Here is a 106,721-nt window from a genome sequence, read left to right as displayed (position 1 = left end):
TACTCATAGGAATCTTGTGGTTGGTATGGTATTACATTTAGGAAAGTGTTACTGCCTTTTGTGTTGTTTTTTTCCTATTTCCATTTCACATATCTTTAACCTCACTCCGTTACAGCCATAGAAGCAACAGCAGCATATGCAAGATAATTAACTCCCATTAGTGATAAGAACAAGAATTTATAATTATTATTTCAATTAAAACAAGAGGCTTATCAATACTTTGAAGAGGACCAGATATTTATTTTCTTTCTGAGCCCAGGACTGGGTCTTTCATGATGCCCGGGGGGGGGGGGAGCAGGAGAGTAGTCAATAAGACAGACATCCTGGCATTGGTAATCTAATTAGCAAGGTATGTGTGGGGTTGTTGCACACTTCCAGGCCCAGTTTCATTTTGAGTAGGGAGGTAGAACCTGTGTAGATGTGGCTGATCAAAGGGAGAAGAAGTTTTGAGTTAAGCAAAGCTCTGCTTTTATAAAACCTAAGAAACAGATACTTTGAATGTCTGAGTGCCTGCACCAGTGGAATACTGGAGGAACTTGTAAAACTTGCTGCAACAGTATTTAGAACTGACCATGTGGTGTGAAAGACTCCTTTTCCTAACATTTTGGCTTCTTGTTTTTCTCCACCCACCACATCTTTGAAATATATTGTATATGGTTAACCGTACTGCTGCCCTGACTTACTTTATGTTTGTTGCTATTTTGTGTTTTTATTATGTTTTTATATTGATTGTATATTTTTATTGTTTTATATTTGTAAGCTGTGCTGAACTCTGTTTTTAACAGCAGAAGGGCAGGATATAAATCCTCTCAATCAATAAATATTCCATAGTGTTGGAAACTAGAGTCTAGGCATTTAAGGCTGAAAATGTTGCTTTTTAAAAAAAGATTTCTCACATCTTTCCCCAATTTTTGGTGGTAATTCCTAGGCACAAATACAAAACAACTGGACAATCCAAATATTAATATGCAAATAATTTGCATAATATGCAAATTAGCCTGCCCTGATTTGTGGAACTGGAATATGGCAACCCTAGCTGCAAGTCTCAGCAACTTGATTTATCAGGCCAAGCCCGGTCAGACTTGGGATACTCCTACCCCAGCTGATGACTAATCCATCCCTAACATCTAATTATGTTGCTCCTCTCTCTATTCCCAAGCCATATACAATAAAATTTCATAACATCTGAGTCCAAGAATTCCAGCATTCTGTGTGGGGTGCTCATTAATAAATGTTCTTTTTTGGTGGTCTTCATAAAGTCCCACCTGTAGAAGATGGTTAAATGGTGACGAGCAGGCCAAACCTCGCAAGTCTAAATAGGAGAGGCCTACCCATCTGGGCCTACATCTCAGGCTTGTGTCTTTGACAACTTCGCAGAAACCGCTTTTATTAATCCCATTTCTTGAAGGAAAGGGCCTTAAGACATGAGGCCTTTGTATATAGCCTCTGCAAAGTGATTCCCCCAGTTAAGAGAGCTTCTGTGTACAACACACACACACATGGATATGAATACAGTAGGGCCCCACTCATACGGCCGGTTATGTTCCGGACCCCCGCTGTAAAGCGAAAACCGCTGTAAAGAGGAACTGATTGAATAGAATGGCGTGAGATGCCTGAAAACCGCCGTAAAAGCAGAAGAAGCACCGTATGAGTGGGGCTTTGGTCTAATTGCGTCTAATTGAGACCACCCCGCATTAGCAAAGCACCTTAAAGCGAAGCGCTGTAAAGCGGGGCCCTACTGTAGTGTTTTTAGTCTGTGGGCAACATCTGTGACACTTTGCAGACTACTTTGAAGCAGCAGATTTTGTGATTCACTATGTCATGCCTCTTAGGCTTAGTGCTTGTTTGCTGACACATCCTAACAGACAATCTACTGTGGAGTTTTTTTCCTTTCTGGCTTTCCAGAAAGGGGGAAGTTGAAAAAAATAAATATTAAGAGAAACAAAGTTATAAAGGTCTGGGTAGGCCCCTGTCAAAAAAAAAAAAAAGGAAGCCTGAGGAGAATCTTCCAGACTGCAGTAAGACAAGGTATAAAATTGGGGGAGGGGTCCTCTCATGAGGTTTTTGGAAGGCTGGTGTAGAGTCAAATCCAACACAAACTGCTTTGCCCTCCATTGAAGCAGAAAAAGGGTTTGCCCCAAACTAGTATCTGGCAATTTCAACATAGTCAACCTGAAAAAAGGGTTGGACTTTGTTTACCACCTGTCTACAGTTGTACTCAAGGTGGTATACCAGAGTACAGTTAAACAACCCAAAAGTCACACAAGCTCTCCCTTCAGAATCTCATTCAGCTTCTACACTGTTCCCAGGACCCCAACCTGCATCTTCTCTCCCAGCCCCATCCTCCACAAACACACAAGCCAGCCCACCTAAATATTTCCTCATCCCTCCCCCCCCATTATTCCCCTCAAGAATGCATCCACATGCAGCTATCCCCAATTTCTTTTGAGGTTGTCCCATCTTTAAGCACACCTTTCATGCTCGCCCGCGGGATACTCTCACTCACTAAAATGCCCATTCTCTCTTCTGACTCGGCCTAATATCCTCAGGTCTCGGGAGATACTCACCAATTCAAGCTTCCATTACTCCCCTCAAGTAACAACTCAGAATTGTCTCTTTGTGTTCTCTGCAAGACACAAATTATCTCAGGATATTATTTTCCGCTGCACCAACTCTTCATTATTCTCATAACATCGCAAACAGCCCGTTCCCATTTTTCTTTTGAGAGCTGCCTGCCTGATAACAGTCCCATCCCTTCAATATTCTTCCTCAACTCCTCTGCGAACCTTGTTAGGACACCTCCCCAGAAAACCCGAACTCCCATTTCTCTCAGGACTTTAGTGCCCTCCATAGATGAATCCCCATTTTGTTTTTAGGAGTCTTTCCCAGGTTTCTAATGTTCTCCCCAGGAGCTCTACCTCTTCCTTCACCCTGAACCCCATCCCAATATTAACTCCACTGGGGAAGAAGGTGAAAACTGTCATGGAACCTCTCCATCTTTTCCTTTCCAATGTTGGAAGTTGTTCTCCTCAAGTCCCTTGGAGCATGAATCTTTGTTTTGCATCTAAGTTTTACAAAATAAAGCACAGATTTGGCAGCGAACCATGCAGAGCCTTCAATTCCTTCAGGGAATTATACATATTGTCACAATTATTGTATGTGGCAGTCTAGCAGTTGATCTTAGTCTATACCTCATGCAATTCTCTATACTCAAACTGTTCATTTACACTGAAATCCTTTGCACTCCCAGAAACTCAAGCATGCAATGTCCTGGCCTTTTACCCCCAGGCATTTCCCCATGTGTTACCTGCAGTGTACTTAACAAAAGCCATAACAGATATTTAGTTCTAGTAAAAAATGCTACTCACAATTATTTTGTGAGTAGAAGCACTGAAGAAAAATAAAAGTCAGATACTTAATTGGAACATTCAGAACAATTTATTGAAGTCAACCTCGAGCAAAGATTTAATCGGTGGAATGTCATTTTAAAAATCTTTCCAAATTAATTCTCACGGAAGCAAAAACACATCTGAATTCCAAAGTATTTGTAAAATAAAAAAGGCAACATCTCAGTAAATATACAAAAATTATATGTTCCTACCATCACTCACATTCAGTAAGAAGCTAAAATATTACAGGCAATTCTAGATACACTATGACTAATAAACAATGAGCTATCTATATACAGGTTAACCAAGCTTTATCGATTTCACACTATGCAAGAGAACATAGGCCAAACAACAAAACCCTCCAAAATGTTGTTTAAGTCTCAAAGTCTACGCAGCAACATCAAGTCATAATACATTAACATCCCCATGGAACACCCCCAGGGAAAAAGTAACACAACTTATTAAGTGTTGAGAGCTTCTCTTTGGGTATGAGAAACTCCTCTAATATATTGACTTTAAAGTGAGTATCAATGATTTTGCTATTCTCTGGTGATTTCTGTTAAAATAACATTTCACAGAATCTACAAAGTTTGGTACATAGTAACAAGGTCTACAGAAATAACGATTCTACAAAGTCATTGCTACAGATAAGAGTACACAGGGATGGAGACAAATAGTTGGTACTGGTGTCCATTGTGCAATATCACATGTGTGGGTACAAATGGATTTTGTCTTTTCATATAGCAACCTCAGAATAAGCACATACCCTTATAAACAATAAAAAGACACAGTCTTGTTACTAGCCAGTCATAATAGCTATTTTACCATCTTGGTTTTCAATAGCAACACAATTTTTTGTTTAAGAAAACAACAGGGGACTTGGAATGGGGAGGGGGGATGACACAAACTAGACATAAATATGAATGAATAAGCAAATATAGTTTTCATCCAGTTCTTACTGAAAAATAATTCCTTCAGATGTCCACTAGGGGGATAGGTGTACAGGAAAGAATTCAGCACACTGACTTTCTTCTTTCCATATGTAGGAGAGCCCAGCAGTAAACACACCACACTAGGTTCCTGTGCACAACTGCCCTTAGTATCACTTATGGAAAGCAGTGAATTGAGGAAGAGCTTTGGCAAAGTGGCAGTATTTTTCTTTCAGTTAAAATGAAGTTAACATGTGGATAAAAGGATGCAATCCACTGAGCTCTGCTGCTGGGCACCCTCTGCTCCTCTCAATGAAGTTTGTATGGTTTCTGTACAAATCCCACTAACAGATATGGTACAGACACAGCACCAGTGCTTGCCAAATTGTACTCTTAGGCTTCTGCATGAAAACAGCTGCATAAAAAGTTTGCTTCATTTCCTCCTACCCTTACCCAATTACATCTGCACCACAACTTGTCAACACAACAAAGGACAAGAAGATGTTGATTTGCCCAACTCCATCCCCTAAAGCTATCTACAATACATCCAGGAGTGTTTTGATAAGTGCAAATATTTTTCCTGAAATGCATGAAGGGGGCAAGAGAAAGGAGGGCTAACCAAATGTGGAAAAGTAAACACCTTGGCAAGTCATAATGCTGATGTCTCATACAACTGTCCTTTTTCTTAAGAGCATAGGAAAAGGAGACAGTAAGTCTTTTCTGTTTGCTTTGTGACCATGCCATGCAACTGAAGCAGAAGTCAATTTCAGATTCAGTGTTAAGTGGAAAAAGACTTTCACAATACCATATAAAATATATAAATAAAACACAAGCTGTAAAGTAAGAATGGAAACAGCTTCAAGTACATTAAACCCTGAATTCAATGAGGCAGAAGTTCCAATGTTAAAGTGACTAAATTCGTACCAGCGGCAGACATTCCCCCCTCCCAACCCGACCCATAACGTCTCAGTATATACAGTCAACTATGGTTAGAAGGTCATTGCCAATGATATTCTAGTAATTACATCTTCCCAACACCATCTGTGTATGTTAGAGGCAAAGAGTCCAAACATAAAGACCAATGAAATACCCAAGACCCTTTTTACTTCATGTTAATACAAGTTCTAAAGGGCAATTTATGTAATACAGATGCACACTTAAGGGCTGCTAATACACTATTAAGTGTGTACTTGTATGTACTAAAAAAAAGCACCACCCTATAGTACATACAAACACTTGTTCACCAATAGCAGCAGACTTGTGTGTTCACATAATGCAGCCACAAGTCACACCCATGTCTGGAGAAAAATGAAAAAGTAATGCAAAGATTAAAGTGCTGGTGGATGTTCCCAAGAGAAGAAAAAGGAATTAAATATCAGCCATTTCTCAATGCATGACCAAAGGAAGGTTACAAATTTTTTATGTTGATTTGAAGTGCTATTTCACATGGCATTTCCGAATTGTCCACTCCTTGTATGTGCTGTGAACACCGTAACATTTGATGAGAAAGCTACAGGAAAAATGTAGTGGGCATCCTAGTCAATTGCATTTCCCTTGTGTTTGTCTACAGACACGCCTCCTCTTTAAACAATTTTCTTCATGAGACACTTAGTTGACGTCCAGGGAAACATGTACAGTATCAAAATAGTGGCCTTTATTGTTCACTGGTCTTTTTGGAATAGATGCAGGTATTTTATATCCATGTGCCTGCCAACAAATTAAGTGTTGCTTTGTGGCAGTACACCTGGGTCATCAAGAATGCAATGTGAGAAGCAGTCCTAACTCTCTAGTAAATGTCAAGATGATAATTCAGCCAGAAGACTTCCTCATTCTACAAGTAGGAATCCTGAGCTGAAAGCATCCTCCACTCTTTAATCCTAATGGCTAAGGTAACAAGAACAGAAAGGTGCAATATTCTAATGGAGCAAGTCAGCAGCTATACCACTTCCTATTAAGGTGCACATTCAATGGAGTAAAGCAAACGTTACAAGCTTGACACAGCCCAGATTATCACTTGAGCATAGACTCCCACCTATGAATTTGTACTAAAAATTAAGCCGCACTGAATTCATAGTGCAAGTCTGTTTATTCAGAAGTAAGTCCCACTGTGCTCAGTGGGGTTTACTCCCAGGTAAATGTGAATAAGATTGCAACCTTAACAAGATGTACTTCAATGGCAAGAGGGTATAGGATTGTAGCCACAGTGTCATAGCCATTTGTATTAACTGCTTAAAGAAAATCTTCAAGCTTAAAAGTCATTAGGTAGAAATGGGGAAAAAAGAGAGATAAAGTAACAGTGCTAAAGTCCACTTTTTTGCTCAAGATAAGCACACACAGTGGGGAGGAATGCCAGTTTACCAAACACACATTGCAAAGAAAGTCAGACTTTTGACATGCAGGCCTTCACAGTTAACACAACCCAATAAATGGCATTGCTTAAACCGCTCAGTTAAAGAGAAAGGGTGACAAAATCTTTAGAGACCAAAAGAGAAACAGAAAAAAAGAGAAAAATTCACAAGAATATTAAATGTTGCTTATACAGGAACACTTTATAGTCCATAATTAGTATTTCTATAAAACCGTTAAAAATGTCAAATAGATTACTGTTGCTCTGCATTTTTAAAAAGAAGTCTTCATGCTGCTTTTCAACATTGTTTTTGTTTTTAAAAACCAAGTGCTAAAAAGTTAAATAATGAATAATAAAAGTTTAAAAAACACTCATGGTCTGCCCTGCTAATATCTGAAACAGCTTTATAAAGAACTTTCGCAGGGTTCAAAGTCGAACAAAACAAAAAAGGTATCATCCAAATAAGATACCTTTTGCTCTTCTAAACACATTTCAGTACATAGAATAATTAGCACTGTAAAGTGACATGGCAGTGGAATGCCCATTTAATCCATGGACAGGGCTGGCTTGCCAACTGGGTTGAATGATATATTTGCCTTGGATACTGACCCTGCAAGGCAGGGTGGCTAACCTCCGGTTAGGAGGATTAACCCAGCCCCCAAGCTAATTTTTCTGGGCCCCATAGCCTTACCATTTTGGTGGTTATAGACAAATAAAATTAAGACAACCCAGTGCTGGAATGGTAAAGCCCAGTACCCTGATGGAGATGCAAACTGCCCCTCCCCGTATATCAAATTGATCATATGGTAACTGGAGAGGGGACGATATCCCCCCCTTCAGCTGAGGAGGGGCTGAGTGCCTGTGTATGTTTTTTTGTGTGTGTGTACGCACACACATGCAAGTGTGTGAGACGACCACACCTACTGCTGGCATGCAGCCCCTGAATTGTGAAAAGACTGCGCTAAAACCATGTGTGGCAGCTGAGGGGGTAAAAGAAACAGCATGGGAGGAAAGAAGAGGAAGATTTGTGAAAGGTACAAAAAGGTGGGAAGTAAGATAGGCCTCCTTGTACTCACTTCCAGCAACCTGTCCAGTTAACTAAGCACATAGGAACCCAGAAAGCTGCCTTATATTGAGTTAGACCATAGGTCCATCTAGCTCAGTATTGTCTACACTGACAGGCAGCAGTCCTCCAAGGTTTCAAGCAGGAGTCTCTCCCAGCCCTACCTGGAGATGCCGGGGATTGAATTTGGGGCCTTCTGCATGTAAAGCAGATGCTCTGCCACTGAGCTGTGGTCCATCCCCAAGAGGCTATAAACAGTGCCTACAGCTGCCATCTGTAGTAGCTACATTTCAAAACCAACTGTATCCTTAGCAGCATCTATAGCCTACAACAATTAAGATTTTTGGGACTGGCTATTCCCCCTGAAAATGCACTGTCAGGAGAACTGGGCACTGACTAGCTATTTCCATTTTATCACGTGACAAGGGAGTGTATGGAAGAGAACACAAAGGAGTGAATATATATAGTGCTTGCAACATTCTGTGCCCATCAGCTTCATGAAGTGGGCAGAGCAGCTCTATAAAAATGTGGCAAGGAAAGCACTGGCCCTGGAATTTTAAGATTAGGACAAAATTCTCTTCCAAAGGATTTTTTCCACCCTACCTCAAAGAAAAAAAATTGTCAAACAACACATTCAGAAAACTAAAATCTAAGTTTAGTACACAAGAATAAATTGTAGTGTTTTTTCAAAATTCCTTTAGCATTGCCCTTTAGTTTAATCAAGTGCTTGACAACTTCCTATAGTACTATACCACTGCTCTTCAACCTTGGGTCCTCAGATGTTGTTGGCTAAGGTGGTTAATGGGAGTTGCAAGTCCAGCAACATCTGGGGACCCAAGGTTGAAGAAGTGCTCAGTCAATTGGCCCACAAAGATAGTCAGGAATATGCAGGAAACCTGCACAATATTCAGGGGGTTGCAGAAAGAGTCAAACGGAACTGAAGCTAGCTTTACAGACGTAGTGTGTTGAATTATTTTTATGCCTTTACAAATGAGGAAAATAAAAATATGCATTTTCTTTTCCCTTAGATCTGCATTTAAAAAGCAGGAGGGAAAGCATATCAGAAAAGCTGAGCCAGGAAACCCTGGCATAACAAGAACTGGTACTGGCCGGTTTATATCTGAAGTTGAACTTTTTCACATAAATCAATGCACAGTTAAATTAGGTACCTCTGGAGACATTTAGACAGCACCCACCATTGGGAGAAAGTGTAATAAGAAACCCAATACCCTCTGGGATACAAACGTTCCTTTTGTAAAGCTGAATGCATCAGCACAGGCCTATACCCTGTATAGTTATGGAAGTACTTTTTAAAGAAAACTAGGTGGCCAGTCTAACATAATGAAGAGATTTCATTTGACCAAACCACACACCAAAATAAATTATAGAGTCCCAGCACAAATACTCAAATGACACAGCATTCTAGCTCCTCTGAAAGCAGAGGAAGCTTGGACCAACGAAACAAGCCTATCAGATATTAGCAAGCATCCCATGAAGCTAGCCACTGACTGGTCATCTAAAATGAACACTGAAAGCCAATTCTGCCTCTCAAATTTAAAACAGAAAGCATAATCAGAGCCTATGTTAGTGAAGGCCTCAGATGGCCAGGTGAGAGGTCCTGCACAGTACATGATCATAAAACAAGTGGAGCCCACAACCTGTGAATACAGATCTTCACTTTGACACCCCCCATACTATGGCAAGACTTACAAGAAGTAAGGAAAGCCTGTTCCAAATGCTTTCTGCTTAATCATAATTTTCATGGCAGAAATGTGATTTATGCATAATTAAACTGGATAGTGGGCAAAATGCAAGATACTCCCAGGCTACCTACAGCCATTTCACACAAATTTAAATGGATTATTATGGGCACAACCTGCTAACAGCTTCTCCTGCATAAGCACTTTTGAAATGAAGTGAGGTTTCAAACACTGCATGATGAAAAGCCCCTAGTGGGCGGTACTTTTACAATTTGCTGAAAATGTAGTGTCAAACAGAATGCATTTCAAAAATAAGTAGATCACAACTAGTTTCCTGTGGGAGAACTTCTGGTATCATGATCATCATTCACTCAATTAAAATAACATATACCAACCTCTTGCCTCAAAACTCTTTGTTATGGTGAACGTACTGGAATGAAGCCATCTCGCTGTCAACTGCCACAATAAGCTTTCGTTCCAGCCCTAACAGATTTACCTGAAAGGATACTGGTGCGCAGAGGCTTTTTCTCATATTTCTAAAACGAGACAGGGAAAAAAAACACTACAGATACATACATAGATAGATACCAGGCTGGTGTTGCTACTCCTTTTCGATACACTGACTGTAATAGGACCATAAATCCTCAAAAGTCCATTAAAAATTAAATAAATAAATATTTTGCTGTTTGGTTTCTACACTCAGAGAACATACTTTAAACATGATTTTTTTTTCAATGTCAGAAAGGTTTCCTCTTCTAATAACAAAAGGTTGCCAAGACACTTCTTTCTGTTTTTCAAGAGCCTGAAGGATGCACTCAAGGACAAACGGATCAGAGCACAGATGCCACAGGCTGTTAACTGCCATACAAGATCAGATGGTCCCTGTTTGAGTTCCATGGAAGCAGTTCCAAAGACAAAAACTGAGGGTGCCATGGCACTTTACCCCAATTCACAATGATTTGCCACTCAGTGGGTTGTGGGTTATTGGGTTTTTTGTTTTGTTTATTTAGGGAAAGACAAGTTTATCCCTTTGACTCTTCCTCGGGATTCTGCTGTTCCAACCGGCGTTTGATCTTGCTCCAATACTCTGGTGCCACTGGTGCCTTAGGGTTGTGTTCAGAGCAGCATGGACGCCCATCCAAGACTGAGGCCACAAGTGCCCCTTTTTCATGATCCTTGCAGTAGGAATGAGGGCAGAACTCACAGAACGAAGCAGCAGGGCTGCTGCAGATGTCACACTGGTGCCATGGACATTCCCACTTTCCTGAAACAGTAAAAAAAGAGGCAGGGGGATATAATAGTGCAGGCATTAGAAAGCAAATATCCTGCCACCCAATTGCCAAAACACACTTATACCCAAGATACACTTTGGAAATAATGGTAAACTATGGCTTGCCATAAAGAAGAAATAATTAACTGAATCAGAGCACTTCAGGGGAGCAGGGGGGAGAATACACATGAAATCATAGTTTGTTCATGTAGTGCCAAACCATAGGTGCTCATTGTGCCTGACCATAGCCTTAAAGTCTTCCATTGTGACTAATTCTGCAAATCTTGTCTTATATTTTAATAAGACTCCAGAATACGTGGCAAATAACGTGACTTCTGAAAACAATCTAGTTCTGGAGAACCTTTGGGAGGGACTGAAGGTAGACCCTGACACTGATTTTATGTTTTCTACGTTAAATTTTACCTTTGTAATTCCTTTAGTACCAATCCCTATATATATGTATATATGTGTGTGTGTGTGTGTGTGTGTGTGTATATATATATATATATATATATATATATATATATAAACTTAATTGTGATTAACCAAACAGAGGTTTTCATTGTATTAACAAAACGTTTCAGCTTCCACCTTCATCAGCTGCCAACATACAAATGCTGTTACCAAGGTGGCAGTTATAGAGCTTTGAGGATGGAATGCTCAGAGGGGCTTCATTTGCAGAAGCTAAGTAGTGGTGGTACTGTCCTCCAGGTTCAGGCCATGTGGTGCCAATGTGTCCAGAGAGTAAATCCAAAAGTTCTTCCTTTTAGTCAATGCTGCTGGATCTGCTGGCATCTCTATCACTGTAATGGAAAAGTCCAACAGGCTGTGACTCTCGATGTTAAAATGCTTTGCAACTGGTTGCTCCACTTTTTTTGTCAAGATTGCCGACTTGTGGTTCCTGAAGCGCGTGCGTAGGTCAGTTGTGGTCTTTCCTACGTATTGAATATGACATCCTGGTCTTTTGCACTCGATGATGTAAACTATATTGCAGGACCTGCAGGTGATGCTCTGTTTGATGTAATATGTCCTGCCTGTCTTAGTGCTTGTAAAAGTGGCTGTCTCCCTGAGGTACACACAGGTGATACAGCGTTTGGAGTGACAAGGATGAGTCCCTGGATTGGTGATAGGTGGCTTAAGCACAGCTCTCACCAACAGTCTGCGCAAATTAGGAGGTTGGCGAAATGCTAGAACAGGAGGCCTGCTGATGGCAATTATGTTCATATATATATTTTAGGTGATTAACGGAATCCTTATAGGGATCCAGAGCAAGCTTGAGTGAAGTTCTGTTTGTTGCTTTCAAAACTGTCATATATATGAACGTAATTGTGATTAACCGAACAAAGGTTTTTATATTAACAAAACGTTTCAGCTTCCACCTTCATCAGCTGCTAACATACAAATGATATAGTATTTTATGTATTTTAATTTCTTTTAATGGTTTTGTGATTTTACCACTTACAATTTTATTATGTACATGTCCGATTTTATTTTTGTAAGCCACCCTGAGTGCCCTATTATAGGGTAGAAGGGCAGGATAGAAATATTTTAAATAAATAAAATAAATAAAAATAAACATTCCACTAACATGATAATTGTACTTCTAGGTCACCTAAAGGGTAAATTGAAACAAGTGTTTTGGAAATAGTTCTTACTCAGAGAGGCCAAAATAAGTACATTTCATTACTAGGAAATTTCCAGCATCCCTAATATGTATTATTGACTTCATAAGTTCTGGGATCCTGCCATAATGTCAAAGCTCACTTATTATATTAGGAAGAGGGGCATATGATAAATTTATTGAAAACTTGTCTTTATGAAATAGTCTACATATTAGCGAAGTGACAGCATTAATGGATTAGAAGATAAAACATTATTGCACAAACATTCTTTAGTCCCATCCAATGACCAAGAGATAGAATGTTTTTTATCGCTTCTGCTCTGTTTTGAGAAAAAGCAATCCCAGTGTCTGCTAGATGGATAAGCATACCTCCTGCAAATTCATGTAGACCAATGTTTTCAAATTTTTATTAATACTAGATATATGTGACTGCACTAATCACCATCATCATACATACTTGGGATAAAGAATGTATGCCCCTCCAGCTGTTGTTTGAACAACTTGTTTCCTAGCTTTCACATACAGAAAGCTAAACTGAAACAGGAAGACAATGTATACGCCTAATATTTTTACATAGTCCAGCTCATGGCTCCCAAGAAGAACTTGCAAATGAATGTCAGAAGGCACCTACCAAAAGGTGGCTGTGTCAAGTTAAGGCAGAGGAGGTGGTATGCTTTGGGACAGTCTTTTTTGTCACACATGACCAATTCACCCCCATCTCCACACTGGAAACAGTTGTCCTCATGCATCTGCTTCTGCTCTGTTTTTATCTTCCGCTTCTTCTGCTTCAGCTTTGCATTCTTTGCTTTTTCTTCATTTGCTGTTGCACATGCCGTCTGGTAGACGCAGGGAAAAGTCACAGTAGTACAGGATTAGAGAAATGCTACCATGAAAAAGAAGAGCCAAGGCACACATCCCTACCCCTCCTGCTGTTTCTCAGGGCTCAAACATAGACACCTGAATAAACAGGCATCCAGTAACCAAAAAGAATACATCACCCAAACTGGTCAAAGATGTTTAGTACTAGCCCAGTGAATTTGTGTGTGTGTAAGTGTGTACATGATAACAAGAAATAACAGGAAAGAATGGGCCTGTTTCTCTTCACCAGTGAGCTTCACTACATACACTGGGGAGATTTGGGCATCCAATGTGACATTACGTATGAAGGTTTCTATTTGGTAATGTTGTCCCAGAGGGCTTTCCCCCCCTTGCACAACTAACCTTTGGCCGCACTCCTAGGAATCCACTGCAATTATCAGCTCCACAGTGGCATTCTGTCCTGCCATTCCCCAGGCAATCCAAATTATAGTTAAACGTTAATTCCATCCCTGGAAGTTCAAGAGAAGCAGTTTACAAGCTAGCTATTTGTGAAATGATGTCAGCATCAAGCATGCTTGCTTTTATACTTCAGAAAAGTATGATGTACCAAATCTTAAAACAGGCTGGCCCAATAGTCAAAATATTAAAAATGTGATTGCTACCGTCCCACCCCCTGCTGTGGCTCATCAAGGTCAAAGAGCATTTCAGTCAAGAAATTTCTAAATTGCCCTGGTCTAGTGGCTTCCAATGCCCCCCTGCTTGCCTGTCCTATTTCTATGGCAGCACCAGGCCCACCCTCCTCTCCATGCCTCTCAATTGATATTGAATCTCAAGGTCACTTCACACCTTATGTGTACAACAGATACATATCAGCATGTGGTATGCAACAGGTGAATTCCACATTTTATTTTTATTTTTAAATTATGTGTCCACAGGGTGCATGACACTAGTGCCCTCCAGATGTTGTCAAATTCTAACTCTCATCATCCCTGACTATTGGCCATGTTGGCTGGGGCTGACAGGAGTTGGAGTTTAACCTGAAGGGCCCCACTTTAAGACATAAGAAGAGCCCTTATGGATCAGATCAAAGACCCATCCAATATCAGCCTTCAGTTCTCACAGCCAACCAGATGCCTATGGGAAGCCCACAAGGAGGACCCAAGTGCAACATCACTTTACCCACTTGTCCTCCCCAGACACTGATACGCAAGGAAAGCCACCACTAATGCTGGAGGCAATACAAAGCCTTCATGACTGGCAGCTATTGATAAGTGTTATCTTCCATGAATTTGCTGAATCCCCTTTTTAAAGCCATCCATGTTGATGGCCATCACTACATCTCATAGTAGTGCATTCCACAGTTTTAACTATGGGCTGTGTGAAGAAATACTTCTTTTTTGCCTGTCCTGAATCTTCCAACATTCAGCTTCATTGGACAACCCCTTCTAGCATTATGAGAGACTCTACTTTCTCCGCACCATGTGTAATTTTAATATACCTCTATCATGCTCCATCTTACTTCTAAAAAAGAGGCCCCAAATGTTGACTAGTCCTGCACTATGAGAAGCAGTGACAGACCTGAGGAACCCATGATGCATACATTCAGTGTGTATGTGGTAACAAAAAGGCAAAATGGCAAAAACCATTGAAGACACTTTGTAATGTGTGTGCAGCTACCCTGTAAGGCTGTGCTTTCACTGTAGAACATGTTAGTTATTACTGACACTCCTTTGCCAGCACCATCCACTTGAGGATTAGAGCTGTTACCTGATTAAAATATTCTAAAATTTCTCAATTAAATTTGCCTATGAATAAAACAATACTTTGCATTCTCCTCTCACACGTTGGGAAATACTGTCTCTAATATTGGCTTGCCATCCATAGATTTTGTAAATTCTTGTATTAAAAGTTATCAACAATTTAAAAAGATCTATTCCTCTATTAATCAGGGATATTTGTAAAAGGTTAAGCTAACCAGTTAAATACTGTTAGCCTAACTTACATTTGACCTTAAAGACAGAACAGCAATAGCATTGTTTTTAGATGGAATCCAGAAGTTTATATTAGCACTATAAGCAACCATATATAAACACTAAGGATCCAGAAGAAAAAGGCAGCAAGGAAAACTAGCAATACAGAATAATTGGCATTAAACAATGCCAAAGCACGCTCACCTGCAGGAATATCACAAAGAGCGAAGAGCCCAACTCGGACATCCCCATTCACTGTCCACTTCTGAGTTTCACAGTTGGGGTTGCAGCTGTGGTTCATAAAGCGAGAGTAATTCCCCTTTGGGCCAGCATCTATTATGCGGTCCTTCAAAAAGACCAAAGAACAGAGAGTCAGTAATATGCCAAATGTCTTGAAGTTTTAAACCTCCAGAGGGTAGCTAGGTTCATCTTGCTGGAGCAAAAAACAACACCCATATTCTGTAATACATCTTCAGATTATAAGAGCTGCCACAAGACTATTTAAAGTTTCAACAAATCTATTTTGCCAGGTAATTATTACATAAATTAATTGCAAATAACACGCCTGGAAAAAGAGTTTAGGCATAAACCGATTTGGGTCTACATTTGTGTTTTGGGGCCGGTTAGTTTTACAAAGTCACCTGCTTCTACTACATGAAAAGCTTAGACAAATTAGACAAATTCACTGAGGACAGGATTATTAATAGCTACTAGCCACGATAGTTAAGGTCTACCGCCATTCTCGGAGGCAGAATGCCTCTGAATGCCAGTTGCTGGGAATTGCAAGTGGGGAGAGTGATGTTGCACAGATTCTGCTTGCAGGCTTCCCATAGAGGCATCTGGTTGGCCACTGTGAGAACAAAATGGTGGACTAGTTGGGCCTTTGGCTTGATCCAGTAGAGCTCTTCTTATGTTCTCAAAGCTAGTGTAGAGTAGCAGGTAAGAGGCTGTATTAGGAAGGCTATCAGTCCAAACCCTACCTCAGGTTGGATGGAACTAGATGTGAGAACAGCCAACATCTTGTCAAATCCCCCCTTCTTTCTTTGTAACGTGTCACTGAGGAAACATGTGACTTGGTAAATCATACTGTTTGTCTCATCCCCACCAATAATGTGGAGAAGGGCAGGGAAATATATGAGGCATATATTTAACTCCATGTTACAGAGACAAGAGGGAGAGCTCAAACATGGTTGCATTCCCCCCCAGAAATCTTCATGGGGGAAGGGACCATATTTAGAGAAAGACAATACCTATATATAGCCCAGTGGCAGGAAATATTCTTTGCATGCAGAAGATCCTAGGTTCCATCTCTAGTTAAACAGCCAGGTAGCAGGAGATGGGAAACATCTGTGTCTGAGACCCTATAGAACCATTGCCACTCAGAGTAGACCAATAGTTTTCAACCTTTTTCAGACTTGGAACCTAGCTTTGGGCCAAACATGTGTTTGGGTATCCATTTCTTAATTATTTTATCATATATACCACATATTTGATAATACTGCAATTGTAATTAATGTTAGGTCAAGATGCGACAAAATAGTGGGTCCCAACTCAACAGCTGAAGACCAATGGATTAGACACTGCTGGCCAAGATGGACAAGACGTCTGAAGTGGTATGAGGTAGTTTCCTATTCCCTATTACATCTAGTTCAAACCTCAGCCAGGAGGTCATGAAGAGCCTCAGCTTCAGCCCCCGCCCCAGCTGCACTATGAAGAGAATACTGTCTTACCTTTCCAGGTAGTTGCATGGTTTAATGATACGTGTAGCAGTGTGAACAATTGAAATGTGTCAGCTCCCTATGTAAGTAAAATTGGTGGCTCATATAGGCTTTGGGGTGAACAACCGAAGCACAAAGAAAAATCCTGGTGGATATTTTTTTTTAAATCCCTGTCACCTCCCACCCCAAACCAGCTGGGACCAAAAAGAATGGCACACGCATGCTGCTGCCACCATATGATGACACCAGACAATAGCACACAAGCTGTCAGTTGGGAGCTAGGATGAACGGGAGCAAGTGACCTAAAGCATAAGACCTAAAAGGGATTGGGAATGGCTTGGGGAATGTGTGCCTGAGGGTGTGATTTCTCGTGGTTTAAAGTATTGCAGGATGGGTGGCACAGAGATGAACTTGGAGGGCAAGCGTCCTCCGATGCCAAATCCCTCCTTGCCTTTTCTCCTCCCCCTTTCTTTTACACAGTTCCCCACTGGTTGCATTTCAAACTCAACAAATAGTTGCCCTTGTCACTCCCTCTGAATGAGTGGACTCACAGCTAATGAGGTCTTTATGGATATCTCACTCCAGTTTTTAATTGCCTGATTCTCACATATCAAAAAGTTACTATCACTATACTCCCTGCAGGGAAATTATGGAGCAGCCGAGTGGGGTTTATTTCACACCCTTTGCAATGTACCTCATTGTGGAGACACAGTAGCTACAGTAGATTAGCATGTCTTCTAGCAGTAGATTTCACTGACATTTTGTTGACATCACAAGCATAACACATTTTAAACTGAGACAGTACTATATGAATCAATACCATATATGTACTCTAGATCTAGACACTGTCCTCTTTTTACCTTTGTAACAGTTAACATATAAAAATTGGTCACACTATTCTCATGGGCACGTTTGATTCGCAATCTGCATTCTTCCTCATCAATTAGTTCACCAACGTACTCATTGACAAATTCACCCTGAAAGAATTCAAAAGAAACGCATGTTTACAATTGGTGACATTATTGCAAGACAAGGCCCTGGTAGGAGACAGCTAGCGATGCAGCAGAAAAAGAGACCTCTCTTCAACTTATGCTGCTAAAATGAGCAATGTGGCCTTGGAGAAGCTAACCTCAGTACATAATCTGTGAAAAAGTTACAATGCCATCACAGAGTAACAGCGAAGGGGCTCATACGTTAAAAATAAAAAAGCATTCTGGATGTTGTATATACACACATCTGTGAATCAGCAAGCAAAGGGGGCATCAAAGCATTTGTAGTGGCTTAAGACACATATGCCTGCATTAAAAAAAGGGAAATGAAGCTACAGTTCCTTCTATAGTTATGATCCCTTCCAATTTCTGATTCCAAAAGACTCTGGCTGTAATTCAAAGGACAGATATTTAAAAGGACTCAAGCATGCATAATTTCCTACTGGATAACGGCCTCTGTACTTGCTGCCATCTTTGTTAAATTGTACATATTGGGAGAAGCTTCTGCATTGAAACAAAACAACAAAAAATAAGCTGCAACCAGTGTTTTGCTTCTTGTTAAAACTTGAGTATCATCAGTGGCCTCATTAGAAGAGGCCATTGATGATAACTCATATTTTAACAAGAAATAGTTTTTCAAAATACCTAAAGTCATGTTTTGTAGAGATTTATTCTCTCCCACCAGGTCCCATCTGCAATCAATCATTAGAAAAACATGTAATATTACCAAAAGAGGAATAGACAACTGGCTCTAGTGACAAACCAAATTTTTATTAACCATTAAGTTCGTTTCCAAGTTAAAACTGTCATTAGGAGGTAGCTTCAGGCCTTCTAAAACCTAAAGAAATATGCTTCTACTAAACATGTTTAATTTAAAATATTTGTTAATTGCCCCAAATCAAAAGATTCTAGGAAGGTATATAAAAAGTGTGAACAAAAATGAATTCACACAATAAATAAATGCTATTTAAAATCAGGGAATAAACATAAAATACAGTGACACAAAGTCAAATTAAAACCCAAACTAAAGAGCAAATGAGAACAAAAACTCCAGCTAAAATCGGCTTAGGTCCAGACTATTTGTCAGACTGTATCTGCCTATATGAACCTGCCCGGGCCTGAGATCTTCAGGAGAGACCCTTCTCACAATCCCAACACCCTCACAAGTGTGACTGGTGGGGGCACAAGATAGGGCCTTTGCGGTGGCTGCCCCTAGGCTCTGGAACTCCCTCCCTAGGGAGGCACGAATGGCCTCCTCTGTGCAGTCCTTCTGCTGACAGTTAAAGACTTTTTTCTTCCGGCAGGCCTTTGGAACTGAAGGCTTTAAGGGTAGTGACTGAAGAGGATGCTGTATGTTATTGTTTTACTTGTATGCTCCCAAACTGGATTGCAGTATTTTAAGTGTATGGCTAATTGGTTTTAACATCTTAATAGTTTAATCCTGTTTTAATGCTGATTTTATATGTTTTATATGTTTATAGGTTCTTAATGATATGTACTTATTTTTATCTGGAAGCCGCCTTGAGTTCCAGTTTGGAAAAAGGGCGGGGTATAAATAAAGATGATGATGATGATGATGATAATAATAATAAAATCTAAGGTCACTGGGGCATCATAGCTGAGTAAGGATTTGAATGCAGATCTCCCTGGTTCGACCTACACTCTTTTTGCTATATACCATACACTAGTTATACTTCTATTCTCAGCCAGTCCCAGGTGACAAACAGCTTTACTCAACAATATTTTTCATTTTATTTATTATAGATATTTTTACCCCATTCTTCATCAAAACAAATTCCCGAGCAGTCAAAGTAGAAGAAAACAATTAAATTGATATAATGTCATCATGAAACAGAGGTAGCCAACATGATGCCCTTCAAATGCTGTTGGGCTGTAACTTCAATATTCCCTGGCTATTGGCCATGCTGGCTATGGCTGATGGGAGTCATAGTCCAGCAACATCAAGGAGTCACCATGTTGGCTACCCCTGTTCTAAAACAAAAATATGCAAGAACATTCTGTATTTTTTATGTTTACTTTGAAAAGTCATGTATGAAGATTACATGAGACATAGCATGAAGGATGATGTTGCCAACTGTTGCTTTTGCCATAATAATAAAATGTATTAATAGTTTGCATCCCTGAAAAAAGTGTGTATAACATTTTAAATCAATTGGACCAATAGGAATTAGTTTTCACCTATTCTGTCTCAAAGTTTATTTGCTTGGTGTTCAAGGCAAGGTAAAACAAAAAAGCAGTCATCTATTCAAACGCTTTACAATAGTTAAAATCATTCATCTTAAAAGGCTACCTTTTTAATGTTCCGTTTTGTCCTAAGACCCCAGCCGCGTTGGTCAGTTTTTATAATTTCTGCTTCTGGATAGAGTCTTTTGGTGAAGCACTGGTTTTGACAGCGCTCTCCTGCAGGGCAAACTTGGGGATGGCACTCATACTGCAGCATCCGATTCAGACATTCTGACTCCAGGCCACAAGGGTTTTCATCAGTTGGCTTACAGTTACACCGAGGGATTTCTGACAAGTCTGCAACTTGTATCTGAACTTTCCCTACTACTTTGTTGGACTGTGGAACAGAGAACAATGAAGATATGAAACCTAGATTTCTCACATCCATTTGCATAGGTTTGATTCATATATGCATGTATATCACTTGCTCTCTCTCATAATTTGATAAATTGGCATCTGAATGTCTCTTAGCTGAAAAGTACCATGTTTGATGTTATATGAAACCTATGGTTTTCATATGGCCACTTTGGGGGACAGACTATAGCTCAGTGGCTGAGTGCATACTTTCGTTTAGAAGGTTTCAGGTTCAATCCCTGGCATTTCCTGTTAAAAAAATTGGGTAGCAAGTGATAGTAAATCTCTCCCAGAGAGTTACCGTCAGTCACAATAGACAATACTGGGCTTGATGGACAAGTGGTCCAATCTGGTTAGCTTTCTGTCTCATTATGAAACCTCTTTTGCAAATATTTATTTATTTATTAAATTTATATACCACCCTGTAGCCAAAGCTCTCTGGGCGGTTTACAGCAATTAAGCAGTCATCACTTGATGTTGCTGTCATAGACAGATGAATGTACATGTAAAAACAGAGCTACTTTTTTTTAGAACAGCACAACTATTTATTTATTTATTTATTACATTTCTATCCCGCCTTTCTTTTTCATGATTGAAACCCAAGGCGGCTTACATATGGTTCCCAGGCAGTCTCCCATCCAGGCACTGACCCTGCTTAGCTTCAGCAGGGAGCTGGCCACATGTGCCTTCAGACCATAGCCTGGGAACTAGAGGATCATATGTAGAATAGAAAAAGAGGAAGCACAATGCCTTCCAATTTTAAAGCAGAGCCAGATACAGCAGATTTTTCCAAATAAGCAGGCTTAAAAATAAGGGCATTCTTCATTGAAAAAGCCTATTGGTTTCTTATTACACTGCCCTGCTTTCAGAAGCAACATCTACCCCAATTCCTAACTGTTCTCTCCTTCCAAATGTTGATTGTTCACCAATGACCCACCTGTCAAATTTGGCCCATGAGGCGTAGGGCAGATACAGATCTGGCCGGGGGGGGCATAGAAGGTTCCCCACCCTTGGTGTAAAGACTGGTGCAACATGTGCTTAATTCATCCAACACAAAGGAAAGACACAGAAGAGACTCACTTTAATATGTTTATAGGGAGGTGGTTTTCTTGAGTTCCTTTCAATTTCAAGTGCTTCTTTGCTTTCTCTTTGTGCTTTCAGCTCCTGGAAGCGTTTTGCTGCTTCTTCAAGTGCTGCGTGAAGGAGCCCAAAATGAAGGAAGGAGTTAGTGTTAGCAGCTAGTACAGTGGAAACGCTTCATAAATAGCTAAGCTTTGGATATCTATAACAAAATGGTTTTAAACAATGGCATAATATTTAGGGCTGTCACCCATTTAATGAAATCTTAGTTGATTAATTTTGTGAGTTTTAAAATCTATTATTACATTAAATTGATTAACTGCATAAAATTATATGAGTGAAAACTATAGTTTTAGAGGAGGGGCACAGCATACGTTTGGATTGTGTACACCATGCATACTTTCAGAGAAAAGGAGGAATACCTCTTAAGATGGTGCCAAGAAAAAATTCCCCCTCCCATACTTTAACATTTAAGCATTTTGTTTAAAAACCTAATCTGCTGCCCCATAATGAGGAGCAAAAAGTTGCTAACTCTAACCAGAATTTTTAAAATCCATTAATTGACTGATCAATCAACTAATGTTGCAGCATTAATTAGAATGTTTTGTCACTTTACCAAGCGTGCTGAGGGATTGCTACTTTCTAATTAAATGGCAAACAATTCCAGAACTGGTGTTACACAGAGTGAAGTATGGAAAATTAAAACAATTTAACCAGTTCTCAGTAGAATTAAAATGGAGTTTCACATGGGACACAATAAACCATTTCCATATAATTAGTGATGGAGACACAAAAATGTGAAACTTTTTTTCACGAAACCACTAAAAATTGTTTAATTTTACCTTTCTTGAAGGTCTTGTTAATATTAGTTTGCCCCTCGGCAAAGCTTTTGTCTCCTTCAACATAAGGGAATACTCTGCCCTGATGTACCCAATAGTAGTCATGTGAACCAAAGAAAAATACTGGGAAGTCCCCGATATCATGTTTGAGGCCCTGAATGTTGAGAGGAACAGACCTGGGATTGCAGATCTCAGCTGGCCACCACCTAGAAATAATGAGGAGTGGGAGAGAAAGAAGGGCAAGGGGGAATTTAAGATAGAGGTTTGTGAAATAAAAAGCAGATTGTCTAGCTCAGCAGTTCTCAACCTTTTTTCCCCATGGACCACTTGAAAATCACATATTGATTTTTCTGCCTGTTGCAGCAATTGCAATGTGCTGAGTTAGATGCTGTATAGTTTTTAATTGTATTTTATTGCTTATATTTTATTGTATTACAGTGTAAATTCTATGGAATGCAAATCGTAATACAATAAAATATAATACAAGAAACAAAAGAAGCAATAAAATACCATGAAAATTAACATGAATATTTAATGTGGACATGCCATGGATCACCTGGATGAAGCCTGCAGGCAGGCCACTGGTAGTCCACAGACCATAGTTTGGGAAGCTCTGATCTAGCTTATAGCAGTCAGACCCTCTCTGCACTAGTAAATGTTCTTGTGTAGGATTATTTCTTAGTAGCATTCCTTATACAAGTACACTCATCACTTGGAAGGTATCCAGTAGAGCTGCACAAGCTCCATTCATTTCAGCGGGCTTGTGCAGGAACCCTACACAAGCAGGCTTGAAGGGTGCTGCATTGCTATTGTCTAATTGTATTATTTTAAACTGAGTTTGAATTATTTTAACTGTATGTATGAATGGTTTTAATACTGTAAATAGTTTAATTCTATTTTAATCTAGACTTTTGTATGTTTTTAATTATATGTGTTCTTTAATCTGGAAGGCGCCGTGAGTTCCAGTTTTGGAAAAAGGATGGGGTAAAAATAATGATAATAAATAAATAAATAAAATATCTGTAAATATAATCTCTGTAAATATAACTATGATATAATCTCTGTAAATAAAAACAGAAGGCAATAATCCAAATTTGCAGGTGTCAAAAACATTGGTAGTCCACAAGAAATTTTACTAACCAATCTGCCTATTTATATTTACATAACTAGACCAGCAAATTATCACAAACTAGTAAAAAAAGAGGACTTATAAGGCAGACATTTTTATTAACCTTCAAAAGTATTCAAGATGTCAGCACATTTCAGGCCATGGCAGAATATTATTAATTAAGTGACTGTCTGGAGATCTGGAGTTTGCCATCATCAAGATATGGATGATATGTATTTCTCGCGCTTTTCCATCTCAGGGTTAGGGAGACTATGGAGATCCTGAGATCAGTAATGGACGGGATAGTATTTATATAATCCCCACTCACTTAAAATATCAAGCTGCTGGACAACATAAAATACCATAAAACCATAGAATATGGGCTAACAAATTGTAATTTAATCCTCACAAGACTGAAGTGCTCTCCTTCAGGAGAACTGTTGATCCATTGTCAAAGTCTGATTTGGATGGCGTAGCACTCCCCTTGAAGAATCAGATTTGTAGTGTTGAAATACTCCTAGATCCATCTTTACTCCTGGATTTCAAGCATTAGCCGTAGCCAAGAGTGCCACTGCCCAGCTAAGGCTAATGCACCAACTACACCCTTTGCAGGAGAAGATAGTCTGGCCACAGTTGTATGTGCTTTAGTTATATCACAACTGGATTTATTGTAATGTGCTCTATGTGGAGCTGCTTTGAAGAATGTTCAGACACTTCAGATGGTAGAAAATGCAGCAGCAAAAGTGCTGACTAGAACTATTACATGGAATATGTGTTGTTGCTATATCACCTTCACTGGCTACTGGTTAATTTTGAAGCATAATTCAGAGTCTTAAATGGCTTGGGACCAGGTGCATAAAGGGTCACCTCCTCTCATACAATTCTGTCCATCCACTGAGGTCAGCTGGGGAGAACCTTGCATGTTCCACCACCATCTGAAGTGTGAAAGAAACATGAATCACATTCAAATTCCTAGGCATCCATGAAGCTCTCTAAATCATCTTGGGCTAGGTCTTGGTCGCTGGATGTATCCTACCTCTCAAGGCTGTTGGGAAAATAAAATGGGGATATCCCACACCCAGAATGCTGCACTAAGTTTCTTGGTAAAATATAAGAATACAAATATGTAAAATATTTTTAATAAATTATGAACAACAACTGCAACACATTTACAGATGTGATAAGCAAAACTAATTTTTAGCTGATCTTAACTTGCCTGTAATTTCCAAGCTTGACCCAAACAATCTGCTTGTATCGTAGCTTCTTGCCAGCTTTACAGTCATTGCAGTTCCAGGAGCCATCTGGCATTTCTATGTTAAGACATTCCGGGTGGAAGGATGCAGGACATGATTCACAGCACAACAGTTTTCCACCTTTAAATAAACAACATTGCTCACTTTATAGTTAAAGGCATCACATGGGATACATGTTTAATCAACTCTCTTAAATGCAATATGCTCAGAATTACCATCTCATACAATACAAATGGCAAAAAAAAAAAAAGGATCAAGTCAAAGTTACAATGCTGGATTAAAACACACCTTCTGTTTGCACAGGACCAATCAAACAAAACTCCCAAGCCAAGTAATTTATGCCAATGGACATCCAATTTTGGGGTTACACAGTCAAACTGGTCAATCAGACCTACTTTTTAAGAAAGTGGTGTTTGAATATAAAAACTGTGTAGGAGTTTCCTTTTCTCATCTTAACAGATGCCAATATTTCAGATAAATGACTGGATGGAATCTGTTTTAAACCCAGCATTGCCATGACTGAATCCCTTAGCAATCAGTTAGTGCATAAAAGCAGCCTATAGGTTGATCAATCTTTTCCTGCTTCAAAAATAATGCAAGAGAGAAAGAAATTCCAATATCTTTCAATTGAAAATCTTTGCTGACTCTTCAGAATGATGGTTTCCTGCACTTATATGGTTTGTGCAGATGTAACATTTCCCATCTCTTATGAACACAACAGGCAACGGCAGTCATTTGTGCACTTCCCGCCACACACTATTTCCACTCCCTTCTTTTCACTTTTTGGAGTTAACCACACTGCAGCGTTATATCTGCACTAGTGTTAATTCTGACTATGGTAAGCTTCAAACCAGTGTTAAGAGTCCAGGAACATTACATCTGCACTAGGCACCTGTCTTTTGTAGTAGTTAAATATTTATACAAAAGGTTGGGGATATCTGAGGATGGGGAATGTTGGACGATTTTTGTTCAAATATGTTGTGGATAGCAAAGCAAGCACCTTAGCTATTTTATATATAACATTTTAGAGCATTGAACTCTTGCAAGGTGGGGTTCCAAATTTAAGAAACAGCATTAAACTGTTTTTGTGGCAGTGGGAGTTTAGAATCTAGAGAAATTTGGCTTTTTTTCCAAAAGGCTGTCAGAAAATCTTGTCCACCTATAGACTTTCAAAACTGTAATTGCACTGATTGTTGCAGAGCCCAAAAAAGTTTGTTAAAACAAAATCACTACTATATTTCCTCTGCTGTGAATGTAATAAAGCCTAAAAAGTTTTGATTTCCCTTTCATTCAAAAATCCCACAATTAATTCTTAAAGTGTAAACACCATTTCAGAGGAAATACAGCCCCAGTCATTGAAAAAATGCCCAAACATGGTAAAATGCCAAAAGATGTGAAAACCAAAGCAAACAAACCAACAAAATGCACACACACACACACACACACACACACACAAAATTTGTAATGCTAAGCAAGGAAACTGGCTTTTACAATGCATTAGTAAGATTTGCTGAAGCTAAGCATAAAGAGGGCTCAAAATAATTCTGAATGTCTTGGTAAGTGATTTGCTTTACGTAGATAGTAAGGGGAACCAGTTCTACACACGTTTTGAGAGTTTGAACATTCAAACAATGTAAGTAGCTTCCAAACTCCACAGACAAAAAACCTAGTTTGGAGAAGCTCCAAACGTGTACAGCTCACACGCAGTTGAGGGAGCAGGCCCCACAGGTGTCCTCATGTTAGACAACATGAGTTGTATCCAACTAAAGTTTGCTCAGAGTAGATCCATTGAAATTAATGGACCTAAGTTAGCCACATCTATTAATTTCAGCGGGTCTACTCCAAGTATAACTAGCACTGGATACAACCCAATGTTTTCATAGGATTTACATACACCAAGTGAAAGCAAAGGCAGGCACACCTGGTGGGTGGGACTCCTTCTGTGTGCAGAGGCTTTACACACAGAGAACCTGTCCAAACAAAGCTGTTGTCATATTCTTGTAAGCATCTAAACTGAAAGACAGAGTTGCCACCTGGCTGGTCTTTTGTCTTGACTGAGCTTCAAAATTAGGCAAATGGCAATTTTGAATTTGCAAACATTTAAATAAAGATTTGCATTGAGCCACAGTCAATTCCACACACATACACCCAGAAGTGGCTACCCTAGTGAGTTATCCAGTGGCATCAGGTAACCACATTTTAAAGCCTTTCTTCCTATCCACAACTGTCCCTTGTCTGTTATTTGAAAGACTAACTTTGCTTCTTCACATGTAGTTTCTTAGGATACCTCCATAAGAAGCATGGTTCCAGGGAGAGGTGGAAGGGGAGGGGGGGGAAATCAGCCATGTAGAATATGCCCCTTCTGTAATATCATATTCATGAAAACCGGTAAGAGCGGCTAAGAATATAAGAGCCTTGCTGGATTAGATCCAAGGCCCAGGTAGTCCATCATTCTGTTCTCATGTGGCTAATCAGATGTCTATGGGAAGCCTGCAAGCAGGGCATCCGTGCAGTAGTTCTTCTACTTGTGATCAGTAACAACTGGTGCTCAGAGGCATACTGCCTCTGATAATGGAGAAAATACATAATCGTCACGACTGATGGAAGATAAGGCTAACAATTACTATCAGTGGCTACAAGTGGTTGGAAAGAAACTCCCAGGGATTTAAATAGTTCACCAGCCAAAAGTCATCTGCCTGCCTACGGAAGTACTAGCATACCAAATAAAGAATTAGAAAGCCTTATTCTTCCTAGTGGAGGCTCAGTAAGTGGTGCTAAGGCCAATTTTCTTTGTACAGAAAGCAATCTAGGCAGGAATGCTATGGCATGGTTCAAATACATGGCAATCCCATACTACCAATAGCTTGAAAAAGGGCCACTGCAATCATACAAATCATGGTAGCCACATGTATAGCCCTCACCTGGAGTCACTCATTCACATACTTGGAACCTCCATGAAATCCCATTCTGGCTGCAAAACAGGTCTGAACCAGGCCGAAATGGGGGTTCAACTTCTTTAGTGTACGTAAAATATATTACATATGCAACACAAAGATACCACAGATTATGTTTAATAACTCAGGGAAGACCACTGGATTGGCTGACAAAGTGCAACTCAAAACTTGAGTGGAATTTAGCAATTATTTTAAGCCCTTTTGCAATATTTTTGCCAACATGAATGCACACTCACAATAAGCAATGAGTGAAGTTTATCAAGTGCAACAAGGAATTGCTGGATGAGCATATAGAGCTTGATTTATTTTATTTTTTAAAAGCAAATAAAAAGAAAGGAAAAGCAGGAAAGTGAAAGAAAATTAAAAAAGAGAAAGAAGCTCTTTTGGTTACCTTTCTCACATTTCTTTTTGGAAGCTGACGAAGAAGGAGGAATCATAGGTAATTTCATCAACTCAGCACGATTTGATTCATTCAGTAGGTAGTGGGACTTATTGGCATATGAACTGAACAGGGGGTCTGAATGATCCTGCACTATCAGCCCTATACGAAACAAACAGAAAGAAATGAGTTGCAATGAAACTACCCATGATTCCGTAAGGAGAAAAATAAAAAAAACCAAATTAAACACCTATTATGCATATTTTGCTTGTTTTAAGTATGAAAAGAAAAGTGATGCGATGAGGAAAAAGAAAAAGTGAGAGAGAAAAAAGGTTCTATGTCTACTGAGCGGTTGTTATGTTGAATAAGATAGCATCTATGGCTAAGTATAGAAGAGTAAAAATAAGATGCAGGTCCAAAATTGTCTTTCACCTGTGCTCTATTTTAACCTGCACGCTTGAGAAATCACACCTGTGACCTTTCCTGCAACCTTTCTACTCTAAAAACAGAAAGATGGCTAATTGTGAAACAGGCTATCAATCTCAGCAATAGGGCCTAGGGACTTAAAACTACATGCAAGCTGCTGTACGAGCTACAATAAAGTTAAGAATCATCTAGGGCGGGCTTGACAGAGGATTGTAATACCAATGGCTTAGTTACATCTTCTGATGTACAATGCAGCCCTGAAATCAATGCCCTGTTTAGCTGTTACTTGCAGGGAGCAGTTTCAGCCTGGTAAGACTGTTAGATTCTCAATGTGACTGAGGCCATACCATGTTTATTTGAACATGCCTTTCCCCAATTCATCACTGGAAAGAATAAACAGGAGGATTGTATGGTTGTGGCATCAGGAGAGATATCACAACCAAATAAATGCAGTACAATGGGGATCAAGCATTTCACACAACGTGGGAAATCATCATTAACAATTTACCATGAATGTGCAGATGGCTGTTTTGCTTCTCCTCTGGCACAAGCGGGAATAACAAGGCATGATCCCTATTACATCCAAACCAGGGGATCATGTTCTGACAAACCATAATTGGAAAGACAAGAACAAACCTTGGCTTCAGATTGTGGCTTGTTTGCAGTGAAACAAAACACGATCCCAGGCTGGACATAACACTAAGCAGGGATTACAATTTATTGTACCCGCTAGCGGAGAAAGTACAAGCAATCTGAACATTCATGGTAAATCGTTACTGATTACTTGATGTGAAAATGCAGCCATTATTTTCTTCCCATGGTGCACCCAAAACAATAAATCTAGGGAAAGTCTCAGCAGATTGAGATTTCTCTTGAGTAAGTTAACACTGGAGCAAAGCTTTAACACTGGAGCAAAGCTTCTCTTAATTTTTTATCAGTCTCTAGTGACTAAGGGAAGACTCCAAAATGCTAAAGAAATGTAAAACAATAAAATGACTTTTCCAAAATGATCCCTTCCACAGGATGTAAATCATGGTTCAACTTTTATTTTTTAACTGTCTCTTCCTCAACTAACAGTTCCTGGGTTTGACAGCTCTTTGCACAAAGGTCTGACAATTTCTCCTGACTTCCAGTTTCTACAAATCTTTCCTCCACTTCTTTACGCTTTCTTTCCTTCTTCCTCCTTGCAAAGATTAAAAGTGATATAGTCCAGTCCACACATACTATATGGAATCAGGGCACCTGAGAGCACCATCTTTAAAAAAAAGTATCCAACTATCTTTTACTCACAGTAGACCCACTGAAATGTATGGACCTCAGTGATTTATGACCATTAATTTCAGTGGGTCTACTGTGAGCATGACTAACACTATATACAGCCCAAAGATTCTAGCTGTTAAGATTATAAAATTTGTGAATATGTTAAATGTTGAACAGGAGGAGCTTGGGTGGAATCTGTACTGATCAGGCAGCAAGGCTTTTGGTTGTTTGAAGTCTATTCCTCTGATCATGTGGTTTGCCTCCCTTCCTACTCACCCCCATGGCCAACAGAATCCTTTTCTTCAAAGTACATAATGCAGTCTCCTAATTTTTACCAGTGTAATGGTTACATTAACAAAATGTAAATTCTTTGTGCACATTACACAGTACACATAAATAATGATAATGAGATGTCAATTAATATTGTTCTCAGGGACTCCAGTATTCACTAGAGCTGTTACCAACCAACTTAGGAGACAAATCTAGAGAAGGATAAGGAAAAATCACATATATTGGAAGAAACTGTACAAAGTTTTCTTCCCCACGTGAACAGATTATAAACCATGCAGCAAAATCAACACTGTGGTCATTAATTCACTTGTATGGGTTCATGTCATAGTTGTGCATATATGGGGAAGTTTGTGTATATGTTTGTGTGTGCAAGCGCACATCTGCACACGTGCATACATGTGCAAGAGAAATCACTAGTAAATACAGTTTTGAAGATCAGTTGTTCTTACAATAGATCCCATAGGGCTCTGGGCTAGGTATGTCCACTGGGTCAATGTTGTAATACATTACTCAAAAAGTAAGAAATAATCTCAATTGTTTAAAAAATTCACTGGGTTTAGAATGGCCACCTTTGCACATAATGCCAAGTCCAAAATCCTGGCTTAAAATGCTTGGTTATGCATGAGCGGTGTGCACCTGGAGGCAGACTTTTTCCTGCCACACTGTTCTTTGCTTCATGTGAGCAGCAAAACAAGTCAAGATTCAGCACTTAGCCACAGCTTCCTGTTATATATGAACCCAACCAACAATAATTAATGGCTTCAAAACAAGCCAAGATATTAAGCCACCTTTAAGCCACAGTTTCAGATCTTAACTATCATTTCTAGGTTCACAAGTAACAGGAAGCTACGGTTAAGTGCTGAATTCTGGATTGATTTGCTGCTAACACAAAGGAGGGGAAAAGCTACCAGAATGTTTGGCTTAGCATTATGTGGAAACACGGCCAACAAGAACTTTTGTCTCCAAACCACAAAAGTCATCATACATAATAACTAACAGAACACTTTAGGGAACTCAAATTTTAACACAAGAGCTAAGAATTTATCTAAAATTGGGACAAGTCTCCATCTGATACCGTCACATGGCTAGATGGCTTTTCTACACTATACCCACTTAAAGTTTTGGCCACAATGTACTGAAAGCTAATTTTCAATTTAAAAATTTCAATATAAAAAAAATAAGTCAATTAGAAAAATAATAGTTTGGAAACGCTTCTTGATTTGATGAGAACACATCAATCAATTTAATGGCAGTTTATTCTGTCTTGGTGGATCGCTTTTGTTACCCATCCTGAGCCTTTGGGATGGGATGAGCTATATGAAAAAAGTATTTATTTTAATAGAGGTTTATAATACCATCTAAACATGTCTACTCGGAGGTAAGTCCTCTTGACTTCAAGGTAAATGTATATTGGATTACAACCTTAATTACAGAACCCTCAAGAAATACATATCTGTGCAAATTAGATCAACAAGTAAACCTACAAGAAAATATTTTTCCTCCATACTATATTCACTAAAACGCAATATGAAAGAAACATAGAGCACTTACCGTGAAGGTTCCTTCTGGTTTGAAGTGAAAAGGCACATAATCATGGGGCAGACTCCTTCTACCACCCAGAAAGATAGAGAACATGTGACCAAACCTTTGCAGTTAAGCCTGGTCCTGTAGACTCCTACCCAGGTCTGTCCTGTGGCTAAGATTGAGGAAGAGTACGCTGAAGACTGTCAAGAGCTAGAGCCAAAGGAAGTGATGGAAAGGCAAGATCTTTGTCCCTTAAAACTCAGTGAAAGGACTAACACCAGCAGGAGACCTGAGTAGATGAACTGCCTATGGGTGTCTAATAAGTGCTAGAGAATGAGGCTTGGATGCCTCGTTCACTCCAAAAAAGAAGGAACGTTCATAGTAAGTGCCCAAAGTTCCTTTCTCAGTTTGGAGCAAAGAAGGCATCCAAAACTATAGCAACCCTGATCAGGGAGGGAACCAGAAGACCACCAGTAGTTGAGTGGAAGCAAAAATGTCCATCTTATTTATTTGTCCCAGGGCAGGTTACAACGAACTGAAAACACATTTTTAAAACACATAAAATTATTCCAAAATGGAATAGAGCAGTATAAATTCAGCGAAGAGGTGGATTACATACAAGAAAACACCTTAACTGTTTGATGAACGTGCAATATTTCCATGTAGCTGCCCTGCAAACCTCTGAGAGGAGCACTGCTTAAAAAAACAACAGCAGAGGTCTGATGCCTGCAAGTAGATAGATGGACCCTTTTTTCAGAGTCTAGTACTGCTCCTGGGCAGGCAGAGATGGATTTTCTGTTTGCTTATAATAACCCCATGCTCCTAAAGCGAAGCCAGCAATTTCTATAAGTCCTGATGTGCCCTGTCCTTGGATGAAGACCTGAAGAACAGGCCATCCAAGTAAGGATATACATGGACACCCTAGAAATGGAAGTATATCAATGATATCAGGAGCCTAGAGAAAAATACGGCTGAAAGGCATGGCTGCATATTGGTGATGTGTCTACTTGCTCACAAATCTCAGGAACTGCATGTACTGGGAGGATCTGGAGATGTGAAGGTGTGCCTCTGTAAGATCAACTGAGTCATCTTTGTGAAGTGGCTCCTTGATGGTGTTTAGCGATGCCATCCTGAGCCTGCAATAAATCATGAAATTATTTATGTATTTCAAGTCCAATATGGACCTCCACTACCTTCCCTTCTTCGGGTCAACAAAGAAGACTGACTAAACCCCAGATAGACTTTCCTCTGAGGGAACTGGCTCTGTGGTCCCTACATCTGATTCTGGTTGACATTATTACCTGCGTCACTTTTTACCTGAGGGTGGCAATGGCTGAAACTGGTCTTTTGTCCTGGATTGAAATTCTATGAGGAGGCATTCTCAGATTAGTTTAATATCCAATAATAAACATTCCTAGGTGAGGAAGAAGAAATTCAGCCTCCTTACTGGAGGAGGGTTGGCATCAGAACTGCTGGGGACTGGTCAGTTCAGGGGGCAGACCTTTGAGGTCTGCCAGAGAATTTCATTCACCAGATGGGCTTGTTTTTTCTATAATCCCTTGGGCAAATGGAGTAATAAGTAAACCTAGGTTGTTTCCCCCCTACGTCTTTTGAGATAAAGACATAGCCTTGCACTTGTCCTTTGTTTCTATAAAGGCTTCTTATGAGTACCCATTACCAAACAGGTGAACACCTTTAAAGGGTACTGATTCAAATGGAAGGTGGGGGGTGAAGCAAAGTGACCTCCTCCTACTGCAGTAGGAGCAGCAATAGCCCTTGCAGAAAACTGTACAGATATCCAGGGTGGCATCTGCAATGAATACCAAGACCTTGGTAAGACTTGTCAGCACTCTGTGGAGAAGTTCTATTACCCAAATCCTTGTTTTGAACATCTTCAAGCCAGAGAAGGACTCTCTGGCAAAAAAAACAAGTAGGAGTAGTGGCTCTTAATGGGACTTCTTGACTGCCACATTAGCTTTCTTTTTACTAGTCTCTTAAGGTACCATAATTATCATTGTGTAAGACAACACCTGACAACAAGGCTTCCCCCAGGGAATCTACTACTGGGATTTTTAGCTCTTCAATTGGCTGGGAAGGAAGAGTGTAGAACCTGTGAGCTATTTTAGTGGCCTTTTTGCTCTTTAACAAGTTAGCCCATTCCAATGTTACCATCTCAAAGTAGGAGGAGGAAAAGGGCACTTCTCTGGAAGTTTAATTAAATTCAGGAAATGGACCATTGGTCTCACCTGAAGGGTGATTTTCCTATGAGTACGGACATCACAGCGGGTATTAGCTCCACCTATCGTGCGAAGGCAAGAATGTCTTTGAAGTCAAGACTAGGGGTGTCAGGCCCCTCCCACTCTCCAGTTCATTCGCAGCGAGTCTAAGGAGAAATATCTAAAAATACAAGAACAATAGTACCATGCATAGTAACATGACTCCAACATAGCGGTATAACAGAACTAGAAGTCTTGACTTCACTCTTAAATTTAAATATAATAGCGTAACAGTAATATATAACACATTAGAAAATATATAGTCATCCTCCAACTGGGAGGGCCATGATGTCCGTACTCATAGGAAAATCACCCTTCAGGTGAGACCAATGGTCCATTTTCCCTATGAGTCCGGCCATCACAGCAGGATGCACCAGAGCAGCCCATACAGGGTGGGACCACATGCTAGTCCTGATTAAGAACATGTTGCAACACTCGTCTGCCAAAAGAAGCGTCAGCAGAGGCATAGCTATCAATTTTATAATGCCTTATAAACGAGTGTGGGGTAGACCAGACTGCAGCCCTACAAATATCGGCAACAGGAGCATTAGTGGCAAAAGCAGCCGAAGTGGCAGCTGACCTGGTAGAATGAGCCGTTATACTAGCTGGAACTGACAGCTTCAGAGACTCATAAGCTAAAGTGATACATGCCCTTAACCAACGGGATAAGGTAGAATTGGATACTTTATGTCCCATAGACCTTGGATGAAAGGATACAAACAGAGACTCCGTTCGTCGAATCTCTTGGGTCCTAGACAGGTAGGTCTTGAGAGCCCTCTGGACATCTAACGAATGCCAAGCCTTCTCGAGAGGATGGGTAGGATTCAGACAAAAGGAAGGCAAAACAATGTCCTGGTTGCAATGAAAAACCGAATCAACCTTGGGACGGAAGGAAGGATCAGTCTTCAACACAACCGAGTCCTTATGGAAGACGCAGAGGTGTCGAGCAGAAGACAATGCGCCCAACTCCGAAACACGTCTGGCAGATGTGATTGCGATCAGGAACAAGACCTTGAAGGACAGTATACGGAGGGGCACAGTCCTGCAGAACTTTCGGCAAACTCCATGAAGGAAACCGATGGACAACAGCCGGACAGCGTAGGGCGACCCCCCTCAAAAAAGTTTGATGAACGGATGTGAGGAAATAGGAGCTCCAGTAGAGGACACTGAGAGAATGGACGACATAGTAGACGCATGTCGGCGTAGAGTGTTGGGTCTAAGTCCCATCATGAAGCCGCTATGGAGATATTGCAGCACCTGTTGCATAGTGGCCTGGGAGGGATCGTGGTGGTGGAACTGGCACCACTTGGAGAAAGCCACCCAAGTATGTTGATAAATACGAGTGGTAGATGGTCTTCTCGAGGCCAAAATAATATCAATCACAGCGTCAGACAGGCCAGCTAACCTCAAGTGTCCCCGTTCAAATGCCACGCTGTTAGATTGAGCCAAGTAGGGTCCTGGTGCCATACTGGACCCTGGGATAGGAGGTCTGGCCTGACTGGAAGTGTCCAAGGCTCCATCATTGGCATTGCCAGAAGATCTGAGAACCACAGTCGGCGTGGCCAAAATGGTGCTATCAGAACCAGCTGTGCCCTCTCGGTTTGCGCCTTCCTCAAGGTTTTGGTTAACAATGGTATTGGAGGAAAGACGTACAAGAGACCGTCTGGCCACGGTATTGTCAGAGCATCTATTGCTTCCGCTGTTGAATCCAGGTATCGGGCAAAGTACCTGGGAAGTTGGCAATTGCGACTGGAGGCAAACAGGTCGATTGAGCATTCGCCGAACCGACTCTGAAGACGATGGAAAATGGCTGGGTGAAGTTTCCATTCCCCCAGAAAAACCTGTTGTCTGCTGAGCCAGTCTGCTGTCACATTCCAAATCCCTCTGAGATGTTCTCCTTTCAGGGCTTGTAGATGATGATCTGCCCAGACAAAGATGAGGGAGGCTAGGTCCTGCAGAGGACGAGACCTGGTGCCCCCGTCTGTTCAAATGTGATTTTACAGACGTGTTGTCCGTTCGAATGAGGACATGGTCCAAAGGGAACAGAGACTGAAAATGAAGTAGAGCTAAATGTACAGCCTTTAGCTCTAGCCAGTTGATGCTTTGAGTCTGCTCTGTGGTGGACCAAACCCCCTGAACGTACTGGGAGTTGCAGTGGGCTCCCCAGCCGATGAGACTGGCATCTGCGGTTACAACAGTTCTGTGTGGTTCTCTGAAAGGCGTGCCCTTGGAGAGGTGTTGGGACCTCGTCCACCAGCGGAATGATAGGCGCAGCGCAGGGGTCAAGTGAACTTTGCGATGGTTGGAGCTGGCAATGTCCTGTTGAAAGGGCAGTAGAATCCATTGAAGATGCCGAGTGTGGGCTCGAGCCCATGGCACAATATGGATTGTAGAAATGAACATTCTGAGCGCCCTGGCTAGAAGCATGACATCTGCTGATGTTTGTTGCATCAGGGACCTTGCAATGCTTGTGATGGCAGTGATGCGATCTGGAGCCAGGAATACCATTGCCTGCAGGGTGTCCAACATTGCCCCTAGATGTAGTAGGCGTTGAGTTGGTTGGAGATGGCTTTTGTCGAAGTTGACAAGCCAGCCGTAGGTCTCTGCCCTGGAAGCGTCGGTTCCAGGAGCCCCTGAATGAATTGGGGTCATAGGATCTGAAGTTGCGGCCTCGTCCTCCTGGCCGCGTTCCTCGAAAGGGCTGGTTAGTACGGAAGGAAGGAGATCGCCTGAAAGGCCTGTGGTCGATGTTCTGGACAGTGGCCAGAACCGGTTTGTGGGCGTCTTTGGGATCAACCAGCACTGCCTTTAGAGCTTCCTCGCCGAAGAGCAACGATCCGGAGTAAGGAGCCCTGGACAGATTCATTCTGGCCGCCCTGGACAGATTCATTCTGGCCGCTGAATCAGCTTGCCAGTGGCGAAGCCAGAGGGTCCGTCGAGCGACTATCTGAGCCGTCATGGCTCGTGCCCCCAATTGAGTGGTATCCAAGGTGGCATCGGCCACAAAAGCTGCTGTCTTACGCAACTTTACCAGTGACCTTCTGAGGGCGACAGGATCAGGGCTAGTGTCCTCTAGAAGATCATCTAGCCACATCATAGCTGCTCTGGAGAAAATGGAGGCTGAAGCGGAGGCACGCATGGAGAGGGCAGTGGCCTCGTGATTTTTGCGGAGGGCGAAGTCTATTCGTCGCTCAGTAGTGTCCTTTAGTTGGGATTCCCCTTCCCTGGGCAAGAGAGAATGTGAAACGAGGCGAGCGATTGGTTCATCTATGCCAGGGACGTCTAACTTGGTGGCAAAGTCTGGAGCTAGGGCGTAAAACCTGTCAGCCAGGTTCTTGAAGCGGCGAGAATGGAATGGGTGAGCCCATTCTTCAGAGGCCAATTTGGCAATCGGGTCCGGCACCGGAAGGTAATGTTCAGTAGGTGCAGGGGATTTGAGAACCTTGGCCCCTTTGATGGCTGGGGTGGAGGAAGTTGAAGGCGCAGTCTGGAGACCAAGGGTATTAACTACCCTGCGTGCCAGGGGCTGATAGTCTGAGGCATTAAACAAGCGATACGATGTATCCTCCTCATGATCTGAATATTCGCTCCAGTCATCTCCTTCAACGTGGTCAGTGAAGGATGATTCCTCCGCATACGAGGCTTCGTCAAAAACTCTGCCTCTGGCTACATCAAAGGGGTTAGGTGAACAGGAAGGATGAGCTTCATGACACGCACGTTGGTCCATGCTGAGTTGGGGTATGGCAGGAACTTGTGGTCGTGACTGCATTTGGGTGAAAAATGCCAGCATGGCTTGAAGTTTGAAGAGGAAATCAGGGGACGGCAGCAGCCCAGTTGTGGTAGATGTTTGTGCCTGAGTGGCTATTGGAGCAGATGTTTGGGACGGTAAAACGGAGGGAGGCTGGTTGGGCGAAGGCTAAGTGTGGAAGCCAGCAAAATCTTCCTCATCAGAGGAAGCAGCAGGGGAATGAAGTATGTCGCTTATGTGTGCCTGAGTTGCTGTGGTAGTGGTGGGGGTTGGCACAGAGGCATAGCGTGGCCGCTTTGGTTTGCTATGGCCTGAAAGATGTTTTGTCTTAGCCATTGCTTTAATATGCTTAGGCTTAGTCGCCTTAGAGTGTTGCGGCTGGGCTGTTTGTGACATGCCTGGCTGATCTGGTTTGCTATGGCTTGAAAGATGTTTTGTCTTAGCCATTGCTTTAACATGCTTAGGCTTAGTCGCCTCAGAGTGTTGCGGCTGGGCTGTTTGTGACATGCCTGGCTGATCTGGCATCATATTGGCTGCTTGCAACATGCCTGGCTGTTCTGCCATCTTATATTAACTTGGGTGCAGTACACGGCCACAGAGGGGGCAGGATGTAAAGACCCGAACTGGCACAGTGTACGACCACAGAGGGGGTAGAATACACTGGCAGATGGCTAAGTACACGGCCACAGAGGGGGCAGGATGCACTGTGGTATGAGCGTTAAAACAATATAGGCTGTGTAATATAGGCTGTATATTAGGCTTGGTACACGGCCACAGAGGGGGCAGGATGTACAAAATATAGTTCAGATTAGTGCTGTAGGCTGGATTTCAGGCGTGGTACACGGCCACAGAGGGGGCAGGATGTACTGAATATAATTCAGATTTATTAGAAGTCAGGCACTGATATTAAAGCTCCAGCCTTGATGATACTGAATATAATTCAGATTTAGTACAAGGCAGCCACTGATATAAAGCTCCAGCCTTGATAATACTGAATATAATTCAGATTTAGTACAAGTCAGCCACTGATATTAAAGTTCCAGCCTTGATAATACTGAATATAATTCAGATTTAGTACAAGTCAGGCACAGATATTAAAGCTCCAGCCTTGATAATACTGAATATAATACAGATTTAGTACAAGTCAGCCACTGATATTAAAGCTCCAGCCTTGATAATACTGAATATAATTCAGATTTAGTACAAGTCAGCTCCAGCCTTGATAATACTGAATATAGTTCAGATTTAGTACAAGTCAGCCACTGATATTAAAGCTCCAGCCTTGATAATACTGAATATAGTTCAGATTTAGTACAAGTCAGCCACTGATATTAAAGCTCCAGCCTTGATAATACTGAATATAATTCAGATTTAGTACAAGTCAGCCACTGATATTAAAGCTCCAGCCTTGATAATACTGAATATAATTCAGATTTAGTACAAGGCAGCCACTGATATTAAAGCTCCAGCCTTGCTGATACTGAATATAATTCAAATTTAGTACAAGTCAGCCACTGATATTAAAGCTCCAGCCTTGATAACAGTGAATATAATTCAAATTTATTACAAGTCAGCCACTGATATTAAAGCTCCAGCCTTGATGGTACTGAATATAATTCAAATTTAGTACAAGTCAGCCACTGTAAATTTGTGTGTAAGGAAGCCCTGTAAGTCTGTCTACAACACACATACAACACACATACAGATAACTTGCAGGGAAGGTATCCGTTGGTTAATAAAGGGTTAACAAAACAGGCGGGAAATTTGAATTCAACAAAAATGGCGCCCGGAAAAAAGAGCGGGAAAAAATGATCCGAAAATGGGGGAGGGGGAAGAAGCAATGGCGGCCGACTGGTAACGAACTGGGGGAAGGGCTGCCCAGCACAGTCTCGCAGGGGGAGGCACGGGGTCGATAGTTGCACTTGCGGCTCTAAAAAAACCCAAAAGGAGACTGCCGAGAGACGCCTGTGTCGGGAAAGGCAGCAGGAGGGAAGCCGCTGTCGCCGCCGAGTAAAGGGCTCTCCGCGGAGAAATTAAAGTCACGGAGAGAGAGGGAGAAAGAGAGGGCAGGAAGCCGCAGCCGCAAGCTCCCACCTGGAAGAGAACCGCAGCCGCGGTCTCTCCAAGAGCTCCTAAGAGCGCTGCTTGAGACAGCCCAGCAGAGGGAAAAAATAGAGCCGCGAGCTCCCAATGGATGCAACAGAGCCAGGGGGAAGCTCAAAAGCAGACAAAAACGAAGAGAACCGCAGCCGCGGTCTCTGAGGGAACACTCAAACAAGCCTCAAACAAGTAAGGGAAATAAGCTTAAATAAAAAGTGGACAGAAACGAAGAGAACCGCAGCCGCGGTCTCTGAGGGGACCCTCAAACAAGCCTCAAACAAGTAAGAGAGATAAGGTGAAATAAAGGCTCAAAAAATACAAGGCTTAAAATTGGCCAAGAAACGTAGAGAACCGCAGCCGCGGTCTCTGAGGGAACCCTCAAACTTAAATGGAAAGTTAAACACAAACAGGGAAAGGAAGGACTTCAAACAAATACGCGAAACTTAGCTAAAAGCTACTTGCTACGCTTAAGATCCAATCTTGTTCGTACGAAGGCAAGAATGAACTGGAGAGTGGGAGGGGCCTGACGCCCCTAGTCTTGACTTCAAAGACATTCTTGCCTTCGCACGATAGGTGGAGCTAATACCCGCTGTGATGGCCGGACTCATAGGGAAAATGCCAATGTACCTCTGGAACTTGTTTCAGATGGTTGAGAAGCCAAGGGTTGTTAACCTAGCAATGATGTGCTTGTTGCTAATAAAGGCAAAACATTGTAATTATGTATAAATCTGGTAGTGGATTACTCATCAGTTATGCTGCTTTGTGACTATTCACCTTTCCTTCTCCAAGCTATTCTAATGTTGGTAGTCCCTTTGCCTAGGCAAGAAAACTGAAGTGGAACCAGTTGTATCATTGCCTGTACTGGGAGCCCTGGGAGGCAACATTCTGCATGCACCTGAAGCCAGCAAACGTGAGTTCAAGTGAATTTTGGTCAGATTCCTATGACAAACGGTGAACAGGCATCTTGGATTGTTTAGCTGAGTGCTTTTGTCTGGCCTCCGGTTATCCCTCCTGTCTGGGGGCTGGTGGAGATACAAGACTCTGATCCTGCTAATTCCATTCTTTAGCATTTTTGAGGTCTACCTTCTCCATTTTGTTTTAACATGCATCAATAGTAGCCCCATTAATTCTATGAATAACTTGTTCCTTTATAAGGGCTGGAAAGGAAGGGCTAATAGCTTTCATGGAGGAGGGAGACTTAGAAGAAGAAATAGGGTCGCATCTGAGTAACAGTGGTGCATTTTCAAAAAGGCACCACACTCTACTTAAGCAGTTGTAGGGTGCTACGTGAGTTAGCCACTTGATGACCTGATATCTGCTGAAAAGGGACTGCAGTATCAATGTTTTCCCCTTCTCAAGATAACACTTGGTGCAGACACTGAGACTGACATAATGGTGATGAGAACCCCCCCCCGCTATGATCTCTCTCTGCATAACATGAAGTGGAGGGTACATCAGCACTCCTCAATCTCCTTTTTTATTTTTGGCTGGCCATGAGTCCTTTGTGGTGACAGTTATCGGTATGATAGGACCCCAGCAGCTGGCTTCTCTGGATCCCTTTACACTTCTAATGGAAGCAGCTACTGGTGCGGCTGGGCCCCAAATGCAGGAGGGCATGCTCTCAGGTATTGCATGCACCAGCAATCTGTGGATTCTCCATAGTGGCAGTGAAAGGTATCTTCTTCTATCCAGAAGGCTTAACTATGCAAACATGCTGTTGGCCTTTCTTTCTGGCAAGGTTCACTAACCAACTTCCTGAAGGAGCCATTTAGAGAGGAAAGATGGTAAGAAAGAAACTAAGTTTTTATTTTTAAGGAGCAGTGTTGAAAAGAAGGATGCAGATGTGGTATACTGAAAAGAATTCAAGTAAAGGAGAGAAACTAAAGCAAGAGGAGCTATTAAAAGAGGGCTGCAAAAAAAAGCAGGAAAAGCCTTGGAGGAACTGCAAAATGTTGAGCACATGTTCTTTACCTTCCTGGACAGTAGGAAGACTCAACCCATACTACTGGATGCTTCCTTCACCCCAAACTAAGAAATATCAACTGTAACAAATTTTTGGCAAAGTCACACTTTCCCCTTTTTATTTGCCTTACACTTAAATGAATAGCACATCTAATGTTTTCACCTATAGACTAGACTATGTCCTAGCAGGCAGAGTTCTTTGAAATGTGACAGACATTACTGTGGTTTCAAAGAAGACTGCTCATCACCAAAACCAGCGATTGGGGGGGGGGGAGAGGCTACTTTTAAAAGTACAAAAGAGACAAAGAGATGTATGTACCAGCATACCCATTTAGCCCCATGAAAGTTTCAAAGGACAGTGTAAACAATGGGTCTGACAAAGCACTTGCCTAGAAAGAATAGTAATTTCAGTTAGGCAATCAACTAGGTACAAGGCAATTGTGCAGATTAACCAAGTTTTTGGGGGAAGGGGCAGAACTCAAGACTGTTCTGTTTGTATCCACATTTTAATACTGTTATAGTAACCACTTCTCCAAACCTTGTACAGGCGGCCGGAAAACGGAACGCCGGTAAGCGGGGCCCTACTGTAAATAAATATTTCCCTGTCCCACAATTCAAAGTTTTTCAGAAACAGTATGCATAGATTTTAGAACATGCAAAGAATTTTCAAACAAGAGCTAGAGATCTTACAAGTAGTGCAACAGAGCAAATTTTACCATTCTGAAGTCCAACTATAACCTTTAGTAAAAATTTGCATGTCATCAAGGGAGAAGCTGCTAGAAAAGTGTCTGCATGGTGGCAGCTGTACACAGAAGCTGCTTGCCTTGTGTACTGGCCCAGGGATGTAGAGTATCTCCACATCAGGGGTTTGGCATATGATTCTCCATTAAACTGGGCCAATCCACGAGGCAAGCTGCTTCACAACATTATGAGCCCACATGTAGTGCTTGAGTGTTGGACTACGACCTGGGAGACCAGAGTTCGAATCCCCACACAGCCATGAAGTTCACTGGGTGACCTTGGGCCAGTCACTCTCAGCCTCAGAGGAAGGCAATGGTAAACCACCTCTGAAAACCCTATTACCATGAAAACCCTATTCATAGGGTCGCCATAAGTCAGGATCGACTTGAAGGCAGTCAATTTCCATTTCATGTGAAGGCTCTGCCATACAAACAGCATGTGCAGCATCTTCCCACATGAAAATGGAAACCCAAGCACTTGGCTTCAGCTACTGAGGAAGCTGTTGCTAAGTCCTATTCTAACATGACTGTCTGTACAAGTCTATGCATGATGAGTGGTTGAATTCAAGCATTGCCAGCTAATTCTCCATGATGAAAAGCACTGGATCAATTTAAGTTGAAGGACAGCCTGTATAACATAAGAATAAAGCCCCAAACTACTTTAATTTTAAAGAGAGCTGCTCACTTTGTGTCCTAAAACAGATGTTCGGGAGAATTTGCTCAATCCAGACCAGAGGGGTAGGCTGAAATCATAGTTTTTATTCTGATGTAATTAACTTAGGACTGGGGTGCAAGATGACCAAGATACATAATTTTGCTCTATGAGGCAGCTCCCTGCCTTTCTGTACAATGTAATAGAAAAAGATTCTGAACACTAAAATAACCAAAACACTACCAGTTTTGAAAAAAATCTAACATCAGCCTAACAATTTTTTCATGAATATTAGATATTTCCAGCTATTTTAAATTCAGAGGTTTGTGAGATATGTGGGTTTGTTATTAAAGCTTTAAAAAACTGTACTTGTAAATATGAAAGTGAAGTGGTATAAGGAGGCAGCCAGGAAGTAACCTAAGCCCTAATAGATAAAAGAAACTGAAGCACACAATCCCAGAGGTCTACCTTTACAGGTAAATAGTTTGTGCCAACAACTGTGACTCAGTAAACATTACCATAGGTTTAAGACTGCCACAACATGCTGAAAGGGATTTACATCCCTACTCCCTTCCAAGTGTTGGAAATTATTTGTTTTCTCATTGCTCCAAGTACCCCTGCTCAAGCTCATAACTCTAAAACTTACTGTTGCTTTCTGAGCCTTCGGAAGCATTCCTCTGGAAAAAAACTAAATTTATTTAGAGACAGAATTTTGTCAATTGTTTATCTAAATGACCTGTGTCAGATTTATTGCCTCTCATGTATATAATTTATCCCCAAGGAGGAAAGGAAAAGGTATTCTGCTCTCTGTGTCTTTAATCTTGAACTCTACTATTCTGCCTTTGCACACATGGCATACAAAAATAATTTTACTGGACATCTTCTACTGATGAAGCTTTCAGGAATCAAGCAGAATAGAATGCAATCCACCAGGCACAGTTACACATATTTTTCTCATTTCAACAGAGCCAGCATAGTTGCTGCCAAGTCTCTGAGGCATCAGTACCTGATAGATTCTACCCCAAATAGCTGCCTGTATCCACTGAATCCATATTAAGAGTCACAGTTCAGTTATCCCCACTTCTTAGAACTGGCTTCCATGAGCGCTCATGTGAAATTTACTATCCTAATGCTGGTATACTACTTTGCCCTATATGTAAGCTTCTTTTCCATCTATGCTACACGTGTGTTGAATACAGCTAATATAGCCGAGTTTTCATTGACTAAGACAAATTGATGGCCAAGAACTTACAGCGAAATCCTAACTATGTCTACTCAGAACTAAGTCCAACTGAATCCAAAGGGCTTTCTCCCAGCAAAGTGGGGTTACGAATGCAGCCTTAGTCGTTATACTTTAAATTAGCAAAATTTGAAGATAAGGCAAGGATTCAGAACTACTAGCAGAATTAGTTAGAGAACAGAAGCCTCTTCTTACTTATGTTTAACTTGACAAAAGTGGTATTTTCTCTAACCTAGGTTGAAAATTATGTCATATTAAAAAAACTAGCTGAAAAGGGACCTTTTTATAATCTATGAATAACCTCGCTTCAACCCATCTGCAAGATTACTTATCAGTTTCTGTCATATGAGCTGATCATGTTTGTGGTTGCTGTGAGCAACTGAGGAAATCAATATCAGAATTCCAGCTGTTGGCATCAGGCACTTTGCCACATTCCCCCACCCCCCTCACCTGGAAGCAGAAGATGCCTCCTCAGTATCCTTCCTAATGTTTTAAGGATGAGCACTGACAGTTAAAAGGAAATCCATATGCTACATCTAATAGCCAAGGACGAACTTTGAAAACAAAAATAATTCCCTAGATCAGGGGATCAGAGGTGGGGGTGGTTTAACAGTTCAGTTTTTTAACAAAATCAGGGACTGAATACCAAAGATATAAACAGAGGAAGACAAAAAACAGAGCTCACCTCTTGCACAAACGAAACAAAAGCCTACATTTACAGCTGATGAAGAGTGATTGCTCCTTTTGGAATGGTTACTACAGATGAGAATGTGGGATGACACAAACAAACTTCCCGCAGCAATACAGCCATCTCCCGAGTGATAGGCAATGGGGCATCTCAAACATCTCACCATGCGACCTGTTCAATATAAAATGTACCATATGACAGTCCATTTAGAACATGCTTACAGACTTCAAAGCCTGCAACAAAGTGTTATTTTTATTTGATAAATCCAATAAAGATGTCACAGTTTTCAAAAAGCAATGACATTTTTGCATCCCTAAGGGTGCAACTCCACCCATACCCATGAGAGAACATGTTTTGGATAACCCTAACATAAGCAATAGATAGGCAGGGCCATGTTTGTGTTATTATTCCACAAGAGAGCAGAAAAGATCTAGAACATATCAGGCCCAGAAGTCAATTTGCTAAGAACCTCAGCTTCCATTAAAAAAAATGCTTGAAAGTGTGCAGGCAGAACCTGCTGTAAACTCAGAATCAGAGAAGTGACTAAGATTCCCCCGCCACCCAAAAAAGGCTGCTGGGTGCCCTTAATTTATCCTTGCCCCTCTCCCATGTCTTGCAAAACTACAATCAATTATGCAAAGTAGTTTAAAAATTGAGCCATAAAATGCAAGGCAGGTTTCCCAAAAATGGATGGCATGTTTGTGGTTAAATTTTGATTGGACCAACGGAGATGGGCTGCCTGGTTTGCCAACATGGATTGACTGAACAGGCAACAGCGAATACCTCCAGTATTTTCCACAGAATCTCTCTTTCACTTGCACATCAAAAGCATGCTACAGACTAGGGAGCGTGGTTGCACCTTGGTCATCCCTTTTAGCCCACATGCCTCCACCACTGCAAGGAGAGCATGTGCCATCAGCTGAACAGTCAAGCTTACCTTTGCCTTGATTAACTTTGATGAGGCTCAATTATTTTTCTCCCTTTCAACTGAGAGGGCCTCAGTAGGCCAAAGTGTGAGAGCCCTATCGCTGAGGCTCTTTCATTACTGAGAATTCTAGCCTAATATTCATATCCTCTACAGCAAGGATAGGGAACCTCAGGCTTAGAGGACAAATGCAGCTCTCTAGGCCTCTCTTTCTGGCCCTTGGGACTCTCCCTCAGGCCTATTGTACAAAGGTAAAATTCATATTAATTGCTCTGCCCACCACTGGTACCTGGAAAGCTTCCCATAAGAGAATGTGGCCCTCAGGCTGAAAAAGGTTCCCTATTCCTGCTGTGCTACAGGAGTGGGGAACTGGATCTGGCTGCTGGGCCAGAGCCTTATCTCTCCCGCTGCTTGCATTGCCGGGGCTTACATAGCTCTCTGTATAGCACTTTGCAAATGCCAACTACCAGCTGATTAGTGATGCCTACAAACCCCCTTTGGTGCTGCTGCATCATTTCCTGCCTCACACCTGACATCACGTGTAGGGCAGGTGGGCATGGCTTGACCAAAATGGCCTGCTGAGCCTATTTAAGTCCATGGGCCAGATGTTCCCCAACCTACAGCTTATTTCAGGGTTATTCTAGCTAACCCTGGCATCATTCAATAAAGACTTCTAAGAATTCTTACTTCGTGCATATTTCTCAGGCAGCAGATGTCTGTTTCTATACCTCAACCCAAGACAGTAAAACTATGGTCCTATAAATGAAAGTCCCACTTTTCTGAACCAATAGGGTATACCAATTATTTTAAACACAAGCGGTGGTATTAAGTGCTAGTCTTACTCACAATAAACCCACTTGATATGACTAACTTAGGTTAATTAATTTCAAAGGGTCTACTTCAGGTAGGACTTAGTTAAATACATCATAAGGTGTCAATAAGCAAGTAGGATAGGGCATCCCTCAGTGCCACACACATTCTTTCTACATCATACAGCACTGTATCTGTGTCCACTGCACCAAAGGATCTCTGCAAACTCTGAAAATAAAATGACACAAACTCTGGTATACTTGTTGGTTGCCTTAAATTTGACTTAGCTTGTTCAGTGCCAACAGCAGCAAAGAACAGCCAAAGACCATCAGGACAGGTTCACATGTTAATGATTTTCCACTCGGAGGGAACTAATATAGAAATCTGGCCACCATTATTATATGCCTGATTTGAGTTTCTGGTGGGTATGTTAACAATTTGAGACTAGCTCAGCACATCTGTATGCCTGATGCATAAGCAAGTAAACATGCAGAACAGACATGATTTTACTCCTGTGCATGGAAAACAGTAACATTAGAAGAAACCCTAAGCTCCAACTGCAGCCTAAGCCAATTTAGGATGCAGTTTCCTTTTTATTATTATTACACAAGAGGGCTGTATTCTCACCCCCTCTTCCAAAAAGCTCTACCATGTTTTTTAAAAGAATAAGCCCAAAAGAATTCTGCTTGGTAATAATATGTGTTATTCCACTCTCAGATCCTGGCAATGAGCTCCTCCACTGCCAGACAGCTGCAGAGACTGGTATCCTCAATTCAACACCACCAGTACAGGGTTGTTTTTTAAAAGAATTATTTTAAATATTTCAAATCCACCCTTCATCACAACATGCTTATCATGGCACAATACATTAGCAGGCACGCCTCATAGCAAGATGCATGTGTCAACATTATCAGGCTACCATGATGTGTCCCCCTCTTTTATGGCAGCTGTGAACATACTACCTCACCCAGCCAGAATGTTGTTGGTCTCCTTCGAAATCTCCCTGTGCCTCCCTACTCCTAGCACTAATTCCAGGATCAAGCTAAACAGGATGTGTGGCAACTGCAGCAGTCTAAATACCTCAGGGTTGTTGGTGTTGTAACGGCTCAGAGAGTCTGCAATATCCTGTTCTTCTCCAAAGAGCGCAAATAACAAGATTACCTTTGCTTGCTTTATGAATATCCTTATCCATGGAGCAGGCAGTGCAGCAATGCTGTGGGCAACGGAACCCTCGGGACTCAAAGACAGCCGTAGCAAACTTGCGGACGCAAGCCTCGTGATAAAATTTACCACAGACATTGACAGAGCAGCGTTTTACGTCTTTGCCAGGAAGTTTGCAGGAAAAGCATGTATGCTGTCCTTTAGGAAAGAGAAATAAGAAGATCAGCCTGGACTTAAAACAGAGAGTGTAGAACAAAGCAATAGCGACAGGTAGTAGTTACCCTAGGTAATGGTAGACTTTCTCACACAGAGTGGGCAGGAAAAGAAACCAATTGTATATTCCTGCCACCTTTCTGAGGAAGGTGAAGCTCATTGAAATTATTTCCCCCAGTTATACAGTACAAAAAGAATGGGAGGGAGGCAGAGGAAGGATAGTGATTAGAAGGGAAGAGGGAGATTAGCTAAGGTAATGCTAGAATAGTTTACTTTAACTATCATGGCACAGAACAAGGTCTAGCCTGAGAAACCTGAACAGTTTAAAGTATTCTGAGAGACAGACAGGCAGAAACAGGCAATATATTTGCTGGTGAACGTTTCCGGAAAGGAACACTAAGGCCAAGCTGATAAGTTGAAAGCAAGGCAGAAGTCAGTCACTGATTTACCATTTTTGCACTCTAGGCAGACGAACTTCCCATCAGGCTGCGAGCTCAGTCCTAGGCATTCCGTATGGAAGACCCTGCAGCACTCTCCTTCACAGGACACCAGAGACTCACCAGAACTTTCACAAATCTTAAGAGAAAATAACTAATATAAGAGAACAACCAGCAGAGGTTTTAAATATAAGCAAGCAGAGCTAAAACTTTGTGTGGTGTCCTAAGGGGAGACACCACACAGCCCTGAAAAGTTCCATCACTATCTGGAACTTTTCTACAGGTAGTGCTTTTCAGTATGACAAGTAGCATCAGTTGAGAAGTTCCAGGCTAGAGTGACCAAGAAACAATTCTTTGGATGAAGAGGCTGAGCTATCCAGATAGGAGCAGGTTTAATTACCAACAGTTGGGGCCACCAGGGGCAGGGAGCAGAGTTGACCTCCCACCCCACCCCAATGCTGTCCCCTGAATACTCCCCAATATCTTTGTTCCTAATCATCCAAAGGCTGCTATTTACTCCTACAGGGACAAGTAAAGCAGTGCACTTGAAAGAGAAACTAGTCTTCCATTGTTGGTATAAGGTAATCAGGCTCTCGCTGTCAAGAAGCTTGCAAGGGAGTCCAATGCATGTGCAGAGTGCACAAAGGCACAACTCAGTTCACAAACATACTTGCAATATACAAGCCCTAGAAGCCATTGTTAACAACAATGGGTTCTTCCCTAGTTCTATGTAAAGGACTAATTGGAACATCCAGATGAGAAATGCTGTCAAGAACCTGTTAACATTGTTCAGCTTCAACTCTGTTCATACCATTGTGTGAACGTGATCATACTCACTTAACATAAATCAGTTTACCCCTATCTTATTCTATAAGCTACCCTGCAATATTCATGGTATTCACAAACAGGATTATGAAAAGGCTGTTTTCTCCACTCTTTTAACAAACATTTATGGATGAATTAAGAGTTTCTGATTGACTTCAAAGGCTAAGCATACAAAGTCAGTGGCTGGCAATTCTTCCACGCTGATTTAATACAGAGTCCAACACTGTCATGTTACGTCTGTAGTGTAAATGTAATTAACAAATTTAAGATCAGATCTTTATGTAATCCCTTCATCCCTTTGCATTTCACACTTACAAAATATTTATTGATCCATTGACCATTACAGCCCCTTGTATTTCTTTAAGAAGTCATGCTTTCATTTTTAGAAAGGAAGAAAATTTGCACATCATATGGTTCCCATAAGATACAATTTCAGAATACGTTTCCCCCTTTTTCTCCATTTTATAAAATCTCGATTCTGATGGGTGGCAAAATAATAACTTCAATAATGCTAACCTACCTAACAGGACTATTTTAAGGATTACTAAATTAACATGCTTTGATCCCTTGAAGTTCACTATTCAAACGGTTATTAAATATTTGTTACTAACATAGAGGCCAACATCAGTGTAACAAGCCCATTACATCATGGTTTTATTTGATAACAGAAAAGGGTACACACAAAAGGATTCTGGTCTTCATTTCAACTCAGTTCTGTTCAAATCAAACCAGTTTTCTTGCAGACTATGCCAAGGGACTATTCAGGTAAGGCTGCAAATGTCAAATCTTCTAAATATCAAGTCTTATATCTTCCTGAAGAGCTAGGCCTTGTAGCACTAGAATGCAGTCCAGCCAACAATTTCTGTTACACACCTTGGTCTCTTGCCACTTTAACATCTACTGAAACCTTTCCAAAGACCATTACCAAGCTGAGATTTATCATGCTTATATGTGCAATGCCTTGACACTCAAACTTGCTTAGGCCTGGATTCTTATATAACACCTCCACCCTTTCCCCCACTGTTCACTTTTTTTCCTTTCAGCACACTGCCTCCATTACAGTCTTACTCATTTCTCCTTTATCTCTTCTCATCACCTTCCCTTTCTCACTTTCTGATAATACTCTAAATGAGGTAAGAATGAGTCTGTCTACTACTGAACCATGTCAATTTTGCATGTATTCATTCCTAAACCTGTTCTATTTTGCATTCATTTTGTGTGTGTTTTTAATCTATGGGAAAATTTGTATTTAAATGTCTTAATGTCTGTATTTCTAAACATCTTTTATACTAAAACACATTTTTAACACATTAGGATACATTTTTGAGCCAAGAACTGTATCACAAAATTCAGAGGTGTGAAATTTGAAGGATAATTATGTTCCCATGCACACATTAGTCCAGGAAGAGTGGATCAGAATTCACAGAAAGTGAATTCCTCAAATATCCCTACTCTAAATACGACCTACCAGAAGTTATTCTCTTGTTTTCATTTCCTGCATTCTCAGGCATCTCCAATTTCATCTTTGATTTCCTCTCCAATCTACTGTTCTACAGTTCCTTTATTCATGACTTTAAGGCTGCAATCCTATCCCCTCTTACCTGGGAGTAAGCTCCATTGAACTCAGGAGGACTTACTTCTGAGTATGTACAATACTGTAAAGAATCCTTATTAGATGTAATAGGTGCAACCCCCAAATGTCCTTTAGATTGAGAGCTTTGTGTTTATATCTAAGGTGCAACTATTTAAGATAAATATAACTTACACAGATGTATTCACATTATGTTTTATAGATAAAAATAAGAAAGAACTTTCTTTTAATCAGATCAACAACCTGACAAGAGTACAAAACAAGGTAATTCTGAAAATTATCTGTTAGACTACATTCTGCTGTGGAATGAGTGGACTGCAGGTAAGGATTATCCCATGCTTCATTCAAAGATCACAGCTGTACAGCACATAATGAATTCCCATTTATTTTAGACCCCTACAGATCCACAAGATATCAGGACACTGACTCTGCAATTCTACATGCTTTATTTCAGAACATTTAATTGTTATAATGGTATGCCACAACTAAAATAAAGCAACCATAAACAATTACAATAGAGTAGAAACAGTAGAAAATGTTCTACGCTAGAAAAATACAGGTACTCTCATACTCATCCCAAAATAGTAGTAGTTGTCATAACAGTAAAAAACCCACCTTAAATCAATATAAAGCAACCCACCCCCGGTGTCATGAGACTGTGAGACTATCAAGTATGTGGCAATTAACATTCAGTTGTATTTTGGCCAGTACTAATGCAAAGGTAGCCACTTTCTGTTTAATTCCTTTGCTATAATTTCCAAGCAAAGAGTATTTATTTTCTAGAATAGACAGATAATCACAGCCCTTTTACAGGCAAGAAAGAATTTATCTTGGGGACTCACAGATATAAAGCATATGAAGTGAGGCAAATCCTTAATTTTGCCAGAGACAAAAAAACAGAGAAAATTAGTTAGAGGCATATTACTGGAAATGGAGTAGAAAGTATGTAAGAAAGGCGAATCACAGCCCTTTTACAGGCAAGAAAGAACTTATCTTGGGGACTCACAGATATAAAGCATATGAAGTGAGGCAAATCCTTAATTTTCCACAGGTAGCCTGCCATCACTTTGGTACTACTGCCATCTAGCGTCCGAAGGCAAGAATGCACTGGAGTCAAAACCTTGGGCCTCAGGCCCCTCCCACTCCAGTTTCACTCTTGCCTTCGTCTGAGGCGTTTGGATTTCTGATATAGTGTAGCTAAGTTTCTTATTGTATTGAATACCTTTCTTTGTTCCCCCCCCCTTTGGGTTTTGGAGTGCGTGGGATTTATTGTACCTTGGTTTTTTTCCTCCTGTTTTTTATTCTGTGGGACGTTTTTCTTGTTATTTTTTCCCCTCGTATTTTGAGGACCCGGTTTTCTTCACTCCGTTTGTTTTTGCAACGCGGCTGTCTCCCTATTTTTTGGGGACGCGCGGCTGCGGCTTCCTCTAGCAGCGGCGGCTGCCTCTCTTTTGTTTGGGGGATCCGCGGCTGTGGCTCCCCCCAAGCCTTTTTGTTTTGGCGCAGGGTAGCTTGCGGCTGCGGCTCCCTCGTCAGCCTTCCTCCCGTCGCTGCAATACCAGGGCAGCGTTTTCGACTTTCCAGCCAGGAGCCTGTGCCTGCGGCTCCTTTCTCTGTTGTGGCTGCTTCCCCTGGCCTCCGTCTTCGGAGGCGATTTTTGCTCCCGCCGCGGCGCCGCGTTCTCTACGGCGGCGTGTAACCACGTGGAGGTCGTTTCTCGGCCCCAAACGGCAGAGGTTCCTCTAGGCTGCCTGTTAACCCTTGCAGGGGCCTATTCTAGGTTGCCCGGTTATCTCCTCTGCCAGCCGTCATTTTTATCCTAGTTTCGCTTTTGTTTCCTCGTTTTCTCCTCTTTTTTCTCCTTTGGAATTTTGCAAAGGCATACCTTTTTTGGTGTTAAGAGAAAATAGCCTCTTGTTTTTTAGCCACTGTTGTGTGCTATTACACAACAATATTGCAACCTTTGAGAGCTGCATAGGATTAAAGCGATACCACGCCTTCCCCATTGTATGTGTGTATCTACTTATGTGCACCCTATTTTGATGCAAGCATTTCTCTGGTGGCGCTCTTGTCTCTTCTGTGCACATTAGCGGTACCGCACCTTCCCCATTGTGTGCGTGTATCTCGCTCTGGCCACGCTGCATTTTTAAAAGCAACTTTTTTCCTGGCAGTGTATTATAGCAGTCTCACACCTTACCCATTGTGTGCGTGTACTTAGCTTGTGGCCAATATTGCAGCTTAACTTCCTGTTTTGGTGCCCTGACTGATCAGTGCAGTATCAGTCACTCTACTGTGGGCGTGTTCCCCACCCATTTTTGGTGCCATAGTGAACCAAGCCAATTTTTCTCTTGGCTCCTATTGTGCATCCTGCTCCTTCCCACCTCAAAGCATAAGAGTGTTACCGCACCTTCCCCATTGTGTGCGCGTATCTAGAACCTGATATGGCAGACCAGCAACTGGAGGTGGCGCAAACGGCAGGTCCAAGCCATCAGCACGTCGCCCCACCTCAACACAAACCTTCTAAGCATAAGCACTCTAAGGCCTTAGCCAAGACTAAACATTTGTCTGCCCATGGTGCTCCCAAGAGGGCCCGATATGTCTCAGCCCCGGTTTTGGAGAAGCCTGCACAAGAAGCAGTACCAGCTCTCTTCCAATCTCCTTCTGGGTCATCAGAGGGCGAATTTGAAGGCTTCCCCAGCCAAACACCACGCCATGCTGATATTCCTCTGACTCCTCTGACCCCTCCTGTGCAGCCTCATTTGCCTACATAGGAGCATCCTGTGCCTTCTGTTCCTCCTTCAGGGCTACAGTTGACTCCGGAGTTTCTGTTACAGCTGCAAGAGTTGCTCTGGTGTCTCTCCCAAGCTCAACCGCAGCCTCAAGCACAGTTATCCCCTCAGCCCGGAGTTTCACGGCAGTCCATCTCTTCACAACAAGCTGGCTGTTATGATGACGTTCCTCCATTCTCACCCAATCCATTTGACAGTTCTAGGGGCAGACTTGGCGGCGAGCCCTCAGGGATGCATGACTACTTACCCTTCTTGCAGGCTGACCCTGCCGAATTGAGTGGAGAATCTGATCTGGACGAGGACTACTCCTATTGCCTCTTTGACCCGGCTGATTACCCCCCTCTTTCGCATAGAGTAATGGACATCCTTGGCATTCAACCTGCGCAAACACAACCTACTGCCCCCCCAGTAAAGGGTGCCAGAGTTCTCAAGTCCCCCAGATCAGTGGATCATTTTATCCGTGCCAGATCCCATTAACAAGCTGGCCAGGGACGAATGGGCACGGCCCCTGCGCCCGCATCGCTTCTCACCATTGGCCAACAGACTGTACTCCTTGGCCCCAGAATTCATGTCTTTCCTGAACGTCCCTGGGGTGGACCAACCAATCTCCAATCTGGTTTCTCGGTCATCCTTCCGAAAGAGGGAGACTCACAGTTCAAATATCCCTCTGAGAGGCGGCTCGACTTTGTCCTACGTAAAAACCACGAGGCATCTGCTCACTCCATCCGGGCCTCCGCTGCCGCCTCCATTTTCTCACAGGCCTCCATGATGTGGCTCGATGACCTTTTGGACGACCCTAATCCTGACCCAGCCACGCTGCGCAAGGGTCTACTCAAATTACATAAGGCAGCTGACTTTGTGGTTGACGCCACGTTGGATGCAACCCACCAAGGAGCATGGGCTCTTGCTGCTGAAAGTCGCTCGACGAACCCTATGACTCCGACATTGGGACGCCGACACTACCGCCAGAACTAACCTGTCCATGGCTCCATACTCGGGCTCTATGCTCTTTGGGGAAGATGCCCTTAAAGCGGTCTTGGTTGACCCCAAGGACAATCGAAAACCTACTTTAGCCACAGCCAAAAGAGACGACCGCAGATCCTTTAGGTGATTTACCCCTTACCGCTCCTTCCAGCCCTTTTGGGGGGCACGGCCTGGTGGCGAGGACGAGATGCCAGGTCTACAGAGTTTCGCTCCTCCAGGGCACCCTGGCCCAGACAACGCTTCCAGATCAGAGCCCAATACCAAGGCAGACAAGCCCCCTCCTCCTCTTATGCCAGAGGAGCCCGTCAGTGCAGGCAGTTCTGACGCCATCCCCATCGGAGGCAGACTTTCCTTTTACGCAAGCTCCTGGCTTGACCTGACTCACATTTCTTGGGTCAGGGTCATCTTCACCCAGGGTTACAACATAGAATTTTGGCGGACTCCCCCGGACAGATTCTGCCTCTCCCCCGTCACCAAGTCACACAGGACGGTTATGCAGGATGCCCTACATCATCTATTAGACATAGCCGCTATAGAGCCTGTACCACCATCTGAAAGATCGCAAGGTGTCTACTCCGTTCTCTTCGCAGTTCCCAAGCGAGACTCTTCATGGACAGTGGTCTTAGACCTCAAGTTTGTCAACCCCTTCGTCAAGTACCACCGCTTCAAGATGGAGTCACTGGCGTCAATTGTGGAAGCACTGCAACAGGGGGATTTCCTAGCATCCATCGACCTAAAGGACGCCTACTTACACATCCCAATATGCCCGGCTCACAGACGATTTCTGAGATTCTCGTTCAGTCAGCACCACTTCCAATACCGTGCCATGCCATTCGGCATCTATCTGGACAACCTGCTACTTTGAGCGCGCTCCCAGGACCTAGCTGACAGACAGCTCCAGTTCACTCTAGAGGCCCTAAACTCTCACGGCTGGCTGGTCAACATCGAAAAGAGCCATCTGCAGCCAACCCAGTGCCCCCAGCACCTAGCAGCCATATTGGACACGTCTCTAGCCATGATTTTTCTGTCCCCGGACCATATTGCCTCCATCCTAGCCATGGCAACCTATCTGACGCATCGCTCAAGGGCAGACGTCATGTTTCTGGCACAGGTGCTTGGGACACTGGTTTCCACCATTCACATTGTCCCGTGGGCCCGACATCACACGAGACCCTTACAATGGGCCCTCCTACCCTTTCAGGCGGATATTGCCACGTCCAACCATCATGTGATTCCGCTGGAACCATCGCTGAGGGCCTCATTCCGCTGGTGGGCAGAGACGGCACACCTCAACAGGGGCACGCCATTCCGGGACATAATCACCACAGATGCCAGGCTATCAGGCTGGGGAGCCCACTGCAACTCCAGTTTCATCCAGGGTGTGTGGTCCACAGCAGATCTAAGTCAGAACATAAACTGGTTGGAGCTCAGGGCTGTTCATCTGGCCCTTCGGCATTTCCAATAACTGTTCTCCCTGCAGCACGTGCTCATCCAAATGGACGTTTGCATAAAATCTCATCTCAACAGGCAGTGGGGTACCAGGTCCCAAGTACTTCAGGCAGAGGTGACCCAAATCTTCGACTGGGCCGAGAACCATCTACTGTCCATACAGGCGGAGCATCTCAGTGGGGTGCTGAACATGACCGCCGACTGGCTCAGCAGACAGCAGGTGAGCCCGGGAGAGTGGAAGCTTCATCCAGCAGTGTTCAACCTCCTCCAGCTCCGTTTGGGCCCTCTCTCGGTGGACCTCTTCACTTCGAGCCACAACTGCCAGCTGCCTCGCTACTTCTCGAGGTACCTGGAGCCGACGGCGGAAGCAGTGGATGCATTGATAGCACCATGGCCAGGCGGTCTCCTGTATGCCTTTCCTCCGATATCCCTCCTGGGCAGGACATTGATAAAACTCCGGCACGAGGGGACTCGAATTCTCCTGATAGCCCTGTACTGGCCTCGCCGACCTTGGTTCTCGGACCTTCTCTCAATGTCAGTCGCGGATCCTTGGACCCTCCCTGTCAGGCCAGATCTTCTCACTCAGGGACCAATTTGGCATCCAGACCCAACCTGGCTGAGTCTGACGGCCTGGCTTTTGAACGGAGGCAGCTGAACTCTGCTGGACTTTCCCAAGGGGTGGTCGACACTATCCTAGCATCGAGACGGCCGTCATCAACTCACATTTATCAGAGTACTTGGCGTGGTTTTTCCAATTGGTGCACCTCTAAGGGCTTCCCGGCCTCTCAAGCCTCTGTACAGCATGTCCTTCAGTTTCTATTCAGAGGTCTGACATTGGGACTGCAGCCGAACACTCTGCGTCGCCATGCCTCCACCATCTCCTCAATCCTGTCCGTCTCCTCATCGAATGCTCCTGTGGGCGCTCATCTGCTCATCAAACGTTTTTTAAGAGGGGCCGCCCGCCTTTCTCCAGCTGTGCGCCACTACTTCCCTTCCTGGAGTCTCTCGAAGGTCCTGCACGCTTTACAGCGCCCTCCGTTTGAACCTCTTGCTTCAGTGCCTCTCAAACTGTTGTCCTTCAAGGTCCTGTTCCTCGTTGCTATTACTTCCGCGAGGCGGATCTCAGAGCTGCAAGCCTTGTCATCGGCCTGCCATCTCTGCATTTTTCATAAGGACTCTGTGGTCTTGAGGCCAGACCCATCCTTCTGCCCAAGGTCAACTCCTTATTTCACTGTAGCCAGGATATTGTGCTTCCGTCATTCTGCCCAAAGCCGGTACATCTCCTGGAAAAGGCCTGGCATTCGCTGGATGTTCGGAGAGCTCTCAAACTTTACCTATCTCGCACCCGAGACATCAGACAGACAGAATCCTTATTTGTATCCTTTCACCCTAGGACCTTGGGGAAAAAGGTCTCCAAATCTACTTTGTCCTGTTGGTTGCGGGCCTGCATTGCCTTGGCTTATCAGTCCCTTGACCTCCCAGTGTCGTCTAACATCACGGCCCATTCCACCAGATCAGCGGCCACTTCGGCTGTATTTGTAACTAATGCTCCCCTCGCAGACATCTGTAGGGCTGCGGTTTGGTCTACCCCTAATTCCATTGTGAAGCATTATAAGATTGATCGCTATGCTTCTACGGACGCCTCCTTCGGGAGACGTGTCCTCCAACATGTCTTTTCTGATTAAGTATGCAGTTTGTGGTCCCTCCCTACTGTGGGGCTACTTTGGTACATCCCAAAGTGATGGCAGGCTACCTGTGGAAAATGGTCCATTGGCCTCACCTGAAGGGTGATTTTCACAGGTACACCTGCCATCACGTCCCTCCCTGGTGGGGGATATCTGGATGTTTTGGGCTACCCCTATAGTCTCCCTCCTGGGAGTTTTCTGTTCTCCTCTGTTTCCATCAGTCAAAACCTGTGCTGCTATGTTGCAAGTCCTGTTGTTCTCTGTTGTTTCGAGGGATGTTGTCTCTGTTTTCCTTGCTGTTGGGCCTTTCGGCTTCTTGTTCTTTGCAGATATGCCACTGCGGACTTGTCACAAATGAAACTGGAGTGGGAGGGGCCTGAGGCCTGAGGTTTTGACTCCAGTGCATTCTTGCCTACGGACGCTAGATGGCAGTAGTACCAAAGTGATGGCAGGTGTACCTGTGAAAATCACCCTTCAGGTGAGGCCAATGGACCATTTTGCCAGAGACAAAAAAACAGAGAAAAATAATTAAGAGGCATATTACTGGAAATGGAGTAGAAAGTATGTAAGAAAGGTGAGATGTATTTCCAAACAGCAGCTTGGATCAGCTAAATAGCTGTCCAGCTCATTTTGGGATTTAAATGGCTTGTAGCATGATCTTGTGCTGATCTAGTCTTGTCCCAACAGGTTTTATCTGAAAGCTGCAGAGCTCAATCCTATGCAGGCTTACTCTGAATTAAGTCTCACTTACTCTTGCTTCCAGGAGCGCAAGTACGGGATTGCAGCCTTGATCTATTTGGTAGATTTACAGTTTTCATTTACCTGACAAACGGTATCTCTCTTACTTGTCCCAGAACCTCTTCTTGATAAACTTGAATCCACAGACTGTACATCAGAAGCATCAGCATCTGCTGCAGCTGATGGGCTGTCTGACTGCTTTCCAAAAGTACCCTAAAAAAGAAAGTGCCCACAGCCATTTTTATATTGCCAACTTTTTAAAAGGGAAGCTATAAGAAACATAAATGCCATTGATTAAAAGAGAAAGCCCTAATCATATGATACACATTGAAAGTTTCCATGAAATGTCCTCTCTCTCATGTTGAATCAACTCAAAAGTATGCTCTGCTGTTTCCAAACTTCCAGTCAATACAATTGTGTACATGAGGAAAACCTCATGGCCTGTGCTAAAATAAAAAGGAGGGGGGGGGGAGAAGACCTGCACCAAATTCTGCAATAAAAAAGCTGAATTGTGTGGCATGGAAATGAGCGTCTTTTTTATACAATTTAGACTGCCAGTTGGGAGAGAGGAAAGGAGCCAAACTGCATATTTTCACAGTCATGGCAAGGAACTTGCTTTAAAAAAGCACCAGTTGAGATTATTAGGAAGTTATGTTGCAACCAGCTTTCCAGTTTTTCCCATTTTTGGAAATACACAATAAACATGCAACTCTGCCCATAATGTTAATCTATGATCAATCTTTCCTACCTGCAAAGTAAAATGCTCTAAGTAATCAAGCAGTAATTATGTGAAATTGACTATCATCAGTTATATGCCGATTTCATAGCTCATGAAGAAATATGAAACATTTACCTGTAGATCATTAAGACCTCTTGAATCAGAGTCAGATGTATCTCTGTATGCTGAGCTAGTCAGTTCTACATCTGTTGAGGCACGGCTCCTTTTCTTTAGAGGCTTACAAGAATCTGAAATCTCACTGGCACCTTAATATAACACACTGGAATTAATCTTACAAGATCTCTCAAATGTATTAATCACTGAAGGAGAAACTAGAGGTCTGGGTAGAGAAACGCAAGGATGAAACTGCCAAGACACTCCACACTTAGTTTAAACACTTTTAAGATTACAACTAATCAACTAAGATAATTCCAATTCTTAAAAGATTAAGCCAATCCAGCCCATAGTTCTGAAAACAGTACTCTTTCCATTACCAACATTATGCTTTTTTAACAACCGGATAAGTCAGAGGTAGTCAACAGGTAGCCCTCCAGATGCTTTGGATCACAACTCCCATAATCTCTGACCACTGGCCATGCTACCTGGGGTTGATGAGAGCTGGTGTCCACAACATCTGGAGGGCACCATGTTGACTACCCCAGGATGCACAGGAAGAAGAGGGTAGCAGATGGTGAGTGCAGTTTACGGTATTTATTTCACTCATTTATACCCTGCCTTTCAAAACACATTCTTTCCAAGGCTGCTTATAATATAAGCACTAAAAACAATAAAAAACAATTAAAATGGAATGTTATAAAGTGCATAAGCATAAAAAGTTTATAAAAAGAGAATCTAATAGTCAGGGTAGAGCCAATAATGCTTAATCATAAAAAATCTTGTTGAACAAAAAGGTTTTCACACGTCTAAAAGGCAAGAAGAGAGGGGGGTTGACAGTTGATCTATTTTTATAGCATTTTTACCCCATTCTTCAGACCGAAGGCTTACAGCACTTTATAGATACTGATAATAGATCTTATTGTATTATAATGTTGATGAATTTTTTGCTAATGCAAAGTGACTTGCCTACACAATTAAAAAACATGCTACCAAATGCAACACTAAAACAACAATACCGCCCCCAACAACAACAAAATAACACAGAAACAGCAATAAGGATGGTAATAATATTCTCTCAAATGTCTGGAGAAGAGGTACATCTTAAGCTAAAGCTGAAAGGATGTTAATGTTGGTACCAGGGAGGCCTTGCAAGGAAGAGCATTCCATAAATTGGGGGGGGCGGCGGGCGGCAGAAAAGTCTTCTCCCTTGTCACCACCCTCCAAACCTCTCTCAGAAGGGACAACAACATGTTGGGACAGACCTATAGTTGTCATGGTGACCATGAAATCCTGAGCCAGTCCAGATAGACAAAGATACTTTTTACACTTCCTGCAACTTGTTTGGTCTTACACACAAAAGGCCATACCAGAAGCAAGCTTACATCAATGTAACATCCTACTGTACATATATAGTACAGTGGAAAAGACCAAGGACATACCTGTTTCAAATTACAGACATCGGGGACTGCGTGTGGTGTGTGCGTGCTTTCCTACCAGAGCCTCTTTACGTCTGGACAAGTTAAAATCCATAGAGCTACTTAAGAATGCCTAAAGGTCAGAGGAATTTTTTTTTTTACTCCCTGAACTATCCCACTCCTCTGAAATGAGACCTCCATACCAAATTACAAAATGCTTGGGATAGTCCTCTCACTTCCAAAAGCAGTTTTCTATATGCATGAGTGTCTGAGAACCGTTAAGTCCAAAGCCTTCCGGGGCACATGGAACCAGCTGCGTAGGCCTTTGGATCCCTACTCAACAGCCAACCCATTTCCTAGCTCTTCCAGGCAAGTGCAATACAGGAGAGGCTATGGCCCAATGCCGCTCGTCCTGAGGGCTTCAGCAGGGTCTTTCTCCATCTGCTCTGCTGAGAGCCCAGATCCATCAGGCTCCTCCCATAACTGCCATTTATCCACAGCCATTCCATAAGGCTACAGAAAGGGAGACATGAAATTGCAGGTCCTCTCTAATGGCCCTGCTAAAAGACCAGGACTTTGGCTCTTCTCCCAATCGATCCATCCAGCTACTCATTATAAGAACTCTTAAATTAAGAACTAGTGTCTGAGCTCCCCCCCCTTCCAATCCTATTGTCTTTTAGATTCTAAGCCTGTCTTAACATTGATTATTTCTTGGCCACCCTATAAGTCTTTTTTTTTCCAGCTGAAGAATATAATAAAAATGCTTTTAATAATAAGTAAACATTACCTTCAGCATCAGAGGTAGGATGCCTCTGAATATCACTTGCTGTGTGAACACAATACTGGACTAGATGGGCCTTTGGTCTGATCCAGTTGGGCTCTTTCACTGCATTAACTGTTAATGCTAAAGATCAAGAGGGAATGCCTGTTGCTTTCCAAGCTTTCAAAAATAATCTTAAGTGCATGCTGTTTTCCCTGTGCCCGGGGACCCAGTTCATTCCCTTTTAATTTTATCTGGTTAGCACTGGGCAGTAGGCGAACAAACCAACTGACAAGCAAGTTCTTTTGTATTTAGGTGAAGAACACTCAAAATGTCTTAAGGCTAGGATGAAGCCCGTTTCCCTATTTCCCCAATAAGCAATAATCTATAAAGTAGCATAAAGAAAAAAAAAGCAAGAGCCAAGAAGGAATTGTGACAATGAGGCACAGTTGCACACCGCAGCACAGTCCTACGTTGCATTCATGTGTACACACTGAAAAACATATTAGGCAGATGGTTGTCAGACGTGGAGCTACAAGAACAGATGACTACTTCATACTTACACAACATGAAAGGCATAGATGAATAAAAATGAATAGGCTGTATACCATGTGTTGGTTTATAAGCAGCAGCACTCACCTTTCTGTAATCCAGTCTTCACTGCTGTCTGTGGGACTGTTTCTACCTATTTGGACAAAAAACAACAAGAAGTAGTTAATAGAGGAATATCCTGTCCCCTAGTATAAGAAGAAATGAAATTTCAATTCAAGCAATTAGCAAACGTGGAACATGTTGTCAGCCCATTCTCCCAACCCCAATCCCAACCCCACCCCACCAAACAGGTTGCTTCTGATCCACCTCTTATGGATTTTTAATTTATTTATTAAATTTATATCCCGCCCTTCCTCCTAGAAGGAGCCCATTTAATTGATCCTGCCTTCCCCAAATTGGGTGACGAGGTAACTGTTTTACTTCAAATCATTCACTTTTTGTACTAAGTGATGGGATGGTTTTATCTTTGGTCCAGGAAGCAGGCAAGGGTTTTTTTTAGCAGCCATGCCTCAGGCTACAGAAACACCTCACAACAGCTAAGAAAAGTCAAGAGAAGCAAGGACACTCAAGTTCCACATAACACTTAGCTTACTGCCCCGTTTTTTTTAAAAAAAGGCACTTCTACTCAGCAAGCACTTGAGCTTCTGAGGCCCATGGGCTGTTCCTCTGTATAGAGTGCTGCAAAGGCAGAGGGGAGCAGGAGGCAGAGAATGCGCATTGCAGGCCTCTATACAGCTGGAAATGCAAGGTCGGCACAGCGCTTGGGCTAGACAAGTTGGTGGCCTCGCGAAAGCAATTCGTGACCTGGTGATCAGTGTCTTGGATCCTACATTGGAAGGCGACTTTCTGCCAGAGTATACCCAAGGTGTGAATTTGGTAGTTGCAAGCAGCTTCTTTTGCTAAGATCTTGCTTTTAGGCTAGAAACCATAATTTGAAAAGAAAAAAAATTCTCCACAGTGTGATTACATATGCATGTAAGAAACACGTCTCATAAATATTTATTAAGGATTATTCTATCATTTTTTAAAAATATTTTATTTTGTTGTACAATGGATAAAAACATACAATGGAAGGGTTTGTATAGGATACAATTGATAATACAAATATAAAATCTAAACAATCACTTGTATTTTGCTACCACTCACTGCAACAGAATTAACATTGCATCTCTCATTTGTAATTAAAATTCCAGTTATAACTTTAAAACCGAAAGGATGCAGAATAAATTTGGAAATTCACTGCAACAAAGCTTGACCCTGGGAAACAAATATGGTTGCAGAATTCTAAAATATCAGTATGCCTTTCTGAACATATAACATAACCAGCTTATGCATTACAGTGCATCTCTGACCATTAAGATTCCTGGCTATATGCTCCGTCTGAAAAACATGAGTACAATATACTATGTTGTTTTAATTAGCTACATAGTATAAAGCAAGCACGACTACTTGGGGAACAATGACATGTGGTTCTTGTACCGTGGTTAATTTAAAAATATATAAATTACTACAAGTTTATCATTAAAAAGGGAAATTGCAACAATTGATGCCAAGAGTTTTTTTATATATATATATATATATATATATATAAAACAAGTCATGTTGGAAAAGTTCCGTTTCTTAAAATATAAACCTTAAGCGTTGCACATGATTTCTTGATTAGTTGAGAGGCTCAAAGTACATCTTCACTCTTCTATTTAAATATTAGTTCTGTTGCTGCCCTATAGGACACTTCTGTGGTCGGATTTCCGAAATGGTGGAGGTTAAAAGAATATGACTAAAACACAACTTTTTTTCTCAAATTAAATATTGAACATTTGGAAACCTCCACCATTTCGGAAATCCGACCACAGAAGTGTCCTATAGGGCAGCAACAGAACTAATATTTAAATAGAAGAGTGAAGATGTACTTTGAGCCTCTCAACTAATCAAGAAATCAGGTGCAACGCTTAAGGTTTATATTTTAAGAAACGGAACTTTTCCAACATGACTTGGCTCTTGAAAGAACTGTGTTAGGGAATGTTTATTACACAATGTTTCAAGGTGGGTTGCCCTTGTACTGAAAATTGGAGCAAACTGAAGCAGTTGAAACAATGACGATAACCTTCTTGAAACCTGCAAAATCCATAGATCGCATGGGTGGCAAACTTATGCAACTTGCCTATACTTCTTCACTTGCAACTGGCTATTTTCAAAAGCAATTATCTGCCTTTCTGAGGTCCATATTAAAAAGGAATGCCCTGTACATGTTGGTTCTCCTTAATACAAAAAAAAAAAAAAAAAAAATCAATCCACAGTGATGCTCTTTCCTTACTGCCAACATAAAAGGCTCTTGTCTTTAAATAATTATCATGCTCAGAGTCAATTTTCAAGAGTAACCAAACAAATCCATCTAACTTTGCTTTGAAAACAAACTAGACCCTCAATACAAACCAGCAGCTAAACCAAGGATAGGACAAGAAAGAAGCTGATAGCATTTCCAGAGAAAACACTGAAATATAAAATCACTCTGCTTCATAACAGAAATAGCAAAAGTAAAAAGTATCAGCTTCACAAGGAGGTCTTTTGTGTGTCACTGTGTTCCCATTTATCCAAAGTATGATTGATTCTGAAAAGGGACACCAGTTAACAGCAATATTTACGGAGGGGATGGATCTCAGGAGGAATAGTCCAAAAGCAAACCCACTGGGGAAAAGGGAGGGGAGGGGGGAAGTGGAAATAAAAAAGGCATCAATATAAAGCCACAACAAGTATTAATACAGTATATTTTAACTCTCTACATGGAGGAAGCCAACCTGCTCCTTTTTGATCTTCTTCTTTGGCACAACTTCAGTGGATTTCTCAGACTCTGAGCGAGTTCGTATTGATCTTCTCTGTTGCTTCTTTTCTACAGAACCTGAGGGAAGAGAATGGTTTCCATTACAGGAGTCTCTTTCTCTCTCTCTCTCTGCTCTCTTTCCTCAATGAGGGATGACGTTCAATAGCAAAGTCCTGATTTCTCTACATTCTTCTTTGAGTGCATAGACTTTAATCTGCCAGGTGGCGTTCTGGCTGCAGGCAATACATCTCAGTGCTTCAGGGAGAGTCCTGAGTTCGGGAAAAGACCAGCTTTAATATGAAGATAAAAGGGAAGTCTAGAATTCAAACTATCAGGAAGGGGTGACTTTTCATGTTCAGAACCTTTTAAATCAACTATGAACATGTTTGAATTTGATAGGTTACCAGCTACCCCACGAACGGAAATACGTTCTGAATTTTATGTTCAAAGTATTTCCTATGTAGGTGATCTTTCTGCACATCTTTATATGAACATCAGACTCCCCTCTCTCTGAATCCACAAATCCTAGGGCAAGGATGGAACCCTGAGGACCCTAGATATTGTTGGATTACAACTCCCATTATCCCTGAACACTGGGCCGTGCTGGCTGCAGCTGATGAGATCTGGTGACGAACAACATCTGGAGAACCACAGGCTCCGCATCCTTCCTTAGGATAAATTTAGTCAATGTGCAGCAGATAATATTCTAGTGCAACATTTCAGAACACTGTAGAATAGGTTGAAGATGGGAAGCACACAAAGGATACTCTTATACAGTCTAATTTCTCCAAGCCTAGGATTGTTCATTCAAGGCATGAAATGTAGGCTGAATCAAGAGCAATTAGGGTGCACAAAGCTATCAAAAAAACTGTGCTGTGTAGCATATGAAAAACCCAATTCACTCAAACGGGATAAAAAAATGCTGAGAACTCACGTTACGTTAAAAAATCCTGGGGCAAACAATAGCAGATGTAGCCACATTCTACATTAGCAGATTCTATATTAATTTCTGACATGCCACAGGACTGAAACAGACAGACTCAAGAGATTTACTGTCAATGCTTAATTTCTAGAATGAGATATGCTAGAGCTCAAATTGCCTCGAAGTCACGTGCCCCGCAATCAACAATACACAGAAATGGCATCCTAAACACACTCAGGCACATAGCTTATTTCACATAAGAGCCAGTGTGGTGCAGAGGTTTGAGTGTTGGACTGGGACCTGGATTCAAATCCCCACTCTGCTACAAAGCTTGGACCAGTCACTGTCTCTCAGCCTAACCTACCCCGCGGGGTAGTGCGATGATAAAATGGAGAGGGAGGACAACCATGTACGCCACCTTGAGCTCCTTGGAGGAAAAGTGGGTATACATTTATTAATAAAAAACAAACGTACATGCTCTGGGAATGTGGCTTTTGTGATGTGTATCACACTAAACAGGCTCTTTTCATACCATGGATAAACAGTGATCATGGCTCCCATTCCCTGTGTGGCTTGCCTCCGCGGATGCTGCATGTGGCACAAACATGCCATGGAATGGCTTCTCGTGTCATGTGAATCCAGTTTGTGGTTTGGTGTGTTTCAAATACAGCATGAGTGTTAAGCCAGAAACAAAGAACAAACTTTGACTTGTTTCTGGCTTACCACTCATGGATTGTTTAAAACAAGCTACGATCCAGGTTTGCAAAACACAAGAAGTCATGCTATCTGCAGGGGTGGGGGTAAGATGAAAGAGGCATTTGCACAATTACACCATGGTTTAAAACAAAGTAGGGCTTAGCACAGCCTTTCCCAACTAGTGGGCCACCAGATGTTGTTGGACCACAATTCCCATCTTTCCTGACCATTGGCAATGCTGGCTGAGGCTGATGGGAGTTGTGGTCCAGCAACACCTAGTGACCCACTAGCTGGGAAAGGCTGGCTTAGCACAAGTGTGAGGAACCCTCAGATATTGCTGAACTACAGCTCCCTTCAGCCTCAGCAAGCATGGCTAATGGCCAGGGTTGATGGGAGTTGCAGTTCAGCAATATCTGGAGGGCCAAAGGTTCCACACACCTGGCTTAGCGTGACATGTGAATCAGCTCTTTGAAAATGAGGAGACAACTGAGCACTACTTGTAATCATTTTGGAAAGACATATGAAAATTGAGTTTCTTACCTGAGGATTCTCCTATTTATTCACCAGGCAGTGGTCCGTGGCCATTTGCTGCAGAGGCAGGAGAAAGATTGGCTCTAGGGAGGTGCCTCTTAGTCCAGCCCCCATTGAGTCTTTCTTCTAAAAGAACTGCCTCCTAGAGGACAGAGAGATCATCCCACTGTCTGGACCACTGAATGGTGACAAATAGGGAAAACAAAGCATCTTGGAGATGAGCAATATTCAAACAGTCACAAAATAGAATTCTGTTGGTATTTAGACACCTACAGAATATACCAAGGAGCTTCTTTCCCCACAATTAAACAAACACATATATACATAGGGAAAGCAAAATCTCTTCTTTGCACAGTCCAAGTTAAAATGACTAGCATCATTGTGAGAATACAGCTGCACTCTTGCACAACTCCCATTCATTTAAAAGGAGGCACTGGGTGAGTGTACTAAAAATGATTAAGGCCTCATTCAAATCTTCAATCTTTGCTCATCTAGGATACCAGCTCAGATCAGATGTGCTTCATCAACAAATGCTTAAGATATGACATTAAACATACGATCGCATTTGAGTCCTAGTAGGAAGAAGTTTGAGGGGGTTCTGCCATTTGTAAAAGGTCAACCTGTGTTTGGTTTATCCATCAGTCCATCTGTTACTGTGGTACAAGGCTATTTCCCTCTCTGATGGGATGCGCAGAGGCATTCAAAAACATCTCTTTCCACAGGAGGGAATGCATGCCAGTAGCGGCAAACTGTATGTTGCACATGTATAAGGCCCACAGTTCAGTCCCCAAATACTTCCAGTTAAAAGGTTTGGCCAGGAGAGTGGGCAACATAAAACCTCTGCCCTAGTCAGAGTTTGACTATACAGAGATAACCAGGTCACTAGTCTGACTTCGAATTAGGCAGCTCCTTATAACTGCTTCCAGGGCCTTCCAGGTAGTATTAGCCTACTGGAAACTCTGAGGAGTTTTCTAAAAAACCTGCTACCATGAGCGTTAGGATAAAGATGGCACCATTCAATGAAAATCCCCAATCCCGCTAATTGTACGATATTAGATTTTTAAATATAATTCACAGTACTATTTAAAAATCAAAACACAACCCCACACAAGAGACCTACTGTGCTGTTTAAAGCTAGACAGAATTGCCAAGACTGCTTTTATTTATGACTCTGCAGCTGCCCCTCCAAATAGTGAAGTACTGAATAAAATACACACGGTTTTAAACATACAACTGCCCTTCTGTGAAACACTTTTGGGGTCCAGAATTATCAACCTATGACTCCTGGAAAGTTTAGGTGGAGGAAATAAGTGTTATCAAGATAGTACCAAGACAGTAATAGAACAAAGAGACTTGAAGGAGAAGCATTGTGTAGTCTACTGTTGGGGTAGCCTGCTTGGTGCCCTCCAGATGTTATTGGACTCCAACTCTCATCATCCCTGACCACATAGGCCATGCTGACTGGGATTGATGGGAGTTGTAGACTTGGACTGGGGATGCCTAAGTTCAAATCCCCACACAGTATTTTTCCACTTAACCTACCTCACAGGAAAAAACAAACAGTTTTGTAGCGTTTGTGGACTTGAGTACAGAAGTGTTTGTGGACTTCCAGAAATCAGATTGCATTTAAGGTGCCGTAAGACACATTGCTGTTTTTTGCCGCAACAAATTGATATGGCTCCCCCACACTGCAACTCTCTGCTACCTCACAGGATTGTTGTGAGGATAAAAATGGGACAATATCATATAATGATATTCTGAGACCCTTAGAGAAAGAGAAGATAAAAGCATGTAATAAAATTAAATATAAAAGCCTGTATTCCATCAATTTAAGATAGCGTGGCTGAAATGAGAATCCCTTTAATGCTTAACCTGCTTCATCCTAGTGGCCTCAAATCCTGCCACCCCAAAAATAATTTTTCCATGAAGCTTCACATGATGCATTAGCCACAGTTTTTACACAGTCAAGCTATTCTTATGGCTACAGTATTCTGAAAATTTCCCCAATTGTATGCCTTTTGAGAATGGCTGATTTACTTGGATGTGACCCAGGAGTTGCAAACTTTACCTACTTGCCAACCCAGAAGATGTTTCGGGAGAGGGTGCACTTTGTGAGGAGGCTCTTTCATTTCGCTGGTTTGAGATGGAAGTGAGTTTGTCTTGCCCCTTGATGATTATTTCTGGTTTGTTTCCTATACCCTGTTATCAATAAAAAAGACTCAGTCAGCAATTACTGGATTAGTCCTTCCAACTAAATATTGCATCTATGAAATAAACACTTTCAAATAGTCATATTTATAAATACATTATACATATGCAATTCTGTTTATATAAAACAGAACCCCTTCAAAGTGAGAGGATAATCCTGCATGCTACAGGTCTGTACTAATGGGTGAGTCCTTCCAGGTGTTCCCAAAAAAGTACTGCGGGAAGGACGATGTCAAGCAACTCTCCCTCCTCAAAACAGCAGATGAGGGTTAGCCACTGTGCGCTAGCCTCTCATCCTCAGGACTTTTTCAGTCCAGAAGCTGGCATAGTTGCCTTGCATGCCACTGGTGTTGCCAAGTATCTCACAGACTTCACCCAGTTTTCCTGAGCTGACTTAGCAATCATCCTAGGAAGGCTGGGTGGCCAGAAACATTCTGAACAGGAAAGAAGAGAAAGTGGGATGCCAGGAAGGGATAAGACCAAAAAGGAAAACTGACCATTAGGAGTGGCCATGGAGCATTCAGCACCCCATATATACGAAGGCTAGGAAAGAGAAGGAGGCCCTTTCCTGCTTCTGTGCTGGCCTTCCACCCACTGGGATACATGTATATGTGCATGCCTGAGAGGGACAACTCTACGTACCTAGATATAAATATGGGTATGTGCATGTGCCTGTATGAAGGGGAATGATGAGAGTGGGGGTGAACACTGTGTGGCATTCACAAGGAGTGCACATTCTTCCTATACCTGGTGCCCTCCACCCACTGCAAGTGCCTATGAATCCCCATTTGTATATGTGTTTTATTCACTTCTCAAACATCTTTCCTCTTGGGAATACTCATGTCCATGGCCTCACAAAACAGCAGATAAGATGATAAACTTGTATCTAGGTTTTATTGTTTCAGGCTGCAGGTAGTGGCTCACAAGACTGAATGAACCTCCATACTTTGTTAAAACCTACTGCTTATAGAAAACTAGGGGTTCTTCCTCCATAATCTTGTTAGTTTTCTATATGCAGGGAGTTCAGGTGGGGGCCCATGAGCTTCTATCTGATGTATGAAGTGGTACAGTCCAGATACAAGTTTACTACTGCATCTACTGTTTGTGAGAATTAGCCCCATAAGCACTACCTTGCAAGATTTCTTTATTTATTACATTTATATCCTTTGCTTTGTAAATTAATTTGATATGTAGAATACCTTGTGTATTCTATTGTAAACCACTTTGATATCTTTTAGACAGTAAGCAATCTAATACTAATACTAATACTAATAATCCTGCCCTTCCTCCCAAAGGGGCCCCAGGCAGCCAACACAATTAGACCAAAGATATTGTTCCCAGTATTATTTTCAATGGCAACCAGTCAAATGCTTTGGGAAACCCATACACAGGGCATGAAGATAGATTTCCTCTGTGTGTTCTTAGCATCCACTATTTCAACAGATGCCTTTGTGTAGAAGTAGAGAATATCCCAGTTTGTTACATGGTTAAACACCTTGCCTCCAAACCATGATTTGAAACTATGGTTTGAAGTGTACTTGCAAGTCATAGTCTGGAAGCAAGGTGCTAACCATAGTTTGTCAATTCAGAAGTCATGGCAAACTATGATTAGAGAAAGAAAACAAGCAGAGGGGAAAACTAGAAGCAGGCTCCTGAGCCTCCAAAACCATGGCTTGGTTGATCTGAATTAATGACAACTGAAAAATGCACCATTATTAATTGACACCTGATGACAACCTGCAGAGTCCAATAAAATGAAGAAAATGTAATGTTATCCAGTCTCTCTCTCTTTCTCACTAACCACCTGGAGTCGACAAATACACTCATTAGCTTGCTAGTGGTGAGTGAACTTTTTAATCTGGCAAGACAAACTCAGCACAATTTCAGGAATAAGGTCCTGCCCCTGTCCATGATGGGAGGGGGAAAGTCAGAAGCAACCACAAATTTCATCTGGCTACCAAGGACAGCTAAATTTGTGGACCTGTACTAGTTAGTCACAAATCAAAAATACAAACTGATCCAAAAGGGCCTAAAAGTTGGTTTGATTTAAGATCATAATTTAACAACAAGCAAGTATCTTTAGAACCAATAAAGAACACTAATCTGAATTATCTTGCTTTTCTGAAATTAGAAAGGACTGGGTCACAGACTTCTTGTTTGCCAAAGACTGTGGATATATATATAATGCTTTTTGTTGCTGCCAGTGTTTTACAGGGACTTTAAGCAGTTGCATATTTCACATATATTTGCCTAAGAGAAGATGATGAGGTATTTTGCTAAAGATGCAAAACTGGGTGTGGAAGAAGCATGCTGATTTTCTGAGCACTATCCACTACTTACATGGAACAACTCTCATGAAAGGCACCTAATTTCACATTACATATCAATACAGAAATCTGGTTTAGCAAGCATGGGATAATGTAACCCCTGACATTTTAAGGCAGAAGAATTCACCCTAATATTTTAGACAAACATGCAAAGACCACATTTTGGGACAAAGGCGAATATTCAAGAATATTGTTGTACATTTATTCCCTTTACGGAAGTATGTATGTCTTTACCTTGGTAGAATAAACAAACTGATCAATGAACTTTCCATTCCCAGCAGCATTCTGTAGAGCAAAAACTTGTTCGATTTTAACAACTGGAGACATATTACATTTCTGAAGGTCCAAAGTTCCCTGGTGCATGGTTATGGATGCTGGTAAGGATTTTCTGGCTGCAGCAGTTTTCCATGCTATTTTCACAGGAGGTGGTTCTTCATCCATGCTTGACTGCCTTCTCTGACTATGTCTCCGCACTTCAGTATTGGATGGAGAGGATACTGCCAAAACCTCACTGGTGTGTTCTGGCTGTGCATTAGGCGATGGTTTAGATCGCCGGGTTTTTTTAGCCTCTGTCTTAGGGGCACCAGTCCTCCTGGCTTTTGACAAAGGCTCTTCTGGCTCTTTATCTACGTAGATGAAGGTGTATTGTTCTATCCTCTCTTCCCGAGTCATTTTTAATGCTTCCTCAGCATGGGCAATGCCAATATCCCATTGTGCACGCTCTCTCTGTGGCCTTGGTTTGCGAATCTTCAAAATAAAGGAGATGGGTTTATTCCATTTATCCATTTCCACCTACAAAGCATGCCTAACTGATGGTTTTGTTTATTTTGTTACAGCTTCCATTTTTAAACATGGGTCTGATCTGAACATGTCACTACACAGAAGAGCTGAATCTGTCAGGGCTAACAGGATAGCATGATCACATCATGAAGGAGAAGTGTGAAACATTATAAGGAAAAGTCAGAGAAGTTCATAATGCACTGCAAGCATCTAAAGGACTCAGACATCAAAATCCCCACTATGACTCTCATACACAAGTGGACAAACCAAGTACTTGAACTACTACTCCCCACCCTTTGATAATGCCTGCACTTGGAAACTCATGAATACAATATACTGTAGTGTTGCTGCTGAAAACATAGGCAGGCTGAGTTTCAAAACACAAGTATGAAAGGTAGTTTGGGGAGGCTAAATCTAGCCAAACAACTCCATTGTTTGCACAGATGGTGCAAGCACTATTCTACTATCCACATAATCTGCTAAACCTCCTCCCTAACATGCTCAGATCATGACTGCCTTCAAAAGACTCTTACAAAATTACTCCAGGAGACACATGGATGATGCATCCATAACTTATATAATTTTTAGATGGCTAGACACAGAATACACACCAGTGCAATTAACATTAAAAGAAACAGCAGATGTTGTAGATTGCTTGCACCTACAAGAATAGTCAAGTGGAAGAAACAGGCTACTGGCATACAAGACAAGTGGTCAGTAATGACTGGACATCTGCAATTAAAATTAGCATTTCTAACAGATATGGATCCAAACATATCTAGAAGTGTGTCTTAGCCTTTATGTCCTATCATTGCAAGACAGACGCACAAGGCCTTTAACTCCACCTTTCTCTAGGATTTTAAAACTATAAAATACTGTTTTCTTAATTTCTCAGACCAAGCTACCCAAGTATGATTTTATGAAATTTTGTATGTAATATCATACAAATGGCAAACTGTATATGCTGAGCCACAGCATCTATATGGCTTGGGACCACATGAGCCAAGGCCAACCATCACCATATCAAGTTTTTCCTATTTCTTGTACCTTAAGGGCTATTGGCACTATCCCTGTGCTCTTCTTCCCTAACACAAGAAGACCATGGAGCAACCTGCAAGTTTTACAAAAGGCTGATTGGCAAGATATAAATACAAAAACAAAATTCATCTGAATCTGTCTGAACAGTTATTGTCTCAGCCTATTGGTAAAATAAACTGTTATCATTTCAGACTGTACACACCTTCTGTTTTTCAGAATGGTTGGCTTGCTTAGCTGCCTCTGCCACCAGCTGATCGTACTGTTTACGTCCTTTGTACTCTCGTACCCGTTTCTCATGCACCCATGCTCTCTCAGGCTGGTTACTAAAAAACTGGACGTGATATTCCCGTGCACCTGAAATTGAAAGAAAGCATTCTGCTAAGAACTCCCATCAACACATCTTCATCACTTTTTGAGTTGCACAGGCAGTAAAATTAAAAAAAAGAAAGTTCCTACTTATCCTTTACCTGTAGGAGTTACTGAACATTCACATTGTGCAATATCTAGCCCTGCAAGGATGTGGACCTAGCCACGTAGAACCTGTCAGAAAAAAAAAATTTTCTAATGGCCTAGAATTGCCAACACAGTATTGGGGCTTACATGTCATGTACGTGCATGAGGTATATATGCGTAAAATCAGGATTGCAACATGTTTCTCGAGTGTATGTATGCTGGGAACAGCTGCCAACACATGAGGCTCTATATCTTCCTTTGATCTTAATGGCTAGTGACCCTATCACGTGGCTCCTTTTTACCTACAAGAATAAGCTCAAGGTTAATCTAGACATTATGTTTAGGTCAGCAGAGCGGATGGCCTGAAGGCATTGTCCCCTTCTATTTTTCTAATCTCTATCACTGACAGTGCCATACCTCTTCCTCCCACAAATAACCTGTAGTGGGATGTTCACCCTCACCACATTTACTCCAGCACGTTCCACCATGTTTGTCCTATGCTTATACCACTATTGACTGTGTCCCAATTATTCACGTGTGGCCCAGAACAGCTCACCTAAGCTCTCACCAAAATGGATGTTGCCCTCAGTGCTCCTCCTCTCACAAAGAGACTGAGCTTGACCCTTCCACATGTATAGTCTGCCACTCCTGTCTCCCACTTAGGAGTGACTCATTCCTCAGACATCAAAGCAGGTGAAATCCAGCAACAGCCAAGGCAAATGAGCTGCTGGGCAACAGGAGGGGCCACGTGGAAGCTTCACATGCACCCCAGTTCTTGCTCTCCTTACCTCTTTATGGCACTTCTCTTGGGAAGAGGCCTTGGTGGTGCTTCTTTTATAATAAAGCTGTGGGCCAATCAGCCTGGTAAGGGCCAGCTGTTTCCAGCCTTCTCCACTGGCTCCTTCCCAGCCGTTTTGCAGCAAGTGAAACCCAGCAACAGCCAAGTCAAATTTGCTGGGCCACAGAGGAGGCTAGATAGAAGCTATCAAACACACACCCCTTCTTGCTCTCCTTACCTTCTGACAAAACTTCCCCACATAACTTCTGTTGTGGGCCAAACTTGGCATTATTACATTAATTGTATGAAAGCTATTAATGTGCCCTTTGTGTTATGTAAATAGCAGCCACAGGGAAACCCAAGCAGCCTTGGGGCCATGAGGGACGAGATGTTAAGGAGGGGTGTTTAAACTACTTTTTACTTTCAAAGGAAGATCTCACTGGTGCCAGTGGGATCCATCCATGAAATGTAAATAGCAGCTTCAGAGAAGTTACTGAGGCTTCCCCATTACTGTTATTTATGTAACAAAAATGCACCCACTTATAGGATTAATGCAATTAGCACCACATCTATTTTGGCCTTCAGGGAATTATCTGCGACCTCATTTCCCCTGGATTTCAGAGAAGATATGTGAGACTGTCCCTCAAAAACTGTTTGCCAGGCTATTGCCTTAATATCCCATGCAAGTAAAGTAATGCTCAAGATTCTATAACAAAGGCTCTTGCCTTATATGGAGCAAGAAATGCCAGACATCCAAGCTGGATTTAGAAAGGGAAGAGGTACCAGAGATCATATCGCAAACATATGTTGGATAACGGAATGGACCAAGGAATTTCAGAAGAAAGTCACCCTGTGCTTTATAGATTACAGCAAAGCCTTTGACTGTGTAGATCATGAAAAACTATGGAATGCTTTAAAAGAAATGGGGATGCCACAGCATCTGATTGTCCTGATGCGCAACCTATACTCTGGAGAAGAGGCTACTGTTAGGACGGAATATGGAGAAACCGATTGGTTCCCAATCGGAAAGGGTGTGAGACAGGGGTGTATTTTATCACCCTATTTATTTAATCTGTACGCAGAACATATCATACGGAAAGCAGGATTAGACCAAGATGAAGGAGGTGTGAAAATTGGAGGGAGAAATATCAATAATTTACAATATGCAGACGATACCATACTACTAGCAGAAACCAATAATGATTTGAAATGAATGCTGATGAAAGTTAAAGAGAAAAGCACAAAAGCAGGACTACAGCTGAACGTCAAACAGACTAAAGTAACGACAACAGATTTATGCAACTTTACAGCTGACAATGAGGACATTGAACTTGTCAAGGATTATCAATACCTTGGCACAATCATTAACCGAAATGGAGACAATAGTCAAGAAATCAGAAGAAGGCTAGGACTGGGGAGGGCAGCTGTGAGAGAACTAGAAAAGGTCCTCAAATGTAAAGATGTATCACTGAACACTAAAGTCAGGATCATTCAGACCATGGTATTTCCAATCTCTATTTATGGATGTGAAAGTTGGACAGTGAAAAAAGCGGGTAAGAGAAAAATCAACTCATTTGAAATGTGGTGCTGGAGGAGAGCTTTGCGCATACCATGGACTGCGAAAAAGACAAATAATTGGGTGTTAGAACAAATTAAACCAGAACTATCACTAGAAGCTAAAATGGACATATAATGAGAAGACATGATTCACTAGAAAAGATAATAATGCTTGGAAAAACAGAAGGAAGTAGAAAAAGAGGAAGGCCAAACAAGAGATGGATTGATTCCATAAAGGAAGCCACAGACCTGAACTTACAAGATCTGAACAGGGTGGTTCATGACAGATGCTCTTGGAGGTCACTGATTCATAGGGTCGCCATAAGTCGTAGTCGACTTGGAGGCACATAACAACAACAACGGCTATGCAAGGAGCAAAAAGGCCCTGCAATCAGACATAATTCACTAAGAATCGTTGTCTTTGGCTCCTTTGGGAGGAAGAGCAGGATATTAATTCATTCAAGAAAGAAAGAAAACTTAGGCAAATAATTCTCTTTCAGTCTCAGCCATTTCATCTACAATTTAAGGATAATACTACTGATTCAACTTATAGGGTTGTAGCAAGAAAGGCAAGTATATTAGGGCTTTTTCAATGCAGTAGCTAGGCCATAATATGCCTAGTACTGAAATTTGCTTCAAAGCCAGGGATCACCAAATTAATCCCCTCACAAATAGGTCAAGTTCCATAATAAAATTGGCACCATCTAACTTTATGAGTTTCAGTTACGCAGCTCAGGAACAGCATTACACAATAGTATATACATTTACATGTTGCATATAGAATACAAGAGAGCTGCAACAAAGTTTGGGATATTTCTTTACTCACACACCACAAATGGGCTCCTTCTAGTGCACAATCCTTCCAGTGACTCACTGAAACATAGCAAGGCCTTGGGGGCTATATAAAACTGTTTCAGGGGCTACATATTGCCCATGGGCTGCTAGTTGGCCATTCCCACTTTAAGCAGTTGTCTTTATTGTGCCATGTGCAAGAATTAGTTTGGCGTGGTCTGTGAGCTCATGAAGCAGCCACTTTGTTGAAGCTAAGCAGATGTTGAGAGCTACTGTGAGCGTAAAGACACTTCCCTGAGACCTTGTTTATGGCCCCCAGCCTGGATGACTGTATGCTGCTTGATGGGAGACTGTCAAAGGAAAGTCACTGGCAGCCGTGTGGGATGAGAACCCACAAGGATGGGTAGACCTAAGCCCTTGGTGATAGCCAAGGTGGGAATGTCAGCACTAGCCCAGGTGAGAAATGGGGTGGAGTCCTTGAAGTTTGAAGACTTGAAGTGGAATCAAACCACTGGATTCAGGTGCGTTATCTGAAACTTGGGAGATGTTCTGCAGTATATACTACTTTTGTGTTGGTATTATACTCTTTTGGGTTTAGTTCAAGCCGACGGTTGCCAAATCCCCCCCCCCGACCACTTGTAAAGTGCAGAGGGTCTTGATGGACCACTTAATGATTTGAGGGGGGGCTGTTGTAGCAATTGTACTGCAGTGGGCTAGATACTGTATGATTTTTAATAGGTATTTTTTACAGAAATGCTGCAGATGACTTGAATAAAGTTCGCAGACCACAGTTTAGGAACCCCCTGGTTTAAGTGATTAGGTTAGCTTCTTTGTATTGTTTTTATACAGATTGATTTTTTGTACTTATTAATATTATGATCATTACTTTTGTTGTTATGATGTGCCTTCAAGTCAACTGCGACTTATGGCGACCCTCTGAATCAGTGACCTCCAATAGCATCTGTCATGAACCACGCTGTTCAGATCTTGTAAGTTCAGGTCTGTGGCTTCCTTTATGGAGTCAATCCATCTCTTGTTTGGCCTTCCTCTTTTTCTACTTCCTTCTGTTTTCCCCAGCATTATAGTCTTTTCTAGTGAATCATGTCTTCTCATTATGTGTCCAAAGTATGATCATTACTAATTGTTTCTAAAATGTGTTTTGAATTCTTTATTGTTCATTTGATATGCTGTAAGCCACTTTGGGCACAATTCTGTGGGGCAGTGGCAAACAAACAAATGGATGGTGACAAAGCCCCAGACAAGCTGTCTTGAGCTGCATAAATAAAGGTAGGATATAAATGCACTTAAACACTAAGATAATGGGTGTGAATTGCTTTGAGCTCTTGAAATACATTCTAAGTATGCAAGTATAATTATCACCAACGTATCATCATCTTCGACATCTGCAGTCAGCCTCTTTCCCATACAGCCAGCTTTCAAGGCAATGCTTTTTCAGATATGCTACTCAAATCAACATACATTTTGAATTCTGAGTTTAAGGGAAGCACTAACAAAGTAATCAAGTGTATTAGCAATTTGCAACACGTTTCTAACATACCTACTCAGAAGTTTTGGTTATTTACCTCTTGTGTTAATTTTGGTGTGAACCTCAAGTTGTGGATCGCTTGAAACCATGCAGGGCCACCAAGGATATGTTCCCACTTTGGACCAGACCAGATCTCCAACCTCAAACTTGATATTGCTTGCTACTTGCGCTGGAAGAGGAGGAGAGACTTGCTGGGCCTACACAAACACAATAAAATGATATTATAAGTGCAAAAAAGGAACATTATATACAAGATATTCTGCAGATATATCAAGGACTATCAAACATGTGAATGAACTATCTTTTCACAGCAAAAATATATATTATAATCTCTTTTAGGTCCCCTCATATTCATTTTCCATGTAGGTGGAAGGAAAGCAGTGTATATAAAACTCTATGGAGTTGCCCTCATCCTCCCTTACTAGGGCTGCAGCCTTTAATCAATGATTTAGTTAGATTCATCAATTAAAAGCCTTTTAAAGTAACTTACAGTACAACCCTAACCATGTCAACTCACAAGTAAGTCCTACTGAATTCAATGCAATTTACTCCCATGTAAGTGGGGTTAGAATTAGAGCCAAAAAGTCACCCCCAATTAATTGGGCAACACAGCTTTTATTTAAAGAAATATTTATTATAACATAAAACTACAGATGGCAGGCCCTCATCTTAGAAGAGCATTCTGTCCTATATGAGAGTGAAAGGAGAATGCCTCTTCTAAGATGGTGCTATAGTGATATATACATATACCATCTAAAAACCTAGGGTTGTATTCAACTAAGTCCTACTCAAAATAGACCCAATGAAATGAATGAACCTAAGTTAATCATGTCTAGTAACTTCAGTGGGGCTACTCAGAGTAGGACTAGCACTGAATACCACCCATAGCATGTTTATTCTCCAAAACTATTAAGTCATATGCAGATGTTTGCAGATTTAATCAATTAACCAGTTAAAGCTAATTTGATTAATCAGCTGGGCAATAGTCCTATTACACTGCTCTGATCACACACAGCCTGTTCAGGTGCCAATTCTCTACATAAACCTCTATGTATAGCAAGAGCAGGTGCTGGGTCTCCCATTCTCTCCCCTTCCCTGCACCCTTTTGAGAAAAAAATGCTCTCTAAGGCACCCAAGCTGACCTGCCCAAACCCCACCTTTATACTTTGGCGCTACAGCCTCTCCACACTTCTGGAAATACAGTTCCCCATTTTAAGGTAGTTTAACAAACAGCTTGAAATTTCTGGAGTCAGAACTCCAGAGTATTAGAATGTACTAACCGGGGTTTCGTCCAACACCATTGTTTCTTCCCTTGGTCTTTCAGACAGTGTGCTAAGCCTTTCATTTGGTCTCTATGGAATAAGTAAAACAAAAACAGAAAAGTCAAAATGGAACAGCAAAGAGAGAGAGGAAAAAATTAAAGAAGAAACAAAATCAGAAGAGGCTGAGTCACGCCCTTAGTAGTGATGTCCCAATCTATTTTAGAGTTCCATTAATATTCAGTTCAAGCCACAATGTACTAATTGCTATGGAGATGTACATCAAAAAGATATAGGTCAAAGAGGTGCAGGAAAACAGAGCTAGAGCAACTGAAGAAGACATGCAATTTACATTGTTGATTAGTTATATGCAACTTTGTTTACATTTAAATCAAAGAAAGTCCTTCTTTAGACAATACAGTTTTATGCAGATCATTATGTTATTTCACTTGCAATAAAGTCCATTACGACACACACAAAGGCTAATGGTATGCATGATTAGAGTCAATGGGGGAGAGGGGTATTAAATTCAACATTTCCCAAAACAGTTACCTACTTTAAGTATGTTTAGTCATTAGAACTGTCACAACTTGAACTATAAGTCCAGTTTAATTTGGCCGCAGACTTGACAACCTTCTTGCGAGTTCAACAAATATAATTATTTGGACTTCAAGAGACATGAAAGCATCCTTTCGAATTCAACCATAACTAGAGTATGCTGTTGCAAAGGGCATATTCATTAGCAGAGACTGCTTAGATAACAATTTAAGAACAACAGTGCCAATGGGTAGTTCACTCTGCTTCTGATACATCTTCTCTTTTAGTTTTCAGCCCCATTTGGCAACACTGTACTGCCGCCGTTTACAGAGTTCAACCCAAGTGTACTTTGAAGCATTCTACATACAATTTTCTTCCTGATATTATAGAGGAATGGGCCCTTAGGCACATCCCTTTGCCCCACTCTTCCCAGGTAAAAACATAACATACAACTGACTGCAATACCAGCTTCACCTAAATCCGCAGTCTGCATCCAGGGTGATAGGCAACTGTGATTAGATATGAACAGGTCCCATGGAACCTCACTGAACCTTTTTAAGGTACTTGTGGAGTACAATGTAGGTAAGAGTATAGATAAACATGCAACAGTTGTAGCAGCAGAGCCAGACAAACATTTAGAAACATTAATCGATAAAGAGGCAATTGAGGCCAACTCAATCTAATCATACTGGAGATGGAAAGGGACACTGTAAGCTTTTCAAAATTTGTATTTCTGACTGATTTCGCTCTCCACAATCTGTGGACTTGTACTGTATTGTCACCTTGTTTCCAAAGGGTTCTGTAATATCATACCTCAGGCAGGCCAGGCTGTTTGTCCAGGATCACAGTGCCTATATAACCCTTTCTTCTCATTGTTTAAAAATAAAACTTGGCAAGGCTGAGTCACCACCATTTAATAAAGCATGCAGAAGAGTTCAGGCAATATCAGTAACAATACTTAGTATTTGCATAGGACAAATTGCTTAAAATTTACTAGTATTATCATTATGCTGGGACTGATAGACTGCAGCTTGTTGAGGGTCATTCTCTGAAAGTATGCCTTGTTGAGCTAACATATGAACTGGGAAATTTCTGGCTTATACCAATAATCACTTTTATTTTATTTCATATCCAGGTAAACAATTTTTCAAAGCGGCTTACAAAAATAAAGGTTCACTAACTAAAGCAGAGGTGGGAGATCTCAACCCTGGGAGGCTAGATGCAGCCCCCCAGGCTTCTCTACCTGACCCCTGGACTCTCCCTAGCCACACCCTCTCTCCAGGTCACACACTCCTCACTGACTTGACTTTGCAACCTCCATGAATACTTTTGACTATCTGAACAGTGTCCCTGAACTCTGATAACACCTCTTGCTCCCCTGAATAGAGGGTAGAGAGTGGTATACGAGCATGTGTGAAAAATGGCCTACCGCACCAACATAAAAAATTACATCCATTGCTCCACCCACTTTAGCATCTGGCCCAACCACCACTGAAGTATGTCCCCATCAGTGGTGTAGTCATCCAGAGTCTCAGGAGGTCTTAGACCCCTTACTATTTGGGGAGCAGGGTCCCAATGTCTCCAGCATCCTATGAGCCAATCAGTATGAAATGGGAGTGTGGTAGTCACTGATAAGAGTCCTCTTAACATGCTTCCTTGTCCTTCCCTGTAGGTTGGAGCCAATCAGTGAAAGGAGGTGAGTCAGCCACTTAGAAGACTCTTTTCAGTAGCTAACACTCTTCTCTTTTGTGCTTATTGGCACCTACGAACATCTGTTGTTATAGGAGAAGGCATTGACAAGAATCGCATTCTCAACCCAGCAGCAAAAAAAGAGCAAGGGGGATGGCTGTAACTATCATGAAAGGACCCTGCACTTCTGAATTTGCCACTATGCTATTGGTCCCTATAAGAAAATGTGCCCTTCAGGCTGAAAAACACTCCCCACCCATGAACTAAAGTCTCTAGTTATTCAAATATTTCTCATCATGCATGAAGAGGCCTCTTCCCTGTGGGCTGGCTCAATATTGATCTTCTTTTTGAAAAGCTGTCCAGCTTTCACTGAAGCAGCAAGACTTTAGCAGTGAACATATTCCGACTGAAGATAAGGAATTGTTTGACCTGGGTATATTGTTGGAGAAGCAGCAAGCCCTATAAAGAAACTAGCAGACAGCCCATACTCTTCACAACTCACAGGGCTTACTGTGCTGATAATTCAATTGTGCTGCAAATGGCTCAACTACCACAGCCAAACAGAGGGGGAAAATACCATAAATTATGTACACAATTTGCAAGTTTAATTGTGTTTTACTTCATCATTTTGTTATCCTTTGGTAAGGATCCAAAGAACTGTGATACCACTTTGATGGGTATAAGGAGACTTCAGATGCTGTGTTTTTTCTTCAAATAGCAACCACTCATGCCAAATGACTTTTAAAATGGAGGGGATTTCAAGTTTTAGCTGGTAAAACAGCACTGGGGGGGAGGGAGGTGTCTGCCACCTGTTCAAAAAGGAAAAAGAATTCCACTTGGGCATCATAAGTCCCCAATGCCAATCTAAGCGGCTCTTTGGAACCCAGATTTTTTTCTTCTTTGCTGGACAGAGGACCGAGGTTGAGAGCAAATTGTTGAAGGCCACAAAACAAGATCATGGCACAGGTAGAATCCTGCTTTCCCAAATTGACTCAAGTCAGACTCAAGGCAAGGTAAGGCAGGAGAAACTGTGGAACACTACTAACATATTTACAGCACTTTAGTTCAAATCTCTTCTCTTAATCCCCCCACCCCCCTCATCTAAGAGTGCTCTCTGGCACAGGTGCAGCATTTGGTGGTAGTGGCTACTCAAAGTTGGATTAGCTTTCACTACCCTCTTGGTGGTAGCAGGATACAGCATCGCAGGGTCTTCCTTAATTCACCTACATTGTTTCTAGTAATTCCTTGTACACATTCTCGCTCTCTCTGGTTCCCTTCCAGCTGAAAATCTAGCTATTCTGCTTTTCTGGTACTTCTTGATATATATCCCTACAAAAGGTGCTGGAACCTCAGCCATGCTCTTCAGTGGCTGAGGAGTTTGGGACAGGAAAAGAGAACACCCATAATTTGACACTAAACGGATATTCTTCTGCATTCTAAGCTACTTACAGTAAGATCTCTCTACATAGGAGTCTCTCTTTTCCCTCCTTTCTACTCTGCACCCCCTCCCTGCCATTATTCCAGTTCTAGCCAGTTTAAAACAACTGCAAGTCTTTTGCCACTGTGTACTGCATTTGAGCTGCTAAATATTTTCTGTGAAGCTATGCTGAATTGGCTGTTTTCTTGTAAACATGAGCTACTACATGTTTGTTGTGTGTTCTTCTGAATGCAGAACTGAACAGTGGTGTGTAGGAATGCGAACTGGAACCTGGGAGCCACTCAAAGAATGTTCTAGCGAAACACGCTATTACTCATCACCCCGCGCTGAGTTGCCCTCTCAACACCCACAATCAAAAGCACCCAAGCTGTAGCTTTAGCAATGCCACATGGTGCAATCATGCTGGGCTGGTTGGGAAGACTACTTTTTGCACCCAATGTACATAGGCATAGCTACATTATTATTTTTTTTATTAATTAAATTCTATCCTGCCCAGGGCAGCAAACATAAAAAGTAAAAACAATACAATTTAAAAGAAAAGAAAAACTTATTTATAACATTTCAAAACCACTTAAAAAACCATCTAAAAATATCTAAAAGAAGTCACATACCCTCATAGTTGCTAATGTGAAAGCTGCCATGGCAAGTATCTTTCAGCTATCAAATGCCTGGATAAATAGGAATGTTTTAAAATTTCTCCTTAAAGTCAATAACGACTAAGATAGACACACCTCACCAGGGAGGGTATCCACCAAGAAGACCCTGTCACAGGTCAAACCAACTAGGCAGCTCTAAGAGGCAGCAAACATGGGTCGCCAACCTTGTATGAAAGTGCACCACAAGCCCAGTTCACAGTACAAGAATGCAATTCCAGTTCAAGCTACAGAGTTCATATGTAGCCCAGCTCCTCCCTACCCTGACTTGAGATTTTTTCCCCTCTAATCTACTGAGCTAAGGAGCAGGCAGCAATACAGTGCAACAGAGGCCTGGCTGTGCCGTGGCAAGGCCCACAAGTGCACCAGCTTCTGTCCAGGTGTTGCACAAACCTGTGGCTTTGGGCTTTGGTGGTGCTTCAGGTTGGCTATCCATGGGCTTGTGCATCAAAATGAAAAGCTGGGAGTCTGAAGTCAAGTGTTGGAGGCAAAATCCACCAAACTAGCTGCTAATCTCTAAAGCTGCAATCCTATGCACGCTTACCTGAGAATATGTCCCCCTAAACACAGTAGGAATTTGAGTAAATGTGCATAGTATTTTACTACAGAAAAGAAAGCTTTCGATCTCTCCAAAATCCCCCTTTCCTCCTCATTTTTTCCTGAAACTTGCACAATATTATTTTAACATTAGCACAGAATTTTATATTTATCACTTGCTATATAAAAGTCAGCTATTCATATCACATGTAACAAATTTAAATTAACGGCCATATGTTCTGTGAACTATAGAAAGGAAATAATTTCACAGTATTAGAAGACACTACCCGCATATGGAGCTAACCAGGGGTGTAGTTGTCCAGGGTCTCGGGGTTCTTAGACCCTTTATTTTTTGGGAACAGGGTCCCAGCAGGGTCTCTATATCTCCAGTGTCCTACAAGACAATCAGCATGGTAGCTACTGAGAAGAGTTTCTACCTTGCTTCCTTGTCCTTTCCTGCTGATTAGAGCCAATCGGAGTGAAAACAGTTGAGTCAGCCACTGAGAAGACTCTTTTCAGTAGCTAATGCTCTCTCCTTTCATGCTGATTGGCTCTTAGGGACATCTGTTATTGTGGGGAAAGGCATTAACAAGGATCTAATTCTCAACCCAGCAGCACAAGAAAAAAAGGGGGAGGGCATGCAGCTATGACTATCATGAAGGGACCCTGCACTTCTGAATTTGCCACTACATGACTGGAGCTAGCCTATGTATGTAAACTCTAAGTTAATAAATTAAGTAATACAATAAGAAAGAGAACAGCAGGAATGGTAGTAGACAAAAAGTTTAATGTCATTTACATTGACTCTCTTAAAATACAAAACTTTTCTGAAAGGAAAAGTTTGATGCATCTTGAGCTCTGTCACTTCCCTCAGCTGATTTCTTCCCCTTCTGATTGGGCCTTCCCAGAAGAATGTAGGGATCCTGTTTTTGATAGACAGAATCTCCTGTCAGAAAGCAAGCATCAAAGTCCTGCTCCTATGGTTCTACTGCAGATGCCCCTGTGGTGACAACAGCATGGAGCCAACTATGGGATGGTGGTGGAGAAGAATGGAGGGAGAAAGGAGCTGGAGGACACAGAGGCAGCGGCAGAATGGACATTAAGAACTGTGGAGCAATAAAATCTGCACCAGCAGTTGGACTTTCCAGGAGGCTGGGAAAGAGGGCTTGTCATCACTGCCCTCCTCAGCATTTCCCTGTTGCTACTGTTGGTTTCTTCTGGAGGAGATAAATGACAGCCAACTGTAAGCCATCTAGCTGGTGAGAGGACCCTTCTGCTCTGAACTGTGTTTAAGACAGGCTGCTGAGGCTCCTTCAAGTGCAGCAGGATGAGCACCTGAACCTCTAATGTCTGTTAGCTTTCATTTTGCTTTGTACTTATATTTTAAATCTAGATTATTTCTTTTGTAATAATGTTTGCTAAATTGTTTGTTTTTGTCCTTCTTGAATGCATTGGTTGTTTTGTAAACTGACTTCTTTCCCCTACCTCAATGTTTTGTATTTTGATATTTTGAATGTTTGTTGTAAGCTGCTTTGGGCACAGCTCACTGTGGAAAGGCGGCGTATAAATAAACTCAATCAATCAATCAATCAGCTGTAATAAAATCACCGAGAGAACAATTATATTATTGATCTGATGAATTTAACTCTGAAAGGATCTCCAACCTCTGACAAATCATATTGCTTATCAAAATTCTGCTTTTGCAATAGAGAACAAAACCTTAGATTTATCGTAATTTATTTTCAGCATTTCCTCATTACAGTATGAAGCGAGTGCCCTCAAAAGGCGACGAAGGCCAACACTAGTTTGAGACAGAAGAACAGCATCATCAGCATACAGTAATATGGACAAGGGTCTGTTAACCAACTTGGGGGGATGGGAATTTACTACCGCTAGGTAATTGACTATTGAGTTGATATACAGATTAAAAAGGGTCGGGGCAAGAATGCAGCCCTGTTTGACCCCGTTAAAAGTTGGGACATGCGCTGACAGGTGCCCGGCATGATCAGATCTAACCCTTAAACTGGTGTTTTCATGCAGACTTCAAATTAAATATAACAGCTTTCTATCAATATTAGCGCTCTCCAGTTTAAACCAAAGTCTGTCCCTGGGGATTGAATCGAATGCAGACTTAAAATTGATAAAAGCAGCAAATAACCTCCCTCTTGGCGTAGCAGTATATTTTTCGACCAGATGTTGAAGAACAAGCCCTCGGTCTGCTGTCGATCTCCCTGACCTGAACCCCGTTTGTTCATCAACTAAGATGTTCTCCTCCTCCAGCCAGCTAATCAATTTTTCAAGAAGATGTTTGGCATATAGCTTGCTAATAACACTCAATAGGCTAATAGGCCTGCAATTTGCCGGGTTGGATCTATTTCCTTTTTTAAAAATAGGTATAACAATTGCAAGTCTCCAATCAGACGGAATTTGCACGGATCGTTCAACAGCAGTGAATAAAACTGCCAAAATTGGAGCCCACCAGTCTATGTTCTTCTTCAGTACTTCAGGCACAATATTGTCACACCCAGGCGCTTTTCCAGTTTTGAGTGTGTTAATATAAGGGAGATGATTTCAGAAATAGATACCGGGGGCCATTCCGGAAGGGAATGCAGCTCCTACCTCGGCATACACACATTACTATGTGTCTTGGCATAAATACCACAAAAGTATGATTCCCAGATGCCAACTGGGATGTGGGAATCCAAGGCCCTCAAGTTGGGTTGCCAGCTCTTAACCACCAGCCTCCAAAACGTGGCCGTAAAGGGGGACAATATATCTCCTCTGCGATACAGGTTTTTAGTGCCAAGGTATTAGCACAAATGTTGTACGGAGCGCAATTTTGTGCTTTTGATGACTTTGTGTCTTTGGAAGCTATTCAATCTAAATTCCTTAGATCTATACTTGGCCTCCCTTCCTGTGTACCTAATGTAGTCATACGCCTCGAGGTTGGTCTTCCTCTTATAGAGTCCCGCGTCTGGATCTATAGAATTAGCTACTGGCTTAAGATGATCTTTACCCCTTTAGGGTTGGCCCCCCTGACGCTAGATTCTTTTCAGTCTAAGTGGAAGCGGTTCTTGTATAATAAAATCTATGCCCTTGGTTTTTCGCCCGAGGCGCTGATCAAACTCGGGTTTTCCAAGGCCAAAATGGCTATTCTCCAACGGATCAAGGATATCGAACACCAAACTAATTTAAGTTTGGTTGCGGCATATCCTAATCCGGGTTTGAATGTAAGAATATTCTCTCCTGCATACTATTTGGTAAACTTAACTGTTGTTAAATACAGAAAAGCATTCATTTTGGCTAGACATAACGTCTTGCCTTCCGCCTTGCTCGAGGGCAGGTATAATAGAGTCCCCTACTGTGAATGGGTTTGCCCATGTGAGAACGGGGAGGTGGAGACAGTATAACACGTCCTTCTGTATTGTTCTTTTTATCGAGATCTTCATCATGTTTTTATTACTCGTATTCTACAAGCTCTTCCAGCGGGTTCTGAAGCTGGTTATCTCAATTTCTTGTTAGCGGACTGTAACCCTATGGTTACCATTAAGGTAGCCAAATTTTGCGCAGCCACCATTATTTGTAGGAAAAAGATACTAGATATGGAGTAAATGTTTTAACTGTTATTTACTTCTTTATATTTTTCTGCTTTTATCTCGCGGTTTTTTGTAAGATGTAATTTGTGTGTTTTGTATATATACTAACTAGGCTGGTCTGTGACCGAAATAAATTTATTCATTCATTCATTCAATAGAGAACAATCCTCCAAGATAAAGATTCATTAAAAGGTATTGGGGGGATCCAACAGAGAAAACCAGTAATCAATCTAAATTGCACAGTCTAACTATAGATGCTTTGATCATCCTTCAACACATAAACAAAAACAAAGAAAAAAGTGTTTGAGGAATATCTGCTTTTTAAGCACAGCAACAGAAAAGGCTGAAATTCTGATTTCACTTACATTTTGTTCCACTGGCTCTAGTTTTGGAATTTTATGTGATTTGCGCTCTTCTGAGTGGGAAGAGTCATGTTTGCTACTTTTTTTCCTTTTTTCTTTTCTCCCTTCGTGTTTTGACTTCGCATACTCGCTTGCTTGTACTTCATTTAAAAGGTCCCCACACAGAGAGGACTCAAACAATTCCCTGCCGTTCTGGATAGTTTTGGTTATTTTTAATTTGATTTCTGGTGAGCCAGTCTTCTTTGGAATCACCGTTTGGGATACTGAAGGAGGTGGCGGCTGTGGGGGTGATGTTTTTTCCAGATTTTCATGTGGCCTTATATTAGAGTTCTCCATTTGATAATACTCTGGTGGACTAAAGTTTCTAACTGTGCCAAAGCCATTGGCTGAACCATTAGGATACTGACTGTACGACTGATATTTGGCTTGGGGTTCATACATGCCAATTGGTGGAAATCCATTAATGAGGGGCGGAAGATCCTCCGTTGTTGGCGTAGGGTACTGAAAACCTTGCTGCAAGGCAAGGGCAGCTTCATATGGTGTCTGCCTACCATCTTCAGTGATGTCACTGCTGGCATCAAAAGCATCCTCTTGGCGGTTGTTAGCCGAGTCAATGAGTTGAGGTGGTTGCTGAATTGTGTTTCCCATGATCCCTTGCATGAAAGAGAAGGAGAAATCCATTGTTCTGCTCCAGCATCCTTAGCTTTCCCTTTTTCTCATAGGGCCTGAAAAGAAGAAACAAGTGAGAAGATGATGCAGTTAGTGCAAGTTCTTTGGTAAAGTTTAAGAAACCAAGGCAAGTGCTTTTAACAAGAATTTCCCTTTATGCTAACACAAAGGGTCTTGGGACACCTCAAAGGCTAGCTGATTTTTTTTTTTGCATTAAGTTTTAGTGGAATGCAGCTACCTTCAGTTGGCAAATTATATATAATATGAGCCTGCTGGATCAGGTCAACATCTTATCTAGTCCATCATCCGGTTCACCAGTGGCCAACCAGATGCCTATGGGAAACCTACAAGCAGGACCTGAGCACAACACTCTCCCTGCTTGTGATTCCTAGCAACTCGCATTCATAGACATACTGCCTCCAATAGTGGAAGTAGAACATAGTCTGTGTGTTACACATACATTTAAAAGGGGGGAAATGTATATATAAACAGTAGGGCCCAAAGGCCTTAAAATGCAAGAGGTATACTCTGTAACATTTCTAGAAATGTCAGAATACACCTCTTGCATTTCATGGCTTTTTGGCCCCACTGATTACATTTTTTCTCTGTACCTGTGTGTAACATATATGTGTGTGTGTGTGTTATAAAATAAACCTGTTAGTCTTTAATGATGCCACAAGACTCTTTGCTGCTTCTGCAGTAGCAGAATTACATTGCTATCTTTCTGGAGCTTCACTACTAAGGAACTGGGTCTACCATCATATCAGTCTAGAGGTATCCACCCATACATTGCTCCAGTGTATCCCAAATTTTATCTTTTTGGGATTATTCTGTATTAAGAATAAATCTATTAAGACAACTAGATTAGTATGTATACCCCACACATTCTTCCAAAATCAGAGTTTCTTCAATAAAGATCTGAGCAACTCCATTTGGGGAGAAAAGCAGCAAATTATTTTACTGCATCACTGAGATGGAAGAAAAAAACAATATTTCATCCATGCATATATAATAGAGGCAAATTAACTGGAGGCTCTTTGCAAATAAAACATCCTAGGATCTGTTCAAATTTTACTTGTACCCATCTTGATTAGTATTATTATTATTATTACTATTATTATTGTTGCCCCATAGCCAAAGCTCTCTGAGCGGTTTTAAACAATTAAAAACATTAAAAACAAATATACAAATTTAAAAAACACATTTTAAAAAAGCAATTTAAAACACATGGTAAAATATCTGGGAGAAGAGGAAAGTCTTGACCTGGCACCGAAAAGGTAACAGTGTTGGCGCCAGGCGCACCTCATCAACATAATCATTCCATAATTTGGGGGCCACCACTGAGAAGGCCTTCTCCCTTGCTGCCAGACTCCCAGCTTCCCTCCGAGTAGCCACCCGGAGGAGGGCCTTGGATGTTGAGCATAGTGTACGGGTGGGTTTGTGTCGGGAGAGGCGTTCCATCAGGTATTGTGGTCCCAAGCCATGTAAGGCTTTATAGGTTAAAAACAGAAACCTGAATTGAGCTCGGAAACGTACAGGCAGCCAATGCAAGCGGGCCAGAATCTGTTTTATATGTTCGAACTGTCTGGTCCTTGTTACCAATCTGGCCACTGTGTTTTGCACAAGCTGCAGTTTCTGAACTGTCTTCAAAGGCAGCCCCACGTAGAGCGCATTGCAGTAATCTAACTTGGAGGTTACCAGAGCATGGACAACTGAAGCCAGGTTATCCCTGTCCAGATAGGGGCATAGCTGGGCCACCAACTGAAGTTGGTAGAAGGCTTTCTATGCCACTGAGGCTACCTGAGCCTCAAGATGGTTCTAGGAGAACCCCAAGCTACGAATCTGCTCCTTCAGGGGGAGTGCAACCCCATCCAGGACAGGTTGGACATCCACCATCCGGTCAGAAGAACCACCCACCAGCAACATCTCAGTCTTGTTTGGATTGAGCCTCAGTTTATTAGCCCTCATCCAGTCCATTGTCGCAGCCAGGCACCAGTTCAGCACATTGACAGCCTCACATGAAGATGAAAAGGAGAAATAGAGCTGCATGACATCAGCATACTGATGGCAACGCACTCCAAAGCTCTAGATGACCGCACCCAACGGTTTCATGTAGATGTTGAACAGCATGGGGGACAGAACTGACCCCTGCGGAACCCCATACTGGAGAGTCCAGGGTGCCAAGCAATGTTCCCCAAGCACCACTTTCTGGAGGCGACCTGCCAAGTAGGAGAGGAACCACTGCAATGCAGTACCTCCCACTCCCAACTCTGCCAGTCTCCCCATCGAAAGCTGCTGAGAGATCAAGAAGAATCAACAGAGTTCAGCACATTTATTTATTTATTTAAAATATTTCTATCCCACCCTTCTACCCTATAATAGGGCACTCAGGGCAGCTTACAAAAATAAAATCAAACATGTACATAATAAAATTGTAAACAGTAAAATCACAAAAACATTAAAATAAATTTAAAATACATAAAATACAACCAAAATACATAAAATACAATACACACACATATACTAAAGGGACTACAAAAGTAAAATTTAACGTAGAAGGCATAAAACAGTGTCAGGCTCTACCTTCAATCCCTCCCAAAGGCTCTCCGGAACAAGATCGCTTTCAGACATCTCCGGAAAACCAACAGGGAGGGAGCAGAGCAAACTTCTTGGGGTAGAGTATTCCAAAGCTTGGGGGCCACAGCTGAAAAAGCTCTCTCCTGCATGCCTGTCAATCTCACAACTTTCACTCCAGGCACGCAGAGGAGACCAGAGGCAGATGATCTTAAATCCCGGGCAGGTACATATGGGCATAAGCGGTCCCTCAGGTACATTGGTCCAAGGCCGTTTAGGGCTTTAAAGGTCAGAATCAGCACTTTGAATTGGGCCCGGAAACAAATTGGGAGCCAGTAGAGTCGATAAAGCACAGGAATAATATGCTCCCTGCGCCGTGCTCCACTTAACATTCTGGCTGCTGCATTTTGAACCAACTGCAATTTCCGAACCATTTGCAAAGGCAGCCCCACATAGAGTGCATTACAGTAATCAAGCCTTGATGTCACCAATGCATGTGTCACTGTGGCCAAGTCAACTGCCTCCAGGAATGGATGCAGCTGGTAGACCAGTTTGAGTTGGCCAAAAGCACTCCTGGTTACCGCAGCCACCGGGTATTCAAGCAGCAGGGAAGGATCCAGGACGACTCCTAAACTGCAAACCTGCTCCTTCAAGGGGAGTGCAACTCCATCCAGAACAGGTTGCAACCCCGTCCCTGATGCAGTTTTTCCCTTGACCAGCAGTACTTGTCTGGATTAAGTTTCAGTTTGTTAGCCCACATCCAGTCCTTCACAGCCTCCAGGCACCGGTTTAGGATGAACATTCCCTCCCCGCAATCAGGTGGTAAGGAGAGATAGAGCTGAGTGTCATCAGCATATTGATGGCAACGCACTCCAAAACTCCGGATGACTGCACTTAACGATTTCATTTAGATGTTGAACAACATGTGGGACAGAACTAACCCCTGTGGAACCCCATACTGGAGAATCCAGGGTGCCGAGCCAGGGCTGTGGAGTCAGTATGCCAAACCTTCGACTCCTCTATTTTTCTACTGTCCGACTCCAACTTCACCCAAAATTGCTTCCAACTCCATAGCCCTGGAAAGGGCTGTAAATGTCTTTTTAAATTGGAAGCTCTCATAGGAGCATTTTTATCGCTGCCTGAATATGCGCTGATCTTGGCATCACAGCATTTGTCTTCATCTGGGTCCTGTGTTATACACTGACACACAAAATGTTTTCCATCTTGAGTTATGGTGAAATGCTCAACTACAGCTGACTTCATGGGAAGCTTCTTTGACATTTTGAATTTATATTTAAAAAAAATTTGTCAGTCAAAATTTATTTTGAAGCCGGAGTCGGTACATTTCTACCAACTCCAACTCCACCCAAAATTGCTTCCGACTCCGACTCCACGACTCCGACTCCACAGCCCTGTGCCGCGCAATGTTCCCCAAGCACCACCTTCTGGAGCTGACCCGCCAAGTAGGAGTGGAACCACCGTCATGCAGTCCCTCCCACTCCCAACTCAGCCAGTCTTCCCAGAAGAATACAGAGATCAAGGAGAATCAACAGAGTCACACTCCCCCTGTCTCTCTCCCGACAGAGGTCATCATACAGGGCGACCAAGGCTGTTTCCATGCCAAAACCAGGCTTGAAACCCAACTGAAATGGATCCAGATAATCGGTCTCGTCCAAGAGTGTCTGGAGCTGGCCTGGATTGTGCCCAAGGACAGAACAGAAGCAGGCTGCCAGCTCACACACTCATTCTCTTTCTGTTTTCAATGTGGAGAGAGGAGAACATCTGGCCTAGGTGGTCTCTGCATACAGTTTTCTCTGCAATTTTCTCCCCCAAAGAATCCTGGGAACTGTAGTTTGTCAAGAGTTCTGGGAATTGTAGTTCCACTGGGGTAAACTGCAGTTCCCAGGAATCTTTGGTGGGGAAAATGTGCTTGAATGTGCAACCTTAGTTATCTGAATGCACCACTTCCTTTGTCTGGGAGACCAAGCCCTGTTAAAGAGTGCTTAATTGCCTAGGATCAGGAAAGATTACACATTCCAATAACCACAAGACCTGCTGGTTCAGGCAGCCATGTTCCCTGCAATGACAAAAACAGAAGTAAACTGGATGGAGAGCACAAACTTGAGGCTCACTCTTGATCTTTCCCTAGTATATTTTGAAAGCATTTATATACAAAAAATGTTTAATGAGTAAGGCAGCATGTAGACTGTAGAGGAAGATGTCTAAAGAAATCTATTTTCTTCTGATGAAGACTCCTTTATATTTGACACACGCTGTGATGGTTTTGTGAACAAACTGCTCAAACGAACCACTTTTGGGCAGATTTGGCCCTCTGTGCCTTCAACTAGTTTCCATCAGCACTGAATACACTGGACCAAGTATATGCTTTTACTGTATCACTGATCACCAGCCAATGGAACTAAAAGCATAGAACAAGCATAACCTGACTCTCCCCCCACCCAAGAAACAGCATGCTTATGTTGGCTTACTGTTATTCTGTTTTCAAAATGGCTTTAATTCTTGCTTTCAAATCCTAGTAAAGAACTTTTCAGAATGGACGGCAAGAATCTGGGTTACTCCATTCCAGTTCCATCAGACTCCTAGTATACATAATTAGCACAGTCTAAGAGCCAGAAGTGAAAAAGTACGTCTCCCTCCCCCATTTTCAGAACTGCTCTATTCAAATGGAGAAAAGTTGGAGGACTTGCACTCAGCAAGAAGCCACAGCTGCTGACAGCTTGCTTTTCCTCTGCAAAAGCAGTTATGGCAGAGCAGCAGAAGAGGGAGAGTTGTACAGCTATTGCCCTGACATTCCTCCTTGTAGAACAAAGAGAGACAGGAGGAGGGAACTTTTAATCACTATCCACACCAGACACTCAAAATCCTGGCCTGTTTGTGGACCCTTAAAGGCATCCATTCAGTATTCCAAGGCTCTATTTTCAAAGGATATGTCAAGGTCAAACATAATATGCAAATCACATTTTATGCTTTAAAATGCAAAAGGAACCAATCCTGCCCCCAACTGCTTCTAGAGAACCCAAGGACTCCTCCATCTAATCTAGAAGTGAGATTGTTCAGAAATGGCTAAATGACTGGGTATCCAACAAGTTCAAATCTAATGAGGCCGCATCCTTTCCTTCACTTTATTTCCGCTGGCTGAGAATAATATAAAAAATCAGCAAGAGTTCAGCGACAAGTGTAAACCTCAAGGATAAAAGCATAATCATGTTTGCCTTAAGTTAGTAATCAATCACAGGATGCTCCATAACTGACAGTAAACAGTAACTAGACGTGACACACTCTTGTATCTGTGGTGAAGTTGGCTACAAATATTAATACTTTTAGACTACATAAAACTGTTCCTGGCCCTAGTTTTGCTATGAGGTAAGAAAAAGAACTAAATATTGCAATCAGGGTATCTCAGCATTTACTGATACAATGTGTAGCTTTAAGTGTAACAAATGCTCCTAGTGCCAAGATAAGAAATGGATGCATTATTGCATGTCATTTTTCTTGCTGTGACAACTACTCTTATTTTATTTTTGCTTTATCAAAAATTACAATGCAGCTGTGTTGATAAACACAAAAGGATCAGTAGGTGCTTGCACCCTTGGAAGAAGCGGGTGGATAGGTTTCATTCAGTGGGATGCTAGCACCATACACATGATCACTTGATACTAACGTCCTTGACTATAGCTGGCCATAATTGGATCATATTGTCTGGGGCTGTTCAAACTGCCTTGGCACCTCTCTACAATTTGCCCTATAGGAGTTCTGCAATACCAAGACAATGAGATTCCACTACGATCCATGAAAGCACCCTCCAACAACTTCAACCTTTGCATGATGCTTCCACCAGCCTTTTTAATTCCAAGAGTTCTGTATCATCCCATTTGCAATTAATAAATGGGAAATGCTGGCCTTCCTGCAAGGAAAGGTAACTATGCTACTGCGTCTAGTTTCCCCCGTACTTTTTATTCTGGCTAGGTCTGCGCCTCACCACAGGAGAGGCAGAACACAGAGGCGGCAAGGTTTTTCCTTTAAGACAAACAAAAAGGTTCACAAAAATGGGAGGGTACTTCTGTTGTGGCTGGCTTTGCCGTTGTTTCCTCTTGCCCTTAAAGAAACTGAAAAAGATTGGCATCATTAAAAATATAGTTATAGAGGAAACATTGAGTAAACTTCCTTTCCCCTTAGGTTTTCCTCTAACTTTCGTAACATCTACCCCAAACCAGCTTTATGCACATGTCATGTTTTGTTATCTAGCAACATCTCATCACATCTTAATGACCAATGAGACTACAACCCTCCTGATTCTTAACCATGGGTAAGCAATCAGACAACATGATTGTATGCTCCAACCTGCCTCCCTAGACCCTCTCCCACACATGCAACCCTTTCCCCTTGAAACTAGGCGGTACTAAAGTTAGATCAACTCTGAAATTGGCCAAAATAACTGTATATTTGCCTTAAAAATAGTTTGATAAAAACAACACTCAGTTACAGATAGGCAGAGAGATGTCAATCACCATATGTGAAGAATGCAATTTCAAGTTAAATTATTTTATTATGTTATGGAAGAAATAAAACCATGTTAGATAGCTACAAAACAGATTTTTAGCTTATACACAGGTGCAAGGTATTACTGATATGATCACACCACCAGACATCACCTTCAAGCTAACTTAGCACTCTTCATTTAACATAATATTAAGAACAGTACAGAGATAGGTATAAAATATCAAATATTCACTTGCTTTTAATTTTATGTTCCTATAAAAACAGTTTTCAACACTACATCTCACCATAACAAGACTAATAAACTGGACCCAGATTAGGTAGCTATTCAGGTAGGGGCTAGTCCAATTTTCAATGTCTCCTGAAAACAGTTAAAACCTAACCCTCACCCCAGCCACTGAATTCACCAAAATTGAGTTCAGCCTCCACCCCGTGGACTCCTTTAGCTTTTTAAGTGTAAATGAATGGTTGCTGTTCACACACATAGGGGAAAAATGAAGCACTGGACTTTAGGATAAAACGTGCCCTCTATTTGTCCACAGACAGGGACTTCTGCAGTGTGCAATGCATCTGCGTGCAATACATAGCTTCTCCTCACTGTCTCTCTTGCACACACTGTCAAAATAGGCATTTTGTCAGTTAAACAAGGCACACAGATGCCCATTCTGGGTTTCTCCAACATTTGGTCAAGTCATGTGCATACAGAAGCAGACCTTTCTTAGCTCTCCAAAATGCAAAGCGTAAATGAATAAAAAGCACATTCAATTTTATAATCACCAGCTAGTTTCAACATAGTTACACTAAGGGATCACCAACATGGTACTTGTGGCACATAAAGCAGGATTGAACTCTGTGAATTAAATGATGTACAAGGAGTCCAATCCTGCTTGATTTGGGTACATAACCAAGCTCCCTGTGAGGAGCTCTCTGGACCACCTAAACTCTGCAGAAAGCAAGACTGAATTCCCCATGCATCAGCTGATTATGATGTCCGATGATTGACAGTTGGGTGGTCCTGCCCACCTGTGAAAGCTGTATTGGAGGGTGGGGCGAGATAAAGATCTGACCCGCCCTGCTCCAGGAGGTTACTGTGGTTGATGATATCTAAAACCATTGAAAGGTCCAGCAAAATTAGCAGGATGATAAAAATGTATTGGTGCAAAACCAGGCATGAAACCAGATTGAAATGGATCTGGATAATCTGTGTAATCCAAAAATGACTGGAGTTGCCTATCAGCCACTTGCTCAAAACTTTTGCCCCCCACAAGATTTGCGACTGGTTGATAATGGAACCTCAGGATTACTCCATCTGAGATGGGGAAGATAGGACTGACTAAACCTTTCTTGTTCCAGCAGACATTTCAAGGTAATGTGTAGTTTTATGTTTGATTTTATTGTTCTGTTGTTTATTTTTACATTGGAGGGAGGGTTGTACACTGCTTAGAAATGCAAATGATTACGCAGTATATGAGTGTCTTAAATAAACCAACATACTATTCTATGCATTGGCAGCTATGTTAAGGTGCGCCAGGACTCTATTTTGTACCTCAAGGTTTTTCTATATCTACATAAAACCACAAAGAGTAGCCATTCAGAGTTTTGGAGTTGGGTGTCCTCGATAGGTCAATAATACCCAACTCTGCTTCTCCTTTTCATTAATCTCAGGTGAAGTTGTGGTGGTGCTAAACTTGCATCTGGGATCAGTAATTGACAGATCAAGAGCCAATAAACAAGCTCTTTAGGTTAGAGATGCTGTTGGTAGGTAGTTCTCTTGTGCTTTAAGATGCTTCTTGGCCCATTTTAGACAGGGTGACTTTCTTTAAAGGATCAGGTTAGTAGTCTAAATACTGTTAGGCTCAGCCCTTATTTTCAGAGGCCTAAGTGGCTGGAAATGCCTTTCATCAGGCTGGTACACAGGTTATAGACTCTGTAGGACAGAGACAGCATGACCACAATTATTCATGCTCTTGAAATGTTCTGTCTAGATTACTTCAGTGCAATGTGCTATACATGGGGATAGTGCTGAAGATGTTATGGTAGCTACAATTAGTACAAACACAGCACCTAGACTACTATTGGGACCAGACATGTAAGACAAATCTTGCCCATCTTGAAATAACTGCACTGACTCCCAGTCTGTCTTTGTACCCAATTCAAGGTGCCGATTTTAAAACTTTACATAGATCAAGTCCACAAATGGTCAATCTAAACATTTTAATAATATACAGCATGTTACCCTGCAACACATTTATATTTCATCAACCCCAGCATCCCATTTTGTGATGCTGAACTAACATTCAGTGTTTCACTGAAGGTACCTAACCCTAGGTGTCATGGATGATCAAGTTTGAGCAAGTGTAAGAGAAAGGCAGCAAGAAGTTCCTTCATCAAAAATTACTATTCTGTATTGTTTCAGGAAATGCTAGAATTTGTTACCAGAATTTATTACCAGAATGTTTGTACCTGAAAAATAATATATTCCCCAAACTGATCAATACTTCTTAATTTCAGTGCTGGCCAAAATGTTTATATTTATTTTTGCTGGAGGAGTGTCGCTACCAAATGCAGGTGATGAATTTTACCTCAAAAGCAAGCACAGACTTAACTTTTAGGATCTTTAACCCTGTAATGATTCCACATTATTCAGCCCAAGTTAAGCACTTTTAAGTCCCAGCAAGTGCTTAGCTATCCTACAAATATCCAGTGAGAATTAGAAGGGCTGAAGTTAAATCACATGCATTGCTCTGAGTAGAGCAGCTATGCACAAAAGTAGCTTTCAAATAAAGCAAAAAACAAACAACAAAAATTGCTTAGTTTCTGAAGCAAACTGTGGAATTTCTAAGATAAAATATTTCTAAAGAGCACACTAGAGTCCCATTTATAAATGTAGAAGATGATTGAGAAGCTTCAGAGATTGTGAACATATTGCACCAATTCTGGATTTCCAAATGCTTCCAGGCTCAGTTCAAGATGGTGGTTACTACACCTTTGAAATCCTATACTAGTCTTCATCAACCTGGTGCCCTCCAGATTTTTTGGACTACAACTCCCATCAGCCCCAGGCAGCAGGTTGTACTGGGTCCTGCATACCTTAAAGAGCATCTCTGCCAATGTGTTTTTCCCCACCCTTGGAGTGGATCAACGGATGTAGCCTTGCTCTGTCCTCTCCATTTACTGAGGGGAAATCAAGTAAGGCACTCAATAAGGCAGAGGTGGGGAACCTTTGTCAGCCAGAGAGCCATATTCCTTAGTGGACAACCTTAGTGGACATGCCAGTGGTGAGGAGGGCAATGGATGCGATTCTTCTTTGCATCAGAGGCTACAGTCCAGTCATGCAAAAGTCTGAGGCTTCTACATGTACATTTCTTCATCTAGGCAAGCAAGAGACGTTATTACAGTTCAATGATACATTCCAGCCAGACAGAAGAATAGGAGGAATATGTAGAACGGGGCCAGTAAGGGGTGTGGGCTGGGGAGGAGGCATGGCCTGGGAAGAGTCCCAAGGGCCATACAGAGTGGCCTGGAGGGCCATATTTGGCCCCTGGGCCTGTGTTTCCTCACCCTGTCGTAAGGCTTTTCTGTGTTTGCCCTACTCTCTGAGCAGAATGTTCATCCTGGCAACCTCCTTGCACACTTTCCATCCACTAATGAAAGGATTTTTATATCAAAAGGCCATCCTAAGTACTTGTCAACTTAGTTATTGAATTCTGATTATGCTATTGCTGTTTGTGGCATTCAATTTTGATGATAACACATTACCAACTATTTGTATAGTTTTTTTTTTTACATCTTGTTGGGAGTACTCTTATTTTTAAAAAAAGCAGCTATGAAATTATATATAAACAACAATAATTAGCAACACCACCACCAGAGGATTGGATCTGATGACTTAGGTAAGTATGTATTGGATTGAAGCCTAAGAGTAAGTCCCACTGAACCCAATTGAGTTTACCTCTGAGTAGACATGTATTGGATTGCAGCTTTAGGCTGCAGTTCTAACCCCACTTACCTAGAAGTAAGCCCCGTTGAATTCCACAGAACTTACTTCCGAGTAGACATGGCTAGGGTTGCACTGTAAGGCTGTAATAGTAAATCAATCTTCCAAAAGAGGTGTGTCTGGACTAAAATGCCAGCTGCCTATTATCACCACCCTTGCATGTAAGCAATCTTGAAAAGAATCAGTCTACCATTTTCATAAGCATGTACACAGTTTATCAATGTACAAAACCTTTCCTCTGAAAAACAAAATTAAAAATCTTACCATTTTCATGTAACAAGAAACACAGAATGCTGTTTTCACTGGACTAATTAGGCTTTCAAAATGTGAGGAGCTTGCTTTACAAGCTGAATTTGTGTGTTTTAAAGCCTAGTTGGTCCAACAAAGGTATCATCTCACTGGATTGGTTTCTCATTCCAATACAACTGTTAATCCTCTGATCATTTTTTGCATGTTTAAATTACAGAAAGCAGAGTCTAAGCTGCCTTATGAAGAGCAAAACAGTTCATTACAGTAGCCATCATACAAAATGTGATGAGTCATTTTCAACTTTACATACACCCAGCACTTAAGTCAAAAAGTCCTCTTTTTGCAAGTGAAAAATGATTATTCCTAGAAAGCATTTTGCTGCAAACTTCCCTTTCACCCTTTATCAATTTTTTAAGTTCATTAGGTATTTGTCCTCTCCACTGGAGCCAAACATTACCACTTTAACCATTCAAGAACTCCTTGTGTCATCCACTGATCATACTGGATTTTACTATGACCCACTTAAACAAAAATAATAACCAGAAAGAATGGCACTAGAGCTACATACATTGCCTAATGCAACATGGAACATAATGGATGGAGTTATGAATGTTGATAAAATTACTGGATTTACTGTATTATTGCAGTCAATCATAATAATGAATTATATTTTGCCCCAACCTAGAGTATTGGATTTAAAAACAGACAGAGAGGCAAAAACAGAAACATGGAGAAGTCTGTAAACAGATGCATAAAAATGAAGCAAGCATACTAAAATATGATACTTTGGTTTTAAAACAAATTGATACAGGATTTATCCAAAACATGCAAAGGTTGTGGTTTATTTACAAGGCATTCACATTTATGCTTCAGTCATATCAACACAGTAAAAACAGAATTAACAAACTAAAAATACTAAAATACATTCAGAATATGGAGCCTCTCTCCATTGCAGAAAAAAATGGAATGATATCAAATTGAAAAATATTATCAAAGCATCACATAAATATACCTGCTTCCCACTAATCAGATACCTGAACAGCAATTTATCTCACATCTCTGTTGTCTGCTGTTCATGAAATTCAAACAACAGCATTTGCACAGTTCAGTGACGGTTAAAATATAAGAGCACCTAGCTATCTGTATAGGAATACAGTCCAGAAAAGAAAAATCTAGGGGAAAATACCTTTGTGTATAAAATTTAAAACACAATCAGTAAATAAGTTTCAGCTTGCTGTGCACAAACAAGTGTGCCTTTTGTCAGCAGCCTTAGCAATGCAATTTCCTTGTTTACTTAAAGAAATTGCAGAAGATGGTTGCAGCTCCTTCTACCATTTACGACAGAGACAGCCCCTCTACCTATTTCTGTTTAATTCTTCATGAAAATGGAGAGGAAAATGTCTCTGAATAATCCCACTGCAGATTTGTATTGAAAAGGGTTAATTTCTGCACCGCAGTCCCCTAGCAGTCCTGGCTGCAGAAAGGAAAGGGAGGGAAAGAAAATGTCGCTTTCCCAGCTTGCTTATGATAAATTTCAGAACGGTATGATATTAAAAAAGACAATAAGGAGCAAGGAGAAAACTGAAACACCATTTGTTAACCCCAAGCAGGGCTGGTTTCTTTTGGGGTGTGGGGGTGGAAAGAGATTTACACTGCAGTATCTGGCAGCAAACATGGCTGCCTCTGCCCCTTTAAATCGAAATGGTCCTCCTCTTCCTCCTCCATCACATTAAACTATTATCTGGTCTATCCTCAATTATTTCTCAGCCCTTCTATGAAAAACAGAGCGTGCCTCTCCCTATGTCAATAAGAGAACCATTTTTAGAATTCTAGGTTTAAGTCCTAATAGGACATTCATGCAAATTTGTATGTGTAGACACACTGTAGAAACAAACACAAAAGGCTGTTTCATTAACAGTCCCAGATAAGACTTCCCCAGCTCCAAGACCAGCACTGTCCCATGACTATTCATGCCTGTCTACTCAAAATACCATGCAAGTAGCAATCCCATGCTGTACTACATAACCAATTCAACACCCATAGCCCATATCTTCACTCATTTCATGCCTCTTAAGGCCATCTCTCTAGACCCTAATACTGTACATGATATTCTGTTATTTGTTTAGTCACCATGCACAAACTACAGCACTTTATCTATAGATCCTTTCATAAAGTCATTCACTTCACTCTATAAAAATCTTCCTATAACTCCTCTCATATTCTTTAAACCAAACATTGAGGAAGATCCAAATACTCCAAACCCCTAAAATTACTCAATTATGTTTCCATCACTATGTTGACGACATCAGCTACAATCCTCTTACCAGTTTCCCTGCAAAAACATGACCCTAGCCTTCTTATATACCAGCTGTTTCCTTCCTCATCACTAGATCTGCCCCTTCAGTTCTTAAATCCCATCACCTCAAAACCTCTTCAGCCTTTACCATAACATTCACATCCTCACAATCCCTAAAACGCCATGCCCATTGCCCCACACAACACCTAGCCTTCGTCATTCCATTTCCACTCCACCTATTCCAGAGTCTCCTGCTGCCTATTCCCCATACATCCTCACATCCCTATGCCTCACTAAACCCACACTTCCACAGAAACATATATGTCGCCCCATCCTTCCTCACAGAAGTACCTATCATATGCTGGCATGGATTGTGGGATGGTTTTCATTTATTTTAGAATGTTTAGTGTTTGATGTTTTGGCAAATATTTTGTTCTATTTTTGCTGCAGCTACTGCTAAATATCTACCAAACACACCAATATTATGTCCCCCAGTGCCCAAATCACTGTCCAAAGTCCCTTCTCCTCCACCTACTGACCCCTCTAACTCTTCAGAGGTCTCCCTCAACTGATAGCATACTAACAGCGCAATACTATACATATCTCCTCAGAAGTCCCACTGAGTTCTGTGGGGCTCATTTGCAGAAGTAAGCCTCAGAGACATAGGTCCCCATTTTAAATTTCATTTTCCCATGAACTCGGAATGTGGTCTTTAGCAAGCCACCTGGTCTCAGACCAGATTCAGTGATATCATAATAATACCTACAGTTACTCTGCCAATGAGTTCAGGACTCAAACATACACAGGTTAGGCTGAGAAATACCGACTGGCCCAAGGTGACACGGGGAGCTTAATGGCTGAGTTGATCCCACAGTTCCCATTGTACCTCACACGAGGTTTAGATTACCGAGGACTATTTAAAATTATATATACTCACACCCTAAATGCTAAGTATTCTGGTAGGCTTGAAAATAACCAGTTGTGCTTATCTACACCAAGTTAAGATTTGCTTCTGGGCAACCAAGCAGAGAAGCGGTCATTTCCTGAGTTGTTCTTTATTCTTTTAGGTCCCAAAATTACTACATAAATGAGTGTTCAAGCTGGTACCAACACTTCAATTGAAATTTTCATCAAGGGATCCATAACACACAGAAAAACGCTTGGGTGCTCTCCAAAAAGTGATTATTGGGCAGGAAGACAAGAAGCACTGAGGACTAGTAACTTTTGTAGATTCATTTGCAAGGCTACACTGCTGTCACGGTAGCCCCTCGCTATTGCCTTGCAGCCCAAGGAGTTTGCGGGGGGGGGCGCCTCCTTAAAACACTAGAGTACTCTCCAAAAAAGTGATTACTGGGCAAGAAGGTAAGGAAAAGTGTTGCGGACTAGTAACATGTGTAGACTCATTTGCAAAGCTACACTGCTGTCACTGCAACCCCTCGCTATTGCCTTGCGGCCCTCTTAAAACTATACACCCGCCCCGCCCCTTAAGAGGCCCCGCCTCTTATCCCCGCAACCCCTCCCCTTCAAAGCCCCGCCCCCTTCCCCACAAACTCCCCTCCCCGATGCCCCCCCTTTTCACCTCACCTTCAGTTTGTTCCATTCTAACTTCCCCCGCCGTATCGGACCGATCACAGCAGAGACACAAAACGGAGAAGCCGCGAAGGGACACAGCCAAGCCGGGCCGGGACAGGCCGGGCTTGGCAAAGGGGGCGGGCCAGGCCCCGCAGTAGGCCGCGCTCGATCCCCGGCCTCAATTTCTGCGGCGTTCCTGCTACCAACGCCTCGACCGCCGCGCCTCCGCTGCCGCCTCAGGCGGCCAAGTAGCCGCAAGGTTGCGGGGAGCCGCCGAGGGCGAGGAAGGGGGAGCGGCACCGAGTGGGGGGGGGGAGAGAGGGGGCGCTGGCGCTCCGCTCGCTCACGCAAAGTCCCAGTCTCGGCCCTGCTCGTTCCCGCTCCCTCTTCCTCCGCCTCCTCTTTCTTCCTCACGCACACAAAGCTCCACACAGCGTCAGCGCCGGAAAAAAGCGGCCCCCTCATTGGCCACCTAGCGTACGCCAAGCCCCGGGGCATTTTGGGAATTGTAGTTTCCCTCCCTGGTCTTTGGGCCTGGCCAAACAGAGGAAGCGGGGGTTAGCTCCTTGCCTGTCTGCCTCTAAGTATGGAATCAGAGTTGTTGCTGGACTAGTTGGTTGGATGTGCGTATTTGGAAAGGGATTAAATTTTCCAGGCAGCAGCGGAGCTAGGGATTTTGATTTTTGCGCGCGCGCGCACACATACACTTGTTTATTACAGGTCTGGCAAGCAATGTAGCATGAACAACTGCAAAAACAAATAAATATATTTTTGTTCAGGGTAGCCTTTTCTCTTCTATTGATTTGTTGGCTGCTTATAGGTCCTATAGAGGTTGGAAGTTGGTTCTAATGTAAAGCAATGCAAAACCCACTATGAACAGTTGACAAAAATTGCCACTGCTTGTTGCCGTTTGTTTTGGGCTATGTGGGTTATTTGTGGTGGAGTCAATGTGATTTTGACTGCACGATGACCCAAGATGTCGTGTGTGTGTGTGTGTGAGAGAGAGAGACAGACACTGTTAAATCACAGAACTGAAGCCACCCAACAGAAGCATAATGTAGCAGCTCTCAGGGTGAATGACCGTAGCAGCTCTCAGGGTGTAATTTATATGTGTGTTTTTCTGGGAAGAAGTCCAACTGATAGACACTTCTAAATACACATTTATTTATTTATTCACTCATTTATTTGAATGAATAGAACATTCTCCCGTCTGCATCCCTTCTCCCCATTTTACAGACTGAGTAGAGATCAAATAGGTATAATTTTGTATTTTTTTTAAATAACTATTAGAACTCATCTTAAAATACCCATTGCCTCTCAGAAGATCTTGTCTAGATGAGAATGCTGTTAATGAGCAAACAGCAGCTCTTGACTTGTGATTTCAGGACACTCTGGAAATTGGACAGAGAAATTTAGATGTCACAGCTGAGATTCAGAACATAGAAAAGCAGGCTAACACGATACGAATTCAGCTTCATTCCTGAGGTGTTTGAAATGAAATGAAATATTAGGGGAGGAGCCAAACAGTAACCAACAAAATCAACAAGTCATTGTTTGGAAGATTAGCTTTGTTCATAGGACAGAAATATCACTAGTAAAAAAATAAGTGTACAAAGTACACAAGACTATAAAGACAGGACTGTCTGGACCAGCATAAACATACACGGCTTTTATTATACATGTACATTTTCCTGGGAAATAAGCCATATTGAATGCACTGGGATTTATTGTTAAGTAAAGCATGGATCTGCACATACTGCATATCTGTTAACATGAGGCATACCTGGAATCATAGTTGGAAGTGCCCTTGTAAACCACAACGCAAGAAGTCCAAACATAAAGCATCCCCAACAGATGGCTGGTCAGCATCTGCTTAAGAACATAAGAAGAGCCCTACTGGATCAGGCCAATGGCCCATGCAGTCCATCATCCGGTTCTCACAGTAGCCAACCAGATAGCCTGTGGGAAGCCTACTAGGTGAACCTGAGTGCAACAGCGCTGTCCCCATTTGTGATTCCCAGCAGCTTGCATTCAGAGGCATACTGTCCCCAAAAGTGGAGGTAGAATATCTACATAGTAGCCACTAATAGCCTTAACCTCCATTAATTTGCCTCATCCTTTTTTAAAGGCATCCAAGTGGGGGGCTTCCACTCCCCAGTTGGCTTAACCTCCAGCTGAGGAAGAGCCCACCACATCCCTATATAATTGTTTCTGTTGTCAAATTGTT

The 106,721-nt window shown here is 41.9% G+C and overlaps 1 protein-coding gene across 4 annotated transcripts; it reads right to left on the bottom strand.

Moving 5' to 3' along the window:
* Positions 1 to 3,456: 3,456 nt before the first annotated feature.
* Positions 3,457 to 104,596, bottom strand: NSD3 (nuclear receptor binding SET domain protein 3). 4 transcript variants are annotated; one of them, XM_061593530.1, is made up of 24 exons: positions 104,507 to 104,596; positions 88,623 to 89,344; positions 79,829 to 79,900; positions 78,586 to 78,745; positions 73,625 to 73,776; positions 71,839 to 72,351; positions 69,142 to 69,268; positions 64,898 to 64,998; positions 62,190 to 62,235; positions 59,394 to 59,524; positions 58,625 to 58,753; positions 48,492 to 48,618; positions 47,830 to 48,027; positions 44,931 to 45,104; positions 28,039 to 28,188; positions 24,657 to 24,813; positions 22,336 to 22,538; positions 21,494 to 21,606; positions 20,127 to 20,396; positions 17,687 to 17,803; positions 15,313 to 15,454; positions 13,541 to 13,647; positions 12,951 to 13,155; positions 3,457 to 10,692 (listed from the first exon to the last, which is right to left on the bottom strand). In XM_061593530.1, the coding sequence occupies exons 2-24, from the start codon at positions 89,298 to 89,300 to the stop codon at positions 10,451 to 10,453; spliced, it is 4,314 nt and encodes a 1,437-aa protein (XP_061449514.1). In that variant the 5' UTR covers positions 89,301 to 89,344; positions 104,507 to 104,596; the 3' UTR covers positions 3,457 to 10,450. The 4 variants fall into 4 exon arrangements, with proteins under 4 accessions (XP_061449514.1, XP_061449515.1, XP_061449516.1 ...); XM_061593531.1 differs by lacking the exon at positions 28,039 to 28,188; XM_061593532.1 differs by lacking the exon at positions 104,507 to 104,596 and having other exon boundaries at positions 89,171 to 89,298.
* Positions 104,597 to 106,721: the final 2,125 nt, after the last annotated feature.

Source organism: Rhineura floridana, chromosome 12 (assembly GCF_030035675.1).
Source record: "Rhineura floridana isolate rRhiFlo1 chromosome 12, rRhiFlo1.hap2, whole genome shotgun sequence".
Taxonomy (NCBI): Eukaryota; Metazoa; Chordata; class Lepidosauria; order Squamata; family Rhineuridae; genus Rhineura; species Rhineura floridana.
The sequence above is the reverse complement of the archived record's forward strand: the minus strand, read 5'-3'. Positions and strand labels throughout refer to the sequence as shown.

Coding starts and splice junctions, on each gene's coding strand:
- NSD3 (XM_061593530.1), bottom strand. CDS start 89,300: ATGGATTTCTCCTTCTCTTTCATGCAAGGGATCATGGGAAACACAATT. Junction 24,814..28,038: donor CAAAAAGAAATGTGAGAAAG/GTAACCAAAAGA, acceptor GTTTATTTAAAG/GTGGAAAACTGTTGTGCTGT. Junction 10,693..12,950: donor CTTGACACAGCCACCTTTTG/GTAGGTGCCTTC, acceptor TTACTGTTTCAG/GAAAGTGGGAATGTCCATGG.